We start from the raw sequence: 144,179 nt of genomic DNA on the forward strand, positions 1-144,179 counted from the left end.
TAATTTCAACTTGTTCCATCTTTGATACTATAGTACTCAATTTTAAAAGAGACATTTAGAGAATTTAAGAAATGAATTTAATAATTTTTCTATTGATCGACGTATCAAAGGAAAAAAACTGACCGGAAAACTTCATCGATGCGCGCAGAAAAAAGCAAAACTACTGGTTTCTCTAATTTCACGAATATTTGTAAGCTTTCATGTGCAAACTGCCAAGAATATCCATGGGAATTAACAGATCCAAACGCAAAAAGAAAATTCCGGCAAAATTTGGAAAACATAAATTAACTTAGTTGGAAGAGTTCGATTTACGTTGTCCTTTTGGGTTAAATTGGATCGGAATTTTTTTTAAAAAAAATATCGAACATTGATAAATTTGTGTACTAACATTTTAATTTAACAGACTCACACCATGCTATACTGTTGTACAAAAATGACCAATGTGCCGGATTTAGAACTACGTTACCTCTATGCTATGTACATGTACAATAACACCAACAGGACCAAGTCAAAAACTAAAAAAATAACCAAAAAACTCTTTTTATTCTACCCCCCCCCCCAAAAAAAAAAATCACAGGTAAACTATTGATAATCTAAACATGTTCAAGCGTCTTGACAAGTCTTCCTCTCTCCAACATTTAGTTCATTAACCAACCTAGCACAAAATAGTCTATTTTGGCCTAATGCTTATTGATAATTTTTTGGATAGTGCCAGGTAAAAAAAAATGAAGCCGAACGACGAAAAACTACTCAAATTATCAGATTGCTAAAACGCATTGGAGTGTATACTGTGCAATGTCTAACAGAATGAATAGTTTTCGGCTAATAACTATTACATACCATACGTTTTCCCTTGGACAAGAATGTCTTAACGTCATTGGTTGAAACGCGTTACGTGATTGCCTTACAAATATCTTTATACGGCGAACGTCAAAATTTACAAGGCAGTTTGGCAGACGTAACGTTATTCAAACTGATATTTTACACGAACGTTCGACCATACCTTTAATTTTGAAACCAGAAATTATTTAGAGTGATATCCTTTGCCATTGACGTAATAATACGATCCTACAATGGCAGCTAGGTTTGAGCATACGACTGACAAGGAACGGAAAAATAAGATAATAAAGCTAAATTCAGAGAATATATTACAATGAAACAAAAGAGCAGCGAATGGGTTTAAAAATATTAATAACAAAATGGGGAATCGGTGAAGTTTGAATTATTTGACAACGTGAAACTTGACAAAAGCCTTTGCCATTTTCACATGGATCTGAAAAAAGTGGACTGCAGTCACTAAAGATTTACTCACTTAAGGGCATTCGTCATGAACTAATCGGACACCTAATTTAAAAAGTCCACCACTCAACCAAAATATTGACATATCAAGAACCTTTCACATACTAATACTTGTTTTAAATCTGTTCTTGCTGAGACAAAACGCGTCTGAAAAGGAATTATACAGCACTATCCCATCATGTCAGAGCCTGATATACAGAAACTGTACAAGCATTCAACTCTCCATAAATACCCCACAAGGACTCTTCAACAAATTTCAGTTTGATGTTCGGATGTTCTTCTGTCTGGCAATGAAAAGATGCATGGGATGACAAGAAACACATTCCAAGTTTTTACAGATGACAAAACTGGCCGAAAATACGTGAAAAAAGGTAGTGGACGAGCTCATGATAAATCATAAAACGACAAAGAATCGCCTTTAGGAATAATGCTAGAAGTGCAAGGTAGGTGAACTGTTCATCTTTAATTTTGGATTCAAAAAATATCATATTCACATTAATATACAGCCAACCCTTATTAAGTGTACTTTCTACATAGATATTAAATTATATTTATATAGAATCCATGTTTCGCCCAGTACTCTCCTTTGGGATATATATTTCAAAGTTGCATCCAGAGTGTGACAAGTAAGTGTCCAAAAAATGAACAAAAGATATTTATAGATCAATAGTATAGATTTGTTTATCACTATAACACATTGAATACACATTTCATTAAAATAATGAGCGAAGCGTGCTATAAATTAAATCATTTTCTTTTCTGTTTCATTTTTCATATCAAAATGACCACACTTAGATGACCTAACGGCTGACCGCCCCAATTTGGGGTAACACGTTCAACACAAACGAATGCTTAACTAAATATCAACGCATCATCAGGAGTTATATTACACTGAAAACGTTATAAACCAGTGCCTTCCACTTCAACGACTTCATTATAGATGATATTGATTCATGAAACGCTAAACGTTTTTTAAACGTTAACCCAACTGAATGTTTTCGCGTGGAATAAGTTTAGAGTACATCGCAATCTTCTAAAAATGGATGCTTTTTAACGAATATGACAATTTACAAAAAAAAATGATGCACAGTTTGAATAGCACAAGTTAAACACTTTGCATTTTATTCTTTTTTAATTTTTGTTAAACACAATCTGAAACGCAAAGAATGTTTGTTTTTTCCTGAAAACATGCTTCCTGGGTCTAAAATCATACGATGGGCCAACTATCACTGATCAGCAGGTGAAACAAACTGTGTGTCATTGTTCCGGGACTTCAATAGCTACGGTTCTTTGATCTGCTTTTTGTCAAAGAACGTTCCACTGTTAAATATTGGTAAGTTAGGGTTTATGATCTCAAGCAGAATATGCAGTCGTTGATAGGAAAACTGGATGACATTTTCTCTCGATCTATTTCTCGAGAGTTAAGCTTTATAAATACTATCCATGCATGAAGAAAAATAATGAAGATGGGGGAATAAGATAGCGTAGATGCCCATTCGATTTAGTCAAAATCTACAAGTTCAATTTTTTTTCAATAAAATCTATTTGATAATGTTATAATACAAGTTTGCACAAGCAAAATTTCTGACTATATTCAGTCTTAAATACACTTTAACAAACGATAAGAAAAACGAAATTGCATTTACAGAGATTTGTGGGGTCGGTAACATAGGCGTCGGAACCAGGGGGGCTAGGGGGGGGGGGGGGGGCTTAGCCTCCCCACTTTTTTTGCAAAGTTAGACCCCACCATTGGCCACATAGCATCATAGAGGGCCCCCCCCCCCTACCACACACACTTTTTCTCGCAGCAAATATGATTGTTTGCAAGTTTACCATGAAAAAAATGAATTATTGAGAAATTGGGGTAATAGGGTATATTAGTTGTTTTTGCTCGTCAAGATTTCTGAGGATTAGTCTACCCCCCCCCCCCCCAACTTTCAATTTGCTTCCGACGCCACTGGGTAAAGTTTACAGGCGTTTTCTTACCCTCGTGAACATATTGCGGAAATATCGAGTGGACTTCGCCGGCGCGGGAATTCTGACGGTACGTTTTTCGTCACTGTACACTGAATCTAGCTGTAGACGGCATATGTAGATTGCATTTGACATATAAATATTGATATAAATATTAAAAAAAACCCATGCAGAGTAATTATTTTATATAAATTCCAAATTATACTAGTATCTGATACGATATTTATTCTCTCTCTCTCTCTCTCTCTCTCTCTCTCTCTCTCTCTCTCTCTCTCATGCATGCTTCTAATGTCAGCGACTAATTTTTTTAAGCGACTATTAACAAAACGATGCCATGCATATATATGCACATTTTTGACAGTTAAGGCGAAGTAGGAATAAAATTCTTCAATTATACTACTTCAATTACTTCTTTTAGCAGTTAGCACGTATATAGATGTTTTAAATAATCTCTTTGTTATTTCTGATATTATCTATTTATTTCTTCATAAACTTTCGTTAACTTAATTCTTCTATAAGAACATTTATAATAGCTTATTGCAAGATAAAGAAAAAAATATATTAAAGTTTAATCAATGGTGTATAATATGAGTGAGACATGTCTCGTCAAATATAAAATGAAGTCTCCCTTGCCCATATTTAACAAATACGAATTATTAAATTAAATAATGACAATTTTTAATAAAACTGAAAAAACCCTAGAGACTCTAAATGTTATTAACATGTTTTAGGATGCCAAATACTTGTGAAGATCTCAACAGATCAAATAAATTCACGTGTTTATTTGATTCTCATTTTTACATCGGTTTATTGTCTGAAAAAAGAAAAAAACAGTTCCGTTTTATTTTAACTTTAGTTATCACTTCGTTCTGTTATTATAACCTCTGTAAGTGATATGACGAGTTATGATTTTTTAAACATTTTATGTTTTCATTTTTTTCCTCTTTTCTCCAAAATTTTAACAATTGAACAGGAATCAATGTATTGGTCACAAAGTTGCTAGTTCTAGATCTGAAGCAATACTGATTTATTTCCGGATAAGCATAGAACTTACTCTATCGACGAGTCTTTCTTCCTATTTAACTATTCTAACCACTTTTCACACAAAAAGTTAACAAGAATTATCATGTATCAATCGGCATTTATTGATCTTCGGTTCTTACATTCGTACGTTTTTTCTCCCTATAATATAATTTCTATAGAGAAATCAGCACATCAAGCAATACGGAGAAAACACCCTCATAATTCCGCACCCAAGTCAATATTAACACATGCGTACAACTAAAAAAAAAAGAGGGGGGGGGGGGTCTCCGGAGCCCCTTCTGAAAAAATTTTCATAAATTTATTAAATTTACATAGTTTTTTAGATACGAGCATGCAACAACTAAATCAGGGGTCAATCTTCGACGGAAACCAACGTACTCTGTCCGTATGCCCTTAGGCTATAGTGTTTTTCCTTCTCACTTTTATCAGTAAGGGGTCCTAAACCCCCCTCCCCCTTTAACCGCCCCTTTAGTTCCGCGCACGTGTTAATATTTACTGTGGTGTCTTCGCGATATTGATGGTGTAAACTCTGATCAAAGAGAGGTAACTCTGTATCAGCTATATGACACAACTCGTATACTACCTATATCGTAACTGGGTAAGAGGTACATAAATTGTTGCGCGGATCAAAGAAAGGGGGAGATGGTCAGGGGAATTAAACTTACATCAAAACTTAAATTGTTGAAGTTGTCATGCGCGGAACAAGAAATAAATGCTTTTCGGGGGGGGGGGGGGGGGGGGGGGCACCTCCCTTTTAAGTTCCGCGCATGGTTGTGTAAATTGTGACCCATTTCTGTAAATTTACGAGGGATATCAATTTGTTCAGACAAAATAGCTTTGTATGTTTAAACTTCCAGCTATCAATGTTGCATTTTCTCAAATTTCAATCCTCAAAATAGGCAACCGTATGGTAATGTTGGTTTGTCCTCTTCAACACAGACACCTGATGTTACTTATTTTTCTCTTCATAAAATTAATAAAACCTTATTCAGTTTTTAGGTAGGTAAGTTTTTTTTCATATAGAGAAAAATAAGTAACGTCAAGCGCCAACACTCCTCAGACCTATTGAGGTCAGTAGCTAACTATAAGATATTTTGATATCAACTTTAATGAAATAAATTATATGAAGTTCACATAAAAATTTTTGGTTTAATAAGGAAGGTTTGAATATTTGAAACTCTTCTCTGGCAACATTAAAAAAAAATCCTTTCTTCCGGCAAGTGTATAAACACTGAATCTAGAGATGGCCAATAACCAAACTTAACATATGTAGTTTCATGAAATAACTCACACAAAATCATTAATTTATCAATTTGTTTAATGAAAATTTCATTGATAAAATTACATATGACTTGATCATTTCTCTTTGTTTTTCAAATTAATCAATTTTCTAAATTAAAAGTTTCATTTTCAAAAATAAAAACAAATCTTTGACCAAAATGTATGCACAAAGCTCATTGTACAAATAAAATCCATGTATAAATCAAGTTTGTTTTCAGTGATTTGTTTATGCACAATAATTTGACACATGTACATGTTATATTCTGCATACAGGAATCATTTTAGTAAAGTCAATATGATAAAATAGATCTAAACACAGTTAATTTGTTGTCACATAATGGTATACACATTATAATTTTATGCACACACACACATATATATGTTGTGGTATATAAACAGAGTTTTCTGACATATTATAATAAAGATGAACACGTTATCTATATGTAATATATGTACACAGTCTGTTTACATAGTCTACACATAACAGTTTATCTACCTACATTGATTTTATAGATAATTATACACAGTTTGTTTACATGTAATATTGTATTTTCTTCACTGTACCTGTGTTGTACTCACCCACAAAGAGGTTGTCTCTGGTGTCCACACATAAACCCCGTGGCCACTGTACATGACGTTTGTCAATGTAGCGGAGGAACTGTCCGTCCTGATCCAGGATGTGGATACGCTTGTTGTTATAGTCTGCTGTCAGGATGCGACCCTGGCTGTCTGTTGTGATGCCGCGTGGATCAAATGATCCCTTGGTAGTAGAGGGAGGACCAGTGTAGGTAAACCGGAGTTTCCCGGCCTGATTGACCACCACTACTGCACGGGCGTAATAGTCTGACACACAGATATCTAGGTTCCTGTTCTCACTGATGTATAGACCAGATGAATAGAGAGGTTGTCCTTTGTCGTCGTACTGAATACTTTGTTTATCTGTGGAGCCAGAGTAACACACAACTTTTGATTGTTTATAACCATCACTGTTCATGACAACCAGGAGGTCACCAGAGGAGGTACTACAGACACCGTGAGGTATCCACCCCTGTAGTCTGATCACTGTCTGTATCTTTTTATTCTTCACTATGTTCACAGTTCTATCAACTATATCAGTATAAACTAGATCCCCACTCCTTGTCACTGCTATGTCGAATGGATCGTTCCCTGACTTGGTTTGGACTGACTTCACTAGTTCCCCACGGAGGTTGTACAGTCTCATGATTTTGTCACCACACGTCCACATCTCCTCATCACTCAGACAGGACACACTGCATAATACTCCATACTCGGTGTTTATCTGTGTGATGATCCGTGGTACATCAATGAGCGGTCTGTCCGGGGGAGAGGACTCGGCACCGGGAGATTCCATGGTGTAGCCATGTTCTTCTGTTTTGATAGATGACGCTGACAGAGAACCAAACTGTTGATAAAGCTGTTCTTTGTTGATCTTCTGAGGGGTAAAACTTGGTAAGGACACTGTGAGTTTAGGAGGCAATCTTCTGAATTCATCATTCCTGGATTTGTAGGCAGAGACACGGCTGACATCATTGGAGTCCAGTAACGTCTTTAGTTCAGTAATGGTCTGTGTGATTTCAGAAATGGTGTGTTTGATTTCATCTTCCTGTTTGTCTAAGACAGCCAGGTGTTTGGTGTCCGTTTCCTCCACGTTGGATTTCATGTTTCTGATAATGGTGTTTATTTCTCTGTGCAAGTCTTCTCCATGTTTGTCGATTTCTGTTGTTAATTTCTGGGAGTTTTCATTCAGAGCAGATTTTTGGACTTGGTTAATGGATGCAATTTCTTGGTATTTGGGATAAATGGATTTCTCTAGTTCTTGTAAATCTTTTTGAATTAATTCTTTCTTGCTGTCAATGTTTTTAGATATTTCAATAAACTTGTGACTGTAGTGTTCTTTAGAGGAAGCACATGTTGTACAAATAGGAATGTCACATTGTTCACAGTAAAGTTCACATAGTTTTGTGGAATGTTTTGAACATTTAGGAGTAGATCCTCTCTTTTCAAATGGCAGCACTTTGTGTTCTTTGGATAAATCAGAGAGATGTTCCCCCACACAGGCTTTACACAGATGTATGTGACAAATGTCACAGTACATAGGGGGGCCCGGGGTCTCACAGAGACGACACCGTAACACATCCTGGGCCCAATTACGAGAGGGATCCATGCTCAGATTCTTTGATCTATGATCTGAAAAAAAAATTCAAAGATAATTAATTAAATGTCTCATCATGGGATCTAAGTGGCATGCAAGATGAATACTTTAGTTAAGAGTCACCCGAGTCCAATCAAATTCTGTGTAACATTCTTAGAATCGCAACAAAGTAATTTCATATCCATAACAAAGAAAAATGAACTGATAACTTTTGGCAAATATATTGTTCAAAAGCAGGATTCATTTAAGAAATAAATACAAAGTTGACTTAAAAACTTCATTGAGAATCAGATATGACAAAAATTTGACACACACATTATCAAATAATGTTAATAAGTCCACAACGATTTTCAGTATATTTGATCATGTGCAAACCAACGTCAAGTAAAACTCGACAACATTGTCAGGGCAATGACAAACAAATAATGCCAACAGACCTTAGTACCTGAGTACCATAGCTCTTAGATGGACCCGTAAGGGAGTCCCATGTTTGCATTTCAGAGTCTAAAGCTGAATCCGAGGCTCCTCTGACCGATACACTTACTTTAATTCTTTGCTGTTTGCAAAAATCAATTCATTGAAAAAAAAGGGGGACCAAGAAAATTCTCGAATTATTTATACCCTAGCTTCAGGGTCATATTTTTAATAATAATCACAGTTTCATATGTAATGCACACAACATGCTTAAGTTTATAGCTACAACATTCAATGCACGAGAAGACAGAGTTAAAAATGTACCGGTAACCTTTTTAATTGACAACACATGTCCAACGGCCATAGGTTACCCCACAGAATCAAATTACCTAATCCTCTTAACCTAATATGCTTTGTGCAATCTTTGGTTGGTATCAACCCACTGATTCTGGAGAGAAATAAAAAACGTAATACGTTTACAGACAGACGAATGCCAGAAAAAAGTGATCAAAATAGCTCACTCGAGCTTACAGCTGAGGTGAAAAAAAAGTCTTTGAGTTGGGAGACATGAATCTATATGAATGCTGGAGAAAACGTACCCAGGAGAAAACGTACCCAGGAGAAAACGTACCCAATTTCTAGGGTACGTTTTCTCCAGGAGAAAACGTACCCGGGTACGTTTTCTCCTGGAGAAAACGTACCCTGTGAAAATAATAAATCATATTTTTCATAAATATTCTTGGATGAAACAAAATAAAATATACAATAAACATTGTTCAAATGTTGCTGTTGTTTTTAAATACATAACACGTACATAAATTATTAAGATAATAATTTTGGTTAATTAGACAATAATTTGTTACATTCACATACACGAACATCGCCTGAGTCGGCAATTGATCCACAATAAAGGAAACCGTTAAATAATGAATTTTACTGCAATCTAATTTGGAGAACTAAATGATGAGTATCTCAAGAAGTCGATAGCGCGTTTTACATGTTTTATGTATATATAGGTTGTAAATAAACGAAAAAAATAATATGTCACCTATATTCAGAGTTTTTGTTTTCATTGCTGAAATGTCTCAAGAAATGACCATACTTTGAAAGTCTCAAAGGTTTATAGGAGATTACTTATAACGAACATTGAAATTCTATCAACTATTGAAAATTATTTATAAAACTAAGTTGAATTTTTTTAGCTCAAATCAAGTCCAAGTCTTTTAAATATTTGTTTGATTCATATATATGAAAAATACTACGAGATGAACTACAACACACTGAACAGTCAGTCTTAGTAAATATGTGATTTCCTGATCATAAATAAATAATCCTTATAAGTCTAGCCCCTACCCTCCCTCCCCCACTTTCAATTTGCTTCCGATGGCACTGACATGTATAATGTGTGGGGAGTGAATATTTCTACCTCCTTAGCGCGGGGAGGCAATGCATAACATTACATAATAATAACTGTTCAGGTATTTAATTGATTATCTCTATAATTAAAAGGCAATCAGGGGATCTCGCATAAAAATACTCAAATATGTAAGGCTTACGGTAAATGGAAATTGGAAAACTTAGAAGAAGTAGACAGATAACAATGTATGACAGGTCATTCGTACTAAAATAAATGAATACATTTCTATATATTTATGCATTAAAATATGCATAAAAGTAGCATTTGAAAACTATCTTATATGTCCAAACCCTTTAAATATATAAAGTATTAAATTCATATATCTATAAAATTCATACTTTCCGGAATATTTAGTGTAAAATAGTATTTAAAAGTATTAAAAACTATTAAGTAGTATATTTATTATTTTCATAGGGTACGTTTTCTCCTGGAGAAAACGTACCCGGGTACGTTTTCTCCAGGAGAAAACGTACCCTAGAAATTGGGTACGTTTTCTCCTGGGTACGTTTTCTCCTGGGTACGTTTTCTCCTGATACCATCTATATCATAATCTTCCTACAGATGTTTCACATTAAGAATGATGAAGATAATCCTTGTGGTTTCCAGAGATTAAAAGAACTGAAAATGCTCAAATGCCAAATGGGCATGGTCAAGATAAGAGATAAATTTCTTTTACCATTTTTAATGGACATGTTGCTTCATCAAGCTAATGTTTAATGGTCAATCAAAATCTGAATGTCAGTTGTGAAGTTTCAATTGAGAAACGGAGTTTTCAGTTCTTTGCAATGTAAACAAACCTCATGCAATATTGATGTTTACATTTGGGTTTTTGGATAGACAGTATCACAATTAAAACATAATGATGATTGATAAACAGTAGAAGTTGTTAACTGAAGTGCATAGTTAACAAGCAGATGGACAAAGTTCTTATTCATGGTAACTGAAGTTTTCCTACATTGCGACTGATGTATTAAACAAAAAGTTACAAAGAATTGTAAGGCCTGCATCTCACTTAAAGATCGACAGCAGACATTAACAATTTTGGTTACACGTTAGAAATACTTTAATAAGCAATAAAAATAACAAAAAAGAAACAAAAAATAGCTCAAATTGTGACTATGCCCCTTTCACATAAGGCACAACACACGGCGACGGAAGAAAACAAATAGCAAATGATCACTTGAGTGACTCAGGTGACATAAAAATGGCAAAAAAGTACAGTGTTAAAATGCAGCAATACCAATCTTTGCTATATATTGTGTAAAATTATCAGTCTGTATTACCCTTTAAGTTTAAATCACCTGTCTCTTCATTCAGTCAGTCAATGGTGATTCAATCAGGGTGTGCAACCAGAAATTATGGACCAGGCTGGCCGAATAGTATGGTAGATGACACAGACCCTGTACATGTATAATGAAGAAGATATATCTAATAATCAATCATAGTTCTTGTCAAAATAAACAGAAAAATATTAAGACTTTTTAAGGAATACATAGATTTATGTAACACAAGCAATGTATTTTTCAAGGTAACACCAGATCATCTGTGGTATCATTGATCATCAGTAGTTTATCATTTGTTTGCAAAATGCAGAGAAAATTTACAGAAATTGCGGCAGCATTTTTGGAAGTTGATATTTGAACAATTCTCTCTGTGGTGGCAGAGGATTTTTTTTTGCTTGAAATTTTCTGAAAATTGCCCTTTTTTCACAGGTCCAGCACCACCCAACTGCCATAAACTACCATATATATTCAGAGACATAAATGACAGAGATTGGCAACTGATCGAAATCTCGCTATCCCTATTGTAAAGTATTCCCAGTTTAAATCAGTGTATCTTTCTACATGTATAGCTAAAAGCTATTACCAAAACATCCAAAATATTATATTTTTATGAGTCTATCTCTTATAAACAAAATTAAAAGAGGAATTTAAGGAGGCAGTTGGCTACCCGTCGTCCAAGTTTTCGCCGATGTTTTATAACTGGCCAATATATTTTATATACAAGCTTATCTTTTAAAAAGATTGGTGAGCTAGCGCTGTAGCCATCATAAAACACAGAAGCAGATTTCTAAAACATTGGTTTATATTTCGGAATCGATTAATTTAAAGGAAGGCACAGTGGTGGAATAGTGCTGGAGTGGGGTCTCAATTTAGAACTGTGAATCTAGAGTGTGCTTCACATCGGCAATGGCATAACTCATTGACTGTGCCTTAATCATTATGTATCTACTGTAATTTCAATTTCGAGGTGAAAATTTCAAAGAACCATAGGTACATTTTGTAGCAATCGTATCTTCCTGGGCCTTTCTGGCAAGCTCGGAAAACATATCCAAAGTTTTTGCATTATAAGACCTAAGCTACTGTTACTTTCTGACATTAAAACACAAAACTTAATGTGAAAATGATAAAACGAAATTCAAATGGTACAGTTTATCTACAGTAGTACAGTATTCGCAGAATCCCTTCTATGGAGTCAAGCATGCGTATTCCAGGGAAAAAGACTAACGTAGTTGCTAGCACTCTCGAGCGCTAGCAATAATCATATTACCGGTAATCTTATTTTTCAATTTTTTGTTTCAAAAATGTCTAAAACCTTTGCCTTTTTTTCATAAAAACAATATACCGTACTTTTGGTTTAAGATCACATCTCAGTTTACTAAAAAGTAATTCTCAAAGTAAGGTCGGACCCGTAACATTTTCAACAACAAAACACGCTAATGGCCGAGTTGCCAATCTCTGTTATTCATGTCTCTGATATATTGAAGATTTGTAGGTTAATGTCTACCCATGCACATATTCACCAATTTAAAGGTGGGGAGGGGGTTAAATCACCTTCCCTTTGAGTGACATTTCAAGTTCTGAACCTGAAAGTGAAAATGTTGGCCATATTTACGCATTTTTATAATCATCCTTATCTGGTAAAACAAAGCTATCAGTACTATCATATATCAATAAAATGGACATGAGCTCTTTTACTACAGACTGAATGCAATAAATATTTAAGCAATTTAGTTATTCCCCTCAAATAGCAAGCCTAACATCAGGGTTCCCTCCGCCTCGTATTTCAATATTACAGGGTGTTTTGTGTTAAACTGTCCCCTGTCATGTACGCATTCACACCAGTATTGATGTGGACCTGTGCAATCCATAACGTCAATTATTTATTTATTGAAACTTAGATTTTTTAAAACATAAGATGTATTCAAACTTGTCCAAGGAAGTTATCCCGTTATTCTTTATTTCTTAGATAATGAAGCAAATGTGCTACAAGGATATCTATGGGCAGCAACTAAGCCCATGGCCCGGTTAGGGGACAAGGGTCATATATAAAGCTACTTGGTAGAGTGCTAATAGATTAAAGGTCATATGAAACGATATCCTGACCATATTGAGTTATATACGGGAATGAGTTCATAAGTGCCTATTTAATAAGACTGACATTGTTTTTTGGATATTTTATGCAAAATGTGAGCGCCACAGTCGATCAAAATTACTTAATTGGGGAAAAGGAACATTGACTTACGCGGCTTACCTCCCTTGCTTATGACGTCAGTAAGACCCAATCGCCTTATAAAGCTATGTTGTGAATACAAATATCCATGTCATTTTGCAGCATTTTAAAAGAAAAAAATACTATTTTATATAAAAACTTGTATAATTATACAATAATCAACCACGTCAGTATTTTTTCTCTCAAGAAATGAAATCGTGTGCGTTTTTATTTACATGTAATAGCGTGTACATAATGATATTCAGTTTCGAGACTGCAGGGAGAATAAATGATTTTCTTCATAGATCCACATGCAAGTATTATATAATTTTAATATAAGCATATTTATATGTTTTATTTTGATCTTTTTAATGAAATTGACAAATTCAAAAATAATTCTGATCGTTTTTTCCCATTTGCACGTCCATGCAATTCATTAAGATTTTTTTTCTAAACAACTTGTAAGCCTCATTGTGCCTCATTCGCTTCACGATTATATTGTTTGTTTCACTTTCAAATTCACAAATATGTTACCATTTAATTATTTTTAGTCTAAGAGAAATTTCTTCAAATGTTTTGTTTTTGAAACGTGTACTTGAATGTGCGGTGTTTTGATTTTAAAACGTGTATGTGCGGTGTTTACTCGCAGATCCCTTTTATCTCCCTTTCTTCCGCAATGTTTTCTTTCGGGGGTTTTTTATCATTATTGATGCTTGTTCTTAATAAAATCTGTTGATTATCTCACATTCGTTCACAATTATTTTTATCAAACAACCGATTTATTTTACCAATACATTTCTAAATCCTTAAATGCCATATTTCCGCGATCTAATTTAATAAAACGTTAATACACGTGTACACAAAGTATTTTCTAAAGATATTGCTACATGTATATATCAATAAGTCAGAAATTTATATTATTTCGAAATAAAATTTAAGAATAATTTTGCGGCATTTTATAGCAGCTCTTAAATACAAACTATGTACACAATGCCTCAAACATTTTCATTGGCCTGCCTTATATACTTTTTTATGTGACAAAATAAATCAAATCAATTTAAATGCTTTTAATTCCCTTTAAATGTAGCTCAATCATTATACGTTCCGAAGAAGAAAAGGATGTTTCTATTTCAAAAGGATAAGGATAATTCATTAATCAGCTGTAAATGTTGGAGCATTTCTTTCGTTAAATTTCCACTCCAGTACGGGATCTTTATCATGATTTTACTTTTGTGAGAAGCTGATATTAGATTTATTCATTAACGACCAATTAAAACTAAGTCATCTGTAGGCTACTACGAAATCAAATGATCTCATTTGAAAAGAAAGACACGTTCATATATGCAAAAATTACTAAAATTTAATCAATAAACTACTGTAAAATTACACTAGTTTTAATGCATTGTTTACATCGGTGGGTCTTTGTGACGTCATAAATCCACAAAATCAAGAACGATAAGCGGGCAAGAATTTTTTCAGGTGCTCAGTTTTCACGGTTATTTCTCAGTAATGCAAAGGCAAAAAAATCTTACATCATGTATTTTAACATTTGTTTATACCAAGCTTTATATTCATGAAAGAAAATCATAGTGTTAAAAATCGTTTCATATGACCTTTAAGAAGATAGCAGTTATGGTATGTATACTATAGAATTCAACTGGAGAAAAGTTAAATACACACATGTATAATATAAATTCTAATACAATGACGATTTCACCATTAAATAGGTACATTATAGAGATCTACGAGTCTACAAACCTCAATATGGCAGCATTCAACCTCGCTCTCTTCCTGGTCTGGTCGTGCCTGTTTAAAATCACGTGACTTGTTTAAAATTCAGGTCATATAAAGCCTAGATGTCCTACATAAACACAATCTGAACTTTCCCCCTCTTTCAATTTTAACTGGGATGTCTTGGGGTGTATATTATTGCATATAGCCAATTGGATAACAATAGTACAGTACTGCAGTAGGCCTACAATATATTTCCGTTTTACACAAAAACTACGGCCAGCCGCATCTGAGCACAGGAGTCGGCGATTTTATCAATTTGTTGTAAATAAATGAGAAACAGGCAAAATCCTACCAGTGAGCTTCGCGAGCTCGCTAAGCATTTACATCCAATTGATAAAATCGCCGAGTCCTGTTATCAGAAACATAAATAACATAACATATATATGCAATATATTAATCTTTATAGGATTCAACTGGAGATATGTTAAATACACACATGTATAATATTAATTCTAAAACATTGACGATTTCACTATTAAATTATAATAGGTATATGATAGAGATCTACGGGTCTACAAACCTCTCCAACTCAACATGGCGGCATTCCACCTCGCTCTCTTCCTGGTTTGGTCGTGCCGTTTAAAATCACGTGACTTGTTAAAAAAATCAGGTCATATATAAAGCCTACAACAATTGTAAGTGCATGTAAACAATCTGAACTTTCCCCCTCTTTCAATTTAAACTGTGATGCCTTGGTACAATATTTCCGTTTTGCACAAAAACCTACGGCCAGCCGCCTACAGAACTTATTATTATAGTAAATATTGATTCGTAAGAAATATTAATTAAAATGTATACACATTTGTAAATAAATACAAGATTGTTATGCTTATGACAATGCACTCCCTGAGATTTGTTCTGCATCTGGCATCTCTCGAATCCGTCTGCTCGCAAACTTGCACCATAGAATCAGCCGGTGCGTCGATTTACCCAAATGGACCCAATATGAACCCAAATGGACCCAAATTACGACCTAAATGATCCCAAATAAAATTCCAAATGGCGACCCAAATGGAAAATTATCACAATAAAATTAATCTTATCACATCAATTCTGGAATAAATCACATTATCCTTATTATTAAATTGATTTTTTAATCATATCTGGGGTCTCTGTATATAGACCCGATGAGCGCAATGTTCTGATTGATCGGATTAAATATATTTTGCAAAATAGATAATTTTAAATTTCCTCATACTTTCGTTTGTAATCGTTTCGTTTGTGATTTTTGCTACATTACTAATTCCTTATTTTGTCAACATATTTTATACATATAAAAAAAACTTTTATGAGACATTGAATGATCCCACATGCAGCATGTAACAACCTGATATTCGTGTAATGTCAAGATGAACAGAGATTTTTTTCTATATTCAATATTTATCCCCAAATTTCTCGAATGTTTTATATAAGATTTTATTATGGTTATATTCAATTTAAAAATAAAGGATTGAGGAAGTACATGTATTTTATAAAACTAAAAGTAAAACTTAATACTTGGAGGAGCGGGCCGGTGTAAAGTAGAATAATGACTGACCCCGTAGAATAATGACCGGGGGTAATGTTTCAACGCAGAAAAATGACCCCCCCCCCCACACACACACCACCCCCGGTCATTATTCTACGCAGAAAATGACCCCTGGTCTTTATTTTACGTAGAACAATGACCCTTTTGCCTGAAGAATAAGTTTCATGTTTATAAAAATGAGCACACTCTACATGAAGAAAACTGATCCCTGTAGAATAATGACCCCCTTAGGGATTAAAGTTTTTAGTATAATTTTTTATTATTTGTGAAATAGTCTATAGAATATTGTAATTTTTACTGCAGTTTACAGAAAGTAACAGAAATTATTATTCATACTCGAATAAACTTAATGTGAAAGAAGGGGTATATCTTAGTCAATAAAAAAAACCTTCCATTATAACAAGATACTGACCTATTGTACATGTATCGGGGCATGGTTTTCATCTTAACGAGTTACATTTACAAGTATTTCATTTTTTACGAGTGACAACACATTAAAATTATTTCGAAATACAAGACACTATGAAACAAAATTCTGTTTATTGGCGATGAAAGAGTAGACTCGATAGTGTTCATGAATTAAACGTGCATTGACGATTTCTCCCAACTGATAGATATGCAAGTGCATCACCCAGAATTACTGATAAAATCAAAATTTTGAAAAGTATACTCCATTGTTTGGCATTATAACCATGCTGAAGTTAACAGTCTCTAAAACAGCAGCCATTACGCCAGTAGAAAGGAAAATCGTCAAAGTACTGAGAGCCCCCTAACAGAATATATATTTTACGTTATCATCGGCATACTTTAGTCAATATCAAAATGATAAATGCATCAATAGTTTGTAGGAGCATTGACAACTTCGGAGGCAGTAAAGATCGTGTGATCAAAATCAAGGGAGATATAAACCCCTCGGAACCACCTGATGGTATCCGTACAGACCAAATGAGACCTGGACATGAGAGCCCTATATATAGGTTTCCTGCACTGCCCTGTAATTCGTTTGATGTTCACTTTAAAGAAAAGGGAGAAAACGGACCATTATTCACCACAAAATCGTTGTGAAGATTTAAAAAATGACAAAGTTCTAGTGAGCTAAATCACAGATAAATGTCAATGGACACCTATAGATATGATGGAAGCCCTCGACCCTTGTTAGAAATATATCAAGAAACTTCCACTACCTAACGCGTGTGTTTCTAAGTTTGTGTGATCAAAATCAAGGGGATATAAACCCCTAAAGTAAGCCCAAACCCCTTATCAACGCTTTTAGATATAATCTCTTCTTATTATATTCGATCAGTTTTTATTATCTATTCAAAACTTACTATAGTCAGGTACTCTTCACACATTTGCTCTGAAAAAGTATATTCATGATCACTATTAAAGCATTACGACAAATGTTTAGAATATCGATGTACAGTGGGGCTTCATATGTCCGGACGCCAGAGATCTGGACGCTTCAGTTAACGGACGATATTAATTGGAAATATAATATTGTTATATATATACTTTATTTTGCCCCATATATCCGGAATTTCGCGTTCCGGATTCGGACGATCTGTTTTTACCATTAAACACGGTTTAACAATAAAGTTTGCTTCATTTAGTTGGACTGTAAACTATAATGGTACTCCGATTAATACAATAGAAAAATTACGCCTGTCAATCGCGTTTCACACCTTTACACCTGCTAGCCCCCATATGTTAAGGAAATCTATTCTCATTAAATTACTGAAATATATAACTAAGGTACGATTATCGTCACATCGCCTGGCTATTGAAACTGGTAGATATAATAACACAAATAGAGAAAATAGATTTTGCCCACATTGCAAAACTAGTGTTGAAGATGAATTCCATTATTTCTTTGTTTGTCCGTTATGCAGAACATTGGACAAATTATGCATGAACGAATATTATTATTAAAAAAAAACCTTCTATGTTTAAATCAAATCAACTTTTTAATACTGAAGATGTTAAAGATATCTGTAATCTTGGCAAATTCATCTCTAAAAGTATGCTATTAAAGGCCCTGTCAAACCAAGCTGCGTCCCCACGGCGTGTTAAACTCATGGAATCGCCGTAGGATCGTAAGGAAAAATCAGAAGAAAGTACAGTTTTATTTGAAAATATTACAAGTGGAGATGTCACGGCGTCCTGACGGCGACCGAGGCGTTCTTACGGAGCTCCCTCAGCGTGTAACTGCGTTTCCACGGAGTTCTACTTGGCGATTAACTGAGCTCTCGCTGAGTCTCTGCCAAGCGCTCATGACGTGCTAGGAGTCCACGGCGTGCTCTGCGCGCTGACTGCGCTTACAAGACGTTCTTTACTTCTTTACTGGTAGTTTCATATTAATTTGTACAATTGTATGGGAAACATAAGAATTTACAACTAGTAAATAAATGATTACAAATTTGTTTTGATTTTATGAAAATGTACATTGTTATTGAAACATAACTACTTCTAAACAATTTGTGATTGACTAGGATTAATTTCTTAGTAATGAGGTCTACAATAAAAGATCCGTTATTAGTTGTTAGAAAAGATAGAAAAGATGTGAAAACATCAGAACCAAATGGCATGAATTCCATCTTCGTCCATTGATAGGTCTTGGAATATTAGCAAATGCTACTTTTTACATAGTCATCTACATCTTGATGACAACGCACTAGGAACGCCGTGGGAGCGCGGTATAAACGCAGAAGAAACGTCACGAGAGCGCGATGACCGCAGCAACAGATCTTTGGGGTCACTGTGTGAACGCAGCCAAATGGAAAACAACTTGTTCAAACGCTGTGGATGCGCAGTGAGAGCGCGATAGAGACGCAGTGAGATCCCAAAGGACTCCGTGAGGTCTCCGTGCAAGCGCAATTGACTTATCACTGCGTCTACACTGCGATTAGCTGTGTTCCTTGAGCGCATCGACGGAGCTCTCGTGGCGCTGTTGGAGATCTTACGGCGCTGTCACGGCGACCTCACTACGCTTCTACGGCGTGTTTATCAGAACGCAGAGCCACGGCGTGTACTTTGTGCATGTTCAAAGTGCGCGCCGTCGCATGGGGTTCTTCAATGTTCAAGGCGATCCCATCGCGACGGACGAAGATGCCGTTGCGGTGTTACGGCGCTGTAGGAGACTCTTCTGCGTTTACCTTGGCGTTTTACATTATTTAAGGACGCAGTGGGATCGCCGTGAGGACGCAACTCCAGTGTGACAGGGGTTTAAGCGACAACTATATTATATAATTGTTATTATATAAATAGTGCCTGTTTGGGAGGGTAACAGTTGAAATTGACACCCCGAGAAAACCATTGTCAACCGACGCGAAGCGTAGGTTGACAATGGTTTTCGAGGGGTGTCAATTTCAACTGTTATCCTCCCAAACAGGCACTATTTATTTTGTTATACTGAATGTCTTTTTTAAAATTTTTAAGAAAATTTTACTGCTTTTATATAGGAATAACGTGAATTCTACAGCGAACCGTACGCGCATAATTTTCGCGCATGTAACATTTTTTAATGTTACCCGTTGCCAAGTGCGTTGCTAACGCTGAGGGTAATAGTAAATATTATTAACTGCGTCTTAACCAATCAGATTTCAGTATTTAACATGAAAGTATAACAAAGTCTTTTGTTTTGTTTTCTCAACCTGTATATATAGCAGTATATTAGTATTTACACAGTGCATCTGTCAAGTGACACCACTTTTTAAAACACTCCTCTTCGTCATAGGAAGAATGTGCTTAATAAATTTGGAACGGTTTTCATAGTTTTGTGGTATTTACAACGAAGTGTCTTATTAATGCCCTGTCCGATTAAGCCGAAACAAGAGGTATAGGAAAAAAACAATTTTTGCAAAAGTTCACGTACCGCACACAATTGATTTTTACAGGTAATGATCGAGTTTGAATGGCGTATAGACTCCTTCACGATAAGTGCGGTACTGCTCTCTTGCAGGGCAAAATGATATACTTTGCCTAAATTCATTAGGTAGATAATTAAATGACGTAAATAAAAGAATTGAAATTCACCAAACCATGTCATTTTGCCCTGCAAAAGGTACCGCAGTTACCGCGAAGGGGTTAATTTGACAGGTGTCAGATTATGGAAAATCATCATAAGACAATGACAATGAACTTTATTCTCATAACTGAATTTACAGTGTAAAGAAATTACATGTGTACAGTATGTACACACTACAATATATATAATAGATGAAAATCATTGGTACAGGCATGATGAAGGGATTACGGATACAATTTAACCAAGAAAGCTAACTCATCTAATAGTTTACAAATATTGGTAAGTTGGTTTATGTTTGTGACATTAAACAGTTTTTCAAATTTTACAACATTTGGATTTGTTATGAAGTAATTTAATAAACATATAACCATTGAATTGGATATATATACATCAATACATTTGAAAAGGTAGTGAAATTCATCCCCAATTTCATTACAGGCACACAATTTACAAATTCTGTTTTCTCTAGGAATATTAAACCATCTACCTATCTCAATAGGTAATTTAGCATTGCCAGTTCTGAAATTACAAAAGTTCTTACATAATTTTGTTGGCAAAGTCAATAAAATTAATACTTTTCAAAATCCAGTGACTTTTTAAAAATCCTATAATTTAAACCTTTTGGAGAATTATGTACCTCGCTATACCATGATTGCTTAAATTAGTCTAATAAAATATTGTATACTTTAGATTTTAACCAGGGTATGTTTATTGTGTTTTGATACCATATATATGTCAATCCACATTGATTTAAAGTTTTCTTAATGGCTTCGCACCATGAGTTATTAAAATTCTTCAATACATTAAAAAGTTTTGCTGACAATTTTGAGTTCTGGAAATTAACTAATTTACCCCAGAAGGAAAATCATTCTAACTTTAACATTAATTGTTAAGGGGTATCTTCCAAATTCCCCATATACCATAAAGTTTGGTGTTGTGGTTCTCAAGTTCAATATATGTTTACAAAATTTATACTTCCATAAGAAAAAAAAATTTACTAACCCAAATTATTTTTTCCCAAAATCATGAAATTCCTAATCCGTGCAGGGGGGGGGGGGGGCTAGTATGCTTCTGAATCCAACTTCTCAATCTTTCAAAGTAAATTTAGGAACAATAATCTTTCCTGCGAGAAAAAGTGGGGGGGGGGGGGGGGGGGGGGCTGAACCCTCTATCATGCTATGTTTCTAATGGTTAGGTATAACTTTGCAAAAAAAAGGGGGGGGGGGGGCTAAGCCCCCCCCCCCCCCCCCCCCCGGTTCCGACACCTATGAACACTGTCTCCCAGGATTAAAAAAAATCCACAATATTTAGTTATTTTGAAAAAGTTTTGTCCACAAAAATCTGCCTCGACAGGGTTTCTCCTTTACAAATTTTACATTTGCTCGTGTATGTTCAAACTTAAATAATTTCTCTGATATTTTATTATCAACTTTTCTGAAAACGTGGCCTGTTTTATACATATCGATTTAGTGTTTAACAGACGGCAACGAAAACATTTTAAAAGACTAGGAATAGTTCATTTTATTAATATGTATTCTTCAAATTCGAATTAAACGTTTTAGGATTAGTTAGAATGTGAATAATGAAATAACATGACTAACGTTATAAAAATGGAGCGAACGGGCCACATCTCTCACCTACATATAGAAACAACATCTAACTATGTCCCACCCCTTACACAAATAGCCTTGCAGCTAGCGTTAAGACATCAAATATCATGATATATTGGTCAAGATTTTATGTCTCCTAAATATAATCTCCCCTTTCAGCCATGTTTGAAAAATCAAGAAAGTTCTTCTTACAGTACATGTAAAACTTGCTTACAAGAAAGTGGTGAAGACGCGAGTTATTACATATAGGCCTAAGTTCTTTGAAATTCTGTATATTCAATTAAGAGGACACTTTAAAACAAGGTAAACGTTCCTAAAGCTTGTCTGAATATTAACCATACTGATCTAATGATTTCTGGGGACACACTGCCCCCCTCCTCCCCACCCCCCCACCCCCCCCCCCCCCCCACAAAAAAAAAATTAATGACAAAAATCCGTTGATCACTCCATATGCCCCATATGGTACATGGATGTAAAAATTGGAACTGCTTCACGCAAACTTCATTACAGTCAATTTCACAAAACGCATCCTTTACTTCCTTCTGTACAAATTTTTAAAATGTCTCACCTTGTTTTCAGTATTTCATAATCATCTCCCTTTTTGAAGGGATGAACAGGTATTTTAAGCATGAGGAAAGATCCCCAAAATTTGAGTGCATTTTTTCACACGTGCTGATTTGAAAACTGCAAGTGCTCTCATCGCAACTCAGTAGTCCCTATTGTCAGAAAAAAAACACACAACTGACTCTTTGAGCATATTTGGGCAGTAGCCTTGTGTTCGAAAGTATGTCTGGGGGAGGGCAAACTCGTCAAAAATAAAATTTTAAAAATTCCAAATTCATGACAATTCTAATTTGGAAACTTCAGTTTCTATTAATATTTCCTTCTTGCATGCTCTCAAAGAAGTCTTGGAGGGGCAACTCCATGATAATTCACTTTTTTCATACGTAAATTTAAGGAAAATGTTTGGCAGCCCCCCCCCCCCCCTTCTTCTTACCTGTATATTATAAACTACCCAACTTAGATATATAATTTATAAAGAAGTCACAGATGTGGAATTAGTTAAACTCTAATTGATTCTTGCGTCTTATGTAACCAGATAGCCATATATATGAAATATAATTATATGATTGTATTCTGCTTAACGTTAATTAGTCATTAGCTTGTTGTGCACTCGATACGAGAAAAGTTTATAGAGAACAATGTTAAAGATCATTGTCGAAAAGAATAACCGACGTAGTTTGAATTCGTGGCATCAGCGGAATGACCAGGAATAGTAGTATGGACTTTGGAAGTGGTCAACGGATGCAAGACTCTTAATTGTAATTAACCTTTAACAATGGACTTCTTTTTTAAGTCACTTATGAACTGTGACCTGAAAGGATGCTACTGGATATATTAACAATTGCTTATTCTATTTACTGATTTTTATGCTTATGATTTGATTAAGAATTTGTACATTGATTTGATACCACTATACGATAAGTGTGCTTAATAAATATCATAAAACATGAACTGACTTATGATTTCAAAAGTCCAAAGAATAACAACAGAAGGAATTTGTTAAACTTTAATTGATACTTACGTCTCGTAGTAAAAATCACATTGAGACAGACATAACTATGGCTGACACTAAACTAGCTAATTCATTAATTAAATAATTAATGGACGAGAACTGTAATGAGGATGGACATTACTTGTACAAGTAACACCACTTTTTTTCACAATAAGACATCACTTTGGCACTTTGAAGCTGAAATAGAAAAGGGAGATAAACCAGTCCCACATTACTGGGCTCTGTATAAGACATCTCTGTGAACATATTGCCAGGTAAATGTTTGTTGCTATGCTATTCCATATCTAATATTATCCCATTCATTTCAAAGAAGCAATTTTTGCCTCTTTAAACAACTGTACATAGTTTTGAATTTTATTTTGTTGGCGAGTTCACTAAGAGGTAACTTTAAGCCTTCAAAAATTACACATAGCATTATTTAGTAGAAGAAAATATTACATGTACCAAAAACTTAATTATTTTGTGGTTATAAATATCATAAAAATGAGAAAAAACACATCTAACAGGGTATGTAAGATTGCAATAACACATGAACTTACATTTATAAGAATTCAACAGGTACTCATAAAAACTGAAAAAAGACCATTTCCCAATGAATGCAATGGATATCAGTGACTAAAATGTTTGTGTAAAAATTGTAATGAGTTGCTTCCCTTTGACCAGTATGACAGCGATGTGAACTTGTGATCATAACGCCAGCCTACAAAAAATAAAAGATTTACATGAACATGTAGATTTTCTATAGTGTTCTTAATGTCAAACTTCATTAATAGAAGATTCAAAAATTTCAAATTCATTAATGGAAAATATAAACCAGAAATAATAGCGAGCGCAGCTCGCCGGCGCGCAGCGCCGGCGCGAAGCGAGCTCTACCGGCAAGGCGTGTGTGAATAGAAAATTCGGACTAGTTGCACATTCATTCAACGGATTTTTTTGGCGTCAGTAAATCGGACCAGTAATGCATCGTTTTAATCGTCCCAGTAGTTCCCTGTAATCATGACAATTTTTATCTCTTCACACTCTCACGAGAATCAGCAAGACAAATTTAGACAGTAAAAACAATAACGATGTAAGCGACATAAAGTCAATGTTACCTCTAAAGTTCACCTCAGTACACTTTCAATCAAAAATAATCGTGTGACGTCACAAACGTTTACACATTGATCCGATATATTTTTTCGGAGTCAGTAAATTTTGACCCACAATTCATAGTACCAATGGTTTCCAACCTCACGTTCCAACATCACGTTCTCCCGAGAATCAAAGTAAAACCTTTGAAAAGCTTATAAGATGTGTTATTTTAAGAACATCATGCTTTTTAAGTAAATAAAACAGCATACTTCGCATACTTTTATTTCTCAGGGGAGATTTAAAGGAATCCGGGTGGTTTCGCTCCGATCGCTTGTTCGCCCTGAGAGGTTTCGCTCCGAATACATGATCGCCCCGAGTGGATTCGCCCCGATTGTATTAATAAACACTACAATTCACACTGCTTGTTGCTTTGGTTTTTAAATATGTAATTTAAATTATTTCTATCTATACATAAGTGGTAAATTAAATGTTTTAGAAAGTGATTTAGTTTAATTAGACAATAATTTAAACACATTGCCTGAGCAGTTTAATTAGTCGGCAATTAATCCATCATCAATAAAACCGTTAAATAAATAGCTTTGCTTGCGATCTAATTTGGAGAACTAAATTATGAGTATCTCAAGAATTCGTTAGCGCGTTTTTTTGGAACCAGTATTCTGAAAGAGTATAGCGAAGAAATGGTTCGTGAATGCTGTCTCTACTGCCATAAGTTGGTGAGTACCTAAATATAATGCATTATATGATATGATAGATTATAAAATGATATTAATAATGCATAAAATTCCATAAGATGCTCGCATATACATGTTAAATTAATGTGTTCATTATATTTTCAATCGGACTTTGAATATTTTCTATTTTGCAAGCTATATGATATTTTTTTTATGTCCATTTGGCCATTGCATATATATATATATTACCAATGTCATATTTTATAAACTGATTATAATGGTCATATATATATGTAGAAGAATTTTCCCTTGTTAAATTAAATATTACATTTTCCAGACTTATTCCAGACAGAGTAATTGCAAATATATATCAAATAGTGTTGATATACAGTATAGAAATAGCAATAACAAAAAGAAAATTAATTATTAAATCTTTAATACTATTTGATAAAGTTTATTTATTGATTTATGAATAATATTGATTTTATAATAATAATATCATATAAATATATTAAAAAAGAAATGCATACATAGACTAAACATTGTTTTATGAAGTGTCCTTAGTATAATTTTGAAAGAGATATAAATAATTTAAATAATATTAATTTAATTTAAGAAGTATTTTATTCAAGTATATAGATACATTGAAATGGATTGAACAGCAGGCATAATGCCTATTTATGCTCTCTCCTGTAGTCAAGGCATAATATGAGTAATTATATAATTTTATATAAGATATATATACATAAATATTGCAACTGAATTTTGTATAATAGATTAATATTATAAATAGCATTGGAAGGAGGTACAGTGCAAAAAAAAATAAACAAAACAGATAGCTTATGATAGGAAAATGAAAATAAAAAAAAAGATAGAAAAAAGATGGTTAATTGCTAAGGTTTATCACTTCCAAAAAGTAGATTATTAGAAATAATATTGGTGTTGTATATATTAGACTTAGTAAATGAACCTGAGGTTGTATATTAAATGGCTAAAAAAATAAATAAATGAAATAATAGTATTCATAGCAATTTCCACTTCTGTATAATATTGTTAGACAATTATAAAGAAAAGAAATTAAGCTGTGACCAGCATTTTTCAAATTTCCTAAGTTGAAATGTTTGAACTGATGCATATTTCTCTATCTTGTAATTAAAACTCAAATAATATAATAGATCAACATAGTTTGGAATCTTATTCTGCTTCAGACATATATTGCCATGGTACATTTTTCATTCAATAAAATCACTTCAAAATACATTGGTAAAAAAGGAGTACAATTTTTTTTTCAATTATAATTTATTCTTTAAACAAAGACTGATTTTAAAAACTTGAATGAAAATGAATTAACATTATACGTATTCAAAGACTTATTGTTCTGAATTTCTGATAATGATTATTGACATATTTCTCATCTTTGATACTCAGGTTCGATGGAATCAACATGCGATGTGCTGTGATAGTTGTAATCGTTGGCAACACAGGTTGTGCCACACAAGTAAGTTCAAATTATAAACGTAATTTAAATGTATATGTAATAAAATGTTACATCTTTCAGCGTGCACTCTCGCTATGGAGAACAACATACATATAAAATATTGTGAGATACAATAGATATATATAATACTGAATCTATACTTTGTAATGCATCTTCTAAATTTCTTTATATATATATATATATATATATATATATATATATATATATATATATATATATATATATACACACACCGGTATATATATATATATATACACACACACACACACACACACACATAGTAAATGTTGTCCTTATTTTGTAGACATTTCCAAGGAGCTGTATGTGGACACCATGAATGGTAATGGTAATGGGTTGATTTTGTGGCATTGCAGAGACTGTGGAGCTCCTGATGTAGAACAACCTAGCACGGAGGATCAGTCCACATCTTATCTGGACCAATCTTATTTTATTACAGGTGCCTGGAATGCCATTTCTGCAGTATTCCCTGATGCTGTGACCAAGGGATGCACATTCCATTGGTGCCAGGCCGTATGGAGGCACATCCAGGAGTTGGGCCTTGCAGCCACATACATGAAGAGGGAGGCTACTCATCGCTACCTGAAGCAGCTTATGGCCTTACCCTTCCTACCTTCACCAGACATCCCCGCCGCATTCCAGACATTGAAGGAGAGAGCCAACACAGAGCCCCTCCAGTCCCTGGTGGGTTACATCGACAGACAGTGGATGAACCATTCCGTCTTCCACCCATCATCATGGACCGTCTACCGCCAGGCCGTCAGGACCAACAATGATGTAGAAGGTGATTATATATTCCAAATAATTTTTGTGATAATAATTTTGTTATTTTTTGAAAATGAATTTAAACATTGTGTTCTAGAGATATACATAAAAGTATTTATTTAAAAAAAAGTAAACTGACTTGTGAACAATAACTGCATATAATTATTAATAATAAAAATTATTATTATTAACCTGATTCTTTTTGTATTTTTGGAAAATGGCATTAATGAATATATTATTTGTATTTATTAAAGGTTGGCCTCACAGGGTCAACGGCAAAGCTGGACATCGGGGATGCACCTTCTACAAGCTTGTCCCTCTTCTTTTGCATGAGGCAAAGTTGGTGGAGACTCGTGTGTCCAGCGAGAACCTCTTCAGGGATGTAAGACAGTCATCATCTGCAACCCAGAAGAAATTGACGGAGGCCTGGGAGCAGTATGATGCAGGACAGTTGTCAACTGGACACTTTCTACGGTTGTGCGGTACCGTGTATGCTCCATGCGAGTGACTTGATACTACTGTGATTTCCGACAGTGCAAATTAAGTGTGCGAGTGACACCCATAGTGAACTAATAGACTATCACTAGTGCTTTGAATTTGACTTTGATAGTGCACCTACCTCCTCAATCACTAGTGCTTTTTTTTTAATATGTGTTGATGTATGTTGATGTGTTTTCTCAATATTTTCTATGACTTTTATATTACAAATCTATAAAAGTTTACATGTCTTCTTCTGTTCGTCTGTTCACCATATAATTAAGTTAAAGAGTAATAGATGATAAAGATCACAACAGCATAATTATCTATATATACAAGATGAATACTACATAATTAATTAACAAAACCTATGAACATTATACATAATTAAGTGAAATCACGGAAAATTTGCAAAAAATGATTTCACTCCCATGACAATGACATTACAAATGTCCATAAAGGCATTAAGAAAGCAATGTAAGTAATGTTAAAATTTTACATAACTAAGTGAAATCACGGACATATAATGGCTCAAGGAAAATTGGCTAAAAATGCCTTCACTATACACAAATGTTTATGAAAAGGCATTAATTAAGACAGCCCGATTACGTAAAATCACGATAATTTTAAATTATTCCATAAAACACAACGTTAGCAAGTATTTGGGGTTTGCTTAGATCGATAAATACAGGTAATCATTGATCGTTAATAATACCTATATCATATATTGAAAAGGGGCGAAACCACTCGGCGCAAAACCTCTCAGGGCGAACAAGTGATCGGAGCGAAACCACCCGTTACCATTTAAAGAGTAAGACGACACTTAACCAACGTCAGCTTTGACGTCACAATAAGCACTGATAAGGGGAAATTACTCTAATTGAAGTTATTGTAAATCTGCTGAAATGACCGAAATCCTCTCAAAATCTTGCAAAGGCTAAGATAAAGAACAGCTGACGAATAAGGACATTTCTTCAGATACAGGAAACAGTTGTAAATTGCACTAATTTGGATGAATGCTCACAAATATTTTATTCACTATAATTACGGTAATTTCCTGAAACGTACGTTATACGTAGCAGCGCCTTTTTTTAAAGGGGGTGGGTGGGTGGATGGCAGCCTCATCCAAAAAGAAAAATAAATCATGAAAATTCTAATCCTTCAGCCCTTTAGCAGTTCAATGGTTTCTTTATTTTCACTTCCATTTATTACATGCGGGGGGGGGGGGGGGGGGGGACAACACCTTGTTCTTTTAACATGAAAAGCAAATATTTTTAAGCGTAAATTAAAAATAAAATTAAACATTAATTATTTTTTTTTAAGTGGAGGGGCAAATCCATGGTAAGTCGATTTTCTATGTATAAATTGACAAAAATGAAAAAAAATTTAGCATGGGGGGGGGGGGGGCTCTATGATGAGTCAAGTTTTATATTTAAGTTTAAGAAAAAATGTCTACTGCAGTGCAATGAATATTTATATATTAAAATCTTAATTACTCAACAACATTGTATCTGAGATTAAACTATTGTTCTACATATAAATAAATAAATTATAACAAATCTTATAAACTATGAATAATGAAAATTTACTGAAAAATAGGTATGTTTTATTTTTTGGCATTCAAATTTCACGTTGTTAATTTTATTTTATTAATTTATTATAATTCATTGTTTGATCACATGCTGTGCTCGCCCCAACGGTCGCACCGTAAAACATATTAGAAAAGTTATTGAACTCACAAAATAAGTCAATCAAATTTTACACTAAACTTAAACATGTAGCTGAATGGTTTCTTTATGTCAGAGAGAGAGAGAGAGAGAGAGAGAGAGAGAGAGAGAGAGCGAGAGAGAGAGAGAGAGATGTTCATTGTACATAATATCTTATGGGCATTAACAAGTATTTGACCCCAAAATATACTGACTCATAAAATGAATGTCATCAAATGAACAGCATTGTTACATGATACTTTTGGGATTTCTAAAAAAAAAATATGATGACAATGTGCCTCTTTGTATATTATGTAACATAATTAGTGTTAAGTTTTTACCTAGGCCTAATTAAAGGTCAAAACTTTACAGTCACATGTAAATTGTCCAGTTAAGCAGTCACCTTAAGAATATAACTTCAAAACTATTATAATTCAATCATTTTTTGTGTTCAAAGGTATTTTGATCATTATTTCTAAAACCTTACATGTATATTGTTTACAAAAATTTACAAATGGTTACATGTAATTGTGAATCTTATGGTAGTACCACTGAATGATTAAGATAAGTACTGAGAGCCTCCATACACGCACAAACCTCAGGATGGTGTGGGCTTCATGTTTTCTTAACTTCGTTACTTATTCACTATGTAAGCATTTATTGAACGATAGCCTACCATCAAATAAATCTACAATGAAGTAAAATATATCTAAATATATATCTAAAGTCAAAAAGTGCCATCAAAGGCACTGCGACACATGTATAAATATAAATTCAAATATAAATTTTTAAAATTAATTGAATTAATAATTAAAATATCTCTAAACTGACAAACAAGCATGGGATTAATATCTAGACAAACATACATGTAAATAAATATTGCAAATGTCATACTTCATAATGCCATGGATAAAGTCTGTCACCTCTTTGCAAGAAAAAACATTTTAAAAAATTCTGAAAAATAAATAATAGTCCATAAAATTATCACAAGTCGCTCTGTTGAGGTGCAAGCCGTGATATAAAAGACAAGCTGCAGCAACGAACTGTATCAGATCTCAGATCTGACCAATCAAAGCGTGTCATGTTTCTGCCGGTGACCAATCATAAATCACCACCCTGTGACATGTGTTCATGTGATGTGAGGTCACATGACGGTCATGTGATGCTACCTTGGAGATTTGGGGAAGATGGAGGTCCCCGAGTCAAGGACCTTGTTGGTGACCGACTCGATGAGGGTCACAGTGATCATACAGATGGGGTAGGACTGGGGCAGCTTCTTCATCACCACAGGCACCTGCACAAAGTACCTGAAAGTAGAAACACATTGAAAGGTTAAAGGTCATGTATTCAACGTCGGGAGCATTTTCCATCACAACTAGGAATTGAATAAGTATCTAAATATAGGTAATATATTGCTTAAAATAAATGTCCATGTAAATATGTCATCAAAGATAGTCTGAATGCAATTAAAATTGTTCATTGAAATATCCTCTTCTTTTGAACAAAACATAGCAGATTTTTTCTGCATTCAAAGAATTTTAAAGCAATATGAGCTGCAATTTTCATGTTGTAATTTTTTTCAAAGAAAATGTTATTTTCTACTAAAATGACAAAAATTATCATGGTTTTAAAATTTCTGTTAGCTCTGTTTTTGTGGGAAAAGCCATTAACAAGCCTTAATTGGAGCAAAATTGAATTATTGTCGTCCTGTACAAAAATTGATCTGCTATATATTCCTTATAAGTGAAATCTTTCTCCTGACAAAAATAAATGATTTTTTCAAATCTTATTTATCATAAAAGTTTAAGTTACAGGCAGACTTATCATACTAGCAGGTTTTTGCAGCAAACTAAAATTCCAAAAAATACAGCTCATATTGCTTTAAACAACTTAGAGATTGGATAAACATAGAAATATCCTAATATTCAGATAATGTAATGATCACACAAATCTAGAGTATTAACTGTTAATTGTGGTGCTCTACAATTTACATAAATCTTGAGCTTTGATCACTTGAGATTCGAATTCCTATGGTCCCAACTGCTAGATTCTCTAGATATATAATTCTAATTAAGTATTAATGAATTCATGGTTAGAACTTTAAATATTTTTCTTATTACTTGAACTCCTCCAGATAGTGGCTGCGGATGAAGGCGGAGATCTTGGGACTGTAGTGTAGAAAAGTCTGTAGGACGGAGAACTGTACATAGAGAGTCACCGCCTCCTGAGGCATCAGAGCGTCTTTACGTGTCGGCCCGATAAACTTCATCATCTGGTCGATCACATTCTCCACGAACCCTTCCTGTTAATGGAATTTATAAATACGTCAGTTGAATTCTTTGATTCTTTAGGAATTAGTTTTCTTGAAATCTTGAATATATTTGAAGAAAAATGTAAAAAAAAAAAATCTCTGTTTTTCACTTGGGAAATATGTATTCAGAAATTTTTACATTTATAACTTTAATTTAACATTATATGAAGCCTTCAATGTTGTTTGTGAGAGAGAGAGAGAGAGAGAGAGAGAGAGAGAGAGAGAGAGAGAGAGAGAGAGAGAGAGAGAGAGAAAGACAGACAGACAGAGAGAAACAGAGAGAATTAGAGAGAGGGGGAAAGATACAGAAAGAGAGAACAGATAGGCAACAATAACCACATGCGTGTGTAAAGAGAGAGAGAGAGAGAGAGAGAGAGAGAGAGAGAGAGAGAGAGAGAGAGAGAGAGAGAGAGAGAGAGAGAGAGAGAGAAGCCCTCAATCTTGTATGAGAGTGAGCCCTTCAATCTTGTATGAGATAGAGAGAGAGAGTACGTACCGTCATCCTCATTTCCTCCATGGTCTTTATGACCCAGCTGATGTTGAAGAAGCTGGCCTCTCTGTTCCCCCAGTTTGCCTGTCTTGCCATCAGAAAGATCTCGAACAGTGTCAGCAGGGCCGACTTTCGGAATTCATCTATCTGCTTCTTTATCTGCGATAGCGATGTTACTTATTAATTATAAACAAATCATGAGTTAGAGTTTGCTATACATGTATTTCCTTATACATGGTGAAAAATGTGTTCATTTATTTTTTCATAAAAAAAACTATTGCAGATGATGCAATTTTGATAGCTAAAATAACTAATGAAAACTCTTATTACAAATATCAGTACTTTTTGCCATCAGTTTTACCAGATTCTTATATTTTATTTCATTTTGTATTAAGAGAGAAAGATTACACCAAATTCTTCCAAACAGTTGTAAGTATGTGTCCAATGCACTCAACTTGTAACAATATTTCACCATGTGAATCCACTGTTTTAATGATGATATCACCTCAAGGTACCCAATGACTTTTGTCATTAATTTGAAAATACAAGTACATGTAATACAATATTACACGAAGTATTCTAAAAGGCAATCAAGAATATATTTACTAAAATGAAAAAGTGAGTCTCACTATTTTAATTCAAATTAAATATACTATTATTCCAATATGGAATTTTGAAATATTTTTGTTTATTAAATGTACAGCACATTTCCGAGTCTAACTTCGACATGCAGAACCAACCAAACAACAAAAACCAACCAATGCAATGAATTCACAATAAAACAAAAGTATTGCGTATTTTATTTCATCAGTAATATTACATAAATCATTTATTTTTAGAGAGTGTAATAAATTCACCCCAATTTCTATAATTTATGTTAAAACAAAGATATCCTGGTAGGAAACCAACTTTTACAGAAACATGTACAATAAATTACATGGACAATGGACAGTCATGTATATATGATAACATATCAAAGTGAAAATGTTTAACTGTGAGGATTCATATAAATAGACATTGCAAAACACATTCATGATAACTACCAAAAACTCTACACCAACCAGTGATTGTAAGGACAAATATAACAAGAGGCCCATGGGCCACATCGCTCACCTGAGGAACAATAGGTATGATAAAATCAGCTCAATGGAGTCATAATACAAACTATCTGGACAATATACAATAATTCATGTAAATTCTGTATAAATAAAATCCATTTTCCCCTGGATATTCTTATGTTTATAATCATTAGTCATTTTTCTAACAGGATGATTTTATAGTCATATCATGTGTTGAGTATTGCAGTTCTCAAAAAGATCCCTAACAATAGTTTATATATGGGATACAAACGTACAGTAAACTCTCAACCTTCTCGTGAGGCCAAAGAATTGTCCTGGGGCCAAAGTCTTAACAATTATAAAGAATCATCTGGCTGATTAGTTTCTGAGAAGATTTTTAACGATTTACCCTATAAATTCCTTTGTTAAACTTTGACCCCCCCCCCCATTGTGGCCCAACCCTACCCCTGGGGGTCATGATTTTCACAACTTTGAATCTACACTACCTGAGGATGCTTTCACACAAGTTCCAGCTTTCCTGGCTGATTAGTTTCCGAGAAGAAGATTTTTAAAGATGACTCTGTTTATTCCTATTTAAAACATCGACCTCCCATTGTGGCCCAAACCTACCCCCAGGGGTCATGCTTTTCACAAATTTGAATCTACACTAAATGAGGATGCTTCCACACAAGTTTTTGCTTTCCTGACTAATTAGTTTCTGAGAAGAAGATTTTTAAAGATTTACTTTTTATAATCATATGTTTAACTTCAATCCCCCATTGTGGCCCCAACCTACCCCCAGGGGTCATGATTTTCACAACTTTGAATCTTCACTACCTGAAGATGCTTCCACACAAGTTCCAGCTTTGCCTTCGAATTAGTTACTGAGAAGAAGATTTTTAAAGATTTACTGTATATATTCCTACGTTTAACTTCGATCCCCCATTGTGGCCCAACCCTACCCCCGGGGGTCATGATTTTCACAACTTTGAATCTTCACTACATAAGGATGCATCCACACAAGTGTCAGCTTTCCTGGCCAATTAGTTTCTGAGAAGAAGATTTTTAAAGATTTACTTTTTATATTCATATGTTAAACTTCGACCCTCCATTGTGGCCCCACCCTATCCCCAGGGGTCATGATTTTCACATCTTTGAATCTACACTACCTGAGGATGCTTCCACACAAGTTTCAGCTTTCCTGGCCGATTAGTTTCTGAGAAGAGGATTTCTAAAGATTTACTCTATATATTCATTTGCTAAACTTCGACCCCCCATGGTGGCCCCATTTTTAGGTGAGCTAAAAAGGTTAAGTTTACAATTCAATAAGTTGGTTTCTGGAAGAACAGATTTTGAAAATTTTCGTCATAAATATTGACAATTTTTTTACTTTTTAAAGCGCTAAGCATAGCTCAGCCCTTTATTGTCGTTAGACTTCAACTTCCGGTGCATCGAATAACCGCCCCCTATAAGCAAAAGTATACATCATTTAAACTGGTTAGGGAACCAGTTTCATGGGTTTATGCACATAACTGCACGGGCTATTGTGAATCTAATTTACGGGTTATTGTGAAATTAATGTACGGGGCTTACATACATCATTGCAGGGACTGTCATGCAGTGATGAGGAAATATAGTGCGTATACAGAAGCTGAAATGCTATATACATATATCTGTTATATACATACAGAAGCTGGGTTAGCGCTTTTCAGTACTGTCAGTACTTTGATTTAATCTTTAGCTTTTAAGATCTGTGTACAAACATAGAATTGTTAGCAAGTCTCTGTATCTTGCTTATAATTCGAAGCAAACACTCAAAAATGGTTAGTAAATAGAAATTGTTAACAATTAAACACAAGAAACATGCACTACATGTATAACAAATAAAGAACACAATTTATTTTTTCGAAATGAATCATATATATACATGTATATACCTACATATTTCCGTAAGCGATATCAAACTCTATTTAAACTGAATAAACTAGAGAAAATGCCGAGCATCTCAACAAAACCCTATTGCATTAATCTACCATTACGCAAAAAATAATACCGAATTACCGATAGAATGAATTGTATTTCAGTACTCCTACATCAGATTTTGCTTAATTTGCGCAGGTAAACAATTAACGTAACTGTTTGATTTACCGAAGTCTCTGTTTGATTTGATACGTAAAAATCACGAAATACAGACGACAGTTTCCAGGTTACAAAGCATAAATAATGAAAACGAAACAAAAATCAGAACAAGCTAACATCAACGTCATGTGTGAAAACTGTCAACGCATTGAATTATTTAGCCTCAATTTACTTCACAAAATCGGCACCAATATATTTTTCATGTTTCAAAAATTTCCCTTCATACGCGAACTGTTGCACAACAAGCAAATTCATCATAGTCAGATCGACCCTTTTTCGTATAATGTCATGGCTGCTTTAAACAAAGAACCTCGTTTTAGAAGTATGGAATACGAGTCTTGGTAAAATGGGAAAGCAAAACCGGGCCGTGGCAAAATAAAAGCCGGGGCACATCGGCAATCGTCAATTCCAAATACGCATTTTTTTGCAGCAATATTTACAGCAAATACAAATATACTGGTCCATCAAATATCCTGAAATTTAAATGAGATTGGCAGATTAATAACTGCTTATCTTTTGTTTTGCCCAGGCCAAGTCTTGTCTACCCATTTTACCGGATGCCGAATCCGAGGCTATTAAACTGATTGAAACACGCCTTTCCTTTATTATTATTTTCGTAATAACTCAGATTTGAAACAGAATTAGACCTTAATTTTTGCAATTTATGTTTTCCTTCCCATAAGGATAATTTATGCTAAACTACGTTGAATTGGAATCAGTAGTTCTTGAGAAGAAGATTTTTAAAAATGCACCCCCCTTTTTCTACAGTTTCAAGGTTTTCTCCGCTTTGAATACAGATCGGACTTTTATTTCTGCAATTTATATTCGCCCTCCCATAAGGATGCTTTGTGCCAAATATGGTTGAAATTGGATAAGCAGTTTTAGAGAAGAAGTTCAAAATGTAAAAAGTTTACAGACGGACAGACAGACGGACAGACGGACAGACGGACGGACGGACGGACGGACAGACGGACGACGGACAAAAAGTGATCAGAATAGCTCACTTGAGCTTTCAGCTCAGGTGAGCTAAAAAGTAGTTACTCTATCAAATGGCCATAACTGGAACACTGAAGCAGATATAATTCAGATCTTTTTAAATTATTGCTTCTGAAATCAAAATCCAACATATAGTCCTTTCTTAATACCTAAAAATCATGTGTAGTGTACTTTTGCAGCATTTATATAAGGAATAAGGAATCATTCTTTGAGTATTATGAGGTGATAATTTTGGTCGGGGCGTGATCAAATCCAATAAAGCCCACAGGGCTTTATGATAGATTTGATCACGCCCCGACCGAAATTATCACCTCATAATATTCAAAGAATGATTCCTTATTACTTATTTTTATATAATTTTGTGCCATTGTACGATTAAATATTTAAATATAAAATAAGCAAACCCCGCTGGCGCCTCAATTTGGCGTTATTTGAAGTTATGGGTTTTATAGTACAAAATCGATACGTAGTGTTATCACAGGCAAAGCCACTGAAAAATGTAAATATAATGCCTTAGGCTTTAATTAAAATTGAATTCGAAGATTATTTCAGAAAAAACAAACCATTGGTCTTAGATATTGGTTAAAACTGTGGTCCAAAGGTTTATAAAAAATGAAAAAATAAAAATAAAACAGACAAGAATTTGGTTATATGTTGGGGTTTCGTTTTCATTCATAATGAGAAGAATTGGCAGGTTTTAATATATAAAGAAAACAGGATATTGGAATTCAAAATAAATTTTCTAAATATTCTTAACTCTATTTCCATTTATATCACAGTCAAAATGAATCATCTTAAAAACATAGGTTATCATATGCAAAAGAACATAAAAATCTTAACTGAAAACACAATAACCATTCAGTTAAAAAAAGTAACCGTTTGACAAGAGTGTATGACAAAGACACGGTCCATCATTGGCATTGTCAATGTAATCTGTAACAAACTGAAATCGTACTGTTCGGTTGATTTCAGTCAGAAACACCATTTTAGTGTATGTATGAGATGACCAAAATACCAGAACTGAAAACTCCTTTCATTCCTAGGCTAGCAGCACACATATTGGGATTTTTATCTGAAAATTTCACCCGCTTATGATAAATCTCATGTGTTGCCATATTTTTTGGTTTAGATGACGATGTTGTATATCCCTGTCTCTTTGGTTAATGGTAACTTCAGATACATAGTTACCATGGTTTTGTCCTGGAGTTTTTCTATGACGACCTCATATATGCTCTGGTACGGTCTCCAGAGCTTCGTTAATGCTTCTATCAGGTTTCACGTTCTGAAAAAATGCAAAATTGTTGCTTTCTTAATCAACCTAAACAAACAAGTAAACAACAAACAAACTGTACTAAGTTATACACAACAAATTCATTACAGGTGAAAGTCAGGTTGATTTCTACTATTATTGTTTTCTCACCTTTGGTTTTTCCCTGTGTGTGTTGACAGCGTCAATGTTAAGGCTGACAAACTCCACTCTACAGCCATAAGCTACTGGGGTCAGCTTGATGACAGTGTGAAGTGGGACCTTGAGATAGGCCAGGTCTTCTAGAACATAAATGCATAGAGACAATTAAGAAATAAACTCAGGTACATGAAATTACGCCTAACAGGAAAAAGCTAAACAGAAATAATAAACAGAAGTCTTGCATTGCTTGAAACCTTTTGCAATCAAATGACAAATACATTTTCATTAAACATTGGGAGTTCATCACCCTGCATAATTTTTTCAAAATAAATGGAGTGTTTCCCAAAATCCCCCCCTAAATATTTATTATTCTTTTGGGAATACAAATTGTGGATCTTCTGTCCTGATCAAGACATTTGACATGTTGTCCATATTCAGAACCTTACACTCAAGCGTTACATGGGCATAATTAGCTAATATGGACTCCAATGATTGAGTTCAATACATTGCTACTGGTAAAAATCACTCTTGAACAGGAAAGCAAGCCGACCAACTGGTGTAGCACATTATAAAGCTACATGATTTCCCAAACTGTGTTTGTGCTGTACAGGGATTTGTGCGATAATAGGAAACATCACAGTGTAAGAATTCAGGCCCAGCTGGTATAACTCTAGTCACAGAAATCATTAATGACTTTAGGTTACAGAAACAATGACTGCTGAAGAATAGAATTGTACCATCTCACTAACAATTTAGCCTCACTGAATTTAGCCTTTCCATTAGTTTGTGGGAATTTACGTGCATAGACAAACCGATACTTTAAAAATCATATACAAGTACGAGAATAATAAAGAGAGAATCTGAACGCAAGGAATGTAAAGCGAATACTCCTTCTAAAAACAAAAAGGTATAAATCCACAACTTCGAGAATGAAGAGTTTAAAGACAACCCAATACTATGGGACCAGAGAGTGGACACAACAATGCATTATACAGTGAGATCTCACTCAAAAACAAATATGTATGACAATTTCTGAGAATAAAGATTTTCAACAACAAAAAATGTAAGAGATATACCAATACCCTGCAGCAACTGAGTTTAAAGGGTCATGGTCACGATTTTGGTCAAATTTTATTTTTCTGTTTTTGGGAGTTAATTTTGATCAACTCTCCTATGCAGTTACTCTGACAAACCGAATGTGAAACAGTGTTTGGACCAAAGCACAAATCATCGCCGCTGACAAATATTAGTTCTTGAGAATAATTGATAAATCCGAAATAATGTATGCTTAAGCATTGTTTTTCAAGGAAACATATATATAAATACCTTGAAAATAGTCAGATTTTAAATGGTACGAACAATTTAGATATTTTTTGTAGTTGTATGTATTTTTACGCCAGAGTTCAATATACTCTCGTTCAACTCGAGCGTTTGGTTGAACGAGACGAGAGTTCAATATTGCTTGGATCCCTAAATTTTCAAGAAATATTTCTATCACTGATACATAGTTTGATTTAATTTATCATATCTTGAAATAATACTTAACATGATTCATATGGGGTTTCATCAACATTCTTGTGTCGAAAAAGTCCCAAAATTCATGTTATAAAAATGTGCGTAATTCAAATACAGATTAGAAACTACCTGTACTTGTCAAGCAAAATAACATATCATTGATTTTAAAAAAAATAACCATCGATAAAATCAACTCCAGTCAGTTCTTCGGTACTTTGATTATTATTTACAATGCTTTATGAATGCATTTCTAATGATCAAATGAAATTTGGGTGCCAGTCGATGAGTTTTAAGCAAGATACAGGGCTCACAATTCTTCGTCATGTAAACAAGGCTCGTGCCCTGTTTTTGTTTACATAGGTTCAATATACCAGTAAAAATCTTTTTCAAGATGATTTGTCTTTATTCTTATTCTTTTTAAGCATAAATAAACAGTTCCTAACCATAAACACATTCATTTTTGGTCTAAAACTCGAATTTTCACTTCAACATTCAAAATGTAAACAAAAGCTTTGTTTACATAGTGAGGAATTGTAAGCTCTGAAACTCGCCTATAACTCAACAAATGACACTCAAATTTTGGTTGCCAATTATAAATGCCTTACTGAAGCATTATAAAAATTAAAATCAAAAAAATAATTTTTGACCAAAATCGTGACCATGCCCCTTTAAAGGCACACCAATAAATGGAGAACATGCGTAAAGACACGCTGGTAGTCAGAACGTCAGAGTATTTTATTAAACACAAAGGTCTCAGAAGTCAGCAGCGTCCATGGTTTTCATCACCTTTTAATCCCAGGCACCTGACGTTATATATTTTTCTCATAATACAAAAAATACTCCATTTTTCTAATTATTAGGAAAGCGGAGTATTTTTTTTATTATGAGAAAAATATATAACGTCAGGTGCTTGTGCTTTTAATGTCTTGCATAGACAACGTTTGATAATTATTCTGTGTTTGTCCAAAGAATGAAACACTGTGCCAATGTATGCGCAAATCTAGAGGGGATCAGGGGGATTCACATGTTAAAAATTACCGAAAATAGGTTTCAGACCCCTTCCAGAAAAAATAGATATCCCTCAAACCCCCCTCCCTCTCTGAAAAATTTTCTAGATCCTCCTTGCGCAACATATTGAATTGAACATATAAAACACCTGTTTGTTCTTTGTTCACTTAGATTGTAACTGACTCAATGTCTTCTGAATCAACTGTGTTTCTTCGATATGCATTTCATTCAATATCCCTCCTTTTAAAAAAAACATGACAGAGCTAATCACTATGAATGGCTACCTAATTTCTTAGTTTGAAAGAGTTTGAGAAGGTATTCAGCATTTTTTTTGCTTTAGTATGAAATTGTAATAAGTGTTATATCATTATTGTTATTGTGACATTTATGCATAGTTACAATCAACTGCACAGCAAACATTTTAAAATCAAAGACAGTGATAACGTGATGAATTAGCACCCTTAAAGCTCTACCAGTTTGCCTAAGCTAAGGACGTTTCACTACCTGGGGTCTAACAGATGCATGTTTTCACACTCACAACCGCTGCCCGACATTCTCATTTTGACCACCGCTTCATTGGGAACTGGCACATATGGGATTTCATCTAGAAATAAGAAATTTAACGTCCCCACAAAAGCATTTAGAGAGAAAAAACATTCTATTTCCTAAAATCATGTTTATTTAAAAAATTGTCAATTTAGTCATAATTATCCATTTCAATCAAATATTCATAAACGGATATCAACGTAGCCATATCAATATAATTGCCAATGATTCAATGATCAATTTAGAATTTGGAAAGTTTACCAAAATGTTATTGAGGCACCCTAGCTCTTTTTAAGTGTTTATCAACAACATTAATACAATAATAATATGCCCTAATTACAGTGCAACAAAAGCTTTAATTGCTGCATGTATAATTTATACAGTAGTCTTATCTTCGACAAACATACAGATCTGTTCCAATTACTTTTTCACTGCTTAAGGTCAAGATATAGTTAATGAAAGATGCTTACATGTTTATGAAATGCAAGATATAAATTCTTTCAATGATGCTTCATAACATTAGCTTTGTATGACACGGTGTACCGAGGCTTAAATAGCTGGTATACACAACCAAAACTCAAAGTTTTTGCAGTCAATTTCTAAGTAATATGAAGGAAATACATAACAAATCTCAGAGCCTCGTCCGATTTTGACCAATGAGATATATCTAGAATGCCTACAGCCTCTTCATAAACGACACTTAACAAGCTATTGACCTCTTCTTTAAAATGTTGACAATTCTAATAAAGGTATTAAGATTACCTTTTCCGTGATTTGATAAAAAAGAATATGAAGAAACTGTTTCAATTTCTACATAATTCCTTTATCGCCGAAAGTACGGGAAATAAATTTCATCAATCAATTGTTACGTCATAATGGTTCTAGCACCAAAAAGATACTTTGGAATCATTAATTAGATCTTGACCTTTTAAAGGTCAAATCAAGTATAAATTTTAAGTTTGGTGCTAGTACCACTATGACGTCATACTTGATTCAATGAATCTTTCCCCGTACTTTCCGGCTTACTAGTAAAAGGAAAGATATAGAAAATGAAATCATTTCTTAACATCCTAAATTAAATTATGAGAAAAGTAATTCCGCTTCCTATATTCAATTTGACATCATTTTAATAGTAGGTCAAGAGCGTATTTGATGCCAATTTTGAGAGACTTTTGGCATATATAGATACAGTAAAACACGTTTATAACGAAGTCCCAGGGACGGCCAATTTAACTTCGTTATAAGCGTATTTCGTTATATCCGTCAAGTTTACAACATGAAATAGAGACTTTGGGAATGAAATTCACTTCGCTGTAAGCGTCAATTCATTATAAGCGTGTTCGCTATAACCGTGTTTTACTGTATATTTCTTTAGTCAAATATGGACAAAACTCCGAAATCGTCGTTTATTTCCTTCATATTTCATAGAAAATGACAGTTTTAAAGATGGTTTTTCATTTCGTAAACCAAACATTTAAGCCCAGATACACTCTATCAAACAAAGCTATTGTTATGAAGCATCATCAAAAGAATTTATATCTTGAATTAACCTGTAGCCATCTTTCATTTTACTTGATCTTGACCTTAAACTCTTTTATTGATTACAATGACTCATTTTTTCAAACTATTAAACCTAAGTGATGTTAGAGTCTGTTATGTTAGAGACTTCATTTGCCGCTAAGAAAAATGGGTGAAAAAAGGATATATTTTTTGTCAATAAAGAAATGAAATAAAACTATTATCAAAAACGAAATAATAGTACAATCTCACACGTTAAACAGAATTTCACATCAATATCACGAAGAGTTGTTGCAAACATTAAAGCAAGTTTTAAACAAATTGATTTGCTTTAGTTTAATCACGTCTCATATCAATTAATTTCTATCATATTAATAAATAGAGGCTGTGATTTAAAACTGCATACAGATCTTTCTCTAGTGAACATAATACTGCAGAAAATCCTTTAATATGCATAAAGGACTAAATTCAAATGCTTTTTTTTTTTAAATCAAAACATAATTCAAAATTTCTAGTATCATATCATATTATTCACATAAGATTAAATTATAAGCAAGTTGAAGTAAATGAAACAAAATATTTGTTTCTAGAAATCATAATACAAGGGAATTTTAAAGAATTTAACTATGTTAGGTATGCAAGCCAACGTACATGCAACAACTTAAACTTAATTTTGAGATATAAAATAAACAGCGTGATTTAACAATTATATGTCTAATATAACAGGCGCCGCTGTTGGAGTGTGAGGCAAACTGTCCCCCAGCAAAAATTCTCATTTCTTCTTTTTTTTTCATCAAAATTATAGCTATTGGCTGCATGGTAATAATAGACTATAGATCTAAGCAAAGCTGCTATTAATGAAATTCAATTTAGTTTGCTAAATTTTTAAATCTAGCCTTAATGCACGATATATCAAAGCAAAAACAAGTCACAGTATATACATATATGATACTTCAAAATGAAGATAAAACTGTATATAAATGCTCACCGATCAGAACTTACTTTGTACCACCACAACATTTACTTAATTGTTCCAGAAAACTAATACATGTAAATTACAAAACTCAATTTACTAAATCTTAAATTGTCTCTTTAAATTCTCCTTAACGAACCTTATTTTCCTTATATATCTACCCAAATTAATACCACAACAGATTTATTAACAGAAAAACACCAGTCTTGGCTTTAATTCTTTGTTTATTTTAAAGTTATTTTCTTCAATTCATTAACCATTAAAGAAAAAATTGGGAACATATGTTTATATAGAAATCAAAAAGCAGCAAAAGAAAATGTGGCAGTATAAGCAGAAAAGTCAGTACTTACACACAATTCAAATTAATAAAGATTAACAACAACGACAACCATGAGGGTATACAAAGTTACTAAATACTGTAGATTCCTTATTTTACGTTAGTATACCTTATTCCGCGATTCCACCATTTTGCAACAAATCGCGAGAATATAAAATTGTGAACCATTTTTTTGTTTTTGTTTAATTTACATCTGTTTGAAAAATAAAAGTTAGATTTTAAAATCTGCGAGATGTGCTCCTCACGATTTTAAGCGGATAATAATTCCTTGTGTTTAAATTTGGAATCTACAGTATCAAATTCTAAAGAGGTTCAACACAAAAAAATCACCATGAAATCACAACAACATGGATTATCAGTTTAATTTATTACACTGATCATGACACGTCATCATGGTGGGGATTGCAATGTTTGGAAACAGACACTTACAGTGGTGACCAATCAAAAGATAACTTGTATACCAGTATGGGTGGTGGAGAAAATGCTTGTATCATTTCAGGTATCAGCATTTCCTGGAAAACTTGCACAGCATATAACTGTACTGTTTAGGTTTTTTTAAAATTAGGTTTGGATGGGCCATTGTTTTTGGGACATACATTTTAACATATATATATTTTTCATATATTTTTACTTTGGCCTACAAGAAGGTCCTGTCTCAGCAATTATGGTCTTTGCATTTATGGAGTCCGTAATAGTGATATATTAAAGCTTCACTTGTACAGTTCAGTGCTTTGTTTGAGGACTACGCTAAACCTACAAGTAGGCCCAAAACCAACTAAGTTTTGGGGATTGTATAGATTTTGCACAGTGAAAAATATCAGGCTATCTTTGGGCACACTCTGGGGGTCCCCTGAGGATTGAAAATTACCCAAGGTTTGGGGATTCCATGAGGTTTCAGGTTTACCCAAGGTTTGTAAATTACCTGTGGTTTGGGGTTCAGGTTTGGGGATTAACTGAGGTTTGGGAATTACTAGTACCTGAGGTATTGGAGATTAAGGTTAGGGTTGTTGAGATCTGGGGATTACCCAGGAGAAAATAAGGATTTGAGGATTACCTGAGAATAAGAAAATAACTCAGTTTATGGGGATTAAGGTTACTAAAAAGGTTCTACTGAGGTTTCGGAATTACCTGAGGTTTGAGGATTGGGAATTACCTGAGATTTCAGGGATTTAGGTTAAGGTTTAACTGGGGTTTGAGGATTGGGAATTACCTGAGCTTTAAGGGATAAAGGTTAAAGTATTATCAAGGTCTAGAGATTACCTGATATTGGGAGATTAAGGTTTGGGGATTACCTGAGTTTCAGAGATTACGGTTTGGGGATTACCTGAGTTTCAGAGATTACGGTTTGGGGATTACCTGAGGATTTGTCCTGGAAGTAGGCCAGCAGACATCGAGCCACGGCCTGATGACAGACCACCAACACATTCTCCTGTCTCTCTAGCTCCTGAAAAAAATATCAACAAATCTTTGGAGAGGAATGTTATCGGTAATAAACATACAAGTAAGTCCCATAAACCACTTCAAAAATATCACTAATCAATGGAATATTGTCAGAGCTGAAATTCCTAAAATACAATTGAAACTTGCTACAGGGCACATACAGAAAGACTGAAATTTGTGTGTGTTGAAAAAGAAAAATTTTCATTATCTATGTTGATGTTAACCTAGCACAGAAAGAGATTCTGAAGTAATAAAACATTTAAAGCACGCTGGATGGTAAACAAATTATCCATCAGAAGATTCCTTAAATCTTACACAGTCATGACATTTTTTACTAATTTTTGTCATTTTCAAAATTCTTAATATTTTACCTCAAGAATTTGAATGTTTTCTTATATATTTTCATAGAGCTCTCCTTCAAAAGGAGGTTAATTTAGCCTTAAACACACCATGACTATCCAGCCCCCTTAAAGACATTCTATTGGCTTACCATTATGACGGGTTCAAGTCTCGCTACAAGGTCCTGATATGACTGAAAACAGAGTAAAACTTGTAAGCATTTATCAAAGCAAAGAATCAAATATGATATCCGATAACTTTGTCATACATATAAACATATGAAGAAAGAAAATGATTTTATTGTAACCCTAAATTTGTTAAAATTAACCTCAACGCACTGTACTAAGTATATGTAGTATATGTATATGAGTAGTTACCTCCCCTCCTGGGTACCGATAGTGGAACTTGTCCTGGTCACGCAGGGCGAACTCCTTGGGGTGCATCTCTTGGATCTCCTCGTACGTCATGCCTTCACAGATACCCTAAAATAAAGGAAAAAGCGGTCAACACAGATCCTGAAATAAAGGGAAAAAATGGTCAACTCAGAGATACCCTGATAAATATAGAATTTCACACTGTTGTTTTGATCTCAGCCCTGGTATCAGCCCGAGCGGTTGGTATCCGTCCAAAGCCGAAGGGCGCTGGCCAATACTATCCAAGGGCTGAAACCAGGGCCGAGTTCAAAACAACAGTGTGATGTTGATTAAATCATATATCTAAAATCAAAGACTTTTATTCAAATTCAAATTCCAAATAAGGAATATAATTTATCATGAAGAAGCTATAGATTTTTTTTTTCAGATTAACAAAACTTGTTCTTTTTTATTCTGAGTTGTCAGACTTTGTTGACAAACCATTGTCGTTTGAAATACAGTAGTTTATCAATTTAAATGAAGCACTATCTTCTAGAATTCAAAATAATCGAGAAACTTCCATCCTTTGAAATGTCGTAATGAGTCAAATTACTTCACTGGCATGGGATTTCGTAAGTTTTCTGTCAGATTTCATTCTTAAAAATCCATACTGTTATAGCATAGCAAGTTGTTTGAGAACGTTCATAAGCGCGTCCATTACTTTAAGGCCAAAAAAAATTAATCATTGGTTTCTCGGGCCAATATTTTGAAATTTCGATGAGGCAGGCAGGTTTTTTTTTTTTTTTTTTTTTAGACAAAATTTACAATGACGTTAACCCATATTTTATTATTTATTTGTGTACTCATCACCATATATTAATCAAGCTGATACATTGGCAAAGTTGAAAAATTTGTTTTAATTTATTCTTTTTAGCTGTTTCTGTTTCCTTTTCAAAGGTTGAGTTTTTGCAATTGAACAAACATGACAAATGGTTTGTGCCCCTGCTTCATTTTGTGGCCCATCTTTCCCCTCCACAGTAACAACACAAGTCTGAATTGAAATAGGGGACTTTCTATGGCATTTCACTAGTTGAATTTGCCATATTAAAATTTATCAAATAAAGCATTCATTTGGGGTGTTTTCTTATCAATCTCCAGTGCCTTGAGGACAGAAATCAAGAAAAAGTAAATTACTCATCATAAAATTCTCAAACAATAGAATTGTCCTTTATTCCTGCTACTAGGCAATATCACAGAGACTTCAATTTCTTAAGATAACAGAGAAATTTCAGTGGTATTGTTAACAGGAACCAACATAGAGCAAAACTTACTTTAGGAAGACTTCATTTCTGAAATTCTCCCTCATAGAAAAATAGGGAGAAATTTGAGAAATCAGGTAGACTTCCATTCTTTGACAATGGCATAATGCTAATGATAATACATGTATAGAATATACAGATTCAACCTTAATTTGAATTGGATTAAAAGCAAGTCAATTAAAAATAAAACAACTCCTAAAAATTTTTAAATCTTATCCACTTTTTTAAATTTAATTTATTAGCTGTATCCATACATTTTGTAGATGAAATGTTTCGTAATTGTGTTGGCTAAATGACAAATGAAATCAGTCTATGTGTTTCAGTGTATTTTGGAGGTATTAGTCCAACCCTTTGACCCAATTACAACCGTCAAATAGTTGGATCTGTTTTATTTTAAAGATAACTGTAGACAAACGGTTTTATGATTATTTTAGCACAAACTTGGCAGAGTTATTAACTAATTACAAGTTACCAACTTATTGTAATATCAGCACCTAAAGTTATAAACATCGGTTGTAATTTTCAGTGCACAGTATGAGCATGCATCAACCGTATTTATAACCTCTAAAAATAAGACAGTCGCAAGTTATTAATCACAACAGGATTTAACTTAGGCTATAAAAATGTCTTTTGAATTAGATGATTATCATTTTATTGCTTTTGGGTTAACTTTCACAATCGTAAACTCAGAATACAGGGTAACTTCAACCTCTCTGAGGAAATTCTGGCAAAGTTACCGACCATAAAGTGAGTACTTATATTTACATAAACTTGTATTTAGCCCAAGTAGCCCCTAGGTTGGTCACTGGGTAGATGTGTCAGATAAAATAACGTTTTTACTGACAGAGACAAGCCTTTATTTTGAGCGTTTGTTTAATTTGATTTTATAATAGAGAAAACCGATATTGATAAGATATGAATAATCCGGAAAAATAACGATAAAAAAGTTTGATGCGGCGATGATTTTACTGATGCGGCGGTGCCTGAGAAACAAATCATTAATTTTTTTTGGCCTAATCACTTAATTTTTACAGTCTAATCTCTGGTTTTCTAAGATTAAGTTTCGTTCCATTCTTCTCTATATCCTCCATAATTTAAATGTTGATTGATATTAAATAAAGCGAGCTATTGTTCTGAATACACAACCGATGTGTAGGTTACCTCCCCTTGCTTAGATACATATCACTCTTCAGCCCTATTTTTGACATAGTATTTTTCAATTTTCAGCAATAATTACCGGTAAAAATATTTAGATGTGTAAGGTGATGCTTTTTATTATTTATTTGTTATTCTATCGTTATTTTACAAATTAGTCTTAATTCAAAGCAAAGATATTTGGGAATGAGATTTTAAATTTGACGGCAATACACCCCCTTGACAACGGGCTGAGACAGAGAAATATCAGCCTCAAGGGCGATACAGCCCTAGCTTCCAGTTGCTGTCTCACCTAGTCCAAAACACGTGTATCAGGACTGATACACTACTAGGTATATGATATAAAGGGAAAAACAGTCAACTCAGAAATGGAGGGAAAAGCGGTCAACTCAGAGATACCCTGATATTAAAAAGGAAAAAAAGGATATATACATGTAGAAAAATAGTTAGTATATGATAAAAGATTGAATATTTCACTATTTAAACCCCTCTAACCTAAAGAAATCCGATTACAACTAGAACTGTCCTAATGGGACTAATACCCCCGCTAGGCTAATTTCAAATGGGACAAATAATTGAATTGAATAATAATTAAGGTTTGGAACACATACAAAAAAAAATTTCTAGAATTGTAAAAAAAAAAAAAAATAGTTAACAAAGAAAAATTAAAATCAAAATTGTCAGAATTTCACTGTAAATACATATCTATAACAGTAATACATTTACAAATGTATGTATTTGATGATATATTTTTTTAATTTAATTGATTTAAAGAAAAACCAACAAAATGACAATAACCCCTCCCTTTGCAGTGAATAGAAATACCAGTAGCCAAGCAATGCTCTTCTGTTGATAAAACTTTCAATATCTTTCTAATAAGAGTCTTGACAGATGCAATTAGTTGTTTCAAATTTTCCTCACTTTCTCCTATGGCACAATTGAACTCCATATCAGAAAATTGATCCCATAGGACTATGATTTTCTTTGATGAGCTTGTTAAATTTAATAAACTCCCAAAACATTACCATAATTACAGTGTACCATACTATGTAAAAATATGTAAAAAAGAAAATTTAATATTACAAACAATTTTAAAATTGCCAAAACACTACAATCATATCAGTAATTTTGAATTTCATTTAAATTAATGCCCAATAGTGTCACTTCATCAAATTACTTGACAAATAAATTTAAACAACCTCTAAAAATAGTTTAACTTCTTTATTAATAATTATATTATTTATTTCCTTATAATGATAGACCTTTTGGTTTACATGAAACAGTTTTAAAATAGCCCCAAAACCATCACCAATTTTACAGATTATCAATTTCCCCTAAACACATGCTCCATCTGAACCATGGCTCAGATAATGGCTCCCTTGGGACACATGAATTCAGCCACACTTGTCTTTGATGTTCTCATTAGCTCCTAAGAATTTATCATTGACAAACAAAAACTTTGCATTGTCAATTGATAGAATACTTATAAAAAATAATTTTTTTTTTTATTAATTAAGACATAAAGACAAAAAAAATCCATCTGGATGTATTTATATAAATATATTTTAGAGTGTTTTCTATTAATTAATTAATAAAATCTGTAAGGATTACCTCCCTTACTTTTCAACATTAGTGTACAATACATAGAATAAGGAAAATGAAAACTGTCATAAAATCATTAAATCTTGTCTGATCTTAAAAAAAATTGCAGGTGCACATCTTCAGATGGTGTTCAACATATGTACAAATTTTCAAACTGTTCCATGCAGTAATAAAAAATTCTATAGGGGGGACAAAGTTGCGTCTACAGACAGACGGACAGACGGACGGACAGACAGACGGACAGACGGACAGGGTGAAACCAATATACCCCCCTAAACTTCGTTTGCGGGGGTATAATTACGTTTTACAGGTATTGTAGTATATGTTAACATTGAATTAGTTTTGGTTTAATGTGCTCTTCATACTAAAATTAGCTAAATATTTCAATAAGTGTCAAGATCTTTTCTAATACAATCATGTATATAGCCATATATATTGGAAAGACATCTTATAAAACTGTCTGATGTGTGGCTTAGTGGTAACGCAGTGGTCTTTCTGATTTTGCGGTCGCTGGATCGAATCCACCAAGTAGTAAATAATTTTTTTTTACTTGATTGAAAAATGAATCGGGATATTTAGTTACATGTATCTAATCTTCCATTTTTTTTTAAAAGTTAGCTTGTTTAATTAAGTCTGAGTATGAGCAGACCCAATATAAACAGATCTCTTTATCAACACGATACATGTACACTATTTAGTATTTACACATTTTGCTTATACATATCACAATTCATAATACTATACGACATTTTACACAGAGTATCTCAAATTTATGACAAATCAGTTATTTCAGACACCTTTATAAAATCAGTATCTAGGTTTTGATGAAATAATATTGCGACAGCTAGGTACCTGAAGCTATTTTTAGTAACAGGTACTTTCCGTCCAAACAAAGGTATGGGCGAAATTATGGGAAAAGGCTCTATAACTTTTTAGGATTCTTATGTATTGATCAAATTACTTCATAAAAGAAAAGTTTATGACAATTCATTTTAAAGTATATTTTTCAATTTCTAAGTCACACAGCAAACAAACCATTAAATCAAAATGTGATTGTATCAAATGAATTATAAAATCGTTGTCTTACGGCGTCAATTTCATTGAGGGCCTTCCAGTTCTCCACGGGTGCATCCACGTGTCTGGCTGTGGCTTTGGTACGCTTTAGCTCACTCGTCCACACCTTCAGATTAGCAATTTTTTCCTTTTCCACATATTCCCCCAAAGCTACAGCATACTGCAAATTAATCAGAAGGGCATTTTACATGATCCTTAATGCATCAGTAGATTCCTTCTTTAAGCAAGTTCAAAATTCAGCCATTCGTTAATTCCTGATAGCCAAACTTTCGTTACTATTTCATTAAGTTTAATAATAAGAGTCAGTAAAATAATACTGTAAATTCCTTATATTACGCGAGTACTTAATTCCGCGATCTGGCGGTTTTGGATCAAAGCGCGAGAATATAAAATCGCGAACACGGAATTTCCATCCTTATTTCTTATAGTTTTGAACTCTTAGAAAATAATAGCGAGGTTTTAAAATCCGCGAAGGGTGCTTCTCGCGATTTTACGCGGATATTAATTCCTCGCGGTTAATTAGGAATCTACAGTAGCCAGATTTTATAATTGGTGGCCAGTATCTCTGACATTTATATACATTTGGATGAAAATAAAAACTCCTTGTGATCTTTTAAGAATCTACAGTATTCCATCAAGAGAAGTCTAAAATCATTGTGTCTGAATCAAGTCCCTTCAAACAATTTTAGTTAAATGTATTTCCATTACTACGTACATTAAATTTTAAAATGACATCATTATGATTGAGAGTTACTTCCCTTCACAAAATGATAATGTTACATACTTCCTCTCCCCTGGGTGAGAGGTTGCTGTCTCCTCCAATTCTTCCCTGCAAGTTCATCTCAGATTCTCCATGCTAGAAACAGATATTGGTTTGTTTCAATAATATTCAAAATGGTTGGCTTGGTAGTAGTAAAATGGTCATGGTCTCTCTCTCTCTCTCTCTCTCTCTCTCTCTCTCTCTCTCTCTCTCTCTCTTACCCTTGTCAAGTAAATCGTCCTAGGTAATACATGAATATTCATCAAGTAGTATACAACTCGACTCTGTAGATGACCTGAAATATACAAGACAAAGCAATAAAGTACTCCTTTTCCTTAAATACTACAATTAAAATTTTAAACCCATTCCTATCTATTGCAGCTGAGAACATTGTCAAATTGAATGTTTTTTGTCAACTTCTTCATTTTTAATATATTTCAAATCTCTGTCTTTTCACATTTAGATTTGTTGTGTCTTTGTGATACCAGATCAAATATAATTGAGCTTCATAAATCCACCCCCCTCACTTGTAAACTGAAAAATTTTGTTAATTTACAAATTGAAAGTTGTCTTCATATTATCTGAATCCAAAATTAGGCAGATGAGCTAACAGCAACAGGAAGGGGTAATACACATCATACTGAACAATGAACACTTATGGAAGGGCTGCTTGCTTGTCATTAATAACAAGTTATCTACTATGAAATTGAAGAATAATGTACTATCATTGATAATGCACTGTCATTGATGATGCACTGTCATTGATAATGTACTATGATCATTGATAATGCACTGTCATTGATAATGTACTATGATCATTGATAATGCACTGTCATTGATAATGTACTATCATTGATAATGTACTATCATTGATAATGTACTATCATTGATAATGTACTATCATTGATAATGCACTGTCACTGATAATGTACTATCATTGATAATGCACTATCATTAATTATGTACTGTCATTTAATATTATACAAAAATCATAATTAAGAATGAAAGACAATATTATAATATCAAAACTGGAACAAAACTTTATAATTTTGATATTAATATCTTCATAACTTGGAAAACAGACAAAAATGAAGGTAGCACCCTCTTCTGTGTTGGATAAAGTACCTGCAAGTTTGTGTACTAGAAATCTCTCGCCCTGGTTGAAGATCTGTATATAAGACAGGTCTTTGTCTGTGGTATGGTCCAGCGGTTCATACATGTCATTGTAGTGTTCGATTCTCCTCATGAAATCCTGCACTGCCTCGTCTTTATTCATCCCAATGTAGTCTGGACTACAGACCTTCACTTCCTATATAATTATACATAATGAATTATTACTTTAGATTCCCTATTTAATGTGAGGAGTTTATATTCGTGTAAAATCAGGAGAAGCAACTCTTGCAAAATTTTAAAATTATGCTTTTATTTTTCAGAGAGTTTAGAATATAGTTTTCCCGCGTTTCGAAGAATAGCGGGAAAATGTTGTATGATAATAACGTGTTCGAATAGATTTGCGTAGGAATACAGGGCGGGGCCATAGGAAGGCCAGTATAAAAGGTCAGAGTTAATAGTAAAGGTCATTCAAGCCAGTTTCACTCAGCGCACGAAGCTTACATTCTTTTTTAAGTTTTTTGATGTCTCTATATTTAGTGAATTATATAGCATTCCGTAATTAATAATAATATTTATAATAATGTATGAATAAGTCCGATATTCGCCCCTAGGCGTTATTTACACTTGCGTTCGGACACAGGTTTCCATAGTTTTTTCAAATATTTTATCTATGGTTTTTCCTGGGCGGTTTTTAACGTCATTCATGGGGAATTATATTTTTTGTTACACTTTATGTACACATGATATCGATGATGTATTATCATTAAAGGCCAGCTGCCCGCAAAGCTCGTCTGGCTCACACCTAAGTTGTGTTGTTCTTAATGTGTTGGAAATATTCTTATAAGTGTATATTATACCTGTATGTATTATAACACAAAAATCAGTGCTTGCCATTTTATGCTCTCGTGATTTAATACAAAACAACGGAATTGCAAAATTTAGTACTAGCGCTCAAATAAAATATGGAAGTTACAGTAACTCTAGTGTGATGTCAAACTTTGTAAATGGTATGTACATGCAAAAAAACAATTAGAAGCTGTATGTTTCATATTCTTTTTGGTTCCAATACAAAACGTACTCGAAATGCATAAACATGGTGATATACTCCCTTTATTGACAACAATTTGGAAGTATATATATTACTTGCAACATCATTTCATGTTTCTTACATTTTTTTCTTAAGTTTTTCATCTTTTTTCAAATAAATCTTTAATAGTTTTTAAAGAATACATGCATGCCATCATCAGATATGTTGACAAAAAGATAGATAACTCCTGCAATTATAAACCCAAATCTTATCCAAAGGTCTTGTAGTAGAGGGACCCACCAAAACATTGGCCTCCACAATGGTCGGGTCATCACAGATGGACTCAATGAAGAACAGCTTGAACTTGTGCTTGACCTGTATGATGTCAAACAGTAGCTTCCGTCTCTCGCGTGTTGTGTTTGTGGCATCGACCACCTGTAATAGACAAAGAAAAATAAGATAGGGTTCACATCAATAGTTACAATAGATTTGGGGTTCTGCAGATATATAACCTGTGCACATCTATCGAAGAGTTTACAGATTAGTTGAAAATGACATTTCACAGTGAAAACAAGTAGAGAAAAGCATAAAACAATTCAGATAGTACATGTAATAGCAAATCCTTGAATAGTTTATTGAATTTAACCTGTTAATGCCATTGCATATTGGTTACAATCGATTTGTTTATAGTGGAGAGATTTATACTTACCGCTACTTCTCCCCCATTCTGTAGAAAGTTACAGGCGTCGTCTATTGCCAACAGCGCACACTTCCTGCAAAAGTACAAAAAAAGATGAATTAAGAAATCATTTTACCAATAGTTTATGCTTAAAAACCGGGTCTTAAAAGTCAAATCTACCCCTGACTTTAGTTAACAAACCCAGTGAGACATGTTTCTTTGCAAACATTAGCTGCAATAATGTAGCCCTCTCCCGATTTTATTATTTTTTTTTAGATATAAAAAAATCGGAGAGGGCTACATTATTGCAGCTATGCAAACATTAGCATATTTCAGGGCCTGTAAACAACACTGGGATGTAGAAACAAACTGAAGGACAGGGTAATTCATTTACCAAGAACAAAGGAGTGTATACATACAAGTGTGCTCTAGGAAATCCAGTCAATTAACGGTCCATAAAATTATCCTCAGACTTTCCTCATTGACTTTAATAATCAAAATTTTTGATATTTTGGCATCAATGTAAAATTTGCTTGTGTTCTATAATTAAAAAGAAATGATGTTTTTCCATATTATATTCAGATAAAAATTTATTAACTTTTCATGTTCTAAAGAAAATCTAAAAATTACATAAATTTATATATTTTTATTCAAATACACATTTATTACAGGATTCAGAGGAAAATTTTGCATAATGGGGCTGGGCTGGGACGTATATTCATAAAAACTATAATTAAAATTTATGTTTAAAATTAAATCAACTAAAGCATCATTAAACAAAAAAACAAAAAAACTGAAACATTGATGAATAATCATAGTATCCATTAACGAGCAAGTTAACGAAGCGCCAGGGACGGGTGATTTTGCTTCGTTATAAGCTTAATTCGTTACATCCGTTAAGTTTACAACATGTAATATAGTCACGGGGTATGAAAATCACTTCGCTGTAAGCGTCAATTCATTATAAGCGTGTTCGCTATAACCATGTTTTACTGTAGTATCCATTAAAGAGCAAGTTAGCATCTATTAATTAGCAGGCAAAATGTACTCTGTTTTAATTCAACAATATATTTTATGATAGTTGACTTTTTTCATGACAAATATATTAGTTTTTCTTTTTGTTATTATCAAAATTTCAACCAAAAGGTCAATGTTTTCATTTTGCGTTTCTTAGTTTTCCAAGCATTGTTCATTAAATCTTAGAGAGGAATTTTTCAAAAGCTTGAAAAAAGCAAATTTAAAACAATCTCGGAGTCCATGCAACAGAACTTCATGAGAATGACGAAAAACAAAGTAATTAAAATTCACAATAGATGACAATCTTCAATCATATTTCTATAATACTGCAGGGTTTAAGAATTTATAATTGTGGAATCATTAAACATTTTCTGTATAATCTACAGAACTTCATGAGAATGACGAAAAACAAAGTAATTAAAATTCACAATAGATGACATTCTTCAATCATATTTCTATAATAATTCAGGGCTTAAGAATTTATAATTGTGGAATCATTAAACATTTTCTGTATAATCCACAAAAATTAACACAACAACAAATTAATTGATGTTCTTGTGACCAAACAGATTTACAGATTTGAAGTTCACAGGTCATAAGAACATGTATACATTTAATCAAAGGCCTGAAGGGCCATTAATACATTTAAAAAGCAGTTCTATCTACCTGTAAATAACAAAATTTTAATCAGGCAATACAACACAACTATAAATTAAACTAAGTGATGCTGAATTTTATGAACATATGCTCAGTATCAAGTCATAAATTAACCTTAAGGTACACCAAAGCTAGTGGAGTCTTACTAGACAACATTGAGATAGTGACCATCTCAAAGGGCCCTGTTTAAATAGTGGACAAAGGATGAAAAGAATTTCAGAAAATTTTGCTTTGACCCTGACCTATAACTTTGAAATTTTCCAACTGGCATACAACTTCTAATTAAATCTCATTGTAACACCTTATATACAGGCATTTTTGCTCAATCTGAACAGATTTACCAAATGGGAAATAATCTATGGTCTCAAACTGATTATAAAGAGATCTGCTATATGACTTTCACAATTACTTGGTTCAATATAACTGCACGCCATTAAAAAGCTCTGTTTAAGTAAAGTATTTGCCAAAAAGGGTTTGTTGAAGAGTGTTTATTTGCTCATAAAAAAAGATTTTTGTTTGATCTGATATGACATTGACACTTGATTTATAGACATCATTTAAAGTCTCTGCATACCCTTTGATCAAAGGCACCATGTGGATGAAGAATGAGCCAGATTGGAGCAAAGGGAGAGAAGATATGCTCTGGACAATGCTTTTTCATATAATTCCTCTATGACCTTTACATTTGACCTTAAGAATCTGTTCAAGGTCAATAAACACATGTTGTTCATAAGCTATGTTTACGTGAAGTATGAGCCAAATAGGGCTAAGTGGAAAGTATAAATACTCTGAAAAATGAATTTTCGCATGGTCCTGTATGACCTTGACCCTTGACCTACAAACTTAATTCAAGGTCACTGCACACCCTTTGACCATAGACACACTGTGAGTTAATTATGAGCTATCATTTCAATTCACAACCTTGGGGGGGGGGGGGGGGAAGAGAAGAGAAGACACTGCTTTTTTGGTAGAAGACCATAAAACATGTACAAACAGTAGCCATAAAAGACCCTGACCTTAAAGGGAGACAAATTTTTATTAAGTATTGTGACTTATTTACAAATCAATCAGTATTGTAATGCATTCCTTTTATACAGAAGTCTTATGGTCATTGACACTTATATTTTACATCTACTGAATATTTCTCCTCTATATCTTGTCAGGGATATGAAGGCAGCAACCATTGCAGAAAAAGTAAACATACACTGAGACTCACTAAGCCGGTCAAGTGTTTCTTGAGCATGCAATGTTGCTTACTAACTTCATTACCATGCATTAGAATAGCCAAAGAGAGTATTTTATTGTTTTAATCAAGATAGTAGATGTTTTTGACAGTATGAGTTATGAGTTAACATAAATAAAAATCTATTGATATTATAATAAAAAAAAACCACTGGTATATATCTAAAAATGCAGATGAAAACAGTGTTCCTTAAAAGTAGTTATAACAAAAGAATATGAATGAATATGTAAATAATATCATTCATTCAAAATTAATTTTATTGCAAAAATTATTACATATAACTCTAAAGTACATGAATAATATATATGTACAACACATAAGCTGAAACTGCTACAGCATACGGAAGCTCCTGCAAAAATTTTCTATCTACAAGTAGTTCAAGGTCATTACTAATGTTAAGGTTGTTAAAACTGTCCAGGCAACAAAGGCAAGCAGTGAAGATATATATCAGTAGTTCAGTACAATCAAATACAAAAATAGTATTAGTATTCCAGAAAAAAAAATAATCCAGTAAAAAAAATTTAATAAATAAAACTTCCCACCATCCCCTAACTTACTGTCTTATTGCCTGGGCTTCGGTATTATCTTGCCGGAAAAAATCATGGTTTCGATATTTATCTGTGGCGGCTCGGCGATATTCCCCAACATTAAAGGCTGAAAATGTTATAAAACACTCATCAAACATTATGGGGACTGTGATCAACTTACTGTCGAATGCCCTCCGCTTCAACATTGTCTGCTCGAAAAAAGTCGTGGCTGCAATAATCAGTGCAAGCTGCTCGCCTGTAATCTCCGACATTGAAAGCTGAAATAAATGGCGATTGTTGGGGAGAAAAAGAGAGGGCAAATATATCACTGGAACTAGTGTAGGTGACATCAAACCTGTTCTACGAATAACGCATTAAAACGAATACAAATTTTTAAAAATTACTATATTTTAAAACTTCTATCGTTTCAGTTCCAAAGGTATCAAGTTGGTTGTGTCCAAAAGACCATTAAATTATTCAGTTTCCATATTTCACATTACAGATGACTGTTTAACGAGGCCGAGTACAGAACGAGTACGCACGCTTTCGCGCAGCGTTTCATTTGTATTGTGACGTCATCTTTTTGCTTGGTTGACGCCATGGCGTGATAGTTTCAACAGCAGATATTCAGCGAAATTTGTTGAAAATGGCTCGTTTAATGCGTAAAATTAATGTTATATTGTGGAATAAACATAACTGTCTCGAAGTATAAGCTATATTTGGGCTCGGGTCGAAAACGTGAAGAGGGTTCAGCAGACCTAACCCTCTGTCACGTTTTCTTAACCCGCCTAAATATAGCTTAATTCATATATTTCAAGACAGTAACCATGTATTATATATTAATGACCCTTAATATGTGATGTTATATATTTTTTTATTACTTAAATATGTCTGAATGCTTTAATAATACTATAAAGATCACATTTTCCGCCTTTCTCAAATAAAAAATAGCCATTATCTGACAAATCTGGGAAATTGGGCATACAAAAATCAACTTTGATAAGACCCCTGGAACAAACCAGGAGGTAAAAGGTTTTTTTTATTTGACAATTTGATGCCTTTTAGCAATAACTTTAATATGTAGAACAGAAAAAGAAATCCCTAGGGCAGAAGTTTAAAAAATGTGCAAAATTGATACATTTCAAGCGAAATCCCATAGGGTCCTATGTTAAAGATTAACAAACTTTGAGATGACCCCCTAAACAAACGGTGTGGTAAATGTTTTATTTTTTAATCTTAAAATAATAATTATATAAGTAGAAATTCAGGTAAAAAATTTCATTAAAAAATCTAGGGCAGAACTAATTAGACCCGGCCTCGTTAAATTTAGCTCTGGTTTATTTATAACCAAAAGTTTTTTTTTAATTTTAGAATAAAAACCAGTAAGTTTGAATTTCTTGGAATTTAAGCTGATTTGGCCTTCATATAGGGCACAATCATGACATGGCAAAAACCAAACTGAAACTATTGGCTCGTATCTCTGATGGCGGCCAAACCAAGACCCAACACCTTGTAACCAATATCACCCAACAATGCTGTATCATAGCCAAATTAATTTACTTTGATACTATATCAAAATCTTTTTCTTTGTACTGATAACAATTCTTCATACATTTTCAACATCTAATTTTTCACTAGATCAGCAAGATTGTAGAGCCTACCTTTGGTGCGTATCCCAATCCAGTTCAGGTAGCGTGTAAGTTTCTTTGACATGTATGTCTTTCCGCGGGCTGGTAATCCGACCATGGATATCACAGTCGGCTTGTTGATGACGTTGGGACATGATGCTGAAAATATATATATAAACATTCAGATGTCATGGTCGATTGATTAGTTGGACTCTCATTGTGACACAATGTGACACATTGGCGTCGGAAGCAAATTGAAAGTCCCTGGGGGCTACACTTATAAGAAATTATTGACCAAAAAAAAAAAAGGTTTTTGGTATGTTTATGTATACCTTTGCAATGTAAAGGGCTCCCCCTCCCCTGGTTCCGACGTCTATGTGACATATATAATATTAATATTGTCTGTATATAGTCAGTGTCCTATAATATTCAAGAAACTTTGAGCAGACCTGTTCCTGAGATTTTGATTGATGGATCGCTTTAATTGTAAAACAGGTTACTCATAAATGCATCAATTATTCTAAAAATGGGTAAACCAGGTTTGGACTTATTTAATATTCATGTTAATTTTGTTCCTTAATGTATATATGCAGTAAAAGTAACTTTTCCATCATTGGACACCCACTATTGATTACAGGTACTATTCTTTTCTCGTTATAAAGGAACCACACAAGCATCATCAATCAGGGGGGAGGGGGTTCTCTGGGTGTAACTTAATTCTTTAACTATCATAAAGTCTCTTATAGATGAGATATTGTCAAACTTGCAACAAGGAAGATTAAACATAATACCCATTTAACCCAAGATCTACTTCAACTCAATGCAGTGAATGTACAATTTGTACAGTATGTGTAAAGGAACGCAGACTGAGGTTTTTTAAAACATTCACTTGACTGGTGTAATATCTCCATGCACATGTAATAGATGGCACACTGAAAAAAATATTTAGAACACTTTATACATATGAAATGGAAATGATGACAAAAAGGGTCAATAAAACTGTAATAAACTTGAAAAAAAAAAAAGAATTGATGTATCGGGATATTCATGGGTTACAGAACTTATTGATAATTTTATTTAAACAGTTTCCAAAGTAAATGAATTATTCATTGGAGTCTTTTGCGTTTGGGAAAGGTCAACATTACATAAAAAATGCAATCTACAAACACTTTAAACACTCCGATTGTGTTCGATCAGTGAATCAGAGAGAGACGAAGGGAGATACCATCACTGGGATATATGAAAACTGTAGGAGGAGATATCCGTACAATGAGGGTACCCTTTTGGCAGCCGCCCGCCCACCCACCCGCCCGCCATTTTCACCATTTTAATAACCGGATTTTTCCGTTGGAAAACCCGGTTAATAAAACTGTAATAAACTTGAACAAAAAAAGGATTGATGTATCGCGATATTCATGGGTTAGAGAACTTATTGATAATTTTATTTAAACAGTTTCCAAAGTAAATGAATTATTCATTGGAGTCTTTTGCCTTTGGGAAAGGTCAACATTACATAAAAAATGCAAGACAGCATTTATCTACAAACACTTTAAACACTCCGATTGTGTTCGATCAGTGAATCAGAGAGAGACGAGGGGAGATACCATCACTGGGATATATGAGGTTCAGTCTGTACATCTTTATGTATCGTATCATGATTATTTATCTATTCTTCTGTATTCAGCAACGTCATCAACAACGTAAATTAACTCGGGTAGACATTAAATTCATTCATTAAGTATTCACTCCTAATTTTATTACAGCCATGAGTGGCCATCAAAATTCCTACTTGACTTTCATTTCAAATATCAGTGACTTGGTTATTTCCCTTTTCTTTTTTTTTGCTGGTCAAGAATTTTTGGACAAGTTTCCCCCCCCCCCCACCCCCACTTTAAAAAACATATGCATTACAAACACTTATTGATAAACACTGTTGGTTGCAGATTATATTTAACATACCATCACATATATTAATTAGAGCATTTATCTAATAATTACCATATCTTATAGCATGTCCTTATTTACATGTTCTTTACCCAGAAAGGCAATAAAGCATACAGTTAATCTTTACTTTTTAATTTATTTAAGATTTGTTTAGAAAACATTTAATAAATCATCTTATTATTTACCATTCTTATCAAATAGTAAACATACCAACTGATCATTCATGATATAAACAAAATCTTGATTGTTTAGTCTATATAAAAGGTTCTTATTTTTCCTTCTTTTTTTTTTTTAGACTTTTAACTCAGCTGACATAATATATCTGATGCTCTGAAAACTGGATTGGTCTTTTTAACACTAAAAGGCAAATATGTTGGTTAAAAATCATCAAAGTTAATTAATAATGCAATTAATTTGTTAAGAGCTCTCACAATTAATAGCTTGACCCATTTAGGTACCGGTACATACTAAAATCAAAGTTTAACATAAAATAAAAATTCAATAATATCAGTTGCTTCAATGTAAACAGAAAACAAGAACATTAAGCTGCAAAAGATCTGCTGACATAACAAAATACATGCATAAAAATACCTGCATTTTCAAATTTATACATATTAAAGTGTTAAAGACTGACCCTTTAAATGCACATGTCATATACACATGCATGTACATAAAATCTCCAAGTTTACCTGTTCCATTTCCATGCCAGGCCATCATGAATAACACAGTTTTAAACTTCACACTTTACTCTCTCTCTATGTATATAAAGTTCCTGCTCAATCAATTCGTGCAGAAGAGAGTGTGTATGTTGGGTTTTTTTTTAAACGTTAAACTTTTTTCCCCTGTTCATTCACCTGTAGAGACTAGCTTTTTAAGCTTGGCTTACGATACAACACCCTCACAGGATGTAAACAAAAACATCTCCCGATCCACATATATATACCGTACGCCAACCAGGAAAAGCCCCACTTCACATTTCATCAGTCACACCCCCCTATGCATAGTAATGTGCATGTATATAATCCATTCTGCTCCATTTTAAAAATTCAGGTGTTAATTTTTATTGAATCCATGCAGTCTAAACAGTAATTTGGGTAAGCAAACACCCACAGGTAAGACACATCAAAGCTGGGCTATAAGTGTCCTCCAGATTATTGCTGGATTTGTCTTCTGATTTACAACTTCTGATTATGAGCTGATACTTGCACATAACTAATCGCACCATATCCTGGCAAAGACAATTAACTGAATCACATCTTCCTCTGTGGCCTGATTTGACACAGGATGAATAATACACTGTAACGATGCACATATACAGTCAGGCTCTAACAGTTCATTTCCAATACCAGGATACATACACCTCACATTCAATAAAAGGTCAATCAAGGTCAGACTCAGACGTATGTTTATGACTGCAAAACAATTACCGGTACTGCTGGACATTTAATTCCTCTTTTCAATATGTTCTGAACTTCCTGGGTTAGGGAGTTAATAGTTAATATATACCCCTGATGGCCACTCTCTTGTACATTTTTTAGGTAACACTACTTGTTTTCAGAACATGTCTTGACAAAGCCCCATCATTCTAATGGTCCCTGTGGATTCAATGCACAGTAAATTGTCTCTGCCTTATATCTTACAAATCACAATGTCTATAGCTTCCACTCCACGCGGCCAATCACTCAAACTTTCCAAAATTCCATTTCTCATTACCATCACGCAAACTTAAGCCATGCAATCAAGATCAGAGATTTAACATGTTTAACATGAATAATTGTAAAAAAAAAAATAAAAATATGCATGACTTGCAGAATTGGTAAAAAAAAAAAAAAAAAAAAAAACCAATCATCGATTTAACCTATTGATGGGACCTTTCTTCTTCTCTCCCTCTATTAAAGTAACATAATAGCTGAAGAGACAGTTTGTACCGTATTTCACGGAATTTAGGTCGATACGGTTTATTGGGCGAAGGAGGCCGTTTTTAGCCATAAAATAAAAAAAAGTATAAATAGGTCGACTTCGAAGAATTGGTCGAAAAATTACCGCTAGTTCTAATGAATAAATGGTTTAAACCAATAACGTTATCATATAGTAGCCTTTAATCTTAATTCACAGTTTTAAACAAATGGGAAATAAAATGTATTTCTTGAAAACATCGTAAGAAAATGTCTGAAATTGCGTCAAAATTTTCAAACCAAATAATTCAGTACGGCCGGTTTTAATTTAAGATCGTTTTTTATTACTTCCCTGCCATGTGTACAAACTGGTGTTAACCGGGGGATAGTTACCTAGCCTGGAGGCATGACTACGGTAGCACATGCCACCCTGTGTCTCTATGTGACTTTTTACTGTGTATATACACACGAGTCAATCTGATCTTATTGAAGCCTGCAGGCATGAGTAGCACGTGCCGAGAGTTCAACTGTGTATAAATAAAGTCAGCGCTACCCAGACTGATTTCAGAGACACCCGGCTAAAATTTCATCGAAAGTTTTATGTTGAATATACAGAAAAAGACTTGTTCATGTATTCTATTATGAAAACAAATTGTTTTTTTGTTATTTCTACCCGACGATATTTCCCCCCGTAATTACCCTTTGTACGGTTCTCATTTTACTTTTACCGCGCGAAATCGATTTCCTGTTTATCGTAAGCACACGATCAAAATGCATGACAGCATTTAATGATTCAGTCAGTGATCTAAGTAAGAAATGTAAGAAGAAATAAATCTATTTACATTTAATTTTGTTTAAATGATAAATTACTACAGTATATTGATTAAAATCCATACGATTTTTACACAGAAATTCAAGCAGTATTACAGTAAACACTCATGATTGTATTGGAGGGTTGCATAAATTTTTGCAAAATTCCAACCAAAAAAAAAAACATAAATTGGGCGAAGCGATGAATAGGGCGAGGTCCACAGGTCAGGGGGAAAAAGTATCGACCTAAATTCCGTGAAATACGGTATATTCTAAAGTTGCAATGTGCCTAGAATATGGCTTTTCATTAAATGGCCTCAGCAATCTCCTTCTGATCACTTGACCTTCTGTGAACTTCATTTGTCATTCCCATCCCCGACTCAAGAGACAGTAAATTACATGATTTGTTAAAAACCCCCAGAAAAACCCAAAACACAACTAATGCAACTTGGACAACACACAAAATAATGCAAATTAAATATTATTCATTGATCATGTTGATCAAGCTCTTCTTTATACCCCTGAGCAACTTTAAGCTTAGAACAGAACCGCATGTAGAATGCATTCAGTCACATATTCATTTTCCAAGAACAATTTTAATAACTAGATCATAAATATTTATAGTATTTTCAATTTGATTTTGACCCAGACAGAAATCATTCACTATCCAAGACGCTTACAGTCAACCTTCGACAATGATATGGCTGCTGCACACAGTCAATAAAATCGAGTGTAATACATGTAACAGACACAGCCTGATTGGAATGTTTGATTTTTAGCCACACAGCTAGTGTATTATTAATTTCTTAATTTTGGCAATGCAGACAAAATGTGTTCAATGTAGGGACAGCTTTAGTGATTATTTACCTCATTTACTATGACACAATATTGAAGATTTCCTAGGAGAATTGATGATGCCTTTGCACTTGTATAAAGCAAAGAACATAAATTGGTACATTGTATATATATGTAAAATTCCATTTCACTACATCAATAACTTTTTATTAACATAATTTTCATTTACATAATATTCATTTAATTTGAATACATTGAAACTGCTGCATCTCTTTACAACATGCTTTAAATAAGTTTTCTGTTTTATCATATAATTGTACTCATGAGAGCACTACATATTATATACAAATATATCAAGTTAGAGTACCCCAACCAAGCATCCCTGAGTTTAATTGTTTATATATGATCCTTCTCTGAGCCATGAAGGTGCATAGAGCCTGTGCTTGTCCCCCCTTTCTGTAGTACTTAGAATAAAAGAGAGTCATTGACTCCCCCAGGATGGGACAGCAGTCCATTATAGGTTAACTCCCAGAGTAAAGCCAGTACCCAATTGCAGCTGGGTGGACTGAAACAATGTAGATAATGTGTTAATGGGCAAAACACACCATCAAGTGACCACAACAGGGCTTGTGTATGATTATTGAGCCACGTGCTCCACGATTTATTCTTAAGAAGAGGTATAATTCATAATAGGAAGCAACTGAAGGAATGAAAAACTGATAACATAAAAATATACACACACTACTGTATGTAAAATGTACATTATTATACTAAAAGACAGAGCTGGTGACATTCAGATTGCATATAGCAGGGCAGCTGTACTTGGAAAATCGATATAATTATTAATATATGACAGCTTTACTTAGCTACTCCCAATAATCATGTCACTGAAAACAGATAAGAATAGGGGAGTTGCCTCCCATGATTGCCTTTGAACTATTTAAATGTGAAAGTGCTTGAAAGTCAAAATAAACCTATTACTGTTTGACATTTCATATCAGATAAACCTAACAACAGTAACTATATCATGGTTTGACATTTTGAGTTTTTTGGACAGCAATCAAAAGCAGCAATAGGAATAGTGTGGTCAGACTCTATTGTAAATTATGCCTTTGAAATTGAGTTTCAGTCACATTATGCCCTACTATAGGTGTTTTAAGGTGATTTTTAAAACTATCAAAAAAAAAAAATGAAATGTAGCATTTATTAACACATTAGGAATCTATAGTTACCTGATTAGACTTTCACAATTAATGGTAACTGTGACATCATACACAAAGCATTTTCAAGCATTTTTCTTAAAACTGAGCAGAAGACACCAATTCTTCAGTATATATATATATCAGTAATTTTCTTGAAGGCAACAACTGCATGCGGACACATTTTCCTCATCAAAAAATAGCTATGAGATATTCAGATAAGGTGCCATTTTTCATCATTTTTACTACATCTCAGAAATTTGACAAAATGTTGATGTCATTCTTTTTTGATGACAGGATATAAAAGTGATACCTTATGTACTTACATGTTCAAGATGGTTAGAATGTGTAATATTTTCATGTGATTTAAACAACTTTATAGAATTTTAGAGCAAATATTGAGAGAAACTATTACCTACTTATTTAATATCCATATACATGTATATAACAATATTTTGAACACCTGGAATCCAAAAATAAGCTCAGCATGGGAAATTGGCGAATCGTACCTTGAAAACTTAAACAAAGCAGTCATACCTGTACAAATTCTGTACCTTAGCACAGGTGATACAGTGGCACATTTTAAAACCTTTGTCATTCATGTAAACAAAGCTGCAAGCTTGGACCTTCAGCTTTTATCCCATGTATAAAGAGACTGATTATTTAGCTAATACTGTATTTCCTCACCTCCCTACATTGTGACGGCCCGACCCCCAAGTTCAATCTCTGATATTTTACCTGGAAGGACAGGTGTGATAAACGATGGCATTCTCTTTGCCCCTGCACTCCCCGAGTTCTCCGGAAAAACGTCCTGGATGTATGTCAGCTTCTGAAGTTGTCAGATATTCCGAGAAAAAAATCCCACTTGAACTGAACTCACTTGTTTTCAGGAGTTTAATTTCAACAATCAAGGTTTAACAGAAGTCCTGAAACTGGATAACTTGGGTTTAACAGTTAAAGGTATGAGTAAATTATCTCTGAATCTATGACAAGATGAAAAAATACACTGTTAACACCGGTTTATCTGTCCACATGGTTTGTTTGTCAACAAAGCTGGATAAGAAATCAGTTAATCACACAGTGTATATAAACAAATGGACACGGCCAACTCTTCACCAGCCCATGCTAAAGTAACACAGAGTTTTTGACATTGACTCTGTACACCTTGGGGACTTTTTTATAAAGTCTGTAGATCACTGTGACTTTAAATATCACTCACTCGTCGCATGATTCCATCAGTTGGCAGGAAATGGGAGAGACATATGATGAGTGAAACAACCATTATGATATATGTACACGAGTCCCTGAGGGAGTTAATTCTGGTAGATTACACATGTGCTGTATGGTAGGAGTTACAGTGTTTACATATACTTCTCTGATTACACACCTAATAATGGACAATGTGTGGTGTGTGCGACCCCTGATTATTTATATCGTTCATTAACACACTAAAGTCGGACTCCCTGGCGCACCGCCATAACATACATACAAGTCAATAGGAATCAGGGCCAAGTGCTCATTGACAGAATGAATGAATGAGAAGGAATTGAAATCAAAATAAAACAAATATTGTCTAGCTGTGCCTCTGAATACAACAAAATGCTTTACACTGCAGTCTGATGTTTCCAGACAAAATATTTGATAATACATGTACTGAGTGAAAGAAAATAATTACCTGTAGACTTTTTGCATCCTGATGTTATTTGGTGCATGATTTTTTTTAAAGACACCTCAATTATGGTTGCATTCAGTGTATTAGTTTCATATTAGTTAATACTTTTATATTCTGGAACACTCTTATATATATTAAGCTACATGTATTACACATATACCACTTAAATTTCAATGTATCATCTCAAACTCCCATTAAGTTAATCAGGATGTCAAACATGTATTGTACTTTACTGCTTCACATATGTAATACAAGTATTAATATAAATATATATATAACAGTACAAATTTATGTCTTAACACCATCAACCTTTCTTTAAATTAAAATTACATCAGTCTTATTTAATAACAGCTTCATAAGCCATGTACTGTATAAGCCAAAAACCTCTTTAAAGATCTCTAAAGATGTTTTGTTCCAACAAGTTAAAAATGTTATTAATAATAACAATTCTATATTCTATACAGTATACACATCAAATTAAAGATAGGTATCAAATCAGGGCTGCATTTTACAAATTTAAAGAACTATTACTGTAACAGTAAATATTTTTGGTCCATGTTGTGACTTACATGTATTGTTTATCAAGATAAACAATAAAACCAAGAGTATAAATTATACAAGTAGTTTCTTTTACAATATTGTCACCTAACAGCATAGAGCGATGGGTTAGAGGGTTTACTATGAATCTGTACTTCATGAGTTTGAATTCCGCTGGGGGGGTTTACAATTTTTATCTCTTCAAATATTTTTAAAAGCTATTTTTTGGTTAAATATTGTAAAATTTGAAAATAATAAACAGGTGAAAGTATTTTAATGATAATATACTTTAATCCGCACTATTATCCAGATGTCCAATTCCATCTTAAAACTTCAGTTTATTTGGAAAAAAAAATATTGGAAATGTTAATTTTTTGCGATTTTGATTTTAATTACATGATTTCATTATAATTTTACAATTTTTTCAACATTTTCATCCCCTGATTCAGGTACTTTCATGTTGTTTGCAATTGATAATTTCTTAACAGTGTTGTAACAAGATGATAGAGTTAAGTTGCTATATGTCAGAGCCCTGAAGAAGCAAAAGCCAGTGTTTATTCTCTGTTTCCATGGAGCTAGGAGGACAATATTTTATTCCCCTTGATGGGACGTTTACAATAACTGCGGTATCATATTTTTATTCGTGGGGCTCAATGCTCGTGGGTAGCCAAAATTTTCCTAGTTCCTGGGGACGTAATATCGTTGGTAGTATGATTCAATAAATATTTAACATTTGATTGTACAAATGTAAATAGGTTCGTTGAAAAATTAGAGGTTAGACTTTAAGTCTTTCTCCTATCATTGATTTAAAAAATAATCAAGGAATCCATGCATCGCTAATCTGTCAGGAGTATATTATGGGCTGATAAAATACGATTGGGGGTGATCAAATCATATAAAGTTAATCATAGATTTTACAATATATGATTACCTCATCATATCCAGTTTAAAAATGATATCTTCTTACTGTTCAAGGTTTCTCTGCATGCAGCTTTCACCACTATTTGCTTAGCATATTGATTATCATAAATACCTTTGTGCAAAAACAACAGTACTGATCAGAACCAGCGTCAGTCTTCGAAATAACCCGGGAGTCCGATGCCCGGGACCTGGTAAATTTGTAGGCGGGCATGTAAAAATTGCCAAATTACATGCCCGGAGGGCATGTGTAAATTTTCTGTCAACGTACAATATGATAGACTGGTCCTCAGTCTCTTAGTACGAAATATCGCGCATTTACAGTGAATATCAGAGAGGCATTGCCAGTCTAACAATTTGTTTACTTGCCATTTCTTCCATCCTACCCAAGTTATTCGCGTAACTTGCTTTGTGCAGTCTACATTCTCGGTACGACTTATCAAATAAGCGTCAATCCTAATCATTGAAGTGTTTAGTTAAACCTATTGTATAGGTTTGCTAAATTACGAGACGTACATCTTTAGCTATTTATTTATTTTGGATGCACCATACATGTACCGGTCAATATAAGAATTTTGAGTTGGGCATGTAAAAATTTAAATGGGTCTACATGCCCGAAGGGCATGTGCTGAAAAAAAATTGTCTTGAAGACTGCAGCGTAACATCAGAGTAAAACCCAACTGAACCCAGGGTTTACTTTTGGGGTTTATTTGAGGTCAACTGTACGCACTGAAGTGTGAAGCAGAGTTCGTCTTTTATCTAACCATCTTACTGCCTGTAATTCCTGTCCCTTGTATATTCTGAATTCACATGTAGTGTCAGCTTTCAGGGGTATACCTCTCACCAGGTTTACTCTTAATTTGTGTCCACTCTGGGTTTACTCTGGGTCCACTCTAGTAAACCCGGAGTAAACCCAGAGTAAACCCAGAAAGTAAACCCTGGGTTTAGTTGGGGTTTACTTTCTGTAAGGTTGCATGGGTCTGATCAGGTATAACTGTATGTGCATCAACAATTAAGAATGGAAAAAATCCAGATTTTCTTTAAACAATTAATGCCTCCTCTACAGATTAAAGTTTCAATACACAATCAAAAATAGAAGTCTATCACTCTATTGGGGATTTTGCATTGAAGTTTGAAGACATGAAGAGTATATATTTGGATGATAATGTTGAAAAATTGTACGAGCTAGCTAGCTAGGTGTCCAAAGTAATTTAAAAAAGAAAAGATGTTAAGGGTATTTCCTATTATAAATCTCCGTAAGCATGCATGAATGGTAAGAAATTTGCTTTCATTCATGTTAATTTCTCTGGGTAAAAATAGATGAAAATGTCAATGAAGAAATCTTGCATTTTAATTCCCATTAGTATCGATTCTGTTATACCTGCGGACAAAGTTGATCGAATTAATAGCTGATTAAGAGATGGTGCTCATGCTTAACTGCTGTATTTTATCAATCAGGGCCATGCGCGGATCCATATTTTAAGAAGGCCCAATGAATACCACTGTTTGCTAAGGAAGAATGGGGGAGGGGACCTCCATAGCAAAATATAAGAAATGTGACCCCCCCCCCCCCCGATCCACGCATTACTACTGTTGTCCATAATCTATTTGAAAACGCCTATAACAAAAATACACATTTTATCATGATGAGCCCAAACGATGATGCCTTTTAAGTTTAGTACAACGTGACTAAGGCTGTAAATAACAAAGTAACCCGAATTTTCTCTGTCGTAAAAACAAATCACGAAAAAAAGAAGTGAACACTTCAAAACCAAGAATATGCGTGATTGTCATGCAATTTAAACGAGGGACAAATGTCTAAATCAAACGCATCTTACCTTTATTTAACATAGGAACACTCTCTTTCAAAGCCATGCTTATTTCCTGTATGTGCACAACGATTGATGACGTAAGGCACAAATCCGGTCCGGCTCGAACGTTAAAACAGTAACAGAATATTAATGTTGGAATATTTTTTTTTAACAAATACTTAGTTTCCTGGGTACAATACAACACAGGTAAGAATTGGAATCAGCTCCACAACAACGGATTGTTAAGATAGAAGCAACGCTCTGAACAATGGAAACAAAGCCAGTTGTCTGGTTCAAACTTGAACTTATCGAACTCCAGGGTTGTGTTTTGCCAGAGCATGAACTAGTTTGGGTCAGAAGAATGCAGTTTATTCTTAGTCGTGGGAAGTCAATACCCTGTAATATTGTTGTGGGAGTTCAGCATTTGCCTATTCAGAATTTCATATTTTTACATGATTATCTTTTAAGTATTTAAATAACAGCAGACTTTGCCAATTGATTTATCAACTGTTTCTGTTACTGTAACAGTATAGTTATCTGGTTATATAAACCTTTAATCAGAGACATAAATAACATTTATATTATTTGTGGCTCTGCCTTGAATTATACATGTAGTTTTATAAATCTATTTAGAAAAAAACCATTTAGGTCAGAGAGAAATTTTCTTACTGTGGTTTCATTAATATTCGAGGGTATCAATTTTCGTGGATAAAGTAAAAATCACAGTTTCAAGGATACGTAAATTCGTGGCCAACCGGCCTATCAATACAAAATATTAATAGAAATTGCACTTCAATGAACATTTAATTTCGTGGATCAACTTAACAACGAAATCCATTAAAATTGGTATTCAATGAATATTGATGAAACCACAGTATTTTAGACATGTTAGAGATAAAATAAAATTCAAAGTATATATTGCGTACATTCCTATATGTACTGTTAAAATATTTTTTTTTAATAGATGGGGGTAATTAAATACACTACATGTACTTACAATTTCAACTTCTTGGGCCTTTCCGACAGGCTCGGAAAAACACCTCAAATGTATTTCATAAGCTTCCATACCAACTACCCTTTTTATACAACTTGATATAAATTCAACACATTTTGCGTTCTGTTGAGATGTGAGGTAGACTTCATAAAAGTCAATGATATGCCCTAAAATATACAACAGAAGCAACATATACAAGGCTGTCTAACAGATACATATTTAATAGCAAGCAACTTCATTTTAATTTATTTATAACATCCGGAAATGTTAATACATTCAAGTTGTTTTTCTGAGCCTGCCGGAGAAGTTGCAATTACACTACCGGTACTTACTTCTTACACAGTATGCATAAAACTGTGTAAAATACCCACCCCACTTATGGTAACAATATTTATAACTGTAGAATAATTAATCACACAACTGTATATTACTTAATACCCAAGCATTATTGTTTCATCCAGCGTATTAACCACTTTTACCGTTTTGATTTGGTTATGTCAGAGAGAGGTGATGTGACCATGAGATATATGAGTAAAATGTTGTGTGAGTCTGATTACTGGAAATTGTGTCGGTCTTAAAATTAATTGAAAAACGTATTTGATTTTTCAGAATGGCCGCTCGACCCCTTCAGCTCAGATGCAAAACCAAAACAGGACAGCACCTTCTGAGTGGGCTGAACCTGGACTCCAAGATTGGACAGCTGAAAGACAAGATCACAGAGGTCACTAAGATACCCAGAGGGGCCCTCATTGTCCGCCAGGGCTACCCCCCAAAAGTCATTGACATTAGTGAAGAGGACGGCCCATTGTCCTCCCTTCCATTCAGGTCTGGAGACACACTGATTGTGGAAGGCGACCGTAAGCTGCAGGAAGAACTCCAGCAGCAGCGGATGGACAACGTGATTCAGAAACAGTCCATCAACTCTAAAGGAATCCTGATGAGAAAAGTAGTTCCTGCTGACAATTCCTGTCTGTTTACCAGTATTAATGCTCTCATGAACAAAGGAGTTGTAGATCTGTCTTGTTCTAAAGCCATGAGAGAGATTATTGCCGGAGTTGTGATGAGTGACCCTATTAATTTCTCGGAGGCGTTTCTGGGAAAGACCAATAATGCCTACTGCCACTGGATAATGAACCCAGACTCTTGGGGAGGGGCCATAGAAATCTCTATCCTCTCACAGTACTTTAATGTAGAAATCGCTGTTGTTGACACCCAGAGTTGTCGCATCGACAGATTTGGTGAAGACAAGTTTTACAAGGAACGAATATTTGTGATATATGACGGCATTCACTATGATCCGCTAATCATGGAGCCTTTGGACCCCAGCCTACCAGTCCAGACGATATTCCCAACCAGTGATGCATCCGTCCTTGGCCAAGCCATGGAGATTGCGTCGGAGGCCAAGGCGTCACGTCAATTTACGGATGTGGCAAACTTCTCCATCAGGTGCTTGGTATGTCAGAAACTTCTCTCAGGTCAGAGTGAGGCTCAGGCTCATGCTAAAACGACGGGACACATTAACTTTGGTGAAGTTTGATGGGGTTTCCTGGAATAACTGTCACGGAGTAGCCAGTGTTGCCCAGCTTCATGTACTTGTATTTATAGTCCAGAAGTTGGAAAATAGTTGGAGACTTTTTGGGATGAATTTTCTCAATTTACCTGATCTCTTGAGCCAGTTGAATTGTCACAGTCGTCCTGGGGACTAGTCAACCCAGACTGATGTACAGCTGAGAACTACAATATAGGTTATCACCCACTTATGAAGAAACTTCATTACCAAGCATATTACTTGTTAATTATAGTTTGTAAATGCTATCTGCTAGCTTTTGATTTACTTCATAAACTGTCATTCATTTAATGGTATTGACTTACACATGTATGTAATATTTATTCTACCTCACAGTTTTTTTCATCCTTTTTATACAAGTTGAATGTAATAGACCGTTGGTCTAAAATAAATGGTATGACCATGATGAATGTTCCCTGATCTGCAGACTTGATTTCGTACTACAGTTCTGGTATTTGGCTAATTAATACACTGTGAGTGACTAAACTTGTCTGATTTAGATTAGATGAATAAAATTCCCTTTGATTTGCTATGATTTGCTGATCATTATCGGATATAGTCATGGTATCAAATCAACTATAGAGCTTTCTCCTTTTCTTTTATTTTTGCAGTCAATACTGTGGAATCATTAGATTTCATGTTGGTTCAATTTTCATGATAATTGTGATATTCGAATAAACATCATCCTCGAAATAATAAATTAGGGTTACAAAGTCATGCTACATTTTCAGACGTAAGATAAAACACAAAATTACGTCCTTATGAACCTGTAAAATTTAAGCAATCCATGAAAATTGGCCCCCACAAACAATGATTCCTCGGTAATCCCTTTTAGTACACTTTGCAAGCATTTATTTCTAAGAGATGAGTTATGTAACGTAAGCTTTTATAAGGCCAAAAAAAAAAAAAAACCAACCTTAGTAGTATTTTACACAAAATGTCTGCCTGAAAAACTTGGCCTGATTCGTTAAAGATTATGTAAATTGATCTGTATCAATAAAAGGTGATTTAGATCTGTATTCACGGTAAATGATACAACGTTTTTTGGTTTCATTCCACCCACAAATAAAATCCGGCTTCTGACTACCAGGAACGTAATTCACAGGCTGATTGTGATGAAGTCTTTTGTTTTTGTTTTTTTGAGGGGGGGGGGGGGGGGTACAGGAGGGTTTAATAAAAAATTATAAGATATAATAATCTCGGGATAAAAGTTTTATTTGTAATGCCCAATTCTTCTCTTTTTTTTGGAAAAATAAATCATTAAAATATAACTGTCTTAGAGGGAAACAGTTCAAACTATTTTTGGATTGTAAAAAATGTTACGTTTTCCAGTTTTATATGTTCAGATCGTTACGACTGATAACCAATATTGATCAAAGACCACAATTAGTTTGAATTCTACAAAAAGATCGTTCGTAGTTCTTATGGCAACACTTTAAAGACCATTAGTGACTAACAAAAATTCACTGAAGACCAATGCCTACAAAAAATCACTGATGGCAACCAAATTCACCCGGCGGTGGATTCCAAATTCACCAACAGTAAAAAATGTTACGTTTCCCAGTTTTATATTTTCAGATCGTTACGTCTGGTAACCAAGTTTAATCAAAGACTACCATTAGTTTGAATTCGACAAAAAGATCGTTCGTAGTTCTTATGGCAACGCTTTGAAAACCATTAGTGACTACAAAAATTCACTGAAGACCAATGCCTACAAAAAATCACTGATGGCAACCAAATCCTCCCAGCGGTGGATTCCAAATTCACCAACAGTACATCTCTGCATGAACGTTTAGTGAGCCAATAGCACCGTGTACACTCGCACTGGGTACAAACGAGGCGTTATTATAGCGTTTCTTTCTAACTATTTACAAACTTTGTATAAACAGTTCTTTGTAAATCTAAAAGGTAGACATGGTGAGAAAAACAGAACGATTTTTCATGCTTTTGGAGAAAGCAACGACAGACTCATGCCTGCAGATACGTAGTTAATTATTTATAGATTCCAAAGTTGAATACAACATATTTCATAAAAGTTTGCTATGAAAATAATTAATTACACGTTTCTTCTAAATAAAAATCCTAAATTCAAACTCTTAAATCAACTGTTTTGAAATATGTTAGATTTATAACGTTCACAATAAAAAAAGATTATTCCCAAAGTTCTGACCGTTGGGTAATTTTCTTAAATTGCTTTTCTTTTTCGAAAGTCTACTGGATCCATCCTCTGCAAGAGAAGTAAAAGAAAGTAAATGATCGAGTGTTATAGGAATTGAAATAGACTATGACGCAGACAAAATCTTCGTTAAGTAGGATGTTTTCTTCCTTCAATTAATCTTCCTTATGAAGAATACAAACGGGTGATAAAAGATGTGTTCGACTTGATGACTAAGTGAAATTGACCCAGTTATATTATGTACATGGTGACAAACAGATATTGAAAACCTGATATCCAGTGGACGTACTCTTACCGAAAAATCCCGTTTTAAATGAAAATTTAAAAAAAAATGTTTTCATTTTTCCATTAAGCTAAAAAAGTTATTAACTCTCTGCAAATCATAAATCAAACGCATTTAAAAGTCTTTAAGGACACCCGTTCGATGGAGCAGAGTGTATCATGATCAAAAATGCCTAGAAAAGAAAACTCCTATTTTTTTGAAGCCCAAAAATTGCTGCGTTAGGAAAAAAATGTTTTCAATTTCTTTTCTTCAATCTATAACGAGTAATCGACTTAGCAATTTTTAGTCGATGATCGGCGTGAGCGAGTGATAGTCGAGTACTTGTTGACATCCCTATTGGCAATATAAACTGCATAATCTTAATATTGCACACAAGAACACAGAACACAACTAACACTGAAGAAAAACTACAACAGTGGATGGAGTCGATAGACAAAAGTGGACTGCCAGGAAAATACAAAACCTGCATACTATAGCACGGAGTACTCCCTCGGATTTTGTAGCCTTCGCAGGTGTACGATACACCAATGTCTAGGGTAGAAACCATGGAGCGCCTGACACAAAGTTCCTTCGCCGATGGCTACCAATACCACAGTGCTTTACGAGCGTTGGTCTCTACAGTTCAGGGACTAAACTGCAATAACCGCTATCATCTCTCGTCGAAGAATGCAAGGTCACCAAAGTGCGACAACATCTGACACTAAGAGACAGTAAAGATAAGATGGTGCGCGGAGCCAGGGTGAATCTAGAAGCAGGCAGGAAGTGGTCTGTTCAAGAAACGGTCATGGAAGCAGAGATACGCCTGAAGCAAGTAGACATTATGGGAAATGTAGCAGTCGGGAGACTAGGACAGAGAACAGTAACATCAACCAGATGGGGAACCGCAGACAAACGGGTGCAAAGGAATCTAGTGCAAAAGGTAGTCCGAGTGATGGAGAAGGACTGGTAAAAGCAATAGACATGAAGAAACAAGGAAGCTGGATGAACTGGGAAGCAGCAAGGCAGTGGAAAATTACCTGGAATGGCATACTGTCGATGGAGCCAAACAGATTGGTGTTTCTTCTCAGATCGGTATATGACGTGCTACCAAGCTCAACAAATATGACAGTATGGGGTTTATCTGATGACCCAAATTGCAAGCTCTGTGGAAAACAAGAAAACTTAGAATACATAGTGTCATCATTTTCCGTAGCATTGTCTAAAGGCCGGTATACATGGCGGCATGATCAGATACTATCGGTACTTGCAGACTCTCTCGTGAAAGCCAGAAAGAGACCACATCAAAGGACAAGCGGCTCAAAGTCACTAGAGCAGAAGAGAGGGAGAAGAATGGCGGCACTGGGGAGGGTAGAGGACTTCTTGGCACGGCAGGAGACTGGCAAATGCGAGCTGACCTGAAGACCAGAATGCAATTCCCAATTGGTGGTAGTATCCACCAACAAGCGACCTGACGTTGTGATCTGGTCTACGTGAAGGCAGGCCATTATAGTGGAGCTGTGCATGTAAGATCAGTACACAAGTGGATAGCTGGATGGTCCCGGACTGGGAGCTGACCACCCCAGTCGGCGCACCTCTGGGGGTTGTCGTGGACAGCACTGAAACAACCGAGAAAGGAGGATCCACCTGATGACGGGATCATCACACATCTTTATCACCAAGATGTTTACAGGTACTAGATTATGACGAATTATAGAATACTGGTATTATGACGGCAACCGTTTTCTGTCGTTTTTTGGTGGAAATTCCGATTTATTTAAAATTTCACAAGGTGTACGTAGGACTAGAAAGAGTCCTATGTGCTTTTATGTTTCTTTTATATATTAATTATCTGGTATCTGAAATCTGTCAACTGAAAGTAATTATGATCTTGTTTTGTTTGAAACTATTATTTACATACCAGGTATTCCATTTTACGGATGTAACTGCTTTAATGAGCTATTCTCCAAGATCTCTACAAAGTTTTTTTAACCAAGTAGAAAAATATGCATTTTCAATGTACTAAAAAACTTCATTATAACCAAAGTAAAAGTGGTTTTTTTAACGAAACACACTAATGTTCTGTTTTCTACTGTATTACTCTATGTGGTAGTGAGCTTCCTCAGTCTGATAACACTGTTTATGATGGCTGCCTTGTTTTATAACAAGATAAAACGTGATAGAGAAACAGAACGAGTGTGCAAAACAGCAAGATAAAAAATCCACTCATTATACTATATTGCATGGTGTCAACAACCCCATTCACCAAGCTGTCTTTTAAAAAAATATGGAAACATGCTACCCTCCGCCCTCTACCCAGTGGGCACACAGCGTTGTTTCAACGTTGAGAAATGGTTGATCAACCATTATTCAACGTCGAATCAACGTTGAGGTTTCAACGTTGAAACCCAAACCATAACTCAACGTTGATTCCACTTTGGAGACCCAACTTATTTTCAACGTTGAAGACATCAACCACTTTTCAACGTTGAAACAACGTTTTAATATATAAATGAAACTGAACACATATTTTCAAATTTAAACCGTCTTATCATTTGTTTAATTTAGGTTTTACTTTTATTTTTAAAAAGATTGTTTTCATACAAGAAATTTGAGATTGAGCTGTGCGTACAGCAAGTGGTTTATTGCATTTTAACTGGGTCAGTGAGAAGGGGATGCACGGACCCATCACTACTGCAAGCACTGCTGATCTAGGGAGTTATGCAATTTACCAGGCTGCTCTATGTCAGCTTGACCGCTTAAGACGCTATTGGTAAACAAAGAAAGTCAGTTCTTAGGTACACCTCGTGCAGTCACTACACAGATTTTATGTTCAGTAAAATGCCGGGATTTTGGACTATTAATTTGTGACTGTTTTATATTTTACACTGGAGTATCTTGGGAGTTATTTTTTAAAACAGTGTGCAGAATGCAAATGATGAACTGAATACTGTGGATTCTACACTTTTGTGTTGACATCCTTTGTTTCATGTCATGGAAAACAAGCATGACTACCATTTGGCGGAATGTACGTGGTTTCTTTGTGATCGTATTCCTACAGCCTTACTTAAAACATTTTGAAATGCCAAGTTCAACTTTTTCACGAGGACTTTATACACAAGTTGTTCAGCGAAGGATATGCTCAAATACTACTAGGATTTAAATAAAGGCCGACTTTATACATTTGGATTTTTTTAAATAAAGCGTCAAAACACTTAAAACAGCACAACGTAATAAAAGAAGATATGTTTATAAACAACATTTTGCAAAAAATCACTTGATTTTAACTTATTTTCATTGTCATATCTATATATTTTAAACCAGATTTCAACACAATTTCTATGTTGAATCAACGTTGAATTTTGACGTTGAAACAACGTTACATTTTCAACGTTGCCTCAACTTTCATATGCAATCTTTTTTCAACGTTGATTCAACTTAGATGCCTGACGTTGAATCAATGTTGTTTAAACGTTGAAATGCCCGCGGGGCTACTCCTGTAAAATATGGTCCTCACTGACACTCACCAATATGCAACTACTTGAATATGTACAAAGACACTTCTCCATAAGATATTCTAAATATTCTCCGTCACTTTCTAGCATCACAAACATTAGATTGTGGACCATCCAAGGTTACATTATATAAATAGTGCCTGTTTTGAAGGGTAACAGTTGACATTGACACCCCGAAACACCATTGTCAACCTCCGCTTCGCGTCAGTTGACAATGGTTTCCGAGGGGTGTCAAATTCAACTGTTACCTTTCCAAACAGGCACTATTTATTTTATTATACTGAATGTTTTCATTTTAAAGAAAACTCAGTTGCTTTTATGTAGAAATGACGTGAATTCTACGTCTAACCGTACGTGCATAATTTACACGCATGTAACAATTCGTTGTGTTATCCGTTGTCAGGTCTGTTGCTATTGCTGAGGATAATAGAACGGATTATCAACTGCGTCTTGACCAATCAGATTTCAGTATTAAACATGAAAGTATAATAATGATAAATGCCGCTTAAAATTTTTAGGCAGGTTCTACAGGTCAGACCAAAACTCTTTACACAGTGAGATTTATAGGTTCATCTTTGATGTTCATGTAACTGAGAAAAACATTGCAACCAAGAACTTGTTACAAACAGCTAAGCTAAGTTTTATAAATTGTGTGATACTCTTTTCTTCTAATAATTGTTATATAGTTTTTAACAAAAAAGAATATTAAAAAATGCATGGTTATAAAAACATTATGGATCAACACGTTATCAAAACAATATGGACACAGGAAGAAAAACAATGGCTTAATGTCCTTTCTGTAAGCCCTGATATGTCTTTTTTTTAGTAACGTGCATACTTTCAGTTTTTGTGTTAAGCCCTAATAAACTTTGGCTGATTGTTAAAGAGGATCCCTAAAAAGATTGTTAATAATAATTTTTTAGTACAAGTTTAATTAATAAAAATTGTCTGTAAAACGTTTTCATTGTGTAATTGGGCTACAAACATAATATGCTCCTTGTTTTAAGCTGTTTAACCTTTTCATAAGACAGAGAAAATGGGATTTAAACATTAATTTTAGAAATACTAAAATATCAACGAATATTTTATGTTTGAAAATCAAGATCCAAAATTATTTTTTATGGGCTGTTTCTATGGAATTGCTATGAAAATATATTGTATAAAAAATGGAAACATCGTTGTTTTTACGTTGTATAAAACAGATGTTTCTTTGCTATCGACTGCCGTAATTTATAATTGTTAATCATAAATATGATTGGGGGGGGGGGGTTAACAAGCAAGCCTATATTTGTACACTTAAATTACTTGATATTCATTACTACAAATACCGCCTTGCTTGTTAAAATGGGTGTTTATTGACCCTTGTTAAGATTTTTTCCGGGTTTGTAAAATGTTTTGGTCTTCTTTTTATTTGCCAAATATACAATGTTACATGTAGATTACACATCTATTGTCATCAGGTGCAAACATTGTGATTTGGCAATTTGTATTATAAATTGTCTGTATTCTTACATGTATATAACTTTAACAATATGTGAATCATTAGATTGTGTTTGTTTATTGTCATTTATCATTTATTGTAATAAAAGACCTATCCTACTCTTGAAAGGGTGTTATTGTTTATGAGCTAAAGACAGACAAGTATAAATATGTACATAAATAAATTCTTTCTGCTTCAGTTCAATATGAGTTTTATATGAGTTTATCTTTTGAAATTGCAATATTCCTCATTAATTTTGAGGAAATGAAGAATATCTTATCTTATGATGATGGTTTGAACCAACAATTCCCATGGATATTGCTTTCAAAAGTTTATATTTTATTTCTATTCATATAACCACTGACAAGGTGGACTCTATCGGACTTTGATCGCACAGATTACAATCTTATCAAAAAGAGATAATGTACTGAATGTAAAAGTTTAAAGGAAACGTGAGTATGTATGACTGTATATTATTTATGGAAATAATGACTATTTTTATGATCGGGAAATTCCTGGTTAGGTTCACAAAATAGAGTAACAAAGCGAAAGTTGCATTTCATGTAATCTTGAAATCAATAGTCATTTGGTTACCATATCACAACTCTGCTAGGATTTAAAGGAGGAAAGTAAGTGGTTGTCTGTTCAAGTGATTCAAGAAGGGTTTAATATTTAAGGTAATGAAGTAAAAATAGCAACGGTAGATGGTCGAACTATAACAGAAGTTTTTGACAATGTATAGAATTGTATTCATTTTAACTTTTTCTAAAATAAAAGTAAATAGGTTAATTCAAATATCCTAAATCGTTGAAATAAATCAGTTCTTTAATATGACATTTACAATATGATGAAATTAACATTTTTTTAAATCTCAAGGTAAAGTATATGCATGTTTACGTAAAGTTTTTTTTTTTCAAAACGAAACTAGTACTGTAACTTGTGATATTTTGAATATTTTAGATCTATTTAACCACATTAATTGCTTTGTATTGTTACAGCATTGTTTTTAAGCCTGTAAGAAATGAAAATGAACCGTTTGAGAGAGTCTGGCAGACTTGGTGGATATGAAAGGTCAAGGTCAAATAAATACCCCGGGCGTCAAGGATTCTCCAGAAACAAGGGTCGATACAATCCATATGTTAAGAGAGACAGAGAGGAGGCTAGTTATAAGGATATATCACTCAGTTCAGTTCATGGAAATGAATCCAGATTTCAGAGAAAACAGATAGTGGGAGCTGATCGACCAAATTCTGCCAAATTTGAATTCAGAGGCACAAGTGGACGAATGCAACACAGGGAAGGAATAGATGGTCGAATGTCACAAGAGGGTAGCATGACTGGTCAGGGGTCTCGTGAAGGCGATTTTTTCTATCAGAGGCAAGAACCCAGAGGTAAAACTAAGGTTGGAAAACATGGGTTAGTCAGCATGCACAGAAGAAACTTACAGGAAGATGGTCCTTCATATTATAGGCATGATTCAGATCGTCATAGTAACACTAAAAGTATCAAGGCCGGCAACAAATGTGACAGAATATTAGAGAACATTGGTCCTTTATCTCACAGGCACAAATTAGAACATGATAGAAAGGTAGAGTTAAAAGAATATAAATCAAGAGACCAAGATTCAAGGTGCAATTTCGAAAACAAAGATAAAGAAATTAAGAACACAAATCGTTGGACAGTAACACCATATAAAAACAGTAGAAAAGAGAATGACAACTTAGCGGCCATGGTTTTTACTGTTTTGCTTGACAATGCTGGAAAGCTAAAAAGAAAGGAGCTAGAAAATAAGCTTGGCGCGGAACCTTTGACAATGGACTTTGAGCCAAAGGAATCATTTCGGAAATTTCTGAATGTATATAAAGATATATTTGAAATTCAAGAGTCTCCAAGTGATGAAAAGGAGGAAGGCGAAATATCAGATCCGGATGTAGTTACACGGTCAAATATTCAGATTTGCATTAAGCATGCAAGTTCATCTCAATCTTGTAGAGGAGACTGCGACAATCTGCATGTCTGTAAATTTCATTTTATAAGAGAATGCAGTTTTGAAAATTGCAAGTTCGGGCATGATCTGAGCACGGATCACAATCGCCAAGCACTGACCCATCACTTTATGCAACATCTGAATCCAGAGCAGGTAAAAGGTCTTCTTACCGACCTGAATCATAGAAAGGGAGTCACTATTCCTTCAATATGCAGTTTCTATAATTATATCCAAGGTTGTAATAAACCTAAAGATTGTCCACATCTTCATGTCTGTTCGTTTATTGCGGGAAGATGTGCTTTTTACCCGAACTGCAAACGTTCTCATAATCTCGAAGACGAGCAACCAAAACAGGTTTTGAAGAAATATGGGATAGATATCACGCCTGAAAATAAGGACATCGTCATTGGTTTACTGAGCCGAGGTCTGGCTTCAAAGAGTCAAGGACAGGGTGAGAATGGGTCCGCTTCGCCTAATGGTTCTGATAGGGACGACACCAAAGACGAAAGAAAATCGTCAGTCCTAGAACCTCGATCTGAACTATGTGAAAAACTTCTTCGTTATTGGAATTCAGCACGTTTGGTAAGTATTATAAATGGGGACCAAACTGTTTGAAATTTATTAAGAAAAAAGTAACAGCAGTAGAATCAATGCGTACCGTTTGGACTTTGAACAATAAAATTACATTATACAATAAACTTACACTATACAATAAACTGTGCTTTTCATATTTATTTGACAGGGAAGCACAGACTCAACGAAACCATAAATGTTACATGGATAACGTCGAGTGGAAATATTATAATGGTCAAGATGAATTGAACTTTACGTGCAGGATAATGGATTCGAACAATAAACCTTTCAGAAATATTAGTCACTGACTCTTTTCTTAATCTTCAGACTTTAACTAGTGTTGAATATTTCTTCGACATATTTTAAAAAAAATAAATTTAAGTATTTTTCCTTTTTTTGTCTCATTTCGTTCTAATATTTTTGAAGGCTGATTGATCTCCAGAGAGTAATAATTTTGATGTTATAAAGAAAGAGATAGAATATGGGGTAGTAGTTGGTGATAGATAGATAATAAGTTTTTACAAATTATCATAGTTCCCCGTCACAAAAAGATGTTGTGCCAAGTGGTAAAGAAGGTGTCATTAGTTTGAATTATCAATATCACTGTTGTCACAATTGCACTCAAAATGTGCTGGGTTATTTACCAATCTGGAAAGAGGATGGTCCGATTTAAAAAAAATTTCATATTCAAACAGATACAAAATTTATTGTTCAGGTGAGTGATTTGGCCCGCGGGCCTCTTGTTTATTAAAATACAGATACCTGTGAAGGAAATACAGTTAAAATTGATAAAAGGAAAATATCCAAGATATATTTATTTGATCATTTTTCACTTTAAACAAGTCAGGAACAAAAATTTCTCACGTTTATTCATCATTTGGAATGTTTACTTCTTTTTACAATTCGGTACTCAATCGTAATACATCGCACAATTTGTCAGCGTTATCATCGGGCTATTTTATGATTGATGCAATGCAAAAATCCCCGTAGACTTTCTATTTTGGGCTGTGTATTGAAGCCTAAAGCGGTATAGGGGGCGTTTCAAAACAGATAATCTCTGGATAATAAAGGTTTCATAAAGGTGGATGATAGTGCTTTGAGCACAAATGTATTGATAATTATCGAAATATCAAGCAAAAAGTAGTGGAAGTACTATCCAGATAAATTCGACAAATTACTTTAGACACTATATAAATGAGTTTGTAGAAAGCATCGATAAGAATCGAAACTATCAGAAAAACTAATCACGAGTTGAGGAGAAAAAAACAACAACACCAGACTGAAAATCTCTCCAAAGGCAAAGCCCCTGGACCAGACTTCCTCACAAACGAACACATAATATACAGTGGACGTAGCCTTACTGAAAAATTATGGATACCTTTTAATGTTATTTTGAGTGAAAAACGCACCTGAAATTTTTAAATTTGGAAAAAATCATATCTATGTATTAAAGGTAAAAATAAAATAAGTACATGTATAATCCTACAAATTACAGAGGTATTACATTGACATCTGTAGTGAGCAAACTGTTTAAAAAAATAATTCTATCAAGAATTGTTGATGATTTCCCTAACACCAATGTATCATTTCCACACAGTTTGTAGGCAGGTTTAGAAGTGACTATAATATCTTACCAGCTTGCTATATGTTTAAAAAGAAGCAATACGTTATCACGTAATATCATGTAGATGAAGGTTCTTTAGATTTTTGGTGCATTTTAGATAATGAAAAAGCGTTTGACAGATTTTGTAATAATAGTCTTTTTATAAACTACATAATCTTAACATTGACTCTAGATTATGGCGAATTATAAGATACTGGTATAATGACGGCAATCGTTTCGTTTCGTATTGCTGCAAATTTCAATTTGTTTAAAATTTCACAAGGTGTAGGACTAGAAGGCGTTCTTAGTGTTTTAATGTTTCTTGTATATATTAATTATCTGCTATATGAAATCTGTCAAAGTAATAATAGTCTTGTTTTGTATGACTCTAGTATATACATACCATGCATTCTATTAACGGATTATACTGCTTTAATGAGCTATTCGCCAAGATGTCTACAAAGTTTTCTTTAACCAATTAGAAAAATTTGCATTTACTATGTGCTTAGAGACCTCTTTATAATCCAAGTTAAAGTGTTTTCATTGTTTTTTTTACAAAACACTTAAATGTTCTGTTTCCTACAGTATTACACTATTTGGTAGTGAAATTCCTTAGTCTGATAACACTGTTTATGCTGAATAGTATGAAAAGTGAAAAGCTAACAGAACGAGCAAAACAGCAACGTAAAAAAATACTCATGATACTCTATTTGAGTCAACTATTCCGACACTCACCCACCCATCTTCAAAAATAAGGAAACGTGCTACCTTCCGCCCTATATTACCGTGAAAAGCCACTCCTCCAGAATTATTCAATGATTTTCAAAATTCTATTCATCACTTTTTAGTCGCAAACATTGGACGGTGGACGATCCAAGATCACATGGATAAATACAGCTTATTGATTTTAGGAAGGCTCCACAGGTCAGACAAAAACTCTTTTTAAACTTTGAACTCCTTTTATTGGTCCTGGGTTTATGGTTGGCTTTAATAGTAAAGAATCTAAACTATTTGTGGATCCTTGCATAGTAATCTCACAAACTACATTGTTTAGCATCGTAGTTCTCGAGAAGAAGATTTTTAAACATTTTCTATGTATATTTCTATGTTAAACTTTGAACCCCGCGTATTAGTCCGGGGAGTCTCAATTTTAACAATCTGTAATTTACATTTTCCAGAGATACATGCGTATTTAAACAAATAAAATCTGATGAATTTTAGTTTTTTTATAAGAATTTTAGACTTATTACCTATAAATTTCTTTGTTAAAATTTAAACCCCGCCTTGGGCCCTAGTTTTTTTCCAGTTGTCCCGATTTTTACAGTTAATAATCTTTATTATAGACACAACCCTTTGTATATATCGTGGCATTTCTGGTGCAATGGTTCTTTCGAAAAAGAATTTTTAAAAACTTTTTTTTTCTATATATTTCTATGTTTAATTTTAAACCCTACCTGGAGCGCCAGTTTTGGTTCGGGGTTACAATTTTGACAATAAAGAATCTTCACTATATATTTACAACATTTTGTATAAATTGGAGGCATTTCTTATGCAGTGGTTCTTGAGAAGAAGTTTTTTAAAGACAGACACCATATTCTTACTGTTTGGCCCAGTGGTTTTAAAAATGAAGCCAAAACCTTCGGTTCAGGTGAGCTTACAATATGAGCAAAGGAAGCTGCCCTTTCTGTAAACCTTTAAGGTTTTTTTTCAGTAAGGTATACATTCTAAGATGAACCTTAGCTAATTGGCAGATTGTTAAAGAGGATCACACAAAAGGATTGTTAATCAAAGAACTATATATGATATTAGTCAAATTTGGCCCCCAAAATTCGCTATTTTTAAAATGATTTAGGTACATTAATTTGTTGTGATATTTTATAAAGAGATGACATGAAATATGTTTTTCACCTATTTATTTGATTTATATGCACTCACTGGCTGTCTATGACGTCAGAAGTGACTCTATTTTTATAATTCAATTAAAATCAATCAAAAATTGACATTTTTCGTATCATTTTTCGAATGGGAAATATAGAGCAACTCTTTGAACAAGAACGAACTTTTTGTCACTTATAAGTATTGGAGAGATACATCTTTGGTGAACATATTTTGTTTGTTCAAGCAGTCGCTCAATGTTTCCTTAAAGAAAAACTGCCTCAAAACAAGCCGTTTTATGCTAAAAATTAGAAAATGGCGGGAAAAGGTAAATTTTTTGATGTCATATTTTTAAATTGTGGGCACCTAAATCAAAATGAAAATAATGAAAATATTTCAAATGTATATTTGTACAAATAAAACAAAGAATAACAGTAAAATAACAATGTTCATTTTAGGGGGCCATTTTAGGCTAAAACCATATTTAGTCCTTTTCATGGAATCATTAAAATAAATAGTCATTTGGTTACCATATATCACTTCTATGTTTGGATTTGATAAAGGAACGTAAGTGGTTGTCTGTTCAATTGATTCAAGAAGAGTTTAATATTTAAGGTAATCAAGTAAAAAGAGCAAAGGTGGTTGGTCAAACGCTTACAAAATTTTTTGACAATGTGTAGAGTTGTACATTCATTTAAACGTCATTTTTGGGAGTTGATTTTAATCAACTCTCCTATGCAGTTACTCGGGCAAACCGAAAGTGAAACAGTGTTTGGACCTAAGCACAAATCAACACCGCTGACACCATTTAGTTCTAATCAATAAATTCGATATAATGAGTTCTTAAGTATTGTTTTTCAAGGAAACCAATTTATAGATACCTTGTAAATAGTCAGATTTTAAATGGTACGAACAATTTAGATATTTTTTGAAGTCGTACATTTTATGTATTCCTACACCAGAGTTCAATATAGTCTCGTTCAACCAGACGCTCGGCTGTCTCCGTAAATCTCCGACAAGCAGAAAGTCACTCTTGCTTGTCGGAGATTAACGGATACAGCTGAGAGTCCGGTTGAACGAGACTAGAGTGAAATTTTGCTTGGATCCATACAATTTCTCATAACTATTTCGATTACTGATACGCAGTTTGATGGACTAATTCTTTGAATATTACACACCATGATTGATATTGGATTTTCACGAATTTCCTGTAGGAGAATTCATATTATAAAAAAATTGCGTAATTTAAATACTTATATGAATTTACTTGCCATGCATGCAAAAATACATATTGTTGATTTTAAAATAAATAATAATCGATAAAATCAACTGCCGTCAGTACTTCAGTACTTTGATTCTATAAAGTAAATAGGTTAATTCAAATATCCTAAATCGCTGACAGCAATCAGTTCTTTGATATGAAATTTACAAAGTTACAACATAGTGTAGGTATCATATCTTTTATTTAGATCACAAGGTCAATTAAATAAATGTTAACAAAACGTTTTTCTTCAACATGAACCTGGTACGTAACTAGTGATGAATTGAATGTATTCGATTTATTTAACCACATTAATCGCTTTGTATTGTTACAGCATTGTTTTTTAAGCCTGTGAGAAATGAAAATGAACCGTTTGAGAGAGTCTCGCAGACTTGGTGGATACGAAAGGTCAAGGTCAAATAAATACCACGGACGTCAAGGATTCTTCGGAGACAATGGTCGATATAATCCATATGTTAACAGAGACAGAGAGGAAGCTAGGAGTAAGGGGATATCAGTTAGAAAAGTTCATGGAAACGAATCCAGATATCAGAGAAAACAGACAATGGGAGTTGATCGAAAAAAAATTCTGCCAAATTTGAATTCAGAGGTACAAGTGGACGAATGCAAAACAGGGTAGGAACAGGTGGTCGAATGTCGCAAGAGGGTAGGTCAGGTCATTGTGAAGGGGATTTTTTCTATCAGAGGCAAGAACCTAGAAGTAAAATTAAGGTTGGAAAACATGGGTTAGTCAGCATGCACAGACGAAACTTACAGGAAGATGGTCCTTCATATTATAGGCAAGATTCAGATCGTCATAGTAACACTAAAAGTATCAAGGCCGGCAACAAATGTGACAGAATATCAGAGTATATTGGTCCTATATCTCACAGGCACAAATTAGAACATGATAGAAAGGTAGATTTAAAGGAATATAAATCAAGAGACCAGGATTCAAGGGGCAATTTCGAAAACAAAGATGAGGAAATAAAGGAGAAAAATCTTTGGACAGAAACACCATATAATCAAAGTACTGAAAGTACTGAGAGACGGAGGCATCATTGCGGAGGAGATTAATCTAATAATTCCAAGTAATGAAGTACCGACGGGAGTTGATTTCATCGATTAATATTTATCTCAAAATCAACGATATGTAATTTCTCATGCCAAGTAGTTTCTTATCGGTAATTGAATAACGCATATTTTCATAATATGAATTTTCGGACTTTTCCGACAATTTTAAGAATTCAAGGAAAACATAATATGAATCATGTTGCGTAATATTTTAAGAGTAATTAAGAATAAATTCCATCAAACTTTGTATCAGTGATGTAAATATTTCAGGAAAATTATATGGATCCAAGCAATATTTAACTATAATAATATTTAATGCTTCAGAATGCATTACATCGAATTTATCGATTATTTTCGAGAACAAGGTCTTGTCAGCGATGATGATCTGTGGTTAGGTCAAAACACAGGTTCACTTCCGGTTTGCCAGAGTAGCTGCATAGGAGAGTTGATAAAAATCAACTCCAAAGAATAATAATGGCTTTTCTTCTTCCAATTTTAAGGTATAGAAGGTTAAGAGAATTAATTAGGTGTTTGCAATACTAAATACTACAGGACAGAAACTACTTTGCTAACATATTCATGCTCCTTTATGGAATATGCAAAAAAAACTACAAACAAATAAATATTTTGTTAGTTAGTACTATACCTAATGATTCACAATATATACTAACATTTATGATATATAATCAATAAAAACTTTTGAACAGTGAACTTTTTTCATATGAAAAAAATCGTTCATGCTTAAAAAACCCTCATGTTACATGTAGGTAATACATGCATGATCTCAATCTCACATAGTTGTTCTTTTTCTCTTGCAGAATGTACGATTCGATTGTAGAGTGATCAAATATATTTTTGAGCGTTTCAAAAAGTTATGGAGATGAAATATTTATATATAAGAGACGCTACAGCTCATTTTGCTCAATTTTGCTCAAAATTACCGTTGACTTAATCATTTCAGGCGGTCCAAAAAGTAAATATTGCTAGCTCAGCCTTTTGATTAACAGCTTAGCGCATCAACTTTAAACATTTTGTTGTGACTTTCTGCAATGGATGAAAATATTACGAATTTGTACAGATTTTGCTTGTGGTGTAGACAAAATTTTAAAGATATAAATTTAGAATTTCGGGAAAAATCTAACACGCAATTGCGAGCTTTTTTTGCTGTAAAACAATTCAATCTTTTAGTATATGCACGACTTCTATTCTTTTATTTAACTATGTTTAAAAAGGGAAATATCCAAGATGAAGAGAATTCGCTGTAATATCTCTTTAAAGCTAAATCTAAAATAATCTACCGCGGTAGATCTTGTAATACCCCGAACATATACATGTACATTCTGTCAAATGTTTTTACACTTTTTTCACGCGAAATTCTCTTATCAGCTTGCAAAAACACACTGACTTCCTAACTTACTTTTGAAATCGACAGCGCTGGCCAGACAATGCAGGGTAAATCAAGCTTCACAGCACGTGGCCTGGGTACTCTACCTATGCACACACTGAATGTGTGTGGGGGTGCGTTAAAGGGTGTAATCTGGATGTTTAATTTATTTGTTTCACTATCTTTATAGTAGGTTTAGTATTCATGCCAAGTAAAACTAAACTAAAACTAAACTAAACTAAAACGTGCCATGCTACGATCACGGTTGTCTGTACTTAATTGGGGGAATACTCAAGTTCACATAGCAGTGGTTCAACTTGTTGAATAATCATTTTACTGTACCGATGCCGGGGGCGGGAGTGTAGCTATACATAGAAAGATAAATCTCCGCAGGAGATTAATTGATAATGCTCAAGTAATATACGATACTGACTAAGAATCACGCCGTGTTTATCCATTGAATCTCATAATTACATGTATTCAATATTTCGGTCAACACAAGATGGTTCTTGGGGAATCCTCATTATTTGACGGCACGGACAGGAAGCTGTATAAAAATTATGAATAGCCACTAAACAATTACACACCATTGCTATTCTTAAACTCATGCATATTCATACTAACTTCGAATTTGACATATGGACTAAAATTTTCGAGAGAAATTATGTTTATTGATCGCAATATGTATAGTTCTATTTATTGTTATTGCAAATATGATATTTATTTCAATAATAATATTGAAATATGAATCCCAAACGAATATTGCAATTTTTGCCGCTAGGTGGTGTCCATCAAATCCACTATCGACGTCACGTGTGAGCTGACCGGTAGCAATAGAGGAGGCTCATAGAGCCTCCGTCTAAAAACAGTAGAAAAGAGAATGACAACTTAGCGGCTATGGTTTTTACTGTTTCGCTTGACAATGCTGGAAAGATAAAAAGAAAGGAGCTAGAAAATAAGCTTGGCGCTGAACCTTTGACAATGGACTTTGAGCTAAAGGAATCATTTCGGAAATTTCTGAATGTGTATAAAGATATATTTGAAATTCAAGAGTATCCAAGTGATGAAAAGGAGGAAGGCGAAATATCAGATCCGGATGTAGTTACACAGTCAAATATTCAGATTTGCATTAAGCATGCAAGTTCGTCTCAATCTTGTAGAGGAGACTGCGACAATCTGCATGTCTGTAAATTTTATTTTATAAGAGAATGCAGTTTTGAAAATTGCAAGTTCGGGCATGATCTGAACGCGGATCACAATCGCCAAGCACTGGAACATCACTATATGCAACATCTGAATCCAGAGGAGGTAAAAAGTCTTATAACTGACCTGAATTATAGAAAAGGTGTCACCATCACTTCAATATGTAGTTTCTATAACTATATCCAAGGTTGTAATAAACCTAAAGATTGTCCACATCTTCACGTCTGTTCGTTTATTGCAGGAAGATGTGCTTTTTATCCGAACTGCAAACGTTCTCATAATCTAGATGACGAACAACCAAAACAGGTTTTGAAGAAATATGGGATAGATATCACGCCTGAAAATAAGGACATCGTCATTGGTTTACTGAGCCGAGGTCTGGCCTCAAAGAGTGAAGGACAGGGTGAGAATGCGTCCGCTTTGCCTAATGGTTCTGATGGGGATGAAACCAAAGACGAAAGAAAATCGCCAGTCCTAGAGCCTCGATCTGAGCTTTGTGAAAAAGTCTTCGTTATTGGAATTCAGCACATTTGGTAAGTATTACCGTATATCAGGTTTTTTCCGCGTGTATCCAATTTCCGCTTTGTTTGCGACGATTTCCGAATCACGGAAAATATATCAGCGTAAATTTGATACAAAGTGTTGTTCTTAAAATATAGTTCTCTTTCCTTATGAAGTAAACAGGTATGTAAAAGTACAATGAACTTTGTTCAGTAAGTTAGATTAGAAATTGCGGGATCGGAGGCAAGCGCAGGATAATAGGTACATGTATGTAAGCCTCAAAGTTTATTTAATAATCCATTAACAAGCTAATTAAAACGGTCACTTTTCTTTCGTAAACCGATGTCTAATTAAACTAAACTACTGGTATATGTAACGGTACATGATCTATTCATCTATGACTGTTTGCGTCTATGAAAATAATTATCGGTTATCATTTAACATTAAGGATATCGTGTAAATAGTTTGTTCGAATTTTTTATTATAAAGAGCGGCAATTTAGATACTTTTACCCTCTTACTTCACAGGGTTAAACAATCTTGTTATATATTTTTACTATCATATGACTTTGAAATAGTGAAAATTTGATTCGCGTAAATTGTATATACCGTTCTAGGTTCTGAATCGCGGAAAAAACATGACGCGGAAAAAACCTGATATACGGTATAAATTGGGACCAAACTGTTTGAAATTTATTAAGAAAAAAGTAACAGCAAGAGGATCAATACGTACCGATAACAATACGTAAACTTGCACTAAATAATAGACTGTTCTTTTTATATTTATTTGACAGGGAAGCACAGACTCAACGAAACCATAAACGTTACATGGATAACATCGATTGATAACATTATGATTATCATGATGATTTGAACTTTACGTGCAGGATAGTGGATTCGAAACAATATATGTATTAAAAGTATTTTTCACTACATTAAACCTTTACTAGTGTTGAATATATTCTTTTACTTATTTTCTTAATAAATAGAAGTGTAATAATCTAGATGTTGTAAAAAAGAATGTTATGTATATGATTTTGACAAGACAGGATATCAGGTAGTTGATGAATATATAATTGTTTGGCAAATTGTTATGTTTCCCGTCATAAAAGATGGTGTACCAATCAGTAAAGAGATTGTCATTAGTTTGATTCAGTTATTTAGTATCATTGTGCTCATATGAGCTAAAAACAATATTTCAATTAAAATGACGAGATGACTTTATGTCATTGTGAGTTAATATATAATGAAAATTTAAGGATTCGATGGTCGTGGTTATAAAAATAAAACTAAACGCATCTTTTGCTTTACGAAGCCAAAAATATTTAATAAAGTAACAGCCTTAAAAGCAGCAAATCAAATCATATGTAAACCCTACCATCCATTATCGGGTGTAGTGCTTCAACGCCAACCCCCCCCCCCCCCCCTCCCAAGTCAGCATTCAATACATACTGACTAAACGCATTTTGAATGCTCAGTTAATGCTTTCATAGATCAATAATTACATATCTTGTAAATTTGGATGGCACAAAAAACCTGTTTTAAAGTAACCTCAAGTTCTACTTGAAGACTTTGCTTCATTCAAAAGACCTATCTTCAGCATTTTTTTAAATCAGATATTATAGATGATTATTCTGATCACTGATGTATTTGATAAATACTGTTCAAGAGAAACTTGACCTATATACAATTTTAGCTGCATTGTCAACTAGGGGGTTAAAATTCGAAAAATTAGTTGTTATTTTTTAAAGTAAAGAAACAAATTAAATACATATTGATACCAAATTCAGGGGGCAAAATGCAAACTATTTACTGCAAGGGTTATTAATCAACGCTTAAATAATTATAATCATATGATACAACAAAAGCTTATCCTATTTACATATGATTACAAACACACCCCTGTGTTTCGTGTAAAATTGTATTAGACCAATCTAATAATGTTGCAGTCTTTAAGAAATAGTTTCTCTTAAACTGGTTATTCAATCGTTTCAACATCATTAACATAGCGCAGTAGATCATATGCTTTGAATAATTTTTTGGACAAATTGTAAGAAATGTAAACTATACTTTGTCATAAGTTTCGGCTTCCACCACTTTTTGCGTAATAACTCGATAATCAGAAATACTTTTGCGTTCAAACTGCATCCATTCACTAGAATAGTTCAGATAATTTGTTTTGAAACGCCCCCTCTAACGCTTCAGGTTTCAATATATTACCAACAAATAGAAACTCTACGGGAGTTTTGCATGAATGTACCCCTGATGATAACGTTAAAAAATTGTGCGAGGTGTCCCGAGTACTTCCGAAAGGAGGAAAGACCTAAACTTTACCCTTTTAACACATGCTGAGCATTGCAGTTCTCAAAAAGATCCTACATAATTGTTTATGTATTTGGATATAAACCTACATCAAACTTTAAACCCCTTGTGACGCCCAAGAATTGTCCAGGGGCCAAAGTCTACACAAATTTAAAGAATCACCCAGCTGAAAAGTTTCTGAGAAAGAGATTTTTTAAATATTAAGTCTAAAAGTATAAAATCCTATGTAAAAAATTCGACCCCCAACTGTGTTCCCCCAGAGGTAATGATTTTCACAATTTTGAATATACATTACATGAAGATGCTTCCACACAACTATAAGATTTCCTAGGTAATAAGTTTCTTAGAAGACGATTTTTAAAGATTTATTTTATATAATCCTATGTAAAAATTCGACACCCCCCCACTGTGGCCCCACCCTACTCCTTGGGGTTATGATGTTCACAACTTTAGATCTAAACTACCTGAGCATGCTGTCATACAAGCTAATAAGTTTCTGAGGAGATTTTTTAAGATTTAGTCTATGCATTCCTATGTAAAAAAAATCGACCCCCATTGTGGTTCCACCCTATCCCGGGGGTCATGATTTTCACAACTTTGAGTTTACACCACCTGAGAATGCTTCCACACAATTTTCAGCATTTCTGAAGAATTGGTTTCTAGAAGAAGATTTTTTAAAGATATACTCTATATATTCCTATTTAAAAACTCGACCCCCAATGTGGCCCCATCCTACACCCGAAATGGGGTGTCATGATTTTCACAACTTTAAATCTGCATTAGCTGAGGATGTTCTACACATGATTCAGCTTTCTTGGCTTATTAGTTTCTGAAAAGGAAATTTTAAAATTTTTTAGCCAATATATTCCTATGTAAAATTCGACCCCTATTGTGGCCCCACCCTTCCAATGGGGTCATGATTTTCACAACTTTGAATCTACACTACCTGAGGATACTTCCACAAAAGTTTCATCTTTTCTGGCCAAACGGTTCTTGAGAAGATTTTTGAAAATTTCTCAAAAATTTTCAATTATTCGTAGTTAACTCCCTCTTAAGAAAGGCGTGCTCCTTTTTTTCATAACTTTCAATTCCCTTTTCCCTGAGGATGCTTTGTGCCATGTTTGGTTTAAACTGACTCAGTAGTTCATGAGAAGATGTCGAAAATGTGAAAAGTTTAAGGACAGACAGACGGCCAGACAGACGACAGACAAAATGTGATTAAGAAAGCTCATTTGAGCTTTAAGCTTAGCTGAGCTAAAAACTACTTAATTTATCTTAATATATGAATTTGTCGTTCTTTTGTAGTTATCTTTTTTTTAAACGTTACATTAATTGGAAGTCATGGAATACTAACCAGAGTCTAATAATTATACAAAGGACTATATATGATAAGGGCCTAAAATGGCCCCGTAAAATGAACATCATCATTTTACTATCATTCTTTGTTTTCTTAGTACAGATATGTATGTGATGTATTTACATGATATTCATTTTGGTTCAAGTGCCCGCAATTTAGAAAGATGACATTGTAAAGACAACCTTTTCTCGCCATTTATGCATTTTAAGCAGTTTTTCCTTCCGAAAACATAGAGCGCATTCTTGAACAAATAAAATATTTTAATCAGAGATGTATATAGCCAAGACTAATAAGTGACAAAAAAATTTTCCTTGTTCAAGCATGCGCTCTATATTTCTCATTCGTAAATAGATAAGAAAAATGTCAATTTTTGGCTGATTTTGATTGAATTATAGAAATGGCATCACTTCTGACGTCATATACTGCCAGTGGGTGCAAATAAATCAAATAAATAGATGAAAAATATATTTTATATCAACTCTTCTAAAAAATAGTTAACATTTTATTGTACCCGAAACACTTAAAAAATAGCGAATTATGGGAGCCAAATTTAACTCTTATCATATATAGTTCTTTAAAGTGCAAAAAAAAAAATGGTTTTTTTAACTTTTGATAGTTAGAGATTGCTTGAATAGTAATTCTACACATTTTAACATTGTAGTCATTAAGAAGATCTTTAAGCAATTTCCCTCTATAAGTCTATGTTAAACCCTCTTGAACCCAAATATTGGTCCGGGGGTCATGGTTTTAACAATTAAAATCTACGCTATCAGAGAATGCTTGCGTTTGTGTTATCTCACACATTGGAGCATTGTAATTCTTAAGAAGAAAAGTTCAATCGTTTTCCTAATATATTCCTAATAAATAGAAGTGTTTTCCTTTTGTGTGTGTTATTTCCTATTACTATTCTTGAGTACTATGAATTATTCTCAAGAAAGTAATAATCTACATTTTATGTATATGATTTTAAAAAGACAGGATATCAGGTAATTGATGAATATATAATTGTTTGGCACAATGTTATGTTTCCCGTCATAAAAAATGGTGTACCAAACAGTAAAGAGATTGTCATTAGTATGATTAAGTTAATCAGTATTATTGTTCTCATATGAGCTAAAAAACAATATTTCAATTATGACTCACTCTATGTCATTGTGATTTATATATAATATCGATTTTATTAAGCTATGGTCTTAGAGCTAATCTATTATCAATCTATGGAATGTAAGGTTTTGGTCTTCTGATTCTGGTACTTCTGGTTTTTAGAAGGAAAATTGTAAAAATTCAATAAAACGGAATTTGTTGTTTATTCTTTGAGTTAGAACGTCCAAAATTTAGAAATAAATCCATTTTGTTTTTTTTGTACAAAATTATAAGCGTAAACAAGTTTCTTTATATTAACGTTTTTGAGATGTAAAGCCCAAAACCTTACAAAACGGGGGATGAAAAAACAAAAAAAATTCAAATGACGTTTAAAAGTTTATATGACGTATAGACTTTATTAAGATAAAAATAATGAACATACATTCCGAGTTTCATTAAAATATACTGACTCCTGGTTTTATAGGTTGATGAAAATCGTTTATGGGAGTTTCAATGTTAAACAAAAAACACGCGTCATTCATTTTCTCAAAAGTTTTCAAGTAAATGTTACAACATTTCATCAGTATAATGACACACAAAGTCTGTAGACCGGACAAGTTTCGAGTAGACTATTTTAAAAAATAAGGGTTCTGCAGTGGCCAACGTTCAATAGAGCCCTTTAGCTGTAACTTGTAATTTTTCATCCGATTTTTAAAATCTTTTCGGTTTATAGTTTACGGAGGAAAGGACAACTTAAAAATTATGGTTCGAGTTATCTCGCTCTGCTTTAAAACGTATATAGGATCAATACTCCTAGCATACCAAGTCTTGGGTCCGAAAAAAAGTATTTACTTTTATAATTTTTTTATGAATATTTTTAACGAAATTAAAATACATCTTTTTATACAATTCTGGAGTTATCTTTTTTTGACATTGCATTACTTATGGTTGACGGTTTTATTTATCATTAGCTCTTATTTAGGAAATAGTTAAACTAATGTGTTGAAAAGTTTGGAAACAAATAAATATGAATATTCCTGACATTTTAAATTGAAAAAAGGTAAGAGGGGATGTCGGAAAGTCCTTCCTTTTTGTTAGAAACAAACAAAAGTAATAGTTTTTTTTTTTTTGCTTTTTGGTGTTGACAATCTCTTAACTTGCATTATATTGTGTCTTTCTACCCCAGCTAAATGTTAAAGATCTGTGCGTAAATATAAAAAAAAATGATAGATACCCAAACAACCTTCATGTCATATCTATTCAGCATGCCATTAATAACGTGGGTCGCAAAATTATGAATGAGCCATTATGACGAGAAGTAATCATTAATTTCAAACATTTATAACTTGCACTGTACCAAAGTACATAAATAAGTTACATTACATTCTATACCAATACCCTTTTCTACCTTTAATTTCTAATTATCCATTTCTAATTCTGCCGTTCTAATTTAAACTATCATTACATACATGTATATGCATAATGAGCACCCATTTTCTTAAAAGTACTTGCAAAATCATTGCTTATTACATCCTAAAACATATTTTGATGACGGACTCCAAAATTTACACTTTAAAAAAGAAGTGCGTTATGTTTTTATGGAAAAAGTTAATAAAGTGCTAGCTCTATTTAACATTACAATACCACGATTCATAACGCTGTAGAAAAACATGCACGACTGACGAAAAAATCTGTGTTACTTCGACCGAACACCAAGTGGTACTTTGAAGAACTCCGTGACGCAAAACGCAAGACGCAGAGCTGAAAGATTATGGCGTTAGACAAGACTGGAGGTTCATAGACAAATTTTCAGGGACACATCCTCCAAGACAGCAAAACTCTTGTATAAAACAAAACAGGACTATTTTCCCCAAAAGATCGAAGAGTCTGGTAAGGACAACAAACAACTCTTTAAACTATCCAAGTCACTGATGGGGGAAAACAGGAAACTATTCTACCGTCTTCAACATCTAATAAGGAGATGGCAAATGAATTTTCTAAATTCTTTATCAATAAAGTGACAACAATTAGAGATGGTCTGAGAAAGCTTACTACCTTTAACATCGAAACATCGCTGTCCGTGGATATTCATTTCAGTGGCGATCCGTTAATGAGGTTTCGACACACAACAAAAGACGAAGTGAGGGCAATTATTGGCAAAGCACCTAACAAGGCATGTGAACTTGACCCAATCCAAACTTCGATCTTAAAAAAGACCTTAAGTGCCGTGGTTCCATTCATTACTAACATTATTAATGTGTCATTCGATCAATCAGAAGTACCTTCAGTTTTCAAAGAGGCACTAGTGAGACCATTGCTGAAAAAATCCGGTCTGGATAAGGAAGTATATAAAAATTATCGTCCTGTATCTTATCTCCCTTTTATCTCGAAAATCTTCGAAAAGTTGTTGCAAACCGCCTCGACGAACACCTGGACAAAAATCTGTTAAGGGATTCCTTGCAGTCGGCTTACAGACAACAACACTCTACGAAAACAGCACTTTTTTTTTTTTTATAATTTATTTCTTTTTCAAGGAAAAAACATACAGAAAAGACATTCAGTCACACACACAAACAGCACTTCTCAGGGTTAATCATGACATCATGGAGGCTTTGGACAATCAATCGTCAGGTGTAATGGTACTCCGTGACCTTTCAGCAGCCTTTGATGTTATAGATCACACAATTCTATTTCAACGGCTAGAGACAACTTATGGAATCCATGGAAAATCCCTGGCTTGGATAAAATCATATCATACCAACAGGCACCAACGTGTTGTGATCGGATACGTCAGACCCTTGCCATCTTCAGTTTTGTGTTCCACAGGGATCCGTCTTGGGACCAAAATTATATTGCCTTTTTTTCTAAACCAATTGGAGACATATGTCGTCACCACGGTTTCAAGTATCATTGTTATGCTGACGACACCCAAGTATACATGATAATTAAAACCCATGAAAACTGGAACGACTACTTTCTACGACTCGAAAAATGTTTGCAGGATATAAGTTACTGGATGTCAAATAATCTACTTAAATTAAACCAGGACAAAACCGAATTGATAATTTTTTCAACAAAATTCCAATCCAAAAATGTGCCAGTCCTACAACTAAAAGTCGGAGAAAGCGTCATTAACAGTGTAATATCAGTTCGAAATCTAGGCATCCATTTCGACAGTTTTCCTACCATGGAAAGCAAATTTCATACATCATTAAAACTGGTAACTATCATCTCAGAAACATTGGAAGAATCAGGGGATTTTTCTCAACAGACGCTTAAAAGACATTGGTAAATTCCTTAGTAACTTCAAGACTCGACTATGGAAATAGTGTACTTTTTAACATAAACAAAGGCTCCATAGAGATAAATTACAAAAAATCCAAATTACCGCAGCTCGACTTGTGACCAAAAAAAGAAAACGAGATCATATCACCCCTATTCTTGCTGACTTGCTTCCTGTTGAATTCCGTCCGAAATATAAAATTCTTGTTTTAACCTACTTGACAATTCATGGATTCGCTCCAGAATACTTACAGGAATTAGATACAATCCGTCAAATAAACCGGACTCTACGATCCGACGGGAGCTTGTGTCTGATTTTACCTAGGGTGCGCACTGAAACATATGGTGAAAGACAAGTTAGCTTTGCTGCTCCCTATTTATGGAACAGCCTTCCAGTGCGTATCCGTCAAGCCAAATCCGTTCAATGTTTTAAAAAACAATTGAAAACTTATTTTTATAAACTGGCTTTTGATTAATTTTTAAGATATATATTTATGTGTGCGCAAACTTTTTATTATATCCAAGTTTTTACCATAGATGATTGTAATCTGTCGGCCTATATTATTTACTTCTCCTTTTGTTTTATAGCTATGCATTCCATGTTTTGTAATGTCCATTTTATGTCCATTTTATGTAAAGCGCCTTAGAGTGATAATTTTATTATATAGGGCGCTATAAAAATGATTATTATTATTATTTATTTTAATCAGCATGCAGCTTTCAAACCTGAAACTGGCTGCTTGAACTCCGGCAAGCAAACAACATAAAATCAGTGTATTAAGCATCATGCATCGTCATACGCGTATGAAGGAAAAACAATTAAAATATGTAAAACGAAAAGCAAATTTGTGAATTCTTTATTCGCTCTTTGATCTTTATACATTGATATTTATTTGGGCTTTATCATCATTTTCGATGATCTTAACGACTCCCATGTATTCGTGTTTCCCCATTTGTACCACGTGATTCCATTCGAAGCAGACGTTTTTTTGCTGTAATACAATCCATTTAAATTGCACTTGAGACATTTATTAAACCACCAACCATTTCCATAACTTTTTGCACAGTTATCTCCCCATTTGTCGTTGTCACTGTCTTTTGTACTGAACATCATTCCGTTGCTATAGGTAAAGGAATCCCCTATAAATAAGATTTAAGTTTTTGTTGACTTAGGATGACCTAGTTCCGTGAATCTAAAGTGTTAAAAATAGCCTTAAAAACCAGCTCAGAGCACAGAAAATATGCAACATTTAAAATCCTTTTAGAAAAAAAAATCATAGGAGGTTATCAGATAGCATTTAAATAATTTGTTATGTCAAAAGAGGCTTCGTTCGATTTTCTCTTAATAAAACTATCATGTAAATTTTTTCACTTTTTGCAAACGACCGAGCTTAAGATCTCATAAAGATTAAAGAAAACGTTAATTTGGCATTTCGAACGTAAGATCTTATATGAAACGTTGATTTCTAAAGATGATTAAAAAGTGATCTTGAACATAAGATCTAATATGAAACATTGATATGTAGTGATTTTCATATAGCAAGTGTTCTGTCTAGTAAAGTAAATTCGTTTGTCACTTACTAATGCCAAGCGATCCTTTAAAACCTCCAACAGTCAACTTGTACTTATCAGATTTGCTTCCGACCTTAAACGTTGAATACAGCACATGTCCTTCCTCCCCGTTAAACTTTTTAAGATTGATTCTTAACCTTTTCTTGCCATCTTTAGTAAGGTCATGAATGGCATCGTTTCCTTTAAAGGAAAGGCAAAATTATAACAATATCCTAATTATAACCTAATGGCGGTATCTACTAAACGCTTTTTGAGCATGTTATTGTGCAAGCTCCAAAAAAGAAATTGTGAATAATTCAAATTAGGTTTTATCTCGTATTTCTTCTAAAAAAAAACTGCATTTGATTATAGATTATAAAAAAGATATGAAAATATTTAGAATAGTTACTTTAGACAATTTCTTTGCATTTACTTTATTCGATGTTAAGGTGGCTCACTACAATTTGAACTTAAAATCAAAGTAAAGAAGTACTGTCGGGAGTTTTATTTTATTTTTATTTTATTAATTTTAAAATCAACGATATGTTATTTTGCCTGACAAGTAGTTTCTAATCTGTATTTGAATGACGCACATTTTTACGATATGAATTCTCGAACTTTTCCGACAAAAAGATAGAATCAATTTCATCAAACTGTGTATCGAAATGTGTTTAAAAATTGTACACGTCTGGGTTCAAGCAATATTGAATTCTAGTCTCGTTCAACCAGACGCTCGACTGTCTCCGGTAATCTCCGACTACCAATAGAGGCTCTTTGCTTTTCGGAGATTTGCGGAGACAGCCGAGCGTCTGGTTGAACGAGACTATATTGAACTCTGGCGTAGGAATACATACAACTACAAAAACCAATTAGATTGTTCGTATTATATAAAACTGACTATTTTCAAGGTATTTATAAATAAATTTCTTTTGAAAAACAATGGTACAGCATACAGTACACTGAATTTATCTATTATTTTCAAGATCTACGTCTTGTCAGCGACGATGATTTGTGCTGAGGTTCAATCACTGTTTCATTTTCGGTTTGCCAGAGTAACAGCATAGGAGAGTTGATTAAAATCATCTCCCAAAAAACGTCAAAAAATAGATTATGATAGCATAATAGATAAATAGTATTTAAGTCAAATAGCCGAAAAAATGCGTAACTTTGAATACAGTTTTATTCCCCTTAATTTAATTTAGTAAATACGAACAAAACCCTAGGTGGATTCAAACTCATGTCTGGTTCACACGCCTGATACCTGAACTACTGAGCTATGACGATATACAACCATACCGACTGATACAAACAATTCAACAAAATATTTAAATCGCCATCTCCTGACCTAGTGTCTTAAAATGTATAAGTCCAGATGTAGATCATCAAAAACGCAAATTAATAGCCGAAACTTTTCTCATCACTTTCCATTGAATTTTTTTTAAATTGTCGGATTTCTGATTGTTTAATAAATAATTGATATTGATAAAAAAAAGTACCGTTGGAAGCTTATTGTATAAAAGTGTTACATGTAAATTAAAAAAAAGTAAATGCAAGAATATGCTTATATTATTTAATTAGGCTTTGCTAATTTGTTTATAAACTATTTTTCCTTACCAAACCAAAACTCATGACCAGGGTGTCCGAATCCTTGAGCATATTTCTGCCAGGATTTGTTTTGAAAATCTGTGGTACCGTTAAACCTCCTCTGTATAACCTTTAATCATAATTTAAATAAGTAATAATTTGCTAATTGATATAAAATGCAATGAAGAACGATTCTACCCGATATGAACGATATAAATTCAAGAAAAAAATATTTTTGCAAATTAACGCGAAAATCTCGCAATATGCGAAACGCTCGTGAATAAACGCTTTACCTTCGCGATATAACGCGAAAATGTCGCGAATAAACGCTTTTCATTCGTGGCAAATCTGTAAAGCATTGGAGTTAAACAGCACTGGATACAATTAGTGCTTTTCCAATCAATATCGATTCAATATCACTTTATTAATGTATATTTTATTAAAACTTACTTTGGAAAAAACCCCAAATGATATGTACGTAACCTGTTTAATTCTTTTTACAGTGCATTTCTTTTAACAATTTATAATATTCAATATATATATAATATGTTTTTCATAGGGGTTCTTGTATGAAAAGACAATATTCATATTAAAGTTTCGCGTTTATTTGCGAAAGTAACGCGTTTTTTCGCGAATATTCACATTTTCAACTGTCTTTGTCTGTGATAACAATACGAATAAATTGTGAAGCCTATAAACCAATAATTAAAAAAAAGATGAGCGACATCAAATGGGCTTTTCTTATAGCATAACCGAAAAACGGTATCGGCTGCACCGCGTAGCAATAGTAATACTAGATAGCATGTGCTACATGAGAAAATAATGGTTTTAATTTATGTTGTTTTAAAGCGTAGAAATTTAAAATAATATAAAAAGAAGTAATAAGGAATCATTTTTTGAATATTATGAGGTGATTATTTCGGCCGGAGCGTGGTCAAATTTATCATAAAGCCCTTTGGTCTTATTAAATTTGACCACGCCCCGACCGAAATTATCACCTCATAATACTGATTCCTTATTTTTTTTAAAAATTCTTTTTACTTACGAAAATCTGCTCAAGGGAGAGTACAATTAAAATCCATGAAATGAAATAAAACAAACACATCCTTGTTGAAAAATACTCATTTTCACAACCCCCCCCCCCCCAAAAAAAAAAAAAAAACTTCACCAAACCAAACAAACAAAAAAAAAAACAAGAAAAAAACCCCACAGGAACGAAAACAAGAAATTAAAGATGGGACTTCAGATATAATTAAACATTCAGAAAACACTAATAAGACACAATTTTTCACCGTTACCATTCATGTACTTTCAGGCCCGTTGCAATGAAAAACTTCCAAAGAGTTTATTTTTAGATGTGCTAGAGGGAGCGTTTTTAGGGAAGAAATCATTTATCTTTAATATTTTTAATGAACATCGTTTGAACCCTGATATTTTCATAATTATCGATTAATTAAGCACATTATCCATCCGTGTTATCTTGGGACAGAATATAAAATATGCATATTAAGAAAGATTTCATTTTTTAACCAAAAAAATGCAGTACTATTATATTACTATCAACAGAAAAGATCAAGTGCACTTCACACTTAAGAGAATGGGCCCTTCAGTGCCGTTTTTATGTAGAAAATATCAACAAATTGTTTTTTCCGTAATAGTTAAGCCCTGGTGGATATTTCTGATTTATGTATGAACGCTTAAATTTACCAATTTACCAATTTACAAACACAGTTCAAATAATTCAGGATTTTTAAATGCTATAAATAATCTAAATCCGGAAAATTCGAACCGAACCTACTTGAATTGTGTCTATTTAAGGTCAGACGACACGTTCCTCAATTGTATATAACATTTTCCAGGAATTTGTTAATGGTTTACTACTACCATGAGAAGCTTTCTTGCAAAATATTAGGATACCTTACCAGGCATTTTTGCAAAATACTAGAATATGCAATTTCCTATATAATCTTTTTGAAAATACACTTTTTAAAAAATTTAAAATAAAAAATAAATAAATAAATAATATACCACAGCTAAATTCGCTATATAGGGCGGGGCTTTGAACTCACAACCTCTAGAAGCTACGCTCCTGGTAGAGAGCGGCCAGGGCTCTAACCACTCGGCCATCTAGGCATACATCCGTATACAAGTAAATTCTAATCATTTTAAAAATAATTATAAAAGTAATAATTTTATTGGAACTCTTCATTACGAGGAGATACAAAAAAGATGCTCGAGGAACGTGTCGTCTGACCTTAAATCAGAAGGAGGAGACATTTAAATCAGCATTATTTTGTTGGTGGATCGATTGGCGCGTTTGCTGAATTTTACTTAATGAATTATTTTACGTCTGAAAAAAACTCGAATGAAGCTTTGAAGTTGTATATTACCATAGTGATCAAACAAACATCCCTTACCATACCAAGTTGATGTCAATGTTTTACAATAAGCACATTTGACAAACTTCTACCTGGATAGAACCCACGTGATTGTTTGAATTAATTTATTCCATGCGTGGGTTCAAACATGGGTCACGCAGGTAATAGCTTTCGCTTGCTCTAGGAAAAACCTTGAAATTTTCATACGTTTTCCATCTTTTAGGTACCAGACTAATGTAGTACAAACTTCTTATTTTCACAGGACTTTTCTTAATGCGCAATGCATATTTTGTCTTTTCCACAAGTTTGTACTCCGTTAGGCTGACAGTAAACAAAGTCTTTGAAATGAATGCCCGGCCTCGATTCACTATACAAAACCACGAATGTCGGCTTACCCTTACTATGTTGTAAAGCTTCGTGCTTTTTATATACAGTAAATTCAGCGCTTAAACTTGCTGATTCTTATAGATTGGATATCAATAGGTGATGTTAGGTAAAAAAGTTATGCTTAATTTGAATCTTCATTTTTTTCAATTTTTACCGGGGCCCATAAAAGCACTCGTCCTTTGTTTGAGTTAAGAAATGAAGATAATAGTTTTCTATTGATCGACGTATCAAAGAAAAAATTGACCGGAAAACTTCATCAATGCGCGTTGATGAAAAAATTGATGAAAAAAAATGATGAAAAAATGGATGCGCCTTCAGCTGATGCAGAGCTTTTGAGCTGAATTTAATGCATTAAACACAAATAGTGAGTTAAAATCTGAACCGGCTGAAATGAAAACGAACGGAAAATACATGCGATAGCTGTTGATATTTTTCACTGTGCAGAAAAACTCGTAATAAAACGAGTTTTCATGTGAGATCGCTGGAATATGCAACTGGACATAACCATCCAAGGAAATGCGACCGTGGATGAAAATAGTTGATATGTCGACAAAGATTAGTATATATAAGCGACTTTTGTAAACGTTGTGGTAACTAGATAGCCATTGATGTACTTAAATGGTATATATCTGCCGCTTGGAATGCGCCGAAGGAGTTAATGCAATACTCATAGCTTTTCTTTACGACGCTCATTATGATGATCGATCATGTACGTGTGTAAATTTAAAAAAAAATAAAAATTATCGTTACCAAATTTGAACAGCAGTGTTACCGTGAAAGTTTATAGGCCTATATGTTCCTTATAATATTCCTGGGAAAGGAACAACCAGCCTCGCTGTAAATGTTGATTGATCTCAAGCAGACGAAATCGTGAGAAGACGCTTTATTTTCTATTTGAATCAAATAATGTGTTTTGTTTATTTTTGAAGGTTAAACTTTCAAGTTTTTATATTCATAAGGCTGCATTTTGTTTGCTGACAATAAAACATTACATTTTGTTGACAGTGTTTATCTTGGAAATTCCCGTTCTATAAATAGTGTTTGATCAGAACAGTTGAGAAAAGTAGATCCGGCAAAATTTTTATTGATGCAGGTATCAAAGAAATTTTTCGACCAATCGGAAGCGCCGATATCTCATCAAACGTATAGATATTAAATGATTTGTACTTTTTCGGTATTATTTCATTAACATATCTCAAAAAAATAAATATTATGTATTCGATGCATCTACATTTTTATATCTTTTTTTTACTCGCAATTTACTTTTCTTTCTCTCAAAGTACGATTATTTCTATAAAACAATTAGTTTGATGCATACTCACCGTCCACCCCCCTCCGTCTGTTGTCATGTCACAAAACACCCGTCTCTTGACTCCATTACTCAGATATATAGTATACACGCCATCTCTGTTACGTCTGTACGGTTCTTTCCTCAGTATATCTGTACAGTCTTTGAACTTTTGATCTATTTCAAATCATCATAATTATAAAAACAAAATAAGGAGAACCAAAAAACATCTATTTCACCCATTAACACCCCTTTTCAAAAGAAATAGTAGAACAAAAGAAACAGATGTTGATACATAATATAATTTCATAATCTAAGAAAATAAGACTGATAGCCTATAACATGGCAGTCTTACCTTGAAAGAAAAATACATGTGCATGTACGTTTATGCCCATATATGAAATGATGATTAGATATTGATTTAATTTCTTGCGAAAATAAAATCTTTAAGACAAAACTGACATACAATTTTTAGAGAACACCAATCCCCCATCAAGCTTGTACTTGGACTTCACAGTGAGAACCATTGGTCCCCCACTCAGAGATCCCGTCATCTCCGTGTGTTGCCATGGTGCATTTTTGAGAAAAGAACCAACCTCATCTATAGTATATCAGATATATTTAAATTTTAATTCTTGATACTCAAAAATTTTGCACATATGTTAGATTCCTTTAGTTATCAAACTAAAGACGCGTTTTTCTTAAAATTGAAAAACAAAACAAAAAGCATTCGATGAATTAATACATATGAAGTAACATAACACATGTATAATGAAGCAGTAGCTTTAAGAGCATATTCTATCATAATTTAAGTTTGAGTTATTTCAAGACAACCTCCTCCTCCAACTCAGTCTGATCATGTTCAATAAATGGTCAATAGGTAATAACTAAAGACGTAATAGAAAATACATAAAATGATACTAATCATTAATAAAATTTTCTTTATGTCTAGATTAATCATTCACAACTAACCCTTTACAAATGGATGCGGGGTTATGATCATTACTAAAATTGTCTTCATGTTTAGATTATTTATAATTCGAGGAATTATTCAAAACCAACCCTTTACAAATGGATGCGGGGTTATTCCAGATGAACGGATAACTGTAACATAAAGATGAAAGACTGCGTAAAGAACTATCCACGACATGTCACCTTCTGTGCTCACCGTCCACTGTACGAATGACTGTGTGAAAATCGATACCGTCAATATATATAAATGACCTTTAAAACTCACATTAAAATGAAACAATATATTTGTAAGCCAGAACGACGATATGTTTTGTTTTTTATTCTATTTCATACACTTTATATCATGTTGCTTTTTTGCAGACCCTATACTCACGAATACAAACTGTGATATTTTATTGCATTTATAATATGTAATGGTTGCAACAAGGCGTTCAAGAAACTTGCTAAGTTATCTTCCTACTTGACTTAAATTGTCCTTTTTTTAAAACAATTTATCGATGATATCAAACGTCAAGCATAACAAGATTTATCAAAAGTATTATTCATTTCCCTATTCATCCACCCCCCACCAAAAAAAAACCAAACCCAACAACAACAACAAATAAAACAGACAATCTGAATAAACAACGTACTTTATATTTATCCAGTTGATACAAATCTTCGTCATCTATAAGTAAAATGGAACAGTGTACTTTTTTCTACATATCACAAAACACAAAACTTAGACAGGATTACGTGTTATTTTGTTGCTTATATACATGTAACGATATTTAGGAACAGAACATGTATACATAAATTGGATTATTTGTCTAAGGGCTGCGCTTGCCTGATCTTTTTATTGGCCAAGTTATCATAAATTGTTTGGTTATCGATTTCTCTAAAAAAAATATATCGCTACTTACCTGACTTTGTGTCTTCTTTCTGATTCCATGGCACTTGATCCTACCTCTATCTTTTAAGAGGTCCGTGTTGCTCTGTTTTAAATTTGTATTTCGTTTTAGAGATTTTTGAGATGGTTGACAGTTTGTTATTGTCAATGAATTTATTGGCCTCCATCCCCCCCTTTTTACCTTATATTTGATGAATGAAAGTTGTTATACCAAGGTGGTTACAGGTAAATCACAATGTATCTTTCAGTATTGTTAAATTCATTCATACTAAAATATGAAAGCTCCAACTGTGTTTCCGACTCATCAAAAGTCCTTATCTAAAAAAATATACTTGTATAGATAATGTATTTATCATGCAACCAATGGAAAACGCTGACTCCATTTTCAATAAAAAAAAACTTTCGTAAGTTACATTTACCTACTCTATATTAGCTTGCGTAAACATAAAATGATTGCTAATGAGTGCAAGGTGTCATGCTGTGGTAGTTAATGCTAGGTAAATCACAAATGTATCTTTAAGTATTGTTAAAATCAAATACTATATATAAAATAAATATGATGAAAGCTCCAACTGTGTATCAGACTTGTCAAAAGTCCTTATTTTTTTCTAAAAAATACTAGATAATGTGTCATATCATACAATAAATGTAAAACATAGACTCAAATGGCCCTTCTCTCAAAAAAACTGACTAAAATAAAAATTTCACAACCCTGTAAGTTTTCGTTTAATACAGATGTTTACTTTTTTCAAAAATATTATTTACAATATTGTCAAAAGTAAAAGTAAAATAAGAGTTTTTGTGATATTTTACAGCGCAGATACTTTTTGAAGAAAAGGAAAATATTGTCTTTAGTCGTAAGATTTTTTGTGAAAAGGGCCGCTGTTTCATTATATTTTTCTTCGAGGGTTACATATACCTCCGCACAGTCACGCTTTTTCAACCATAAAAATATAATCTGAAATATTTAACGTCTGATTTATATATCTCATTCTGAATGATATTATGTTTGAAAAATAGTAAACACTATGGCATATACTAATCAATTTAGAACAGATCCTAAGAGTAAGCCTAAAGAGTGCTTATATGTATTAAAGAAGGAATCGTACAAACGGAACAGAGATGGCGTGTACACACCATATCTAAGAAATAGAGTCTTGAGATGGGTGTTTTGTGACATGACAACAGACGGAGGGGGTTTGACGGTGAGTATTTTTAAAGGTAATGTTTCAAACCGCTCTCTTTTGCTTCCAGTGTAAAATCTTTATGAATCATTTGGCTATAACATCACTGAACTCATTTATAAGGGTGTAAAAACTTCTTATGTTAAAACAAGTCAGTTAGATATTTTTCTTCAAACAGTACATAATATTTTTATAACTTTTTCCCCCACAGAAAATACATTCTATTATGAAATTCACAACATGTAGATTTACAATATATGTGATTTGTTTTCAGAATTTTGTTTTGATTTCTTTTAATAAAGACATCGATGTTAATATGAATGATTCTTAAGGTTATACAAAGGCGGATCAACATAAGCACAAATTTTCATACTCAAACACGGGCAGCATATAAAAAAGGATTTGGACACACTGAACTTGAATATTGGTTGGGAAAGTTTGGGTCACTCTTAAAAAATAATTTTCTTTATCAGTTGCTAGTTCTATTTTTTTTTTCGGGGGGTGGGGGTGTTGTTTAAATCAAATTGGAAATAAATAATGAAATATACAAAATTTTTTGTTTTTTAAGGTTACGCTGCAATCATATACACTGTCATCAGTAAGTTTCAATATGTATTCTAGATTTGTTTTTATAATAATTAAACTTATTTCGAAATAATAATATTTTTGATTGTTAAGTATTTTATGTCTGGGAGAAAGACGAGTATAAACATGTACAATGTACACGCATTGATCAACAATCTAAATTATAAAGGACACATAACAATGAAGAAGAATTATTTCTGCGTTAAAATTTATTTTAATAGATTCTTTAAGTTATCATACCGGGATGGCATTTTCTACGGCCGACAATGACAACGACAGATATAGCGAGAATTGCGTCCAGATGTATGGAGGAGGCTGGTGGTACAACTTCTGTCACTGACCTAATCTGAATCTAACCTGAACGGAAAGCACTAGCAGAAGCAAGCTCCCACTGCTCTCTCTATATCCTGGCTCTACAGGAAGGACACATCAGACTGGAGTTGATGATCAAACCAAAATTAAAGAGAATTTATACGAGATGATTAGCTGATACTCTGTCCCGAGTTTTTGCTTCCACAACTTTCCCCTTGATATTTTGATAATCATTAAATACTTTTGTGCACAAACTAGGTTCATCCACTAATATGAAACATTCCAGATTATCTGTTTCAAAACGCCCTCTAGCACTTTACGTTTCAATACACAACCAAAAATAGAAAATATGCTGGAATTTTGTATTGCATCAGCCATAATTAAGCCCAGATGATTACGTTGAAAAATTGTGCGAGATGTCCCGAGGGGGTTATGAGTAGTGACAATATGTTAACATTTCCCATTATAAATCTCCGTAAGAAATTTGATTTCGTTCCTGTGAACTTTTATGACTGAAAAATGATAAAGTGTCAGGGAAGATATTTTGGATATTATCCTTTTTATCGATTTCATCTGTTTTTCTTTCACAGATATGTTTATTTTTACTTAAAATCATCAAAAAGCGATGGAAACAATAATTTGGGACAGACTACAGTAGATGTTTCATTTCAACCGTATATGTTTTGGATATAAATTAAATATAAAATTGATATTTTTCTATTTGTTCACCAATTTCTTTCCTAATTCAAATTGTGTGAAGTAAAGGACGACGGACCCAAATCACTGCTACAATGGTAATTTTAAAAAAAATTATATGAATTAAAAGGTATAAAAGAAATATCAAAACCGATCAAAAGATAACATGAAAATCGAATCAGAGTTTTAGTAGGAACCATTTTAACAAAATGTTTGCGTTACTTCTCTTTTCAATTAAACATAATGGGGGAAAAGCGTTCTTGTGAGAGAAAAAAAAATCTTCAATAGATTTTCTACCCAAATTGAAATATGATACTTATATGATGATTTCAAAAAAGTATCATTTAAAAAATGGCCATGCCATCGACTTTTTTTTTTTACGCGGGCACATGCCAAAGTGCTGTGTGTCGTTATTATTCAATTTTTCAAGAGAGGTACTGCACAAAGTCTAAGAGGTTGATTTATGAGACATCATAATTATTCTTTATGATAAATTACTTAAAAAAACAAATACAGGGACGGTTTCACTTTTCAATACGAGTACTGACAATGATTGGGATGTTAATGATTTCTTTACTGACTCAAACTCATTTTAATTATGTAACTCTATCTATGCAGATGGTTATGAACTACTTGAGCTAATATAAAACTCACTACATTACTGTGATATCCCCGTAAGAAGTTTTTGCATGTTAAATAAAATTGAAAAGCGTAAATTATAGCAAGGTCATTCACTGCTTGCACTACGTAGTGTGTATTGATGACATAAAACAGCTATATATTGCATCCTATGCAATTTTTCATCGAATTCTAGTGATTGTGACTTAATATTGGGAATTCGATATTCTTAACAATTCACTCTTTTAGGTACATATCTACGCATAGCGAATAAAGTCCGTCGACTTTAAGTTGATATGATGAAATGTATGTGATATTAAACTTTATCTTTAATATAACAAAAAGACGATACATCCGCTTCCGTATAATTTATTCAGTGAAATTTCATCTTTTGAAATAAACTTTAACAAATTGACCTTTTTACAGTAAAAAGGGTTTCTTTTTTGAAATTGGAGGAGCAAACAAAAGGCATTTATGATATAAAGTAAGAAAATATACTTTCTGAAGCTCTAGAGAATACCGTTTCGCTCTAGAAACAAAATACAGAAGATCTGTACTAGGTTGTGAAGATTGGCTTTGATACTGATAAACCTCCTATTATGTTACCTTTTAGCAATATTAAAAAAATAGTAAAGAATATCAAACATATGAATCCTGAAGAAAGTTTTATTCACATGCTAAACAGTATCTAAATATCCATCCTTTGTTTAACGGTCAATATTGTTTCAATGGCATTGTCTTTAAAAGTATTGTGATTATATATATATATATATATATATATATATATATATATATATATATATATATATATATATATATATATATATATATATATATATATATATATATATATATATATATATATATATATATATGTATATATATATATATATATATATATAACGATCCATTACTTTGTACATTTAATTAATAGATCAACGACATATTTTTCACCTGGAAAGCAACATATAATATAGAATTGTTGATAAGAAATGGTCAAAAACTGTTTAAAAACACTTTATATGATAGGATTCGATATACACCCCAGTATTATACATCATTTCACTGAAAAATAAATTAGAATTACATTACAACCATTAGGATATCGGTTATCGGTGCTCAAAATGTTTATTTGTGTTTGGCAATTTTTTCTCCATTAATGATTATTCGTATCTGTTTGCTCAAGACAAACTTTACGTTTGCCTTTGTTAATATTATATTCCTTAGATAAGTACATTAGGTGTCAGTGGTAATTTGCATAACTGATTTGATATACAGGACCGATTGAATACACGGGATTTAACTTATATACCTTGCTGCACCTCAAAGATTAAATAAGCTTTGCTCTGTTATTATTACTTCAACACTATCATCGGACATAAAAGTATCTACAAATATTTTACAATAATACTTAAACACATCGACAGGACTAGTGAAATAAACAAGAGGCCCATAAGTCATATCGCTCACCTGAGCAACAAAAGGCATGATAAAATCAGCTGCAGGAAGTCATATTACAAAGTATCTGGACAATGTGCTATGATACATGTAGATCCTGTATAAAAAAATCAGTTTCCCCCTGGATATTCTTATATTTATAATCTAAGTCCCTTTTATAAACGGATGAATTTGTAGTCATATCACAGTCAGCATTTCAGTTCTAAAAAAACCCTACACAATATATAAACCTACATCAAACTCTGATCCGCTTGTGAGGCTCAATAATCGTCAAGGGGCCAAAGTTTAAAATTTTTTAAAGAATCAGCAATATGTAAAAATGCTTGCATTAAAAAAAGGATATATATTAACATTTCAGATTTTATGAATAATTAATTGTTTTCCATGTACAACTTGATCCCTAATGTGGGCCCACCCTACTCTTAAATATATTGAGTTGAAAAAATTGAAATCTACGCTATTTGAAGTTGCTTTCACTAAAGTTACAGCTTTTCTATGCAAATAGTTTTCAAGAAAAAGATTTAAAGATATTTCTTTTTATTTTCCTCTGCAAAAAATTGTCTCCCCACCCCCTCCTTTTTACACCCCATCCTACCCCGGGAATCATGATTTGAATAAATTTGAATATCCAATACCTGGCGATGCTTCCACACAAGTTTCAGCTTTCCTGGCCTAATGGTTCTTGAGAAGATTTTTTAAGATTTAATATTTATGTCACAATCAATAGATTTATTCATGCTTACAATTTTCCTGAAGGGTACCTCTGACTTTTATTCTATGTTCATATCCTTTTTTGTGCCTCAGATTTTTTCACTTCAGGTATTGATCAATAGTGGACTATACTCGGACTGTTCTTTTTGTTTTCTATGATACTATAAATACCCATGCTTTTGGTCAATGAGCCGGGGTCCATTAGCACGCACTGCAGTAGTAGCATAATGCATAGCTAAGCGTATTTTTTACGGTAACCAATCTCCATTAGGGGTAAGTTCGTTTTTCTTTATACTTTAAGTAACTGTTCTTAAACGTGTTCGATAGTATTTTCGGGTTAACGTTTTACATACTTGTTTATTTACCGTAGAGTTATGGTGCTTTTGTGTGACAAGCGTGGTCTGCTAGTTTATTTGTGAGTTTATATTTTGTAGTGTTAAACGGCGTTATTGGTCATACATTGACTCTTCTTTAATGTTAAGGGGTCTTATACACTTAACTATATTGCATGCTAAGAGGTCTTATTCGTTTAACTGTGACAGTGTTTGATACGTTAAGGGGTCTGATACACTTAACGGTTTTGTAGAGCGAGTATTGTTCGGTGTGATGATCCAGCCATAATCACCAGTGTTCCGGTACTGAACATTTTACCACCCGTGTAATCTCCTTCGAGTACTCACTTACTTCGCTGGAAGCCGGTGGACGGAAGCCGTCATCTTAGGACGTGGTACCGAAGGAGGACACATTGGAGGAACACTGGAGGGACACTGCTGACATATGTACCACCATAGGAGGCCATGACGAATAGGAGTTTATGAACATTTTTTAAAAATATTTTTTGAACATTCCCCTTCCGCAAATATCGAAATGGCCGCTGCATGGTATGTTCCTCACTTCTGCGAGTTTGGTTCCAGTTTGTCCTATCAATGTCCTGATTTGAAATACCCATTATCAAACATGCTACAGTTTCGCTTTCTATAAAGTTTAAATTTGAATAGAATGCCGTATATACGATAAAGAATACATAATAGATAACAAACTGTTTCTTTCCTATCCATCCTATCTTGCATTTATAACCAGTCAAAATCGAGCTAACTGTATATCAGTACATTGATTTTTTTACTCTTGAAAGCAGTGTAATGAATAGAAATTCCGTTGGCGGCTCCGACAACGCTGTTAGTTAGGACGCACAAACCTTTCATTTTCATCGTCAATACGAAGAATAGTTTATCTTGAATTTGACTTATCAATTCTAGGGATGGGCGACTACACCTGTGTGTTCCTTTAAATCTGCCACTTAATGTTTCAGAAGGAGAAAAAAAGAAACGGAAATCAATTGTTATCATTTATTCACTTAGACTAATACAGAGTTATTTATTTGGGCTTTATCATCATCTTTGATGATTTAAGCGACTCCCATTTATTCCCGTTCTCCCAATAATACCAAGTCATTCCAGTATTTGTAGAAGTCTGTTTCTTAAAGTATATTCCGTTCAAATTAGAATGGTGACATTTATAAAACCACCAACCATTCCCAAAGGACGCTGCACAGTTTCCTCCCCACTGGTCATTGTCGTTGTCTTTCGTGGAAAACAGCATTCCGTTTTGAGCGGCAATTGAATCCTCTATTAAGAAGATAATATTAATTTATTACAAACTATTATGACTACATGGATACTAAAGAAACAAAGTCAATACGGCTTGAAACTTTTAGTGTGGTAATGACGCTTAACTTAGAAAATATCATGACCGGAATTAAGGCAGATCAAAAAGATCTCCAGCAACTGTAATTTTATTTTATTTCGTAAGAAATAGGTTTCAAAAGGACTTTTTTGTGTTTAATGATGCAAAATAATGCTTTATTTCCCAACGTATTACACTCCAGCAATTAGAATTCAATCAGTTATATCAACACCAAACCGGCTCTTGCACTATTTAAAAGGAACACTTTCTAATTAAGTGACTTCATCACGACGATAGTTTAAAATTGTTAAAAACAAATGGAACAACAAAGTGCATCTTCTTAGTTGAAAATCTATTTATTTTCCTTTTATGAATTTTGATTTAAAGTCTCTAATAAATAAGTTCTTTTTCAAAGCTTAAGTTTATATTTGTTGCAATAAATGTAAAGTGTTTTTGCCACCAGACAGTAAAACCAAACACATGTCAAACAATGAAACCCCTCTTCTGCGAACCATGTCAAGAAAAGAGGTTTATTATTTCATTGTAAAATAACATTTCACTTTTAAAATACTTTTCGTTTTAATAAAAAGAAAAAATGAAATCGTTGTTAATTTCTCTTCAAATGTTAAGCTTTATTTTTATTATAATTCAAAGGTGTTTGATTAAAAAAAAAAAGAAAAGTGGCCAAACAAACTAAAATATCAAATGTTTTACATGTATCTTCGATCTTTGTTTTGTCAGATAGTACAATGTCTATGAACTATGAACGAAATGGTACATAGTAAATGAATATTTATTAAGTACTTACTCATGCCAAGCGATCCTTTAAAACCTCCTACAGTCAGCTTGTACTTTTCAGACTTGCTTCCGACTTTAAATGTTGAATACTGCACATATCCTTTGTCACCGTTGAATTTCTTTAAATCGATTCTTAATTTCATCTTGTCAGCCTTTGTAAAATCGTGAATGGCGTCGTTACCTGGAAAGGGAGTTCAAAACTCTATAATTAAAGTGAATTAATTATCATAATTGCTAATTGTTATTTCTATCAACAAAATGCAATTTATATCCTTGTTCTTAAAAGTTTGCCATTATTTCCTTCCTTAAAAATGTATAATCTTGTTTTATGAATGATATTTTATAAATTGATGATGTTGCTTTAAATATATTTAATTATGATCATTAAAATGTTCATCGAAAAAAGAACTTTTTTCTTATTTCTGTTTCAGTTTCAAATTAGTTATTGAATATAAACGCTTACCTAACCAGTACTCATGACCAGGATGTCCGAATCCTTCAGAATACTTCTGCCAAGATTTGTTCTGAAAATCTGTGCTTCCGTCAAACCTCCTTTGTATTACCTAAAGCGACAAAAAAAATTTCTTGGCACACTGATTGAACTTGGCATTAAATATATTGTTCCTGCTAGAGCACAGGATTAAGTTTTGAAAGGTTTATGAAAACTATCTAGAAATTTACAGAATGGAATTTACTTGCTAATCAGTCACCTATCCTATTCCTTTAATCAACATTAAGGTACATGAATGGCAGATAACTACTATGTTGAAGATTAATTTCCGAAACGTATATCCAAATTGATATCTCTTAATAACGAAATGTCAATTTAATATGTTTTACGATGCGACCGTTGGGGCGAGCGCAGCATGTGATCAAATAATGAATTATGATAAATCAATAAAAATAAAAGTATCAACGTAACGTAAATGAATTTGAATGCAAAATAAAATATAAACATGCCTATTTTTTCTAATAAATTTTCATTATTCATAATTTATAAGATTGTTTATTTATTTAAATAGAATTTATCTCAGATACAATGTTGTTGAATAATAAAGATTTTAACATAATGTTTATTGCAGTTTATTTCCTCTTTTCTTGCAGCAGACATTTTTCTTAAACTTACATATAAAAAATTGACTTATTACGGGAGGATGTAATAAATGTGAAAATAAAGATACCATTGAGCAGTTAAAGAGCTAAAGGCATACTACACACTCCCCATTCCTCACCCGGATTAGAATTTTCCTGATTTTGAGAATTTCTTTTTCATTTTGCTTGTAAATATTTTTTGAATGATGCTGCCGCGCCCCTCTTAAAAAACGTTCCTGGAAATTACTGTAAATATATAGTGAATAAAATAAATGTGAGCATTCATCCAAATGAGAGCAAGCTACAACTGTTTCCTTTTAAAAAAAAAAAAAAGATATCCCCATTCGTTAGCTTTGCAAGATTTTGAGAAGATTTTGGTATTTATATTTCAGCAGATTTACAATAACTACTTAGAGTAATTTCCCCTTATTGTGACGTCAAAGTTCACGTCGGTCAAGTGTCGTCTGTCTCTTTGAAAAAACACTGGAAAAAAACTAAGTGAAATATACTGTTTTGTTTACTTAAAAAGCATGATATTCTTGAAATTACACAATTTATCTGTTTCTCAAAGGTTTTACTTTGATTCTCGCGAGAATGAATCAATTGCATGTCTAGTGAGATCGTCCGACATTGATAAATTGCATTGTGGGTCGAAATTTACTGACGCCGCAAAAATTCTGTGGGATCAATGTGCAAGAAATCCATTGTGACGTCACTCGAAGGAACGACAACTCTGTTAGTCTTATGTAATGGAATTATTTTATTTACAATGTATGAATAATGATGTACATAGTCTTTTATCTTGTTCTCGTGAGAGTGTAAAATGGGAAACCATATTTACAGGGAATAACTGGGACGATTAAAACAAGGCATTACTGGTCCGATTTACTGACGCCAAAAAAAATCCGTTGAATGAATGTGCAACTAGTCCGAATTTTCTATTCACACACGCCTTGCCGGTAGAGCTCACTTCGCTTCGCGCCGGTGCTGCGCGCCGGCGAGCTGCGCTCGCTTTAATCATAAATGAAGTTTGTATAAGAAAATATATCCATATACGTGTGATATTTTATTCAGTAACAAAAATTATTGTCTCTATTCCATATACAAGTTATCTGTATTTGTTCAGATAGAAAAAGGTTTTTTAAAAAATGATCTTACCGTCCAACCTCCTCCGTCTGTTGTCATGTCACAGAATACTCGTCTCTTGACTCCATTACTCAGATATATTGTGTACACGCCATCTCTGTTCCGTCTGTACGGTTCCTTCTTCAATATATCTGAGCAGTCTTTGAATTTTTGACTAGGGACTTACAAATTAAAGTAATTATAACATTACTTAAACATCAGTAAACCTCTCAAAATTCCATAGAGATATTAAAAGCCTGATTTTGTTTCACAAAGACAATGACCTAAAACATGGTATACTCAAGAAAATTTGATTTTATGCATAACTGATATTAAAAACGAGTGTTCATTTGAATAAAAAGCTTTTTTTTTTACCATAGCTAAACCATTAAAGACAAAACCCACACACATTTCTTAGAGAACACCAATCCTCCATCAAGCTTGTACGTGGACTTCACAGTGAGAATTATGGGTCCCCCACTCAGAGATCCCGTCATCTCCGTGTGTTTCCATGGTGCGTTCTTGAGAAAAGAACCAACCTCATCTATAGTACATCAGATATATTACATTTTAAATTTTAATTCTTGATACTCAAAAATTTGGCACATATGTTAGATTCCTTTAGTTATCACACTAAAGACGCGTTTTTCTCAAATTTTAAAAACAAAACTATACACAATTGATGAATTGATATAATATGAAGTAAGATAACACATGTTTAATGAACCAGTAACTTTAAGAGCGTATTCTATCATCATTTAAGTTTGAGTTATTTCAAGACAAACTCCTACTCCAACCCAATCTGGTCATTTTCAATAAATGGTCAATATGTTATAACTAACGACGTAATAGAAAATACATATCTGATAAAATGAACTAATCATTAATACAATTGTCTTTTTGTCAGAGTATTCATAATTCGAGGAATTATTCACAACTAACCCTTTACAGATGGATGTGGGGTTATTCCAGATGAACGGATAACAGTAACATAGAGATGAAGGACTGCATATAGAACTAACCACGACATGTCACCTTCTGTGATCACAGTCCACTGTACGAATGGCTGTCTGAAAATCAATACCGTCAATATATATAAATGACCTTTAAAACTCGCATTAAAATGAAACAATATATTTGTAAGCTAGAACGGCGATATGTTTTGTTTTTTATTCTATTTCATACACTTTATATCATGTTGCTTTTTTGCAGATCTTATACTCACGAATACAAAATGTGATATTTTATTGCATTTATAATATGTAATGGTTGCAACAAATCGTTTAAGAAACTTGCTAAGTTATCTTCCTACTTGACTTAAATTATCCTTTTTTATAATTTATGGATAATATCAAACGTCAAGCATAACAAGATTTATCAAAAGTATTATTCATTTCCCTATTCATCCACTCCCCCTCCCTCCCCCCCCCCCCCAAAAAAAAACCCAACAAAACAAAACAAACAAACTAAATACACAGCGTACTTTGGATATATCCAGTTGATCTTCATCATCTATAAGTAAAAATAGAACAGTGTACTTTTTTTCTACATATCACAAAACACAAAACTTAGACAGGATTACATGTTATTTTGTTGCTTATGTACATGTAACGATATTTAGGAACAGAACATGTATACATAAATTGGCTTATTTGTCTAAGGGCTGCGCTTGCCTAATCTTTTTATTGGCCAAGTTATCATCATTTTGGTTATCGATTTCTTTATAAAAATATATTGCTACTTACCTGATTTTGTCTTCTTTCTGATACCATGGCACCTGATCCTACCTCTATCTTTTAAGAGGTCTGTGTTGCTTTGCTTTAAATTTGTATTTCGTTTTAGGGATTTTTGAGATGGTTGACAGTTTGTTATTGTCATTTTTTTCATTTAAACAACACTATTTATAGACAATTGTGAATATAAAAAAACAGCGTGATTTTACAATTGTTTGTTTAATCAATCTCTGACTAGATCTTTATATTCATTTCACTATTTGAACTTCAGAGTTTCATGAGAATGCTTAGTTATCACCCAAGAAAGCATGGTATATAATTTGTTTATATTATTAAACAAAGATATATTGAACCGTTTACTCAGTTTTGGTTAACCTGATATGGAAACGTAATTCAATGATTTTTTTCATCTTGATTACACGATGCAGAATAATGTAGAAAGTATAGATCGTTAGATATTTGATACGTTTTCAATTTCTAGGCACTCTGTGAGTTTTGTGACAACGGTAACGGTGATAAACCGTAAATTGTAATGCTAAATGTAATGGTAATGCATTGCAATGCATTACATGTTTTCAAAGTAATGCTAGTAATGTGTAATGCCTCAAAATTAGCATTACAAGTAATGCTAATGTAATGCATTACTTTCCAAAATCTAGTGTAATGCTGGCATTACAATGTATTACTTTGCATTACTATGCATATTTATGCATGTTCACTTTAAAAAATATGATGAATAAATGAATAGTTGAAATTGAATTTGATTATATTAATTTTTAAAGAAGAAAGAAATAATTCTAATTGAGAAAAAAACGTTTTAATTGTACATGTTTTATTAAAATAGGTTTTTAAAATTCATTTTTGAATTGTTTATATTACTAAAGATAACAGCATAATTTCATAACATTTTTAAGAGTGTTGTTATTAAGAGTTTTTAATCATTTAAACAATTTACTCCAATTAGTTTGCACTTCAATAAGAAATGTGTCAACAACACACTATGCCCCCCGGATAATCTAAGTATCAAAACAATCTATTGTTATAAGAAGTGCTAAACACCCCAATCCCCTTCCCTTCGCTATGTCACAATAGAATAGAAGACAGACATGCACCTTTAAAAGCAAAATGAATGCACTGTCCATCCATGATGAAAATCAGTATTACTTCCAATACTATAACCTATTTGAAAATAATCTTACTTATTTTTTCTCTCTCTCTCTCTCTCTCTCTCTCTCTCTCTCTCTCTCTCTCTCTCTCTCTCTCTCTCTCTCTCTCTTGTATAATAATTACACTGTACATTAGTTTGGACTGATAGAAAATACAAGATTTATGTATTTAATTTATTATTGCACTTAATATATCCTAGGGTACCATTTTACTTATGTGATATGTTGTTCATATTGCCACAATATGATTATATATTGAGCAAATAAAGAATGACTCTTGTTTATTCATCGAATTTGAACCTGATACTGAGCATGAAGCTGAAGATATGTTAGAGAATGTTGTATATTTATAACATTTGCAAAAACTCTTTATTACCCGGTAGCTTTACTTTAAAAAAAAGTAATGGTAATGGTAATGCATTACTTTACTCATGTAATGGTAATGTAATGCATTACTTCAAGAAAATCAAGTAATGGTAATGGTAATTTAATTCCCAAATTCATGAAGTAATGGTAATGTAATGCATTACTTTACAATGTAATTCGCCCCAAGCCTGATCAATACTAAGGTGGTTTTTTTCACAAAGCTTCACTTGTGTTCCACTTTCTTCAGATGAACAAGCAATCAAACACTGGATAATATTGTTCACCACAAAAACTATGTATCAATAAAAATGACTAAATAACACTACTGAATACATAATCTTGGATATTTCTAAGAATGATTATATTAAATATTTTTAAAAATGATTACAAAAAGATAAGAAACTTATTTGAAAGTAAATTTTGCTGAAACTATTGAGATTGCATACATAATTTATAGAAAATCTGGAAAAAAAATTGAGAATTATACTGACAGTTAAAGAACAGAAAACATTTTCTAAAGCATTATTGATCAGCGTGGGTAGTTGATTACTTAGTTTAATAAGGAAAAATTGTTTTGTTTAGCTAGAAAAAGTAAACAATGCAGATATAAGTCAGAATCGTCCATCCAAAGTTTTAAAATATGCTTCACAAAGGATATGTATGTTAAAGAAGAGAAAATTAATTTCAAAAATTTTAATTCATGCTGCGTTAAATATTTAAAAACGAAATAATAAAGATCTCAGTTTATTCTAATTACTTTTCCGTAATCGACCAGAAATAATTCAGTCCGTCACTATACCCAAAATGCTTTATTTGATACATACAAAGGCTAAAGGAGTGAAAGTTCTGTAAATCCATTTAACGTTTGTAACCATAATTTTATCAAATATGAAGGAGAGAATAGTTAAGAGACCTGGTCGCAGTACCAGTGTTTCATGAACTGTGGCCATAATAAACAGTGTTCAAATTAAAAACCCAATGGAAATATACAAACCAGGAGCTGAGCAAACATAAATGGATTTAATGATAAAATATTTTTTTTTTTGTTTTGTTTAGAATTTCATGATTTATTTGACAAAGACAAAGACAGCAGAAAGAGATACAAAGGATACAAGTACACAATGTAATAGCTTTTCTCTTAAAGAGAAAGAACATAATGTAGGTCTATATATTATGCATATAATTCTTTACAAATGTACCTGTATACTACTTGAAAAAAGAAGATAGTGAGAATAAGATGAAAGAAAAGTGTTTGTGTGCGAGGTGGGGTGGGGTGGGGGGGGGGGGGGGGGGGGTAGTACATTATATAACCTATTGAATCTAATAAATATAGCTAGTATATCATAATAATAAGTCACATATTTTTTGCCAGTGCCTTTCAAACTCTGAGAATCTACAATTTTTAAGCAAAATATATTTCTCCACGGATATTCTGTTTTTCATTATATTTTCGAGTGCACCAAAATTCAGCTTTGGAACTTCTTTATATCTACTTACAAATATGTATTGTTTTATTATTAGAATTAAAAGATTATGTACTTTATACAAATTTCTCTCTTTATATTTTCCAAATAAAATTGAGTTTTTGTCATATGTTACTTGCATTTCCAATTTCCAACAACCACTCCTCACATAGTTCCCAAAGTTCTTTTACACAATAGCAATCTACAAATAAGTGTTCAATAGTCTCATTAACTCTTTTACAAAAGGAGCAGACTGGGGATTCTTTAACCTTAATCTTGTGAAGATAATCATTTGTTGGTATTATTCTGTGTAAAATTTGAAATTGTAGCCATTGTAGTTTTGACTCTTTAGTAATTTTAAACGGAAGTTCAAATATTTTGTTCCAGTCTTTGTTGTTAAAAATAATGCCCCTTTCTAGCCATTTATTTACAGATGTAATTGGATCTCTTTTCTCCTTAATAAGTTTGTTATACATATCTTTGCAACCTTTTTTATTGGTGAAGAAGATATTTATTCGACTGGGTATACTTGGGCCAGACTTGTATTTGATTTCATTGATATTGTCTTTATCCAATCTTTCAAATATTTGCTCTCTTTAGGCTTGCATATTCAATAAAATTTGTTTTTATATTTTGGTTTTCTATTGTTTCTAGACTAAGAAAAACACCCTCATTATCAAAAAGATCTTGTATATGTATAAAACCAGCATTAAAATAGTGTTTTAGGAAAAAAGAACGGTTATTAACTTTTATTTTTGGGTTGAGCCAAATGTTTTCAAATGGAACATTCATAACTTCTTGTCTAGTTGCTTTTACGATTAACATCCAGCTGTTAAAAACTTCTTTCCAAAAAATATTTTTTGTATTTTTACATAAATTAGGTGTAAAGTCCATACCTTTAACCCATGTTTTTAATTTTTGTTTGTAATTCTGCCTCTAAGAGATTTATCCATTTTGTGTCTGAGAAAATCATTCTTCTTATCCAACTAGACTTTAGAGCAGAGCTAAAATCTGTAAAATCTATCATTCTTAAACCACCATATCCATATTCCTGTATAATAGTGTTTCTTTTTACTTTGTGAATATTGCTTCCCCATAAAAATTGGTAAATTTCCTTATTTAAATTTTTTGTAAAATCAGAGTCTGGGTTAGGTAAAGAGAGCACCAGATGATTTAATTTGGGCAGAATCAATGTTTTTATTACTGATATTTTACCAATTGGGGTTAGTTTTCTTAATTTCCATTGGTTTAAAATCCTTTTAATATCTGACAGTTTAGGCTCATAATTAATACTAGACATCTCATCTAGAGTTACAGAAAATTTTATTCCTAGTAAATCAAGCCCTTTTTCAATGGTGTCAAGTGAAAGCCCTTGATATTTTGCACATATTTTGTTCTGTATGTGTTCAGAGCAAAAAATTTTAAAGTAAAGAGCTACGAGACAAAAACACAACCAAAAATCAGCATTTCTGAAGCACAAAATTCAAATTAATATTTTTTAATTTTAAAGGGAGTTAAGTGTAAAAATAAAACTCGGAGGACAACGTTCAAAGCATCTATTTTCAAGATTTGAGACTTTGTAACGCATGCTATGGGCGTTTCAGAGCCTTTGCGTGCACAGGAATGCCTATATGATAAAATATTATGATAAATGATTTGAAGAGCATTTGAATCGATTTTCACATCGTTTGTTTGTAAAAAAAAAACCAAACACCACTCTTTAATTAAATCAGAAAAGAAGTAAAATTTTAAAGTAAAGAGCTACGAGACAAAAACACAACCAAAAATCAGCATTTCTGAAGCACAAAATTCAAATTAATATTTTTTAATTTTAAAGGGAGGTAAGTGTAAAAATAAAACTCGGAGGACAACGTTCAAAGCATCTATTTTCAAGATTTGAGACTTTGTAACGCATGCTATGGGCGTTTCAGAGCCTTTGCGTGCACAGGAATGCCTATATGATAAAATATTATGATAAATGATTTGAAGAGCATTTGAATCGATTTTCACATCGTTTGTTTGTAAAAAAAAAACCAAACACCACTCTTTAATTAAATCAGAAAAGAAGTAAAATTTTAAAGTAAAGAGCTACGAGACAAAAACACAACCAAAAATCAGCATTTCTGAAGCACAAAATTCAAATTAATATTTTTTAATTTTAAAGGGAGGTAAGTGTAAAAATAAAACTCGGAGGACAACGTTCAAAGCATCTATTTTCAAGATTTGAGACTTTGTAACGCATGCTATGGGCGTTTCAGAGCCTTTGCGTGCACAGGAATGCCTATATGATAAAATATTATGATAAATGATTTGAAGAGCATTTGAATCGATTTTCACATCGTTTGTTTGTAAAAAAAACCAAACACCACTCTTTAATTAAATCAGAAAAGAAGTAAATGGTCACATTCAAAACATAAACTATCATCGACATGATAATTTTATTTTTGCTTGCATTATGATCAATCAGCTCTCTTAATCCGTGTAATTATCATCTCTTGATACATCTTGGACCTTTTCAAGAGAGACAATATAGTTAAAAAGTTATACAGTCATATAATTGTTATATAGTCAAAAAGCCCCTGTGTTTGAAAACCATTTTGTAGGAGTGTAAATCGGGACAAGGAATGGTAAGTAAAATGGATCCTGTACTCAAAATTTTGTCTACGTGTTCTTTTGTTGAGCCCTTTTGTAACTATATGATTTCATAGTTATATCACATAATGAGCATTGCCTTTCTAAAAATATCTTTAACAACTGTTCATATATACATCAAACTTTGAGCTCCTTTTGTTGCACAAAAAGTATCTAAACAATAAAAATCAACAAATGTTGATAATAACCTTGCATATTTGAAATACTATAAACTATTTATGTTTTAGAATGATAAAATTTATTTCCTATGTGACAATTAACTACGGCCCTTTATAATCTAATCCTTTTTATTTAAAATGTTTATATTTTTTACTGTATATTACACTTCTTGAGGATGCTTCCAATCAAGTACATGTAACAGCTTTCTGCTTAATTGATTGTCGAAATTAATATATTTCTCTTTACATTCCTATGTAAAAATTCGACCCCCATGATAACCCAAACCCTATCCCAGGGAATCATGGTTTGAACGAACTAGAATGAGGGTGCTTACATACAAGTGACAGTTTTTCTGGCCAATTTTTTTTTATAAGAAGATTTTAAAAGTTTTTTCTCAATATATTCCTATGTAAAAATTCGCCCCGATGGTGGCGCCACCATACCTCCAAGGATCATGATTTGAATAAACTTGAATTTCCACTACCTAAGGATCCTTCCACACAAGTTTCAGCTTTTCTTGCCGATTGCTTTATGAAAAAATTCACCCCCATTGTGGTCCCACAATACCCAATGGGGATCAAAATTTGAACAAACTCGAATCTCCATTCTCTGCTAATGCTTTCACACAATTTTAAGTTTTCTGGCAGATTAATTTTTGTGAAGATTCATGAAGATTTTTCTTTGCAATTTTCTATGTAAATATTTTAACCCCCCCCCACCCCATTGTGGCCCCACCATACCTGCGAGATTCAAGATTTGAACAATCTTGAATCTACACTACCTGAGGATACTTCCACACTTGTTAAGCTTTTCCGGCCAAATGGTTCTTAAGAAGATTTAAAAAAAAATTTCTATTTATTTCAGTGTGAAAAATCTGACCCCTTATTGTTGCCCCAGCCTACCCCGTTGGATCATGCGTTGAACAAACTTGATTCTACACTATCTGACTATGCTTTCATACAACTTACAGCTTTTCTGGCCAATTGTTTGTTGAGAGGAAGATTTTAAAAGATTTTTTTTTCTATATTCTTATATAAAAATTTGACCCCCGTTAAGGCCCCATCTTAGGCCCAGGGATCATGTTTTGAGCAAACCATAATCTACACAACCTGCGTAACTAAATACTCTGAAGATGCTTCCGTTTCTGATTAACATCTTTGTAGTTTTCAAAATAACCAGGTCTTCAAATAATATGTTGGAAATTCCATGGGTACCAATTGTGCGCAATTGTAAGCAGACCTTTTTCCATATTTATATTAATACCAAGCATAATACATACCTACATGTATATAATTACATCTATATCTAATTCTGGTGCCATTAAAAAAGTAATTGAAAGCACATCATTAATTCATCGTTTCATATTGCATACCAATAAATTTACATGTTGCTAAGTCTTTTGTTGTGAACAGATCATTGAAAGTACATTGCTATATAATTTGAGTCATTAAGCTAAAAGTGAATCTGGATTCTGAGATAAATAAGATAAACTTTGTTACGCTAATGCCTGGTTACTAAAAGTAACGAAACTTAATAGTTCATTAGTTTTCACACAATTATAGGCTTGTTTTTGCCATAAAGTCGGCTATCGAACCAGAATTATTCGACATATAGATACAGTACAGATGAACTATTTTCCTTAATTTTTAATTGAGATATTCTTTATGATTTTGTTGATGGGCGATTATTATTTTGATGAACAACTGAGTTGCTCTTGTTTAACATACTCATACATATGATAGTGTATTTTCTGAGAAAACATGACGTAATTTTAATACTTTTAATTAGACATATTGCCTTTACACTTGTTTTCGCTAAAGCTAAAACTGATTTTTGTGACAAACAATATACGTTTGAATATATTTTGAATAACCCAATCATTAAGACTTTTCGTTCAGTTATTGTCTGTTAAGAAAGTAAGTTAAAAAAAAAAACCGAAAAAACTAAATGAATCGTTTGGTAAAAATATTAATATCAATTAATCTTTTGAAATCTTGTTAATTATTTGAATATTATTTTTGCAGGGATACACTAAATCTAATCAAATGAATCGGTTCTTGACATAGAAAAATACAAGTTATTTATTCTGAATAATAAAATGAATCCTTTTCTGAATTGCATGCATTGATGGGACCAAGAAGTTTAACGAACTACACCAACAACTAACTAAGTTAACTAAGAAAATAAGTGCAGATATACCCCTCACCCCTCTTTTTGCATGTCCATTAACTATGAGGATAAAAAGAAAATATTAATATACGCACTTTGAAAAAATAGTATTTTTTTAAACTACATTTTTCCTTTTTTTTCATTTCAACGTGTACATGTAATGAGCAATAAAACTTGTTTGGAGCACTATAATCTACCGTTAATCTATTCAGCTTAATTACCTTAAACTATCAAAGTACACCAAATCTGTTTGATTATAATGTACTAATATATAGATACAATTCTCATAACATCATAATAATAATTGGGAAGTTTCTTTACTAAACAAAGGGATTAAACGGTTAAACTAAAATGTTCCTGGAAAAGCTTATATCTTTATTTATCAGTTAAGTGTTAATAGTGTTTTATTTATTTTATAAATGGAGAAAAGACAATTTCAAGACAATATCTTAAAGATGTCAACAGTTACATTCATAATTTTGATTTTTAGGACCAAAAAGATTTTGTCCTGCAAATAGCTTTATTTAATATCGAAAAATATGATCGTCCAAACAAAAAACATATATTAATGCAATACCTGGAAAGATATGTTGATCATTGGTGCGATTCTGTGACTTGATTGGCTAAAGGGCGGATTGATATAAAGATACCACAAGGCAATCTCCAGGTTATTATTTTCTCATACAGGATCAGGCAAAGTTTGCTTACAAACAAGTTTCATTTCTAATCTGATCTGGTAAGTCCTATTTCTTTTTATGAAATGTAATGTCCATGGCACCTGTTTCGGTAAGATCATATAGGCGTACTTCTATTCATATGTGTCTGAATTATGCTGATCTTCACTCTAATGAAAAAAACTGGTTCCTTCTATAGTAAATAGATCAGTCAACAAAGCAGACCGAGCCTTATTAATTTGCATGCTTTGCTGATAAAAGGAAAAACAAATAATTATATGTGCTAATAAATATATATACCTTTTTCTATACTCTGTAATCTTTCTTTGATATCGTATTCAAAAATGTTTCATAAAAATAATGCCAATTTTTCTAATTATGCTAATAGCATGATACACGATAAAAAATAAATTTGAAAGTAAATTAGTCTAGTCCGATTAAGTCGGAAATTTTTTTTTTACGGCAAATAATTATTATTTGGTCCATCATGGTTTTTTAAACATAATTAAAGTGTGCTGATTCCAAAAAAATATGCTGGCCTTCATGAAAATGACGTAAGGTAGCTCAAAATGGCGGACAATCAAATTTTATATTTTTTTTTTCTAAAAGTCTTTTTACTATTGAAAAACAATACTGAAATGATCCAGTTTAGTATTCTATCATATTAGTATAATATCATTATATTAAACTCTGGCGTAAGAATACACACAACTGCAAAAAATATATAAAATTATTCGCACCATTTAAAATCTGACTATTTTCAAGGTATTTATAAAGAAGTTTCCTTGAAAAACAATGCTTTAGCATACATTTTTTTGTATTTATCAATTATTCTCAAGAACTAAGTCTAGTCAGCGGCGATGATTTGTGCTTTGGTCCAAACACTGTTTTACTTTCGGTTTGTCAGAGTAACTGCATAAGAGAATTGATTAAAATCAACTTCCAAAAATTCAGGTTACAAACGATTATAAATTAGTTCAGCACAGCATTTATCATAACTAAAGTGTGCTGAGTCCAATGAAATATGTTGATCGCGATAAATAGATAAAAATAGTTGACAGCGAGATTTCATCATTTTTCGTCTCACAGTCTCTTTAATGGAAAAAAATAATAATACGCAATTACGAATTGGTCTAGCAAACATATTTCTCATGATTAGGTTGTGCCAAGTTTGATGAAATGTGTTGGTCTTCATGAAAATGACGTTGATTTTGTCAAAATGGCAATTCCAATTGGTGTATACTAGCAGCCAAATTTCTTTAATCTCTATATAGACTACTAAAGGCCTCTTAAATGTGTAAAAGTGTTTGAATATCATAATTTCAATACTGATGATGTAACTGACAATCAAATTTGAACACTTGTATTAATAGAAAAAAAAATCCACCAGCTTTTTTTAGGAAGAAAATTTCCGTTTTCCCTTATTAAGCTTCAGTATATAATGATGTTTTTTATACATTCTGTTTTTGAATGATAACATTGCGATTTGAAATTTGCAAATGTATTTACCCAGGAAGTAGGCACAGTTTACATTCACACATAAAATTAAAACCTGTGGGGCAGTTGCAAGCTATCAAAGCTAAGAAAACGTTAGGTATAAGATCAGAAGGTCGTTAGTTCCACCAACAAACAACCATCACTTAATTTTTTTTATCCCATCTAGGCTGGGCATGGTAATATGGGCATGCTTATATATGCATGTCTCCCTATCATTACCTTTGTGTGTGTTTGTTTCATATGCAACGTAAGGCAAATCCTAAGTTGGGACATATTCCCGGGCTTTGATTTTAGGAAGAAAGCAAATTAAACCGTGTCAATGGGCAATGTGTCTTGGTTATCCATATAACTAAAGAACTTCTCGAACTCTTTGATTTTCTGGTCAGTTAATTCCCTTTTTCATACCTGTTTCTGTTCACTTATAATGTCGGTTTTTTCGATATGATGTAGAAATAAGAAGTTGTGTCACACCATATCAGTGAATGAAATGAACAAAATGCTAATTCAAAGCTCAACATCATTGATAGGGATGTTTATCGGCTTTAAAGAGGTTCATACATCCATCAGCAAACGTTGTTGTGAGGATATGTTGCACATTAACGCTGGCATGGTCTAAAAAAGGCCTCAACTTTTCCTCTGAATATGGACACGCATTGATATACTTTCCTCAGCACATTTGGCCAAACACATGTTAACAATTTTGCAAGAGGTTCTTTTATCTTTAACGAAAACATAGACAGCTTGATTCCTTATACAATATATAAATTGTCCCTAGTTATGTTAAAATGAGTAAAATTCTTTTGGTTGCCCAAAACATAATTCGCGTACTTATTACTATTTATAAATCTGGACGATATGTTGATCTCGGCTCATTTTGAATCACAAGCTTTTCCAGTGAATATGATGATATATAAGTTAGATTTATTTGCTAGAAAGGTACTAAAGGAAGAGACAGACATATGCTAGAATAGTTCTTAATGTCGTACACTATTCCTAAGTACCTGATTGTATCTCCGTTTTCATATAAGACATCATATGGATCAATTCATTAGTGTTTGTCATTATTTTTTCCCATTGAAGGGACTTTAAGAGAAAAATTTGAAGATTGGCTGTCTGCCATTTTGAATCGCCATTTTGACCTACATAACGCCGTTTTCATGAAGACCAGCATATTTTTTCAGACTCAGCATACTTTAATTATGATAAAAAACCACGCTGGACCAAATTAGTTGCCGTTATTTGCCGTTAAAACGTATAAGGAATTAGGACTAGACTAAATCTAGAAATTTAAATGTGTGATAATTTTTACTTAAAGAAAGAAAAGAAGTACCCATTTAGGATGACCCCTCCATTCTTCCAGAGCAACCATAACAGTCAAATGTACTTAATGCTTCTGACGTCTGTCATCATCATGCAATTGGGGGTGGCAAATGAACGGCTCGGTCAGGAAACAAATAGTTTGTCAGAATGTGACAATACAAATATTCAGATCAACATCACATGTCGAAAAGAGGAGGCACCCATTCCAAATGCTCGCAACACGCTGCAAAACGACAGTATATTAGAAAAAGAAGCTAAAAATACAACTCTCACCGAACATTTCCAAAAAATTGGCCAAAACAATCCAAAAAGTGTACTTGCTTCTTCGACTCTGAATGAGAATAAAACCTGCAATTTCATAGACGATGGACAGGCAGGAAATATTGTTGAGAAATGTAATGATGTAAGTGGACATGCCTCTAACTCTTCTGGGGATTCTTTTTCTTTTGAAAACGTGCTCTACGACATTATGGTGTCCGTTGGACTTTTTCTTGTAGGGGGTACTGTTATGCTTTTAAATTTGGTAGTTATTGTTGTGATGTATTTGACGCCAAAATTACGGCGAAACACATACCTAAACCTTGTATTGTCACTTTCTGTGACCGATTGTCTTTTCGGGTTCAGTACGCTCTTTAATGGGTTTCGAAAAAGTTTGGGAAATATTTTAGGAAATGGAGAGATTTGCTTTATATCAATTTTAATCACCTCTTCGCCATTAGCAGTGTCACTGTACCAAACTTTCCTCATTGGTTTTCATAGGTATCTTGTCATAACTGGATCTGCATGGGGCAAGAAATTATTTAAAAACAGACGTAAGTACATTTGGTATATAATTGGCTGGTCAATGGTAATTGTTCCATTGTCATTTTTCTACAAAACTCTTAGCACTGAAAGTGATGCAGAATGTTCGTTAAACAAAGAAACACAGGCTCGGTACATAACAGTCTGCATTGTCATTGTTCCAGAGATCGTTTACATGGTATTAGTTGTAGTATTTTACTGCTTGGCTATGTGTAGTCTTAAAAGGCGATATCTGAACTCGTCGCCATCAAACGTGTCTACCAGCATTCTGAACAACAAACGTCAGAAATATTTGAAATCAATGAAGTCAGTCAGCATTCTTCTTGCTGTGTTGTTAATTTTTTCTGGTCCACTTTTAGTCTACAATGTAGTTGACTTAGTTCAACCATTACCAAAATTAGTATTATACTTAACATTTGCATTAGCAAACATCAACTCTCTCTTAAATCCATTGATTTATTTCGTAAATATTGCTGAGTTTAAAACAGCACTGAAGCGTCTTTTCAGCAGGGCACAGTCGTCTGATTCGTCAACAGCCAGTACGATGTAGATATCAGCAGAAAATGAAGATGTCATTGGAAAATTTGAGGAAATCTATTTTTAACGTTTCAGCAATTATTTGAAAATGTAATAAAATGAGTTGTTTACCTTGTTATTTCCAACAAACTGAATGTCAGTCATGAAGACGAAAGTTGTTGATATGTGTTTCCATTAATATATCTGGTCGCCGAGACCGGATAAAGAAAACGAAAGAGACACATACACAAAAGTGATACATAAAGAGAAACAAATCATATCAATTTGCAAAAAGACACACTTTTGTTTTATTGGAACAACAACGGTTTCATTTCACAGTTTTTAGCTGTTAGGAAAATGATTGCTGCATTTCTTTAAATTATTATTGTTTACCTTTGAATTGAATGTATGATTTTCACTTTGTAAATATTTTGCCTTTTACATGATTCATTTTATATGTAATGTTCTGTTCCGTGTGTGATTTTTTTTAATTTTTTATCCTTTTCTGAAAAATAAACTTGACATCATCATATCAAAACAAATTTCAGTTGTTTCTTCCCGGTTTTACATTTTAAAGTCATTGCTAATATTTGAAAATTAATAAATCTATGGCAAGAACTGATTTTATGAAATTATTAAATGTGTGAGCGTTCGATTTTTAACCACGCCCAATTTGGTATTTGTTCATGTGGCCCGTTTTTACCATATTTAAAAATCATTATGTTTAGTTAAATACCCGTTAATGCGCCATTTGTTCAAAGATAAATTTGATATATATCACTTGACAACAGTGACTGACCTGCTCCTAAAAAATAGAACAATTATTTTTAAACGTGTTAAGTTTCACTATGTACATCACACAGCTGGCATGTGTAAATGAAATATACATGTTCTTCATACTTAAAGAAAACATAATTTGAAAAAAAACCTCTTATTGACTTTTTTGACTGAAATCTATAATATAAATACATGAAATGCATAGGATAAATATAAAGATTTTTAATAAACATTTCGATCATCAGGGTGTTTGCAAACATGTCAGCTTGGATAACTAATTTATTAATTGCATTATGTTGGTTTTTTTTAAAAGTGTTACATTAAAGTATATTTCTGTGTTATCAATCAACCATGCTTTGTTGGATCATTTCAGCTTAATAATGTGTTTAAATGAGATATCTAACACCCGGCTACACAGTATTTCCCGGGGCTATAAAACGGTTGGAAAAAGACATTTTTTTGAATTAACGGAACAATATTTTGATAGAGAGTATTTCCTTAAAACTGTATTACATGATTGACAAGGAAATTCAGCGTTATATCTAAAACATTTATGATGTCATATGTACTTCGTAGTCACGTGACGTGCGGATCCTAATATTGCAAATGTCTTAAGGACGACAGACCGAATTTGCTTTGCGCAGATATATAACACACGTAAAAATATTGATTGTTACGAACATTGAATTCTCAATTTTACGTCACAATCTCCAAAACTCAATGAACAAATCGCTTTTGACGCACTATATAGCCTTTCGACGGCATCAATACACACTTTAATATTTTATATAGTGGGTAACCTTGCTATTATTTGATATGCTGAAATATACTTTTCAAAATAACTTAACATGCACAAATTTTGTTAGTGTTTTTCAAAATTCCGTAGTGTGTTTTATATTAGCTCAATTGATTTATAATCATCTACATGGCTTATTAAATAGTGTTTGAGCCAGTCAGCAAACCATTTACCTTCCGAACCTCATCAATGCTCGCACATCGTCTCTGTGCTTAAGTTTTGATGAATTTTTTTTTTTTATAAAACAAAGTGTATAGCAAACTCTTATAGTTTTATGCTTTGATAAATCAAACTCAAAATGAAGTAGAAGTCCCTTTTCATAGAGTTTGCGCAGTACTTTCGACGAACAATTGAAAAAAATAACGCCACATCGCACGTTGGATGACATGATCGTTTTTAAATGCTACAAATTCAAAATCATCATAAGTGTCACATTGAAATTTGGATAGAAACTCTATTGCAAAGTTTTTTTTCAATTTATTTTTTTCTCTTACAAAAACGCGATTCCCTAGTATGTTCAATTAAAAAAGAAAATAACACACACAATTTTTGAGACGGCCCCTAATTAAAATCTAATTTGATTTTTATATTTTTTAGAATTGATTTTGATATATATTTAGTAACTCTAACACAATTTTTTTTAATAAAAATCGCCATGGTAGAGGTGAATTGGGACCGCCGTCACTTAAATCAAATCAAATTGTTATGCCATGTTTTGTTTACAAATTATATACTGCAAATTGGCCATCGTGTTTATTGCTATTTTAACAGGATTTCTTTTTAAAATTATCCTTCGCCAATGAAACTCGTATATGTATTACGCAAACATGTATCAAACTTTGTTTAAAAAGCAAATAATTCCAAACTTTGTACATTGTTTGACACTAATTTGACAATTTACATTCATATTATTTTAAACGCTAGGAATTTACACTTATGATAGGTATACATGCTGAAAAAACCTCTGCTCAATCATGTTAATGCTTCGCTTACATACAGTTGATCCATATTTAATCTTTGTTGTCCTGCAAAACTGTAGATTTTCACAAGTCACTATTTTACGTTTTTCAAATCATTTTTGTAAATATCAGAACTGAACAATTTCTTTTTACATCTTGAGTAGATCGTTTCACTTTGCATGACACGAAAAGATATATAGTCCTCCTTGGTTCTATAATCTTCGTAACAACTGATATTCAAAAGTAATACATGTAAATACATTAATTTTGTAGTTGAATGTTTCAGTTTAATTTACCCCACTTTTAAATGGCATGATATCCATTACTGATATGCCATAAAATATCCCGGATGTTAGTAAGTGCAGAATTATCGGAGGCAGCCATGTCTAGGTTGTTAATTTTTTCCCGAAATGTTCCGGACAAACGTTTACGTATAATTTTAAGTTTTCTCTGCTCTCTGATTATAAATATTTTTTTTAGATTAGATAATTACTTTAACTGCTGATAAATTTATTTAGTCACTAGTTTAAAAATAGAGGAAAAAATATTCGCGTATTATCTCACCTTTATTTTTTTCTGACAGTTCTTCACTATATGAATTTTGAAAAAGAAGTCATCTTTTTAAGTCATCTGAGTATTAAATGTCGTCCGCTAGGTAACGATGTCAATGAAATCTTCTGCAAAAAGCGATTGTAACGCCAGTTCATCTTTATAGTAGATTTTATAGTGTTGTCTGGTAGACTTTACTTGTGAAAATTTGCTCCCAAAAATCGAGGGTCAGGAAAGGTACTAAGATGACAAATGAAATGTATCTTTGATAGAATGAAATCATCATTAATAAAAAATGACTCCCTTTCTATCTAACTTTTTTATAATTAAAGAAATAATTTCCAACCAACCCTTTACAAATGGATGTGGAGTTATGCCAGATGAATGGATCACTGTAACTTAGAGATGGAGGACTGCGTACAAAACTATTCACGACATGTCACCTTCTGTGATCAGAGTACGCTCTACTAATGGCTGTCTGAACATCGGTAACGTCAAAATAAATGGCCTCCCCATTCAAATCAACCATTAAACTGAAACATTATCTATGATAGTTAGAACGATGATATGTTTTTTTTATATTCTTTATCATATACTTTATACCATGTTGCGTTTTTGCAAATCTTATACTTAGGAAACTGTTTAATACAAAATATGATATTTTATTGCATTCATAATATGCAACAGTTGCACAAAAGCTTTCAAGTAACTTACTAAATTATTCTTCTACTTGACATATATTATCCTTTTTATAAAATATGGATGATATCAAGCATCAGGCAAATTGAGTTTTATCAAAAACATGATGATTCTTTTCACTATTAATCCAACCCCCTTCCTTTAAAAAAACAAACAAAACCACAATTTTATAGGTGTTATCATGTAAATGAATTCGTTTATTTCATTTATAATACACAACTTACTTTGTATTCATCCAGATAATATCTTCATCTTACACTAGAAAACAGGAAACAATGTACTTTTTTCTACACTATCACCATACCACCACTAAGACAGGATTTCAGATTATATTTTTTCTTTAGATACATAAAAAGATATTTGGGTTTTGTACTTATATTTGTCTAATTTGTCTAAGAGCAACATTTGCTTGACCTTCATATCGGCCAAGTAATCACTAATTTTTTGGTTATCGATTTCTCAAAAAATATCTCGCTACTTTCCTGATTATTGCTGTTACAAGTAAACAATACAATTGATACATAATTGTAATACATAAAAACAAGTGTGTTATTACTATTGCTTGTAATTTAACTTTGGCTATCTTTATGCTCAATTGGCATTCTTCATCAGCGCAATTATCCAATTATGACCCAATCAGTTTGTTTTGGTCAAGCTGACCAAACAGAATACAACACTATCGTTGTTTGTTAGGCTCGTAATATAAATTGTATATTAGAGGAACTTGGATTTAATTCGGCAAGTGGCAATCAAGCTTGTACTCATAGCTCGCTTTCGAAGGATTCTAGTCTTTAAAATCAAATGTCACTTTTATAATATTTTCAATATTTCCAACAACAAAAATGAGTTTGAAATTACTTGTATTGAATACCAAAGCTAAATAAAAATCATTACAAACAAAGATATATAAAGGCTTCCAGTAAATGTTTACTATTTTTTTGTTTTTTCATAATTCTATGCGATCTATTTTATTAATTGCTGAGAAACCTGAAATATTATGTTTGACGATTTTTGTTTTCCAATTAAAGGTCATGATTGTAGTAAATTTTTATATCCTGTTTTTTATATTTACAATGCTTTAAAAATACATTTCTTCTGCTAAAATGAATTTAAGAGTCAGTCGTATTGTTATGAGCAAGATACACGGCTAACAATTCTTTGTCATGTAAAAAAAGATCGTGCCCTGTTTTTCTTCACATAAGTTCAATATACAATTAAAAAAATCAAGCTGATTTGTCAATCTTCTTATTAACTTTAACATTAATAAACAGTTCCTAACGTTTAACAAATTCATTTCATGCCTACAACTTGAATTTTCGCTTTAGCATTTAAAATGTAAACAAAAGCTTTGTTTACATGTTAAAGAATTGTAAGCTCTGTAACTTGCTTATGACTCGACGAATAACACTAGTTTTAAATTTTGGCTGCCTATTAAAATTGCCTTCCTAAAGCACTGTAAACATTAAAATCGGAAAAATGATCTCTGACCGAATCGTGACCATGCCCCTTTAATAGTATCAACAGAATAACGAGGAGTCTATACCATATATATTTTGTATAATTTATAGTTTCAAATTACATACCAATACAATTCTATGTTTCTAAGTCTAATGTCGTAAAAAGATCATTGAGAGTACATCGCTAATTTAAGTCATTAAGCTAAAAGTGCTTCTGGATTCTCAGATATAAAAATAAAGTAAAATAAAATGACACAAAACATTCATAATTGACAGTAAATTCAATTCTTTCCTATGCAGTTCTATTTTAATGAATGTGTTTTAATGCTAATTATAAGGTTGAAAGACGAAGATATGAAACTAAATAGTTCATTAGTCTTCTCAAAATTATAGGTTTGTATGTTCTATTAAGTCAGCTATCGAAACGGAAGTATTTGATATATAAAGTTAATATTCAGGTCAACTATTTCCCTTAATTTCTCAACTGATATGTTGCAGGATCTCTTTGTTTGTGTCGATATGCGATAATGTTTTTAATGAACAACTGAATTGCTTTTGTTAAACATACTCATGTATATGGGAGTGTGTTTTCTTAAAAAAAAAAACAACGTAACGTACTTTCTCAAAAAGAACAGAAAATACAGAGCAATTTAAGCTAAAAAACATAATTACAGAATGTTAATTAAACATAGTGTCTTCATGCTTATTTTTGACAAAGTTTTCAGTTAAAGTCTATTAAGAAAGTTAGTTTTCAAAATACGAAGAAACAAAATAAATGGTTGTGGAAAAAGATGTTCATTAAAAAAAATTGAAATCATGTTTATTATTTTGACATTCTATTTTCATGAATTCACTGATTTTTAACATGTGAATTGGTCCTTTACATACACAGCAAAATAAACCACATATGTTTCACATATGTTGTGATCAAACATACATAAAAATCATGTGTATCATATGTGAATCATGCGTCATTTTTCAAGGAAACACATGTTAAAAATGAGTTCAAAAACATGATTAACATGTATATATAAAGCATATAAACATACACACATGTGTAACATATGTTACTTTTTCTATATGTTACGCATATGTTATAATGTGATGTTCGTATGTATTTCATTCGTAATTTTACCACATGAGGAAAAAATGTGAAGAAAAACCTTGCAATTATACACATCTGTGAATGGCTTAAACAATACATTTAGTAATGAATAGATGTGTAACTGATTTTACAAATTAATTGTAGGCATGTACTTTCTATTTTGACTTTAATTTTGTCGTTCAAAAATATACGTCACATTTTTACATCACTGAAGCAGAAGAGCAAGAAGCAGGCGATTTTATAGCTAAAGCAAAGGTAAGGAATACTGAGCATTTGTTTTCACTTTCATTTTAAATGTCATCATGCAATTGCCTGTGGCAACAGAGTCAACCTACTGGGAGAATTCGGATGGAAAGACGATTTTCGATCGACGGACATCATTGTGTTCTTTAAAAAAGAGCCCCTGTTTTTTGATGATAAAAGCATAGTAAAGAAAATGCCAGTGACCCAAATGCAGTAGATGAATCACACATTTATTGAATATTTCAGAAAACTAACGTTGGGTAGGTTAGACCTCTCTACATGCCCAATATATATTGAACATAATTTTCCCGAAAGAGCTCTACTCAGCAGCTAACGGGTTTTAGTTGATTTTGGCTAATAAATTCTAAAAGGGAAAGCTTAAAATATTTGTTGATCTGAAGATATCTTAAGCTATAAAAAGTTAATAAGTGAAAGTAGCAAAGAAACTGGAGCAAAGCTTATTGCAGAGCATCGAGTAAGTCTTTCATTTGCACACATTATTAATTCTATATGCTTTTATAATACAAAAATTGCTTTAATGTTCAGTAAGTCGTCTAATTTAAGTTATAGCCTTATTCAATGCTAATTAAAACCTTTTTTAAACAAGATTATAGAAAGACATTAACTGCTGGATGCAGTTAATCAACTATGACACACTCAGTGACATATGTCTCCCTAAATTGTTAAATGTGAGTTCATATATTATGGAATTTCAATTCAACCAAAAATCAATTTGATTTAATTTAATTAGAATAATTATGCATGCAAAAAATCAACATGTTTTTTTAACTATATCATAATATGCTGCGATGATATTTTAAATTATGTAACTCATTTTGATGTGCACATGTTTGTATTCAGCGATGCATACGTGAAGACTCAAAACATATATTTCACATTTTGCCGTGTAGAAAAATTCAAGTTGTTATATATTCCAAGTTATAAAATATCACTTGTCTGCCTTACATGTATTGATGGGACCAAGAAGTTAAATGAACTACACCAATAGTTCAAACGAAAGAGAATTTTTTTTTATTTTTTTTTTTATGTTTCTTCATGTGCAATTTTCAAATCCAAATTGAATTTTAAAAAATTAAAACTTTTTAAATATTTTTTTTATCAGTGTGTTTAAACCGTAAATTCCTACATGTGTCTATGCCTTATTAGTTAAGTAGTGCATTTGTTGATCATTTCATTTTTTTAAAAAACCCGGAAAGCATAAAACTTAGGCTTCCACTAACTGAATAATTTGATTCAGACAAAAGACAACTAATGTAAGACAACAACTGAAATTAGAGTTTAAAGAATCGCTAATGTTTCATATGTAACGTCGCAGTTAAGATTGATATTTAAGTAAAAAGTATAGTTATTATTTTGTAGTTTTTGCACTTTATATTAATAAATTATATATTGGCCATATTTATCCGTTATTTACAGCAAAGATATAAATTACATCTTAAAGTTGCTTTGTTTAAACATTAATATTCAATAGTTAAATTCATTTCAATAAAATTCAGGTTAAAAAATTTAAGTTGCTTTTTTATCATTCAAGTATATTGTGTGTGACAGAAAAATTTCCCATTGAAGGATAAAATATTATTTTGTTTTTTTTCAATTGAAATGAGAGTAAATGTAACTGAAAGGTGATTAAATGGCATAGCTAAGTCATTCTGTCACCTTTCCAGACCCTCCAGTTAACATTCAGCTGACTGAATGGCAAAATGTCATCCTGTGTTTGTTTGTTTTTGTTTTTTGTTTAGTTTTGTATTGTGTGGTCTTTTTTGCAAACATTGGAAAACATTAAATTATACAAAATAAACGTAATATAACAGTCACTAAAACTATGTACTCATTCAAACTGTATCATAAATGTTAACATTTTGGTCCTAGCTGGCAAAATAGTAGAAACAATTGTAACAATATCCCTACCCCTCTTTTCCAGCAAGTAATTTTTTACAAAGTTTTTTTTTACATCTTCATAGTTTTTCTCTTGTTTTGAAAAATGTGAGCAATGTTTTTGTACTAAATCCAAAGATCCATACTTGTATAATAATTTAAATCAAATACATTTCATCTTAAATGATCATTGATGTGCACAAAACTATAACCGGAAATTTATCATGCTTTGTAAAAAAAGAAACCGGACATGAAAGCCACTTGGTCTACTTTTAATTTAAAAAAAGTTATGTTTCATACACCGGATGTAGCGTACATGCATTTGCAAGATTTAAAAAAAGTGATTTGTTTATTTATTGGGCATATAAAAACGCATGTACATTCACTATAAAGATATAGAGCAAATATCAATAATTCGCACTTAAAAGAAAATTGTTGAAAAACTACATTTTACATTTTTCTTACATTTTAATGTGTAATTAACAATATAATTTTTACCGTTATTTCTTAGAAGCACTTTTTTCTACCGTATATTAATTAAACATACATACCCCAAGATATAAAACTTCACAAAATTTGCACTTTGCTGGATATAACGTACTAATACAAAGATACAATTATGATAAAATCGTAGATAAATAATTAGGAAGTTTCTCTACTGAACAAAGAGAACAAATACAGCAAAAATAAAACGTTCTTGAGAAAGCTAA

At 33.0% G+C, this 144,179-nt stretch overlaps 9 protein-coding genes across 29 annotated transcripts; 4 read left to right on the plus strand and 5 right to left on the minus strand.

Annotated features, from left to right (window-relative positions):
* Positions 1–5,617: 5,617 nt before the first annotated feature.
* LOC117682043 (E3 ubiquitin-protein ligase TRIM71) lies at positions 5,618–15,797 on the minus strand. 6 transcript variants are annotated; one of them, XM_066082940.1, is made up of 4 exons: positions 15,409–15,797; positions 12,437–12,468; positions 10,904–11,002; positions 5,618–7,806 (listed from the first exon to the last, which is right to left on the minus strand). In XM_066082940.1, exon 4 carries the CDS (start codon positions 7,781–7,783, stop codon positions 6,131–6,133), a length of 1,653 nt encoding a protein of 550 aa, XP_065939012.1. In that variant the 5' UTR covers positions 7,784–7,806; positions 10,904–11,002; positions 12,437–12,468; positions 15,409–15,797; the 3' UTR covers positions 5,618–6,130. The 6 variants fall into 6 exon arrangements, with proteins under 6 accessions (XP_065939012.1, XP_065939011.1, XP_065939009.1 ...); XM_066082939.1 differs by having other exon boundaries at positions 12,406–12,468; XM_066082937.1 differs by having other exon boundaries at positions 10,886–11,002; positions 15,409–15,794.
* Positions 15,798–27,348: 11,551 nt separating this feature from the next.
* On the plus strand, positions 27,349–28,362 carry LOC136274380 (uncharacterized). The gene is made up of 2 exons (XM_066081002.1): positions 27,349–27,689; positions 27,925–28,362. The coding sequence occupies exons 1-2, from the start codon at positions 27,461–27,463 to the stop codon at positions 28,176–28,178; spliced, it is 483 nt and encodes a 160-aa protein (XP_065937074.1). The 5' UTR covers positions 27,349–27,460; the 3' UTR covers positions 28,179–28,362.
* Positions 28,363–29,935: 1,573 nt separating this feature from the next.
* On the minus strand, positions 29,936–33,298 carry LOC136274937 (uncharacterized protein C12orf56-like). Its single transcript, XM_066082954.1, has 3 exons — positions 32,661–33,298; positions 31,974–32,155; positions 29,936–31,160 (listed from the first exon to the last, which is right to left on the minus strand). Exons 1-3 carry the CDS (start codon positions 32,748–32,750, stop codon positions 31,019–31,021), a joined length of 414 nt encoding a protein of 137 aa, XP_065939026.1. The 5' UTR covers positions 32,751–33,298; the 3' UTR covers positions 29,936–31,018.
* Positions 33,299–33,423: 125 nt separating this feature from the next.
* LOC117682321 (6-phosphofructo-2-kinase/fructose-2,6-bisphosphatase) lies at positions 33,424–71,829 on the minus strand. Of its 12 annotated transcripts, none has more exons than XR_010713385.1 (15): positions 71,694–71,829; positions 60,119–60,244; positions 58,488–58,584; positions 55,044–55,107; positions 54,635–54,769; positions 53,320–53,503; positions 52,416–52,489; positions 52,219–52,290; positions 51,448–51,594; positions 46,309–46,413; positions 46,083–46,124; positions 45,509–45,596; positions 41,283–41,382; positions 38,268–38,392; positions 33,424–38,129 (listed from the first exon to the last, which is right to left on the minus strand). XR_010713385.1 is itself a non-coding variant. In XM_066082946.1 (14 exons), exons 1-14 carry the CDS (start codon positions 71,728–71,730, stop codon positions 38,070–38,072), a joined length of 1,356 nt encoding a protein of 451 aa, XP_065939018.1. In that variant the 5' UTR covers positions 71,731–71,829; the 3' UTR covers positions 33,424–38,069. The 12 variants fall into 12 exon arrangements, 10 of the variants coding, with proteins under 10 accessions (XP_065939018.1, XP_065939013.1, XP_065939015.1 ...); XR_010713384.1 differs by having other exon boundaries at positions 38,268–38,395; XM_066082946.1 differs by lacking the exon at positions 41,283–41,382.
* Positions 71,754–74,641, plus strand: LOC105345855 (ubiquitin thioesterase OTU1). Of its 2 annotated transcripts, none has more exons than XM_066082952.1 (2): positions 71,754–71,873; positions 73,270–74,641. In XM_066082952.1, the coding sequence occupies exon 2, from the start codon at positions 73,271–73,273 to the stop codon at positions 74,195–74,197; it is 927 nt and encodes a 308-aa protein (XP_065939024.1). In that variant the 5' UTR covers positions 71,754–71,873; position 73,270; the 3' UTR covers positions 74,198–74,641. The 2 variants fall into 2 exon arrangements, with proteins under 2 accessions (XP_065939024.1, XP_065939025.1); XM_066082953.1 differs by lacking the exon at positions 71,754–71,873 and adding an exon at positions 71,921–72,064.
* A 7,313-nt stretch (positions 74,642–81,954) lies between these two features.
* Positions 81,955–94,262, plus strand: LOC105345858 (uncharacterized). 4 transcript variants are annotated; one of them, XM_066082956.1, is made up of 3 exons: positions 81,955–82,109; positions 82,656–84,226; positions 84,387–84,611. In XM_066082956.1, exons 2-3 carry the CDS (start codon positions 82,679–82,681, stop codon positions 84,411–84,413), a joined length of 1,575 nt encoding a protein of 524 aa, XP_065939028.1. In that variant the 5' UTR covers positions 81,955–82,109; positions 82,656–82,678; the 3' UTR covers positions 84,414–84,611. The 4 variants fall into 4 exon arrangements, with proteins under 4 accessions (XP_065939028.1, XP_034304662.2, XP_034304663.2 ...); XM_034448771.2 differs by lacking the exon at positions 81,955–82,109 and adding an exon at positions 82,156–82,286; XM_034448772.2 differs by lacking the exons at positions 81,955–82,109; positions 84,387–84,611 and adding exons at positions 82,178–82,334; positions 93,912–94,262.
* Positions 94,263–102,003: 7,741 nt separating this feature from the next.
* On the minus strand, positions 102,004–109,344 carry LOC105345862 (ficolin-2). The gene is made up of 6 exons (XM_066082977.1): positions 109,322–109,344; positions 108,816–108,950; positions 108,384–108,526; positions 104,327–104,426; positions 102,743–102,913; positions 102,004–102,301 (listed from the first exon to the last, which is right to left on the minus strand). Exons 2-6 carry the CDS (start codon positions 108,901–108,903, stop codon positions 102,051–102,053), a joined length of 753 nt encoding a protein of 250 aa, XP_065939049.1. The 5' UTR covers positions 108,904–108,950; positions 109,322–109,344; the 3' UTR covers positions 102,004–102,050.
* Positions 109,345–117,106: 7,762 nt separating this feature from the next.
* LOC117683309 (ficolin-2-like) lies at positions 117,107–121,522 on the minus strand. The gene is made up of 6 exons (XM_034452476.2): positions 121,415–121,522; positions 120,882–121,016; positions 120,506–120,654; positions 118,719–118,818; positions 118,266–118,436; positions 117,107–117,399 (listed from the first exon to the last, which is right to left on the minus strand). Exons 1-6 carry the CDS (start codon positions 121,500–121,502, stop codon positions 117,149–117,151), a joined length of 894 nt encoding a protein of 297 aa, XP_034308367.1. The 5' UTR covers positions 121,503–121,522; the 3' UTR covers positions 117,107–117,148.
* Positions 121,523–133,676: 12,154 nt separating this feature from the next.
* LOC136274940 (adenosine receptor A3-like) lies at positions 133,677–135,248 on the plus strand. The gene has a single exon (XM_066082973.1). It carries the CDS (start codon positions 133,691–133,693, stop codon positions 135,020–135,022), a length of 1,332 nt encoding a protein of 443 aa, XP_065939045.1. The 5' UTR covers positions 133,677–133,690; the 3' UTR covers positions 135,023–135,248.
* Positions 135,249–144,179: the final 8,931 nt, after the last annotated feature.

This window comes from Magallana gigas, chromosome 4 (genome assembly GCF_963853765.1).
Source record: "Magallana gigas chromosome 4, xbMagGiga1.1, whole genome shotgun sequence".
Taxonomy (NCBI): Eukaryota; Metazoa; Mollusca; class Bivalvia; order Ostreida; family Ostreidae; genus Magallana; species Magallana gigas.

Coding starts and splice junctions, on each gene's coding strand:
- LOC117682321 (XM_066082941.1), bottom strand. CDS start 71,730: ATGGCTTTGAAAGAGAGTGTTCCTATGTTAAATAAAG. Junction 58,585..60,118: donor GATTGGGATACGCACCAAAG/GTAGGCTCTACA, acceptor TAACATTTTCAG/CCTTTAATGTTGGGGAATAT. Junction 51,595..52,218: donor TCTCACCCAGGGGAGAGGAA/GTATGTAACATT, acceptor ATTAATTTGCAG/TATGCTGTAGCTTTGGGGGA.
- LOC136274940 (XM_066082973.1), top strand. CDS start 133,691: ATGACCCCTCCATTCTTCCAGAGCAACCATAACAGTCAAATGTACTTA.
- LOC117683309 (XM_034452476.2), bottom strand. CDS start 121,502: ATGTCGTGGTTAGTTCTATATGCAGTCCTTCATCTCTATGTTACTGTT. Junction 118,819..120,505: donor CAGACGGAGGAGGTTGGACG/GTAAGATCATTT, acceptor TTGTCGCTTTAG/GTAATACAAAGGAGGTTTGA. Junction 118,437..118,718: donor TGGTCATGAGTACTGGTTAG/GTAAGCGTTTAT, acceptor CTCCCTTTCCAG/GTAACGACGCCATTCACGAT.
- LOC105345862 (XM_066082977.1), bottom strand. CDS start 108,903: ATGACGGGATCTCTGAGTGGGGGACCAATGGTTCTCACTGTGAAGTCC. Junction 104,427..108,383: donor CAGACGGAGGGGGGTGGACG/GTGAGTATGCAT, acceptor TTATGATTAAAG/GTTATACAGAGGAGGTTTAA. Junction 102,914..104,326: donor TGGTCATGAGTTTTGGTTTG/GTAAGGAAAAAT, acceptor TTTCCTTTAAAG/GAAACGATGCCATTCATGAC.
- LOC117682043 (XM_066082938.1), bottom strand. CDS start 7,783: ATGGATCCCTCTCGTAATTGGGCCCAGGATGTGTTACGGTGTCGTCTC.
- LOC105345855 (XM_066082952.1), top strand. CDS start 73,271: ATGGCCGCTCGACCCCTTCAGCTCAGATGCAAAACCAAAACAGGACAG.
- LOC136274937 (XM_066082954.1), bottom strand. CDS start 32,750: ATGGCAAGACAGGCAAACTGGGGGAACAGAGAGGCCAGCTTCTTCAAC. Junction 32,156..32,660: donor TGGAGGAAATGAGGATGACG/GTACGTACTCTC, acceptor TTCCATTAACAG/GAAGGGTTCGTGGAGAATGT. Junction 31,161..31,973: donor CACTATCTGGAGGAGTTCAA/GTAATAAGAAAA, acceptor TTCTACTTTCAG/GTACTTTGTGCAGGTGCCTG.
- LOC105345858 (XM_066082956.1), top strand. CDS start 82,679: ATGAAAATGAACCGTTTGAGAGAGTCTGGCAGACTTGGTGGATATGAA. Junction 84,227..84,386: donor ATTGGAATTCAGCACGTTTG/GTAAGTATTATA, acceptor TTTATTTGACAG/GGAAGCACAGACTCAACGAA.
- LOC136274380 (XM_066081002.1), top strand. CDS start 27,461: ATGAAGAGGGAGGCTACTCATCGCTACCTGAAGCAGCTTATGGCCTTA. Junction 27,690..27,924: donor GACCAACAATGATGTAGAAG/GTGATTATATAT, acceptor TATTTATTAAAG/GTTGGCCTCACAGGGTCAAC.